General features: G+C 49.6%; 13 protein-coding genes, 2 long non-coding RNA genes and 1 pseudogene across 25 annotated transcripts; 8 read left to right on the forward strand and 8 right to left on the reverse strand.

Annotated features, from left to right (window-relative positions):
• Positions 1-8,674: 8,674 nt before the first annotated feature.
• LOC120704984 lies at positions 8,675-9,364 on the reverse strand. Its single transcript, XR_005687744.1, has 3 exons — positions 9,288-9,364; positions 9,153-9,206; positions 8,675-9,076 (listed from the first exon to the last, which is right to left on the reverse strand). It is a non-coding gene; the product is annotated as an uncharacterized LOC120704984 (long non-coding RNA).
• A 3,142-nt stretch (positions 9,365-12,506) lies between these two features.
• Positions 12,507-17,084, forward strand: LOC120702437 (pentatricopeptide repeat-containing protein At5g16420, mitochondrial-like). 2 transcript variants are annotated; one of them, XM_039986235.1, is made up of 5 exons: positions 12,507-14,287; positions 15,262-15,456; positions 15,784-15,939; positions 16,264-16,347; positions 16,735-17,084. In XM_039986235.1, exon 1 carries the CDS (start codon positions 12,548-12,550, stop codon positions 14,180-14,182), a length of 1,635 nt encoding a protein of 544 aa, XP_039842169.1. In that variant the 5' UTR covers positions 12,507-12,547; the 3' UTR covers positions 14,183-14,287; positions 15,262-15,456; positions 15,784-15,939; positions 16,264-16,347; positions 16,735-17,084. The 2 variants fall into 2 exon arrangements, with proteins under 2 accessions (XP_039842169.1, XP_039842170.1); XM_039986236.1 differs by lacking the exon at positions 15,784-15,939.
• A 5,672-nt stretch (positions 17,085-22,756) lies between these two features.
• Positions 22,757-24,280, forward strand: LOC120702440. 2 transcript variants are annotated; one of them, XR_005686412.1, is made up of 3 exons: positions 22,757-23,068; positions 23,156-23,645; positions 24,022-24,280. It is a non-coding gene; the product is annotated as an uncharacterized LOC120702440 (long non-coding RNA). The 2 variants fall into 2 exon arrangements; XR_005686411.1 differs by having other exon boundaries at positions 22,757-23,645.
• Positions 24,281-27,688: 3,408 nt separating this feature from the next.
• LOC120702438 lies at positions 27,689-30,159 on the forward strand (annotated as a pseudogene).
• LOC120702436 (oligopeptide transporter 7-like) lies at positions 29,834-33,790 on the reverse strand. Its single transcript, XM_039986234.1, has 7 exons — positions 33,588-33,790; positions 33,000-33,487; positions 32,806-32,903; positions 31,323-31,892; positions 30,986-31,241; positions 30,710-30,892; positions 29,834-30,609 (listed from the first exon to the last, which is right to left on the reverse strand). Exons 1-7 carry the CDS (start codon positions 33,685-33,687, stop codon positions 29,992-29,994), a joined length of 2,313 nt encoding a protein of 770 aa, XP_039842168.1. The 5' UTR covers positions 33,688-33,790; the 3' UTR covers positions 29,834-29,991.
• A 2,897-nt stretch (positions 33,791-36,687) lies between these two features.
• On the forward strand, positions 36,688-40,012 carry LOC120702441 (pentatricopeptide repeat-containing protein At5g08510-like). 3 transcript variants are annotated; one of them, XM_039986238.1, is made up of 4 exons: positions 36,688-37,678; positions 37,887-38,782; positions 38,963-39,508; positions 39,680-40,012. In XM_039986238.1, the coding sequence occupies exons 1-2, from the start codon at positions 36,722-36,724 to the stop codon at positions 38,475-38,477; spliced, it is 1,548 nt and encodes a 515-aa protein (XP_039842172.1). In that variant the 5' UTR covers positions 36,688-36,721; the 3' UTR covers positions 38,478-38,782; positions 38,963-39,508; positions 39,680-40,012. The 3 variants fall into 3 exon arrangements, with proteins under 3 accessions (XP_039842172.1, XP_039842174.1, XP_039842171.1); XM_039986240.1 differs by having other exon boundaries at positions 39,693-40,012; XM_039986237.1 differs by having other exon boundaries at positions 38,963-40,012.
• Positions 40,013-42,748: 2,736 nt separating this feature from the next.
• Positions 42,749-45,378, forward strand: LOC120702444 (E3 ubiquitin ligase BIG BROTHER-related-like). Of its 2 annotated transcripts, none has more exons than XM_039986247.1 (8): positions 42,749-43,018; positions 43,465-43,619; positions 43,810-44,038; positions 44,140-44,201; positions 44,324-44,374; positions 44,527-44,654; positions 44,837-44,945; positions 45,055-45,378. In XM_039986247.1, the coding sequence occupies exons 2-8, from the start codon at positions 43,473-43,475 to the stop codon at positions 45,094-45,096; spliced, it is 768 nt and encodes a 255-aa protein (XP_039842181.1). In that variant the 5' UTR covers positions 42,749-43,018; positions 43,465-43,472; the 3' UTR covers positions 45,097-45,378. The 2 variants fall into 2 exon arrangements, with proteins under 2 accessions (XP_039842181.1, XP_039842180.1); XM_039986246.1 differs by having other exon boundaries at positions 42,755-43,018; positions 43,423-43,619.
• A 667-nt stretch (positions 45,379-46,045) lies between these two features.
• LOC120702442 (probable transcriptional regulator SLK3) lies at positions 46,046-58,790 on the reverse strand. 5 transcript variants are annotated; one of them, XM_039986242.1, is made up of 11 exons: positions 58,654-58,790; positions 57,076-57,115; positions 56,280-56,970; positions 56,064-56,192; positions 55,719-55,767; positions 54,797-55,011; positions 54,575-54,643; positions 48,146-48,246; positions 47,911-48,004; positions 47,753-47,822; positions 46,046-47,624 (listed from the first exon to the last, which is right to left on the reverse strand). In XM_039986242.1, exons 3-11 carry the CDS (start codon positions 56,964-56,966, stop codon positions 46,405-46,407), a joined length of 2,634 nt encoding a protein of 877 aa, XP_039842176.1. In that variant the 5' UTR covers positions 56,967-56,970; positions 57,076-57,115; positions 58,654-58,790; the 3' UTR covers positions 46,046-46,404. The 5 variants fall into 5 exon arrangements, with proteins under 5 accessions (XP_039842176.1, XP_039842177.1, XP_039842175.1 ...); XM_039986243.1 differs by having other exon boundaries at positions 46,046-46,956; positions 47,038-47,624; positions 56,280-57,115; positions 58,654-58,789; XM_039986241.1 differs by having other exon boundaries at positions 56,280-57,115.
• Positions 58,791-66,684: 7,894 nt separating this feature from the next.
• Positions 66,685-69,672, reverse strand: LOC120702445 (probable receptor-like protein kinase At2g21480). Its single transcript, XM_039986248.1, has one exon. It carries the CDS (start codon positions 69,472-69,474, stop codon positions 66,946-66,948), a length of 2,529 nt encoding a protein of 842 aa, XP_039842182.1. The 5' UTR covers positions 69,475-69,672; the 3' UTR covers positions 66,685-66,945.
• Positions 69,673-70,013: 341 nt separating this feature from the next.
• On the reverse strand, positions 70,014-71,511 carry LOC120702447 (gibberellin 2-beta-dioxygenase 6-like). The gene has a single exon (XM_039986249.1). The coding sequence runs from the start codon at positions 71,192-71,194 to the stop codon at positions 70,193-70,195; it is 1,002 nt and encodes a 333-aa protein (XP_039842183.1). The 5' UTR covers positions 71,195-71,511; the 3' UTR covers positions 70,014-70,192.
• Positions 71,512-72,002: 491 nt separating this feature from the next.
• LOC120704784 lies at positions 72,003-73,014 on the reverse strand. The gene is made up of 3 exons (XM_039989315.1): positions 72,898-73,014; positions 72,358-72,813; positions 72,003-72,203 (listed from the first exon to the last, which is right to left on the reverse strand). Exons 1-3 carry the CDS (start codon positions 73,012-73,014, stop codon positions 72,111-72,113), a joined length of 666 nt encoding a protein of 221 aa, XP_039845249.1. The 3' UTR covers positions 72,003-72,110.
• An 18,165-nt stretch (positions 73,015-91,179) lies between these two features.
• On the forward strand, positions 91,180-93,761 carry LOC120702450 (BAG family molecular chaperone regulator 3-like). Its single transcript, XM_039986253.1, has 4 exons — positions 91,180-92,185; positions 92,288-92,544; positions 92,728-92,874; positions 92,982-93,761. The coding sequence occupies exons 1-4, from the start codon at positions 91,906-91,908 to the stop codon at positions 93,273-93,275; spliced, it is 978 nt and encodes a 325-aa protein (XP_039842187.1). The 5' UTR covers positions 91,180-91,905; the 3' UTR covers positions 93,276-93,761.
• A 9,511-nt stretch (positions 93,762-103,272) lies between these two features.
• On the forward strand, positions 103,273-105,963 carry LOC120702452 (peroxisomal membrane protein 11-5-like). Of its 2 annotated transcripts, XM_039986256.1 has the most exons (9): positions 103,303-103,438; positions 103,942-104,103; positions 104,205-104,412; positions 104,506-104,580; positions 104,694-104,768; positions 104,984-105,064; positions 105,170-105,244; positions 105,374-105,547; positions 105,653-105,963. In XM_039986256.1, exons 3-9 carry the CDS (start codon positions 104,221-104,223, stop codon positions 105,680-105,682), a joined length of 702 nt encoding a protein of 233 aa, XP_039842190.1. In that variant the 5' UTR covers positions 103,303-103,438; positions 103,942-104,103; positions 104,205-104,220; the 3' UTR covers positions 105,683-105,963. The 2 variants fall into 2 exon arrangements, with proteins under 2 accessions (XP_039842189.1, XP_039842190.1); XM_039986255.1 differs by lacking the exon at positions 103,942-104,103 and having other exon boundaries at positions 103,273-103,438.
• Positions 105,964-106,546: 583 nt separating this feature from the next.
• On the reverse strand, positions 106,547-108,213 carry LOC120702449 (protein SRG1-like). The gene is made up of 3 exons (XM_039986251.1): positions 107,880-108,213; positions 107,187-107,795; positions 106,547-107,099 (listed from the first exon to the last, which is right to left on the reverse strand). Exons 1-3 carry the CDS (start codon positions 108,114-108,116, stop codon positions 106,812-106,814), a joined length of 1,134 nt encoding a protein of 377 aa, XP_039842185.1. The 5' UTR covers positions 108,117-108,213; the 3' UTR covers positions 106,547-106,811.
• A 3,952-nt stretch (positions 108,214-112,165) lies between these two features.
• Positions 112,166-115,381, forward strand: LOC120702448 (protein DWARF AND LOW-TILLERING-like). The gene has a single exon (XM_039986250.1). It carries the CDS (start codon positions 113,078-113,080, stop codon positions 114,926-114,928), a length of 1,851 nt encoding a protein of 616 aa, XP_039842184.1. The 5' UTR covers positions 112,166-113,077; the 3' UTR covers positions 114,929-115,381.
• A 1,002-nt stretch (positions 115,382-116,383) lies between these two features.
• On the reverse strand, positions 116,384-121,125 carry LOC120702451 (nuclear speckle RNA-binding protein A-like). The gene is made up of 7 exons (XM_039986254.1): positions 120,798-121,125; positions 119,685-119,806; positions 119,382-119,610; positions 119,197-119,258; positions 119,034-119,115; positions 116,835-116,970; positions 116,384-116,733 (listed from the first exon to the last, which is right to left on the reverse strand). The coding sequence occupies exons 1-6, from the start codon at positions 120,970-120,972 to the stop codon at positions 116,858-116,860; spliced, it is 783 nt and encodes a 260-aa protein (XP_039842188.1). The 5' UTR covers positions 120,973-121,125; the 3' UTR covers positions 116,384-116,733; positions 116,835-116,857.
• Positions 121,126-137,837: the final 16,712 nt, after the last annotated feature.

Below are 137,837 nucleotides of genomic sequence, written 5' to 3' on the forward strand. Positions count from 1 at the left end.
AACGTATTTCTTTGCGGCTGCTTCTGGAGCGATTGGTTCGCCATCTGGAGCCACTTCTGTTATGATAAATCGCCCTTCCAATTTTTTGGTCGTGCCTCGCTTCGTTTTTTTTGTCTGCTGACTTGATGATCCAGATGGCTTCAAAATATATATATATATTCATGGTTATGACTCATTGTAAGTACGACTTACAACACAAGGATCGATGTTCAGGTATATACATTTGCTTCCTAGTCAGCAGCAGCTGCTGTATTTTGATCAATTTCCTCGCCACCGGACATATTGATGTATATGTCGGTATTGACGGTGTCGTCGGCATGAGGAGCCGCGGCTGCGCTACCGGATGCAATCATGTCCATTAAGAATTGCTCATCATCCATCTCGTCACATCGCGAGTCCATCTCAACTAACTATTGAATATACAAATTGTTTTGATCAAATTAAAGTAAGTATTCAACTTAATTTCCATCTAAATTTAAACTAAAATTCCAATACATTTCAAACTAAATTTTAAACTAAATTTCAATCTAAATTTTTGAAGTAAATTTGTATACTAATTTCCAAGGATAAAAAATTCCAAAGATAAAAAATTCCATATAAATTTCTATCTAAATTTCCGACTAATTTTCCAAACTAAATTTCCAAAGTAAATTTCCATACTAATTTCTAAGGATCCAAAATTCCAAGGATAAAAAATTCCATCTAAATTTCTATCTAAATTTCCAACTAATTTTCCTAACTAAATTTCCATCTAAATTTCCAAAGTAAACTTTCATACTAATTTCTAAGGATAAAAAATTCCAAAGATCAAACTTTCCATCTAAATTTCTATCTAAATTTTCAACTAATTTTCCTAACTAAATTTCCATCTAAATTTCCAAGGATCCAATTTCCAAGGATCAAAATTTCCAACTAAATTTCCATCAATAATTTCCAAACTAAATTTCCATCTAAATTTCCAAGGATCCAACTAAATTTCCATCTAAATTTCCATCAATCATTTCCAAACTAAATTTCCATACTAAATTTTCAAACTAAATTTCCAAACTAAATTTCAATCTAAATACATCCAAATTGAGGTTAAATTACAAACAAATTAATGCACTAAACAAATTAATGTGAATCACAACAAATTAACTTCAATTACAAAACAAATGGGACTTGAATTACAAACAAATTAATGCACTAAATTTGAACCGGATTAATCTAGAAATTAATGCAACAAATTGAATAATAAAAAACAGTAGCCCTCAAATTTGAATCAAAAATTTGAACCAAGGTTCAATTTGGGGCTACTGTTCCAAGCTAGCAGTGCCCTGCAGGGCCGCCCGCCGGCGTGCAATGCCGGCTTGGGCAGGGGGGTCGGGGTGCAGCTCACAGCAGGTGACGACGGCGCGGCGGTGCTCGGGGCAGACGCTCGGGGCGGCGACGCTCTGGGCGAGGTGGCGGCGCTCGGGGCGAGGCGGCGGCGCGAGCTCTCGAAAGCGGTGGACGGCGGCGGTGCGGTGCTCCGGGGCCGGGGCCGCGCAGGGAACGGCGGCGTGAGGGAGGTACGTGGGGTCGACGAGGCGGTGGCGCTCGGGGCAGGGACGACGACGCTGCGGCGCGGTGCTCCGGGCCGGGGACGACGAGGCGGCGGCGCTCCGGGGCAGGTCACGACGATGGTGATCAACCGGCGGCGGCTGCGGACGGATCAAGAAAACCACCAAATGTTGGGGAGGAGGCAGGGGAGAAAGGCACCGGGATATATAAGGTGGGAGCCTTTGGTCCCGGTTCCAGCTACGACTCGAGACCAAAGGGTGTTTTGGCGGGCCGCGGCGAAAATGCGTCTGCGGCCCACCTTTAGTCCCGGGTGGATCTAATAACCAGGACAAATGAGGCCCGTTTTTCATTCTGGCGCCAAAACTTTGGGCTATCATCTTTTTTTTCATTTCTTTTTTATCTGTTCTTTTAAAATGGGCTATCAGCTTTTAATTGCGTAGAAAATATATTGAGTCCAAAAATTATCAAAAAAAAGTTTCTATACGAATTTACGTTCTATATGTCCAGCAAAAATATTTCATTTTATTTAAGTGATAGGACTCATAATTTATATAACTTCATACATATTATGATTTTTATTTTGGCCATGCAAATATGTATTAGATAATAGAAATATTTCAAAATATTGGCTTTCGAAATAAAATGAGTTTCCTTAATACATTAATGTTAAAAAAGTGATTTTCACATATAACTTAATCAATTCATGTTATTAGTCAATGTGTTGTATTGCGAGCAGTTTGTGGGTGTCAATGTGCGAGGAGAAATTGATGCAATACATATATAAATCAAAATTTTCAAATTCCCCATCACATGTTTATGAAATATTACATAAAAAGTTTCTAATACATCAAGGATCAGCAGGTACTGGTACGGTAACAGACTTCCTCTTCACAAATGTCCCTTGATTATGATCACGGCGCAAGTATGGAGCATCCTCATTGGCCAGCAGGATGCATGGATCAGCATTGACTGTGAAAGGTGGAATGTCAGCAAAATTATTATAGTCCTCTGACAAGTCTGTCCTGTCCTCGACTCCAACGATATTTCTTTTACCTGAAAGGACTATGTGTCGCTTTGGCTCATCGGTTTGCTTGTTGATCCCCTTTTTTGGCTTGCTAGACATGTCCTTAACGTAGAAAACCTGAGAAACATCCTGGGCTAGGACGAATGGCTCATCTCTGTACCCAAGTTTATTAAGATCAACTTTTGTCATACCGTACTGATCTTTTGTTACTCCAGTCAGCTTCACCCACTGGCACCGAAACAGAGGCACGTAACCGGAAAATGTCTCCTTTTTTTCATTGCTGTCTGTGGCGTCCATACGAACACCACTATTTTGATTTGTGCTTTTTTTTATCTTGGGCTGCCGTGTAAAATGTGTTCCCCTTTATCTCGTACCCTTGGTACATTAAGATATTCCAAGACGGTCCCCTAGACAACAAGAACAGTTGTTCACCTATATCCATGTTATGCATTAGATGTCTCCACAACCAGCTGCCGAAAGTGTCGATGTGTTGACATATAATCCAGGTCTCAGACTTTTCTGGAAATTCTGAGGTTACAATCTTCTTATGTTCCTCGATATACGGATCCGCCAAGGACGATTGTTGAAGAACCGCGTAATGCGCTTTCTTGAACGAGTCATCATCTGTGTAGACATGAGATTTTTTCCCCTAGTGTGCCCTTTCCACTTAGTCTCCCCTCATACCATGATTCTGGGACCCCAATCAGTTTAAGATCATCAATAAAATCAACACAAAAGTCAATAACCTCCTCTGTTCCGTACGCACTGGCGATGCTTCCTTCTGGATGAGCACGGTTACGAACATATTTCTTTAGTACGCCCATGAACCTCTCGAAGGGGAACATATTGTGTAGAAATACAGGTCCGAGGATATCAATCTCTTTCACAAGGTGCACTAGAAGATGTGTTATAATGTTGAAGAATGATGGTGAATATATCAGCTCAAATCTAACAAGACATTGTACCACATTGTTCTGCAGCTTTGTCAGATTATCTGGGTCAATTATCTTTTGAGAAATTGCGTTGAGGAAGGCACATAGCTTCACGATGGTTAACCGCATGTTCTCAGGCAGAATCCCCCGCAGCACAATGGGAAGAAGTTCAGTCATAAGCACGTGGCAGTCGTGAGACTTTAGGTTTGTCAATTTCTTCTCTTGCAAATTTAGGATTCCTTTTATATTGGATGAGTATCCAGATGGGACCTTGACACTGCTCAAGCATTCAAACATGCTTTCCTTTTCTTCTTTGTTAAGAGTATAGCTGGTGGGACTTAAATAGTGTCGTCCATTGTCTCGCTTTTCAGGATGTAGGGCATCTCTGTCTTCCATTCGTTGCAATTCCTGATGTGCTTCTAGTGTATCTTTATTCTTTCCGTACACTCCCAAGAATCCTATCAGGTTGACGCAAAGATTCTTTGTGAGGTGTATCACATCAATTGCATGGAGAACATCTAAGACTTCTCAATATGGTAGCTCTCAAAAAATAGACTTCTTCTTCCACATGGGCGCCAATCCGTTGTCGCTCGGAACAGGTTTGCTACCTGGTCCCTTTTCAAATACTACTTCTCGATCTTTGACCATTTCCAAGATGTCGCTGCCAGTACGGTGCTTCGGTTTTGTTCGGTGGTCCGTCTGCCCTTTGAAATGCTTGCATTTCCTTCGTACCTGATGTTTGACGGGAAGAAACCGACGATGACCTATGTATACACACTTTCTGCAGTGAGTCAACCACATACTATCGGTATCCTCCAAATAGTGTGTACACGCTCTATATCCCTTGTTCGATTGTCCCGACATGTTACTAAGAGCAGGCCAGTCATTGATGGTTACGAACAACAATGCTCGTAGGTTGAAGTCTTCTTGTTTGTATTCGTCCCACATCCATAAACCTTCTTTACGCCATAGCAATAACAGTTCCTTGACCAATGGTCTTAAGTACATATCGATGTCATTTGCGGGCTGCTTTGGGCCTGGGATAAGTATAGGCATCATGATGAATTTCCGCTTCATGCATAGCCATGGTGGAAGATTGTATATGCATAGAGTGACAGGCCAAGTGCTGTGCCCACTGCTCATCTCACCGAAAGGATTCATGCCATCCGTACTCAAACTGAACCTTATGTTTCTCGCATCCAAGGCAAAGTCAGTATACGTTCTATCTATTTTTCTCCACTGTGACCCATCCGCTGGGTGTCTAAACATTGAGTCTTGCTTGCGTTCCTCTTTGTGCCATCGCATCAACTTAGCATTATCTTTATTTCTAAACAGACGCTTCAGACGTGGTATTATAGGCGAGTACCACATGACCTTGGCGGGAACTCTCTTCCGGGGACGCTCCCCCTCGACGTCCCCAGGATCATCTTTTCGGATCTTGTAACGCAATGCACCGCATACGGGGCAACCATCCAAATTCTCGTAGTCACCTCGGTAGAGGATGCAGTCATTGGGACATGCATGTGTCTTCTGCACCTCCAATCCTAGAGGGCAAACAAGCTGTTTCACTTCGTACGTCGTGCTAGGCAATTCGTTGTCTTCAGGAAGCATTTTTTTCAAAAGTTTTAGTAATTCACCAAATCCCTTGTCTGATACATCATATGTTGCCTTCCATTGCAGCAACTCCAGTGTGGTGCCAAACTTCTTCAACCCATCCTCACATCCTGGGTACAACAACTTGCGATGGTCCTCTATCATCTGCTGGAACTTTAGCCTCTCTTTTTCACTCTCACAAACTTACCGCTCACCGCACAATGCATGCCCAAGCTCGTCGGTGGGCTCATTTTTCTGCATCATCTGCTTCAGGCTCTTCCATGGCAGTATCATCGTCAAAGGCACCAAATCCAGCATGGATTGGAATTTGGGCATCATCATAATCTACTTCTTCATTGTCTTCCATCATAACACCCTTTTCTCCATGTTTGGTCCAACATAAGTAATTGGGCATGAAACCTTGATGGAAAATGTGACTGTGAAGGGTTATTCTAGAGGAATAATCTTTATTATTCTGGCAGTGTAAGCATGGGCAGCACATGAAACCATTCTGCTTATTTGTCTCGGCGACATTCAAAAAATAATGCAAGCCATCAATGAACTCTTTGGTACGTTGGTCAACTTTGTACATCCATTACCGGTCCATCTGCATTATTTGAATAACATGAATAGAAAAATAAATGGTCCAAAGTAATAACATTACTCATACACCATGATTAATTAAAAGGTCTACATAATTCATCACACAAACATAATAATTTAAATGGCCCAAGCTGAAATAATAGCAAATACAATACATTCATGCTAATACAAACTACTCACAAGACCTATTGATCGAGGCCTCGTGAACCGCCTCGCGAAGTCTCTCCACATTACGGTCAAATTCTGCTAGCCCTGACGCTTCACGCCTTGCATTATATCGAGCCATCAACTCACGATCGTCATTCGTACCATGTAGTTCGACATTAAATTCACGCTGAAATTTGTGATTTTCTCGACCAAGTTCAAAGCATTGAAATGCTCTCTTAACCCAACGACGAATACGGCATTTCAGAAGTCCAACACGCTCCTCAGGTCGGAACTCAAGGGAATGTCCGGTGGCCTCCATTTGATTGCGTACCGCCGCCCGAGCGGACGCACGACGCTCCAATGAACTCACAGGTGGCAAACTCATACTCTCTACACTTATCTTTACAACAATATAATAAAAACACATACAAAATAAAACTAATTATTCATAATACAATAAAAAAATTAATAAAATACTAAATAGTCACATTGTAATATATACATACTCACATTGTAATATATATACTCTCATTGTAAAAAAAAATCAAATTTTAATTTATAATAATAATATGAACTCTCTATACATGGAAAATCACACATCAACTCTCTATACAAGAAAATCACACGTCAACTCTCTATACTTATCTAGATAAACTAAAACAAGTAAATCTGTCTATATATGCACAGCTAAAAGTACCACACATATTTGAGTTCAAATGGTCTAAAAATGAATAAATTTTCACAATGAAACCTCCCATTATTTCTCTATTTCTAAACAATAAAAACTGAGCTAAACAAGAAATGAATGATGAGAGGAACAAGCTCCTAACCTTTGTAGCTGTTGAATGGACAGGAAATCAAAGAGTCTTCACAAATCGTGGACGAAATGGGCAAGAACTCCTCCCACCCGAGCCAAGAACAGCAAGAACACTGAGCCGAATGGCACGGGCGGGGGAGGAAGAAAGGGGATATAGGCAGGGGCCTTTTGTCCCGGTTGGAGCCACCAACCGGGACCAAATCCCCCTCATTTGTCCCGGGTCCCGGATGGAGCTCATTTGTCCCGGGTCCCGGATGGAGCCACCAATTGGGACAAAAAGGTGACGCTTTGGTCTCGATTGGTGGCTCCAACCGGGACCAAAGGCCCCGGGGACCAATGGTCCCGGTTGGATCCACCAACCGGGACAAATGTGGGGGATTTGGTCCCAGTTGGTGACTCCAAATGGGACAAAAGGCCCCTGCCCTCCCACGCTGCCCCGGCTAGCCGTTGGATCCGGGACTAAAGCACTCTTTGGTCCCGGGTCCAAAGGCAGCCGGGACAAATGACTTGGACCAAAGGTTTGTTCTGTAGTAGTGATATTTTTTTAGCAAATTAGGATGTTATGTTGGTGCGACACTATTTAAGTAAGAGCTCTCTTTTTTTTGAGTGCTAGTTTTTTAACTTCAACATCAGTAGTGGTTTCTAAATCTCACCCTCTTTTTTTAATTTAAAATGTAGAAACCATTTGTCAGTGGATAGATGCTCCCTAAAGACCCTCCAGGAGCAGAGGGTGGAGAAAGAGATTCGGTGGCCTCCCCAAAATAGGAGTTTTAGTATGGTTTTTATTCCACCTTTCAAATTTAAGATGGAGACTTATTTAGAGGGTGGGATGGAGTTACTCTCATGGTTTTGGTAAAGAAAAGATATCCATGAAACACGAGGGGTAGGATATATACTTTGCGACAACCGACAAGGTAATGATGATGATTGAAGGAATATAATGGCGTGGCATTTGCTCTTTCGTGTGCCGTGTGTGATGGCTACTTGGCAGGTAGAATCGAATAAAAGCAACCCAGCATCATGAACTGCACTACCTGCTGTTTGTTCTTTCTCGTTCTTCTGGGATCCCAAGGTTATATAATCCGTCGGGAAAGAAAAGTTAGGACCGAAACGTGATTATAGGCGGGTTTGAGCAGAAAAGATCGATCGAGCATGAAATTATTCAAGCACTGCACAGACTCGTGCCCGTTTTATCTTTTTTTTTTGTCCTCTCTCTCTCCAAAGCACGATAGATGCTACTATGGATGTTGCTTGCTGCAAATGAAGGTGGGGGGACCTCGGCTTTTATATTGAGGGGGGAGCCTGCCGCCCCCTGCCTGGCGGTAGGGGCCTCCATATGATAAAACACAAATTTTAATTACATATAAGCCCCTACCGCCCGGTAAGGGGGCGGCAGGGTGCCGCCCGCCCCGCAGACGGGCGGTAGGCCCCCTGCCGCCCCCCTGCCGGGCGGTAGGGGCCTCCATGCGATAAAACACAAATTTTAATTACATATAGGCCCCTACCGCCCGGCAGGGGGGCGGCAGGGGGCCGGCCGCCCCGCAGACGGGCGGTAGGCCCCCTGCCGCCCCCTGCCGGGCGGTAGGGGTATAAACCTGTAAATTGTGAAACCGAAAATATATTTCTGTAAAAATGATTTTGAAAAATATAAAAATAAAAAAACCCTCCGGCAAGCCCCGAAAACATCCCGGACGGCCTTATTTGTTGGCGGGCTGGGCGTTATTGGGCAGGCGTTTTTTTATTTTTATATTTTTCAAAATCATTTTTTACAGAAATATATTTTCGGTTTCATAATTTACAGATTTATACCTCTACCGCCCGTCTGCGGGGCGGCCGGCCCCTTGCCGCCCTCCTGCCGGGCAGTAGGGACCTTAATGTAAATAAAATTTATTTTTAATCACATTTTGGCCCCTGGGGGGAGCCTGCCGCCCGGCAGCCGGGCGGCAGGTACCCGCCGCCCGGCAGGGGGGCGGCAGGCCCCTCCCGCAGGTTAAACTTTGCCCGTCAGTGCGGTAGTGCGGCATTAGATGTGATTTTAAATATTTTGGATAGAAATAAAAACCGTTAGTAAAGTAGATGAATATGAAAAGTATAACTTAGCAATTCATACACATACGCAACTGAGAACGAAATAGGTGATGCATGAGAACGAAATAAGTATAACATGACGACATGTTCATAACAAAAATACAGAAACAACTAGAAGCACCTCCTAACCACCCCGGCCATGTCGACCTCTTTTACGCTGTGCGTGGACGTGGTGTGTAGGGTATGTGTATCGGTCTGGAGGCCCTACGTCTCTACCTGGACGTCCGGTGGCCACAGGTGTCTGAAAGGTAGGATCGGCATACTGGTTAGGTGTAGAAAATAACCGACTCCAGTCTTCGAAGTTCGCCTCCAAGGTATCTTGTGTGGCCCCTATGCAGTAGCAATTAGTATATCTTAATCATCGTCTTATAAGTCATCTATTTTGGTACATATTCATCATATGTACCTGTTGGTGGTGGATACGAAGAAGGACCCATATCAGGAAGCTGGTGGTGCGATCCTGTAAACCGTTCAAATTATTTAAAATATTCATAGAAATAAGAAGAACATGATAAATTTGGGTTACAGATTAGATATTTACCTTGCGTTCCTTCTGCTGTCGCCATAGGGTAATACGAAGAAGGTCCCGTATCATATAAGTGTTGTGATCCTATATGTAAATGCAAAAGGAATTAGACTTCATACCAAAGTTAATTGAAATTAAGATATGGACTATATATTTACCAAAATATCATGGTGGTGCCTGTGTTGGTTGAAATGACATCCCTGCAGTTGGTGCCATGGTACTAAACTGGGTCCCTCCGTGAGGTTGATAAGGTGGGTGTCCATCACCTGTATGGACTGAGAATTAATTGTTGTTATCAAAATAGGAAGTCAGTAAGTATCCTCACGTACCTGGATAATGCTGCTGAGACCAATAAGGTGCTGGGGAAGGCTGCTGCTGTGTGGGACCACAAGGAAACGAGGTTGAGGTTTGAGATGAACCGTAGGAGTCCTCGTACGATATCCGGCTACCAAAGGCTTCAAGCATGGAATGGGCTCTTTGTGAAACTCGGGTCCAGGCCGACTCTTGCTCATTCCTATCCATCATAGTTCCCTCTCGAATCCTCATCAAATTCGCCCTGGCATCTACGTCCATCAACCTGCACATTTCAAACTGCATGCAAGAAAAAGAAAGACATTAACACTCTAATCCAAAGTATTTGAAAAGCGATGATAACTTTGACTCACCGCCCCAGCTAATGCCTCATCCCTATGTCGTGCATAGCCATCCTGTGGGGTCGCAACATGCGGCTCTGGATGCATATCAGCATATATCAAGCGGCAACGAGTCTTAGGCTGGTACCAGCTCAGGTACGCCCTGTACGAAGCCTCCGTGTGTGCAGGGGTCGGAAACATCACGTTCTCCTCTGCCTGGTCCCAGCCATCGACGCATGGCTGCACCCTTGTCACCCACATGTTCGAGAAGGGTTGACCAGCCCTCGACAAACTAAATATTTATTAGTTAAAGCAGCAATGCATTATCACTGAAATGACATATGAATCGTTACATGTGGTCCTGACGTTGGACCCGATCCAATGCTGACAGCACAGGATACAACTGCCTTTGACCGAACTGCCTCCTGACTCTGTCCGGGCAGTGGGCCTCAATGTAAACGTTGTACACCAACGCTGTAGTTGTCATCCAAAGACCCTGGTCCTGAGAGCAAACCGAAGATATCCCGAACGGTGCACGAGTGTTTATAGCCAACTAGGAGTAGGGCTCCCACACAACGTCTTCAGGTGTTAACCGATCAAACTCAGCTACAAACTCAGGATAGGACCGCCGAGACTGTACGTGGGCCCAACTCTTCTGCACAAAATTAATAATATATACCAATAAGAAATACAAAGAGGGTCAAACAAAGCAACAGAATTGCCAACAGAATAGTACGAGTAACAGTCATTTCTGTACCTGACGAGCGTACCAGAGAGTCCCCATGGTCGGCCTATCATCCTCGGTGTCACCGTACATATCCGGCTCATACGGTGAGTGGTCGATAATCGGACGACCAATTGCTATCCTCTCGTACGACCAAAGCTGTAGTAGAATCGGACATCCTGTAAGAATTGCATTGTGCTTATTTTGCACCGATGCCTTGCAGAGGCCACGGTACATGGCTGCAATTACCGCTGAACCCCAATTGTATTGAGGCATTTCCTCCACAGCTGCCTCTGCGATCTACTGTACGTAAGGCACAAGCACCCTATCCACATAGGCCCCTTGTGAGTTGTTGAACATTATGTATCCAAACAACCACAACAGCTATGTCTCAAGGGATCGAGTGACGCTATCCTCATCAGCATCATGTGCCAAATTGTCGGACTGCATAGAAAAGATGAACATTTATGAGTACAAGATCAATTATAAAATAAAACCATAACTGCACTAGTAAAAAGCATAACTCTAACATTACTCATAACAAAACGAGGGATCGCGATGTCAATATTTGCAAAACGCTCTTCTAGATCGTCCAACCACGTAGACGGGACAACGCAAGGCCCTACGGCATCCCCACTGATAGGAAGACCCAGCAGCATCGCAACGTCCTGTAGGGTCGGTGACATCTCCCCATAAGGGAGGTGGAAGGTGTGTGTGTCTCAGGCCTCCATCTATCAACCAGAGCCGTCAGTAGGGACCTGTCTAGTTTTGCCAAACCACTCTCAGCAGGACAGCCTATAGTAAGAAGACCAGCCTCACTCAACCTGAAAAATAGAACGATCAAAGGTAAGTACATTATGTAGGAAACGTATACAAAACAAACGTATTCTCTGAAACATAATCCGACGACATATCACCTGGGCACCCATCGTGGGTCAACAGGAATCAACTCCGCTGGTGGACGTGGACGCAGCACGTTAAGTTTCACGCGCTGAACCACTGCAAGGAAGGACCGGTGCGACGAGTCTATAACTCGGTCAAGTAGAGCTGGCGTATCTTCGGCCATACCTAACACAAAAAATATAAGTTTTCTGTATTTTCTAAAATTTATTTGAAATTTTCATAAACTTTTCTAGCATTTTCTAACATTTCCTACAATTTTTGTACAATAAATTTTTATAAATAAAATTTTCTTACATTTTCTACAATTTTTCTGCATTTTCTACCATTTATCTGAATTTTTCATATACTTTTCTAGCATTTTCTATAATTTCTGAGCAGTTTTTAAAAAATTTTCTCGCGTTAAACAACTAATCAATAAAAAAAGGTTGGTAAACCTAAATGATTTTTCTAAAAACTAATCTTAATTCTACATAAATTATAATAAAAATAATACCTAAATCGCTAAAATATCATTACTGCTGCATACACTAATTATATAATTAAACATACAAAAAAATTTAGAATAAGAAAGTTGTGAAATATTTATTACCTGCGGTTCGAATCCAAAATCCGGCAGGACTTCGCAGCTGTAACTCCCTCCTCTCTCCCTCCCCTTCTCTGGATGTCGTGGGAAGCAAATGAGGGGGGAGTGGGGAGCTCAGCCTTTTATATAGAGGGGGCTTGCCGCCCCCTGCCGGGCGGCGGGTTGGCCTACCGCCCCGCCACCGGGCAGCGGGTACCTGCCGCCCGGCTGCCGGGCGGCAGGCTCCCCAGGGGCCAAAATGCGAATAAAAAAATTTATTTATATTTAGGTCCCTACCGCCCGGCAGCAGGGCGACAGGGGGCCGGCCGCCCCGCAGCCGGGCGGTAGGGGTACAAAACTATAAATTACAAGTCGCTTAACTATCTTCTTCCGGACGATACATAGGCGACGCCCACCCAAGTCCGGCTCGCCGCTACCGTGTTCGCCGCCCGCCATGCTCAGGGGCATGCGCCGGTGGAGCCCCGGCGCCCGCGCCTTCTCCGCGGCGCCGGCCGCGCGGGCCACCGTGCCGGTCGCGCACCTCGCCCCGCTCCCGGCGTCCCTGCCGGAGTCCGGCTACACCGTCACCCCGCCGCTCCAGCCCTGGCCGCGCCGCCTCACCGCGCGCTCGCTCGCCCGCCTCCTCCTCCTCCGCGCGCCCACGCCCGACGCCGCGGTCCTCGCCCTCCGCCACGCGCTCTTCCACGCCGCCCCTCCGCTGCCGCCCTCGCTCCCGGTCTTCGCCGCGGCACTCTCCCGCCTCGCCCGCGCCGCCGCCTCCGACGCCGGCGCCGCGGCGCGACTCCTGCCCCCCGTCCTCTCCTTGCTCCGCGCCGCACGCCTCCCGGCCTTCTCCGACCGCCCCTTCCTGCCGCTCCTCCGCGCGCTCCGCCCGCTTCCCTCCCTCCGCCTCTTCCTCTCGCTCCCGTCCTTCAACTCCCACCCCTCCGTCCGCTCCTTCAACGCGCTCCTCCACTCCATCGTCTCCGCGCGCCGCCTCCGCCTCGCCGCCGCGCTCTTCCGCACTGCACGAACCAAGCTCTACATCACGCCCAACCTCGTCTCCTGCAACATCCTGCTCAAGGGGCTCGTTGGCGTCGGTGACCTCGATGCTGCACTAAAGGTGCTCGACGAAATGACTGGGTGGGGGATCGTCCCGGATGTCGTCACCTACACCACGGTTCTCACTGCCTACTGCAGCAAAGGGGATCTTGAAGGTGCACAGAAGCTCGTTGATGATATTATTGCCAGCGGGCGTAGGCCGGATGCTACAATGTACACTGTGCTCATAGATGGGTACTGCATGCGTGGGAAGCTACAAGATGCAGCTAGGATAATGGATGAGATGGAAGCTGCTGGGGTGCAGCCGAATGAGGTTACATACTCTGTGGTGATTGAGGCGTGCTGCAAGGAAGGAAAATCTGCGGAGGCACGTGATCTGATGAGGGAAATGCTAGGTGCAGGGTATGTCCCGGACACACCACTGTGTGCTAAAGTAGTTGATGTGATATGCCAGGATGGAAAGGCAGGGGAGGCATATGAGATGTGGAGATGGATGGTGAAGAAGAACGTCCCACCAGATAACGCCATCACGAGCACATTGATCTACTGGTTATGCAAGAATGGCATGGTTCAGGAGGCGAGGAAGCTGTTCGATGAGCTTGAGAAGGGGCTCGTGCCAAGCTTGTTGGCGTGTAACTCACTTATTCTAGGATTATGCGAGAATGGAGAGTTACAGGAGGCTGGGAGGGTGTGGGATGACATGGTCGAACGGCGATATGAACCAAATGCAATGACTTATGAGGCTTTGATCAAGGGTTTCTGCAAAATGGGCAAGTCAAATGAAGGTGCTGCACTGTTTAAGGAGATGGTGGCCAAAGGATGCACTCCAAGCAAGTTTATTTACCAAGTATTGGTTGATAGCCTTTCTGAGCCAAGTTATGATGATACTTTTTGCACTATTGTTGAAGCTGCAGTTTTAAGTGGTCACGATTTCTTGGATGCTGAATCGTGGGAAATATTTATCAGAAAAGTGTTAGATACAAATGAATCTTGGACAAAGCATCTCGATTTGGTGCTAACTATGTAGCCACAAAGAATTCATATTATAGCTGGAAGCCTGGAACTTCTTATTTGTTCTGATACTTTTTCTCGTGAAAATTATATCATTGGACTTCTTCAGAAAATTAATCAGGTTAGTGTATTCCTCTGGCCTGGCACTTCTAGGATGCATACAGACCAGACAGGTTAGGTTATGTTTGTTACAGATAGGAGAGAGTGAACTGTGCGATAGTATTGAGTTAGGCCCTTTGGGCAATATATAGAATACAAGAGAAGAGGCACCCAAACCCTAGACTACTAGTACATTTACCATTATACCCTTATATCCTTAACAATGTTGTGCATATACACACAAAAGTGAAAGGATCTGTTATTGATACTGGTACCAGTTTAAAAGATGCATTTTGCTTTGTTTATTTGTAACCTTGGAGGGTCTTCTTTCCAAGCTGAAATAGTAGCTGCTTCGCGATAACTACCCATTTTTCTTAAGTATTATTTGAATCTTCCAGAATTCAATAAAAATTACACCAAGTTCTCATCTCTAAATTGTTTGAAAATAAAGTTCTCCCATCTTCCCCATCTGATCCACCCTGGTCTGCGTCGGCTTCCGATTGGATTTCGGTTCGGCGCCGCACCACCCTGTCGTCGCCACTCCCTCCCCCAGATGTGCACCCGATCCCGGCGCTGCACCAGCCTCCCGACGTCGAGCCCCATGAGCTGCTGCGCGGTGGCGCGCGAGCACTGGCAGGAGGTCGGCGCGGTGCAGGAGGACCAGGGAGCAGGGAGCCGCGCGGGGCGGGTCTAGGCGGCTGAGCATGCGGGGGCAGCGAGGGGCGCGCGGCACGCGTGTGGAATGAGCAGTGCGGAGCTCGAATGGACTAGGTGTGGCGCGGTCCAGCTGCTCCCATGCCCGTCCTGCCGTCCTGCTATTTAGTCGCACCCCGCCGCCGCATCCTCAACTCACCCTCCTCCAGCCGCCCTGGAGACAACCTACGCGGATGGAGCCTACTAGCTTAGCAAGAACAGGCTACTGTTTTCATTACACCTGTTTAGATAACGATGGCATTCTTATCGAGATTTTAACCTACACCTCTCGTGCTGCTGCAGATCAAAAGAGAAATTAAAATCCTTCAGAATCTTGGTGGAGGCCCTGATATTGTGAAGCTGCTTGATATTGTTAGAGACCAGCACTCAAAAACACCTAGTGTGATCTTTGAATATGTCAACAACACAGATTTCAAAGTGCTTTACCCAACATTGACAGATTATGACATTCGCTATTACATCTACGAGTTATTCAAGGTTTGATTCTTGCTCATACTGTTCTTATTGCATAACAGGCTAACGGCTATATTGCCTTCTCTAAGGAAGTCTTGGTAACCCAATAGTTTGCTCTGGAGTAAAGGCTTGGTTTATGTTGTTTGTGTAAAGAAGACTTGGTAATTTAGTATTATCTATATCTGCTGTTGAGTTTTAATGTCCCAATAGTTTCTTTTTGGGGTGCATTGTAAAGGAAATGGGAATTCTGCATATGTAACAAATGACCACACTAGGTTACTTTTGATCTGATTAACAACTATTAGTGAGTCTGGCTCCATTTATCTTACTATTTCTATTTTATGTGCACAGGCATTAGATTACTGTCATTCACAAGGCATTATGCACCGAGATGTGAAGCCTCACAATGTTATGATAGATCATGAGCTTCGTATTTTATTGTTGACCATATGCTGCCATCATATATATGGCCATGACAGCCACGATCAGCTTGTTAAGATTGCTTAGGTATTACTTCAGTTTTTTTTTTTCCATTTAACTATCTTTGTTGCTTATGTTCTCCTTATGCTGTATCCACAGCAACATCGTTTTATCTGTCGCTGTTAGTCCTGTTGCATTCAGAAGAAACAGTTTGGACTATTCATTTTTTAATGAACTTATACTCTGGAAATTAATTAGTTGTTTACTTTTAGTCTGTGCCTGCACATTTACTTGTTGATATGTTTGTTCATATCCGCTGATATATTCTATCATGAGACCATTACTGCTGCTATATCTGCAGAACTTTTTGAAACATCAGCATTAATTATTGCCACATTCCTTTATTATCAGGTACTTGGAGCAGAATGGACTGAATGCTTATTTGAACATGCACAGAATTGAGCTTGACCCTCAGCTTGAAGCCCTCATCGGAAGGTACAATATACCAATATATCATGACTCACCAGGCCTTTGATGCAAGATAATTATTTATGTGAAGTACATTTACATCCTTTTTTGGATGCATGCATAGCAGGAAACGGTGGTCGTAGTTTATTAGTGCGGATAACCAACATCTAGTATCTCCTGAGATGTGGCCTAACAGCTCTTGCATTTCAAATTTTCTTAACTAGGATCAGTAGTTCTTGCCTCTAGATTGATTTCTTTGTTTATCTGTAGGCCATAGATTTCCTCAACAAGCTTCATAGTATTTATAAGACCCAACAGATTTAATTGATTTATGCTGCATAGTATTTCCTCCTGATAATTTATTAATGTTGTCAAGTCTGTCTCATCTTATACTGGATACTTGTATTCTTGTAGGTGCACCCTTAATTCCAACAATGGAGAGCTGTAGAGAACAGCAGGACGCGCGTATATATATAACTGAATCATCAGCTGGGCTCCATCAATCTTCAGCTGTATAATAGTGGTTGGGTCACTTGACGGAAACAAAAGATTATGAGGGAGCCTCGGTTGTAGCCTGTCTTTAACTACATTGACAAGGAACGCAAATTTATTCAGATTATGAGCTTGAGATGTGATTGCGAACATTATTTTCATGTAAGGTGTTTGCCATAAAAGGTTATCTGTTGGCAGATTGTACCACTGTATTATTGAGCTTGTAAAGAATTACCAACCATTTGTTTGGACCCCATCAAGCTCGTGAGCTATTCTTTCGTCCTACCTTAAGAAATGTCGTGTTTTGTGGCTCCCTTGCCCTTTCAAATGTTTTTTCCTTCCCCTAGCTAGCAAGGCTGAGCGAAGAAACTAAAGACGACTTGCAAAATTTGGCTCAAATGAACTTTCAGGTGATTTGTCAGTTCTCTGGTCACTGATCATCATAGTGACGTATAGCTTTACAGCCGGCCTGACGAGATTAGATGCAGGCATTGATTCTTCTAAAATCAAAATCTCACGATATCATGGTTCCACAGCACACCCAAATCCAGAACACGGAACACGATGAAATTATTAAGCAAGTAGATCACAACTCCACACAATCGATGTTGCAACGCAACAGGTTGACACTTGACAGTGAAGGATTACATATTTAGATAGGGCAAACAAAACCGAAGCAGCAGCTGCTGCCAGCAGTTCAGACCCGTAATACATAGAGTAACCAGTCATTACGTACATGATGATGATAACAATACTAGTGGGTCACGAAAGTTTTCTCTATTTGTGGTTCTGATAAAGCATATGCCTCTTGTCAAAGCTGGCATATGCTGCTGCTTACTAGTTCTTGAGGTGGGAGCAGCACTGGTAGAGGTCGTTCTTGGGTTGCCTAGCCTCCACGTGCTCTTTGCACTTGGCCTCAGGGGTGGTGCAGAATCTTCGAGATGAAATCATACATATATGGTACATCAGATAAATTGCAGTTAACTACATTTCGCAGCAGGTAGCCACCACCCTGTTATTTGCAAGAGCAATCTATTTTTTAAAGGATTTGCAAGAGTAATCTAAAAACAGAAGAACTGGAGACACGCGTAAGTCTAGGTTCCCATTCAGAAGGCCCCATCTGACATTATGTTCTTTGCCATGAAATTTATAGAATTCTATGATGGAGAAGGCCATGGTTCACTGAACACTAGCTTTGATACAGTCACAGCCCAAGGAAAAAAAAGAAATAAATAAAAATCCCTCGCCGGGCCTGCTCGTCAGCCTCTCCCTCTCCTCCTCTCTCTGTTTCGCTCGGCGCCGCGCCGCACGCGTCGCCGCCGCCGGCCATTCTCGTAACGCATGCCGGCCATCCTCGCGTGCCGTGCCGCCCCTTCACTCTTCCCCTCGCCCTCTCCTTATCCGCGCACGACCGGGCCCTGCTCCCCCTCAAACCCTAGCTCCCGTTCCCCTCCACCATTACCGCCGCCCCCAAGCTCTGCTCGCCGCCCGCCGCCGCGATTCGCCCACTCCGGTGAGCCGTGGCTCAATCCCTCGCACGGGGAGCTCCTTCTCACCCTCCTCCTCCGATTCCGGCGCTCACCCGGCCTTGGACCTCACCGTGCAGGGCCGCCGCCGCTCGCCTCGGTCCGCTGCCGCCCAACGCCGTCGCGCCGCCCATCCGTTGCCGCTCCTCACCTGCGCCGCCGCCGGTGAGGCTCGCCGCCACCTCCTCTACCCCGTGCGCACCTCCCCTTCCCCGCTCTGGCCCTGCCTCGCCGCGCCGCCTCGCGCCGCCGCCACCGTCGCCGCGCGTGCGTCGCGCCGCGCGCACCCCGTGGCCGCGCGCACCACGCGCAGCAGCGCGCCGTGGCCGCGTTCCCACGCGGGTCAAGGCGGGCGCTGAGCCTTGACCCGGCCTGGGGTGGGCCTCTGGCCCTGGGCCCCACCTGTCAACGCCTGAGGACGTGGGGATCCGGGTGGATCTAGCATTTAGCTAGGGTTTTGTGATGTTTAGTATATCTGCAATCTTGCAAAATATGTAAAAATTCGTGTATAACTCCAAAAATTATTAAACTTATTTTTTTGGATTCCTGTAGCTGATATCTACTTAGAAAAAATATTGTTTTGCATGTTAGTTTGTTGTAGATTTATCTATAGTTTTATCTTGCAAAAGTGAGTTTAATGCTTATTTATTTGTGTATTGCTTTAAAATTTTCAAACTAAATTTTGTTAGACTCCTTGTGAGGTGTAGTTTTCAGTGGTGCAACTTGTTCACATGCTTCCTTGCTGTTACTCAAAGTTTTAGCTTGTTTTCTTATGCTTTGTCTGAAAATGGTTTAATATAGAAATTGTTTCTGGAAAGTGAGAAAATAGTAAAACCAGTTTTGTTAGCTTTTTTTCATGCCTAGTATCTAATATAATTTTTTTGGATTTGTTTAGTTAAGTTTGTATGCATTTTCTGATTTACCTTGTTTAGAGTGGCTTAAAACTAATATATTTATGATTAATTATAGGAAAATCCTTTTACTGCAAATCCAATTTTATTGAGTCCCTTGTAATGTTCTCTGCAGGCTCAAATTATTTCATGATTTATTCTTGCTGTTTAGTTCATTTCTTAATTCTTGCATCGCATTCATGCGTTATAGTGACCGAACCGCCGGAGGTCGAACCCGTGGAGCCCGCCAAGCCCGTTGAGCCTGAACCCGGAGTCTAGTTCGTGGTCGAGCCTGAAGTTAACCCAGGCAAGCAGCTAAGCATATTCCTTGCACCTGTCTAATTTGATTTAGTTTAGCTATTCCACTTGGGTATTGTGGGCTATATATGTATAGTATGTATGTATTGCATTCTTATACCTATCTTTATGCATAATCCTTCCTTGATTTGTTATCCTTATTCTTGGCACTAGTTAGTTAGTTAATTACTTAACTTGATTTGACTAGATGCTTAGCCCTGCTTAGAATACTTATATTACTTGCTAGAAAGGAATGGGTTGGAGTATCACACTTACCGATAATCCTTGATCGCACTGGGTTGGTTTGGGTGGTGATGAAGTGGTAGTACCGAGATTCGAGCGGAATGGTAGGGCCTAGAGAATGGAATCACATGGGCATAGTCCGCTTGAATCGATTAAGGACCGAGTGGATGACGTCGGTTTTGAGCACCTTTCCGTGCTACCACATATCCAATATAATGGTACGGATGAGCCAATTACCTTCTTTGACTTGATCATTGGGGCCCAGTCCCAGATACGTGGCCAAAGGCTATGTAGGGAGGCTTAGTGTGTCCCCAGGTGGAACTATGAGCAGGAAAGTTTAGAGATGTCTCCGGTGGAACTAAGTCTCCACGCGCACGTTGGGCGTACCCTCAACGGTTGAGCCTTGTTGGGAATGGTTGACGCGAGTACCCCTTATCCAACTTTGGCCGGTTGGGTGAGTCGCATGATCCTTACGTCGTGTGGGTAAAGTAGTACACCCTTGCAAGGTTTTAATTAATTCGAATTGCCGCGCTCTCGGTTATGAGCAAGCTCTTTATCCCATGAACTCCTCGTAGAATTTCGTTGATGTTGGGGTTGGTTCATGTCACAGCTATGAACAGTTATAGATTATATTACTCTCTTAATCAACTAAAAGTGTTTGGGTTGGGCAAGATTAATTAATTCTGATATGTGATAGTGTAGAGAGCTAATGCTTATGCAATAAATACTTAACCTTAAAGCTTTTACTTGAGCCAATGCATGATCCTTGCTTATTTAATCGCGTAAGTCTTGCGAGTACCTTTTATACTCAGGTTGCTTTCTAAACCTAGTTGCAGGTGAGCCGGAAGTGGTGTTCGGCCACTTCTACCCCGCTGATTCAAACGCGGGGGAAGAGTAGGTCGTGGCGGCTGTAATGATGTCCTCGAGCAAGACATCATTACTTTAGTAAGTCTCTATCGTAATCGAGCTCCGTGAGAGTATGTAAATGCAATAAACTTTACGTTTCTGTTTAATATGACTTTCGTGAGCCCAAGGCTTGTAAGTGAAGCTTGAAACCCAACTATATTGAACTTGTAATATTAAGTGTGTAAAACTGCTCTTTGTGGATTATTGGCGATGTATTCGATTGTAAACGGTATGTGCATATGCTGATTCTGGGCGTATGTTGGAGCACATACCGGGACTACCGGATTTGATATTATTTTGGATGAATGACGTGTCGGTTATTCGTGTCTCTAGATGTGGGATAACACGTGACACGCTCTCCGGCAATCACGTGTTAACTCTCATCTGGATGATAATGACTGGCGGTTCGTTTAAAATAGTATCAAATTGGGTGGTTCTCACAGATACCGTAAGCATTTCAATGTGATTCCTTTTCTGGATGCATTTTTATCAGATTGCTAGTTGGGCTATTTCTGAATTCGAAATACCAGCCGAAAATGGCTATCTGAAAGTTGAAAACAGTGAAGTTTAGCCAATTTCGAGGTTGAATTATAGGGAATTTTGTATCTGAACCTCAGGTAATAAGTTGTAAAATGGGATGTACCATGGTTGTTCAACATATGACAGTAGTTCTTGGAGAAAGAAGAGAAGGTTTAGACATTTAAATTTGAATGCAAAGTTTGAATGTGATGCTGTTCATCAGTTTAACTGACAGGTTGAATTTGGTCAAGTCTGAAACTCTGAAACAGTTTCAGCTAGCCCAATTTGCAAGTCATTTGTAAATATTTTTGCATCTAAGGTTTGGCCATAAAACTGCAAAATTGAATGTACCGTCTTTGGACAAGGCGTGGCAGTAGTTTTTGGCTGAGGTGATGATCAAGGTAGAAATGTGGTTTGGAGCCCAAAGATGCAAATCGTCATTGCCAACTATTATCTGACGAAACTGAATGGGCTCATCCATTCCGTTCCCAGGTTCAGAGTATATTCTGGATGCATTAGATGCAAAATTAAAGGAGATGGTTGTGAGAAAGTTGTAGATAAAGGTTAGACCTACAACTTTGCTTTTGACCGATTTTGACACTCATTAACAGATTTGGGAGAAATCAAGGCTGCAAGAATCGGGTTCAAAAGGAAATGTCAGAGAGCAGAGCAGACAGAGCAGAGCTCGAGCGTTGCCACGTCGCTGCAGCTGCATTCTCTTGACGACTTTCATAGCCAGTTTCCACAAACTTTCAGAGCAACCAATACTAAAACAGAGCAAGGGAATCACCATCATACCTGAAGAACAGATATGGACCTAATGAGATCATGCCCATGTTCATTGGCTGCATGGATCCCATCACTTCTAAAACCGGTCAGATCAGTCATTGAGTGGACAAGGCGAGATGCAGAGTAATCGACACCCATGGCACCGAATTTGGATAACATAGATGTACATCGAGTTTGACTTTTGAGATGGCCACGGCCACAGCGTCCGCTCGGCCAATCTCGCGACGTAGCTAGATTGGTGGCCCTGCACCCACGGCACCGCCTGCTCGCTCTGTCACCCCGCTTCAGCGGCGATCGCCCCGGCGTCTCCCCAGTCTGCTCGCCCCGTCGGCGGCTCCCGCCTGCTCGCTCGATCGGTGGCCCCGCTTCACTGGCGCTGGCTCCTGGCACTGCTCTTTCCTCGCCGGCAATGTGACCTGTCGGTCGTGGGCGTGCGGCAGTTTCTCGCGGATGCGGCGCGCGTCCGTCAGCTCGGCTTGAAAGAAAAAAAACCGGGGGTGCCATGGATGTTAGGAAAACCGGCGGTGTCTCGCGTGGGGGTATCGTAGGAGGGTGGGGGTCGGGTACTGAATAATGTTCAGTACCAGTAGCCAGAGTATTTATTATATATATAATGAGCTGGGTGGCGGAGGCGGCGGCGGTGTGCGATGTAGGGGCGGAGTCAGCAATTTGTTTTTTTATTATTAGAAGAGATCAATCATATTAATTTATAAAAAAAATTAATCAAAATGGCCACGCCCAGCCTGGCCTCCTGTCTACGCCGCTGGTGCGATGGCTCCAGTCACCAGCGGCACAGTCTCGCGGCGGGATGCAATACAAGCACCCAAGCCGCCGGCACCTGCATAGGCCTACAGCAGCAAGCCCCAATCGAATGGATCTTGCAAGCGGCATGAACCAGCAGCGGCGGTGCGGCAGCCCGGCCAGCGACCGCTGCTCTTCTTCCTCCACGATGGGCAGGCATCACACGGGCAGTTCTCCTTTCTGCTGGAGCCACGCATCGTCATCTGCGGAGGCATCGTAGCTGTGATCTGCTTTGGAGTTCGGATCTGAACGGTCCCGTTCTTCTCACACATGAAGGATCACCAGGTAGAAATCTCTTATCAAACACCAAGCAATTGTTGATCCGGTAGTTTTTTCCCTTCCCATTCCCAATCTCATCTCTCATCCATTTAGGATCAATTTGGGAGATGATTATCCGAGCTCCAGAAGATATGGTGAAATCAATTTTTTTATAGAAATAGCATTACGGTGCCAGCGAGGAAATTGGATGCTACAACGTCCAATGGAAAGCAAGTGACATACTTTTTTCTTAGATCTGAAAGCAAATCCATCGATCTTGAGACCATGGTATTTTTTTCTCTCATTTAGCAGCCTCATGAATCACTGGAACCAAGCTTTCACAGTCACTCTCCTCAACGAGCAAATCTGCACACGAGCAGGAGTTGTATCTCCCTCCATGCGTTGTTTCTTATTTATATGCTTCTCTGTACCCCTTGTTCTTCTAATTGGTTGGGGTCAAAGATCTGTTGCCCTAAAACAAAAAATGTCCACATTTTTCCTTACAGCATGCAGAGGGGAATGCCGGAACAATATTGTTCTCGATGGATCTGCTTCGATGAGCTGACAACATGACTAACTGCAAGTAATTGATGAGGAAGAAAAGGTGCGTGGATGCCGTGGCTTCGTCTCGAGGCAGTCTGCACCCTCGTGCCCTCAATTTCAATCTCACACTAACTATGCCATGTTTTCCACTAATAGTATTGTTTCATAAATTAGAGTAGTAATTTTTTTTCTTACTCAAGTAGTATTTTCCATAATTTAGAGAAGTATTTCAACAATTTTGAGTAATATTTTTCATAATATAGAGTAGTATTTTTTCTTACTCTAGTAGTATTTTCCACTAGAGAAGTATTTCTGGAGTTGTTAGTATTTTTCATAATATAGAGTAATATTTTTTATACTTTATAGTACCTAGTTCACAACTCGTGAATCATGAGGCCATGTAGTTTGAAGTTTTTGACATCCGTCTTCTATTGTAGATGTGGCATACAAGTACATCCGCAGTTGATGATTCAAAGACTCTAGATGTAAAGTTTGATGGAGCTAGCAATCTTGTTTTTTCTCTCAATGTACTCGAAGCATTCCATTTTTCTATTTTTACATTTTCTAGTAATCCTTTTCCTATCTTTGTTGTCTAGTAGTGCAAACGACGAAAATGCTCATTGTATCAGGTCTAAATGTAAAAATTTACTATTGTGAATGTAATCTCTATATTATTGAGAAGTAAATACCCAACAAGATATGTTTAGTGAGTTTTGATATATGAACAGAGTAATTGGCAACCTAAACAACAAATACTATTTTAAAAACTAGAAGAGTAATCTTATATAACCAGGAATAATTTCCCATATATGAGCAGAGTAATTTTTCATAATGGTGGTGGATAGCTGCAATATCAATTTATTCAACGTATAGATCAAATTGAAAAATACTCCTATTTACAATCGAAAAATACTCCCGTTGGTTTATAAATCACTCCTCTTGTTAACTAAAAAATAACTCCTCACATTTGTGGAAAGGTACTTCTTTTGTGATCATTTGAAAAAATACTCCCAACATTTGAAAAAATACTCCCAACTTTTGAAAAAAAAGCTCCTAGCGTTTGTAAATAATACACACTACCTTGAATGAAAATGCTACTGATGATTCAAAAATATTACTCATGAGTAGTATTTATCACAATTTAGAGTAATATTTTTCACAATTTGGAGTAATACTTTTATGCTTTAATAATCATCTTGAAATTAGAAGTTTAAATTAGGAGTGATGGTTTAGAGGAGTATAAATTAGAAGATATAATTACCATTAGTTCACTTGAAAAGTAATTTTCATGAAAGAATGATTATTACTGCACGTGATCTCTCCTCACAATTATTAACATATTAGCACCCTGGAAGGCTGGAATCACGTTTCAATTGCATGCACGCAAGGCTGTCTCTCTTCTAAACACATGCATGCTATTTCTCTCCAAACCTCACGCTAGCATGCGCACATGCAAGTGCTAACTGTTCCCTCCCTCAATTCGCAAGCGCGTCATTGCAGGCAAGATGCAAGAAGCGATTCAAACGCATGGCGCTGGCCCACCCAAACTGCCTCCTAAAATCGCTCTCCCCATGCAATTTGAAGCTAATAACTTCAATGGAGATTCCTTGCATGCCGCATGAAACAGCATGGTCAAAGATTTTTGCATGACACACATGCACTCCATGGACGAAACATTTTTTTACTTGCACGTGCAGTTGATTTTTTATGGCTGCGGTACAAAATAGATGGAATTTACACCAAAATCGATCGTATTAAGGATGTTGTGCCGTCATGTGTTTTTTACTGCACCCTATAATCAAGTTCTGAATCCATGCAAGGACATCTCTCACCGAAACATTAATGCATTCTGCATCATCTGCTTGCTGAAAAGATTCTTCATGCCGTGTTTACTCCAATATGGATCAGTCAACGTTTGCATGAGAGCGAATTAGGAAAGGTTCAACGAATGCTTGTGATCTTGAATGCGTGTGCATGCAGTTTTGTTCTCCTTTTTCATGATGGAATGTTCCATGCATCTCGCATGCGTATCACTTACTGATAGAAAATTACTCCTCTAACAAAATCAACATATTCACCAAACCAACAAAATTGCTGCAGGTAATATGCGCTACAGAAGCAATCCAAACATATGAGGTTACAATAGAGTAGTATTTTCATAGTATAAAGTAGTATTTTTTTTGTGGTTCATAGTAGTTCATAACTTCTGAATCGTGCAACCATAAGGCTATTACTACTTTATATTTGCAACCAGTAACTTTTTACTTCCACACATTCCACTTTATACTCCATCTGCATATTTCTCACAGCTCTGGAGTTCTTGCGGGAACACCGCACAATGACCCATGCACGGCACAGGTTTTACTAGTCAATCAATACTCTATTAACATGTGCGACAGTCAAACATGCATTAAAATAGACCACAGTCAAGCATGCATTAAAACATACTACAACCGTGACAAACTAGGGGCTCCAGGATTTTACTACCCTCACATTGTGACACCGTAATTTTACCTCGCCGGAGTGCTGGTGGCGCTCCACTATGGGTGATGAATACTTATTCAACCCAACCCACCGTGAGTTGTCGCTTTTTTACATACCGACGAACCACTGATTTTTAGCCTCCACTCTCTACTTTATACTCCATCAAGATATGGAGCCCATTTGCTTTCCAATTAGTGTTTATTTTCTCTGGTCAATCTGGCTATTCAATTGAACATGCATTAAATACTGACCACGCCCGTGACAAGTCATTCAATCTCTGGTCAAATATGCATTAAAGCACCAGCATGCTCGCTTTTTACTACCCGCATAGTGTGGCACCGTAAATTCACCTCGCCGGAGGAGGGACGGCGCTCCACCCGGTGTGCTGAATATATATATAAATATATATATATATATATATAGACACAACCATGTCATATATCTCCAATGCTAAAATTGGCTGCAACTTCATAACTCTCCATCTATTCAGCACACTCAACTTCAACATTTTTGCCCTGAAATACCGCAGCAACGCGCGAGGTTTTCAACTAGTTTTTCTTGGGAACCAGATATATATATTTATCACCTAAAATTATCCGCTCAATATATATCAAATCTCAACTAGTGCACCAAAAAGCAAAAATGGACCCTCTAAACTTGCATCAGCTCTCGAAAACGCATATATTCCTTTCTTCCAACTCTTCAGATATTCCTTTCTTCTAAATTTTCGCAAAACAAAAATGAGCTAGTCACTGTGTTGATGATTGCTAGGTTTTGTGCAAAGTGTTGGGATACCATTTGATGAGTAACCTTTTTTGTAACATTCGTGAACTGCACCAATCCAAGTATACAGGACCAGGTTCTTATTTCGAGAGGCCGGGCTCTGTTATAAGAAGAGAACAGAGATGATACAGTGCATGCTAACCCAGAGCGAGCTGACTCAAATTACTACTCTCCTGCTTTCCTGATGGGAGAATAATGCTCTCTTGTTTTAATGGCCGAATGATACTCCTCCTTTAATTATCGGAAATGCATGAGCCCAAGTAAAGCGGTATGATCCTGTTTGGGAATATGGGCTTGGAGATGAATTCATGGCCGCTTTTTAGAACCAGAGAAAGAGGGCGCTGCTGGGGTCACGCGGGTGACCTCCAATCAACCTGTCACACTAGCTCAGAATTTATGTTTTGGGCATAAACTATGCCTAACAAATCGGCCCACATGTGTAGTTCAGCCAAATTTATTTCAGAATAAAATTTTTTGTTTCGAAACAATTTTTTAATTGTTCGAGCAATACAAAAAATTGTTGGGGAACAAAAAAATTTATTTTAGAACAAAAAAATAGTTATTGAATCTTGTACGACGGTTTAACTGCCAGTCGCTTGAGCGACTCCTAATATTTGTGAAGAAAGATGGCTGGCCCGTAAAATGAAAAAGATGGCTAGACCGTAAAAAAGATTGCTCCTTGAAGATGTGGGCCTTCTTTATTTTTGAAAGGAAGATGTGGGCCTTCTTTGTTGTCGGGCTTCAGATCAATACCGGCGATCTGAGCCCAATAACATGGAGGCCCAACACGAGGCAAGCCCATGGGCAAACAGTACTGTGGGCAAATGATGTCCGTCGCGACAGCCGGCTCGCCGCTACCCGCGATGCCGCCGCCGCACGCCATGCTCAGGGCCATGCGCCGGTGGAGCCCCGGCGCCCGCGCCTTCTCCGCGGCGCCGGCCGCGTGGGCCACCGTGCCGGTCGCGCACCTCGCCCCACTCCCGGCGTCCCTGCCGGAGTCCGGCTACACCGTCACTCCGCTGGTCCAGCCCTGGCCGCGCCGCCTCACCGCGCGCTCGCTCTCCCGCCTCCTCCTCCTCCGCGCCGCCTCACCGCGCTCTCGCTCTCCCGCCTCCTCCTCCTCCGCGCGCCCACGCCCGACGCCGCGGTCCTCGCCCTCCGCCACGCGCTCTTCCACGCTGCCCCTCCGCTGCCGCCCTCGCTCCCGGTCTTCGCCGCGGCCCTCTCCCGCCTCGCCCGCGCCGCCGCCTCCGACGCCGGCGCCGCGGCGCGACTCCTGCCCCCCGTCCTCTCCTTGCTCCGCGCCGCTCGCCTCCCGGCCTTCTCCGACCGCCCCTTCCTGCCGCTCCTCCGCGCGCTCCTCCCGCTCCCCTCCCTCCGCCTCTTCCTCTCGCTCCCGTCCTTCAACTCCCCCCCCCCCCCCCCCCCGTCCGCTCCTTCAACGCGCTCCTCCACTCCCTCGTCTCCGCGCGCCGCCTCCGCCTCGCCGCCGCGCTCTTCCGCACTGCGCGAACCAAGCTCTACATCACGCCCAACCTCGTATCCTGCAACATCCTCCTCATGGGGCTGGTTGGCGTCGGTGACCTCGACGCTGCACTAAAGGTGCTCGACGAAATGACTGGGTGGGGGATCGTCCCGGATGTCGTCACCTACTCCACGGTTCTCACTGCCTACTGCGGCAAAGGGGATCTTGAAGGTGCACAGAAGCTCGTTGATGATGTTATCGCCAGCGGGCGTAGGCCGGATGCTACAATGTACACTGTGCTCATAGATGGGTACTGCATGCGTGGGAAGCTACAAGAAGCAGCTAGGATAATGGATGAGATGGAAGCTGCTGGGGTGCAGCCGAATGAGGTTACATACTCTGTGGTGATTAAGGCTTGCTGCAAGGAGGGAAAATCTGCGGAGGCACGTGATTTGATGAGGGAAATGCTAGGTGCAGGGTATGTCCCGAACACACCGCTGTGTGCAAAAGTAGTCGATGTGATATGCCAGGATGGAAAAGGCAGGGGAGGCAAATGAGATGTGGATATGGATGGTGAAGAAGAACGTCCCACCAGATAACGCCATCACGAGCACATTGATCTACTGGTTATGCAAGAATGGAATGGTTCAGGAGGCGAGGAAGCTGTTCGATGAGCTTGAGAAGGGGCTCGTGCCAAGCTTGTTAGCGTATAACTCACTTATTCTAGGATTATGAGAGAATGGAGAGTTACATGAGGCTGGGAGGGTGTGGGATGACATGGTCGAACGGCGATATGAACCAAATGCAATGACTTATGAGGCTTTGATCAAGGGTTTCTGCAAAATGGGCAAGTCAAATGAAGGTGCTGCACTGTTTAAGGAGATGGTGACCAAAGGATGCATTCCAAGCAAGTTTATTTACCAAGTATTGGTTTATAGCCTTTCTGAGCCAAGTCATGTTGATACTTTTTGCACTATTGTTGAAGCTGCAGTTTTAAGTGGTCGTGATTTCTCGGATGCTAAACCGTGGGAAATATTTATCAGAAAAGTGTTAGATACAAATGAATCTTGGACAAAGCATCTTGAGTTAGTGCTAACTATGTAGCCACAAAGAATTCATATTATAGCTGGAAGCCTGCAACTTCTTATTTGTTCTGATATTTTTTCTCGTGAAAATTATATCAATGGACTTCTTCAGAAAATTAATCAGGTTAGTGTATTCTCAGCGCTTGGAGACTAGCTATCAATGTGCCTGAACCTTGAACTTTTTCTTTCGGGTTTCATCTCTAGCCTACCCCAACTTGCTTGGGAAAAAAGGCTATGTTGTTGTTGTTGTAGTGTATTCCCAGGGCCTGGCACTTCTAGGATGCATACAGACTGGACAGGTTAGGTTATGTTGCACATATACACACAAAAGTGAAAGGATCTGTTATTGATACTGGTACCAGTTTAAAAGATGCATTTTGCTTTGTTTATTTGTAACCTTGGAGGGTCTTCTTTCCAAGCTGAAATAGTTGCTGCTTGGCGATAACTACCCATTTTCCTTTAATATTATTTGAATCTTCCAGAATTCAATAAAAATTACACCAAGTTCTCATCTCTAAATTGTTTGAAAATAAAGTTTAATTATTTACATCGATCCCTGTTTTCTTCTCTCCAGGTCACACCATGAGTTCTCATGTATACACTGGGCAGCCCTCAACAACAATACCTTTAGCAGTTGGACAAGAAGCAAGAGGACATCCGTCTAAATTGTTGCCCCACCAGTTCAAACTGATGTTCTCCAAGCCTAGGCATAAGTATATCAGGACGGCCATGAACGCCAAACCAGCATCTAGTGCACCAGAAAGCAGATAATTGTGTCGCTCCCACCAGTCACGCCGATATCTGTAAACCACATAACCTGACAAAAACCCAACAAGTATCCATGTGGTGTAGTTGACTGCAGTAGCAGGTGGCATCTGGCCAGTGGCACCGATCAGCACGGGCATGTTGATGAGTAAGATCCAGCTCTGGCCTGGGAATGCCTTGTGTGCAAGCCATACTAGTAGGGGAGCAATAGCTCCACCCAAGAAGAACCAGTTCACAGCCGAGTAAGTGCCTAGGTCGCCGAATATTCTGCGTGGGCTAATAAGGCCCCATATAACTGATGCATCATAGAACACGTGATCACCCGGGCATGTCCAAGGGCTGTCCGGTGGGAGGAGCTCAGTGTTGCAGATGTAGGGGATTGTGTCCATCAACCACCAGGCTGTTCCGATGTATACAAATGCTGCAATCAGAGTTCCGACCACCTATCATGTTGTAAGAATAAGAAGCAGCTTAGTGACACTATTGAACAGAAGCACATATGTATCTCAGTATCTGTGTAGAGAAATGGTTAGAAGAGCTTACCTGAGCCATAAACATGGTCCTTGGAGGAATCTTCATGTAATGACCCAGCTTAAAATCTTGCAAAAAGGTCAGAGCTTGGCTCATGCTGATGTAACCATATACCTTGAAGCACATATTTGCAACAGGCCGTCCGGGGTACAAGTAGCCCATGATGTACTCTGTGATTATGTTCAAGCCCGGAGTCTGCACACAACAAAAGAAGCTGTAGTGCTGATCTTGCGCTCTTGAGCTGTGTGACATATAATAATAATATGCATAGGGTGTTAAAATGGGTACCTGGTTCGTTGTTGCTGTGATTATTCCAATTGGTAGGGTGAAGAAAAAGGCAATGGCACATGCAAGCAAAACACCCCACCAAGGCAGCTGGAGTTGCTCAATGTAGTATTCACAAGCAAATATGGTGATAGCAATGTTAGCAATAAGGATGCAGATGAACCACCACTCGGGGACTTGCTTATATCTCCTCATAAGCTTTGTATGTATGTCCACCTTTTTGTCTTGAAAAGCTGATTTACTTAACTGCCAAATTTCACTGCACAAGGGCACGATGATTCTTAGCTTCGTTACCTTGTTTTCCTTAGCAGAATGACAAACTTCAGAAGATCCTGCTCACCTTCCATGGAAGAGGAAAACATGAACAATTGTCGCGGTAAGGGATGCGAAACCAACACCATATGTGACAGCAAAGAAAGTGCTGAGGTACAGTGGGCCATTCTTCTCGTACGCTTTTGTGTCGAAATGGAAATGGGAATCCACGATGCTAGATATGTTGTACTCTTGCCCGGACAATGTGAAGAGGCCATCAGAAAAGATGGGGAAGTTTTGCGCTTTGTAGAAGTTGAACCAGTAAGCAATGGGTGTGATTATGTACATGATGATGAAGAACCCTGCTGCAACATTCGCAGTGGCGAACCAGGGGCTGGCGAGAGGGCTCCCAAGGTAGGAGGAGACTGTGGACCAGTCAAGACCAATCGCTCCAATGCCAAGGCCCTGCAGACCTGAGCCGAGCTGCTGGGCGAACACGGAGTGGGGGAAGACCCAGCAGACCCAGGAGAGGGAGGTGAGCATCTGGAACAGGTAACCCGGGAAGATATAGTAGGCGAAGCTGCAGATGAATGCCACCAGGAAGAACTGGTTGCGCGTCAAGCTGCCTTTAACCCGCTGTTCTTTCTCATGGAGCGCCCTGATGAGCAGATATAGTGCAAAGTTGTCTTGATGAACATGTATAGAATCGAAAAACTGTTTATTTGATTCTACATCTGTTTGAATCTTTGGTTTATTTACATTCTCGGAACAAAATTTTGTTTTATGCCCAGAAAAAGAAGTTGTGAATAATCATTGCATGTACTCAGTTACCTCACTGTCTTTGCTTCAGCTTGACTAGACTGACTGACTAGGAAAATTTCTTTGCATGTGTTTATGTGATCACTAGTCGTTTTCATAACCAATAAAAATACGGACGAGCTGACCGTAACTATAAACAAATTGTAAATGGAGATGGCCAATGATAACAAGTTGCAAGAGCCAGTTGTTGGGATCGTTCAGATCCAGCTTGGTCAACCCGAGCACGTTTGGACAGAGCCCAACATGGCGACCACGTTGCTGTTTTCCAGATTGAAAGCTCGAGTCACAAACAATTCACAAGTTACTAGCTAAACTACGAATCCCTTTTTTTTTGTCTTTGTTCATCGTTTCAAATGGCCCGCAGTGCACCAGTCACATTGCAATCCCTTTCATTCTTGGATGTAAGCAAAAGCAATCCGAGGTGGCATGGCCCATGACAGGTATGTAATCTGAACCCATTGTCTATCATAAACACTGGTCCTAAAAATCAGAAGGCCAAACACATGCACCTACTACGTGCCAATCATACACATCACACATTTGTTCATATATCCATCCATGACAAGTCATCTTCTATTTTTGTTTTTTGTTTTTTGTTTTTAAACTGACCAATGATAAGCTGTTTTATTACTTAGCTATATATAATCAAGTAAGCTGTGGTGTTAATCACTAGTATTAGGCTAGCTGAGCTCTATTGGGGAATGGAGAATAGAGACCAGATAGCTAGGGTGGTGTGGGTCAGATGAGTATACCTAAACAGTGAGACCTGCACGAGGTTGGACGGCCACCACATCGCCGCCGGCTCCACCAGATACCGCCGGAATATTCCCGCCCAACCGAACCCCAGCACCTGCATATGCCACACCACGCGCCACCACCAATGAAGCCCCGCACGCCACGCAACAGGAATCGAAGGAGCAAACGCTTTCTCCGTGCACGGCCGCACCTGGGTGGTGAGGACGACGAGGAGGGAGACGAAGAAGGTGACGTGCTTGCCGTAGAAGACGCGGACGGCGGTGATGACGTGGATGGCGTAGACGGTGCCGGCGCCGGAGTTGGCGAAGATGGTGATGAGCACGTGCTCCTTGACGTTGAAGGGCCCCGGGTTGAGGGAGAACTCCCAGCGCGTGCCCCGGAGGAAGGCCCGGTCCGGGAGCGCCGCCGCCATGAGGCGGCCCAGCGGCACCACGGCGATCTGCGCCGAGATGGCCGTGATGGTGAGAGGCTCCTTGCGGTACCAGAAGAACTGGTTGAGGAAGGAGAGCAGCGCGCACGACGCCGTGCCCAGCACCCACATCCGGAACGTCAGCACCGGCGTCTCCGGGTCGTCGCCCACCGGCACCGTCAGCGCCACCTCCTCGATCGGCGAGTTCTCCTCCTCCTCGTCGTCATCATCCACCGGCGAGCTGCGCGACGCCGACGCTTCCGGCGGCACTGCATCGACGACATGGCAAGTAGGGAGCGGCGGTCAGCCACGACGCTGCACCTGCACGCTAGCCAAGGACGACCTTGCCGGGGTTGTTGTTGTTCTTACAAAGAGGGGAGGTGATCCGGTCGTCGTCCTCGTCGTCGTCATGCCGGCGCTCCTCTTCTTCTTCTTCCTCTTCCCGGCGAGGAGGAGGAGAGGATGCCATGGTGGTAGCTGGGGGCACGTTTGCCTACCTGTCCCGGGCTTTGGTGGCCTTTTGGGGTCCGCTACTCTACTCCTGCTGTTTCAATTCTGTAGCTGTCTGCTAATATTGCACTGTGCATTTTTGTGGGACAGGGATGTTTGTGGAAATATCTGTTTCATTTCATCAGCAATTTCGTGTCGCGATTGTCCTTGTGCTTTAAATTAATACCGGTAACGATGAACTAGCTAGTCTAATTCTAACTTGTAATTATCAACATATTTTACAACTTGGAGGGTTATATCTTGATTCTTTATCTGACATGTGGGTCCTAGCTAGGGTCATGCCAGTGAGAAGTATATGGCACAGCTGTTTCTAGAGCTAGTCGCGAAAAAAAAACTGTTTCTAGAGCTGAACACAGAGTCAAGTGGTCCATATTTTAGCTTTAGAAAACACAGAAGGAACTGACTGTATTTGACCCAGATTTGTGTACCAACAATGAAGGATGCACTACAAAATAAGCAACGGAACATTTTGAGTACTGCAGATTGTTTCAGACGAGAATCACCGAAGAAGAGAATTGAAATTGCAGGTGTGAACGTGGAAGGCCAGGCAATTCATTTGTGTGATAATGCAGGGAAGTGATGATGCAAGCGGTGGTTGAGGTTGCGGGCTTCATCATATCTGAATGGATCTTCAGATCAGGAAGAGGCAAGCAACACGAGGCCCTTTAACTACAGATCATGGAGCATGCATGTTAAGCATGGGGACGCTATGCTGGATCATGGGATCTGGGAGATGAGATGATGTGCAAATGGCTGCCATTATATTGGCATGCCTCTACTAGCAGAGAAGTCACTTGATGACCTGTCTCTTTTTTTTTATTTGAAAGAAAAGACCTGTCTCTCATTTGCCACTCTCTTTTCTTTGAACACACACATGTACACCTGTTTTGTCTTTTTTTTTTTTTGAGAGGTGTACACCTGTTTTGTCTGAACCGATCCTGGGCCGTCCGTACCAGCTCTTAAATGATTGATGGATCTAGCTCGTCGGGATTTTACACATTTTTTGCCCTCGTCTGTTTCTTGCTTTTCTTCAGCCCCCCCCCCCCCCCCCCCCCTCCAACAGCCAGAAGCACAACCGTACATGGATGAACTGACGTCCTCCTCTTCTTCTCCTCTCTTCCCTTTGCTTTCACGAAATGCAATCTTGAAACTTCAAACTGCGTCCCTTGTAATTCTTATTATTAAATATCAGGTGCTGTCAAATTCCCTTGATAGGTCTCTAGAGACTAGAGGAACACAGTTGCATTGCGTCAGGTCCAGTTTCGAGATCAAGGAATGAAGAAAGGAACACAAATGGTTAATAAATACCTGAATTTTCACTTGATTTACTAGTAAAACGATAAGCAGGGATCAGATGAGTATGCGCTTTTGGACGGGTCCGCGTTGTGCCAATCAGTCGTAGTCTCCGATGGACTGTTTAGTTCCCACTCCATAAACCCCATAAACAAAAAAAATGTCACATCGAATATTTCAACATATATATGGAGTACTAAATGAAGTCTATTTACAAAATTTTTTCCATGGATGGGCTGTAAATCGCGAGACGAATCTAATGAGCCTACATAATCCATGATTTGCAATAGTGATGCTACAGTAACCATCAGTTAATTATTGATTAATCATGAATTAATTAGCATTATTAGATTCGTCTCGCGATTTACAACGCATCTATGCAAAAAAAAAATTGAAAAATTTGAAAATAAACTTCATTTATTACTTAAAATTAGCAATATTCCATCGAAAAAATATTGCGTTTCATCTAAACACACCCGCCAGAACCAGACTTGTTGACGAGATGGCAACACGAGATGCTTTGCTGCATTGTCACCTGCCTGAACCAGACTTGTTGACGAGATGGCAACACGAGGCCAACAGCGCCGGCCGAACTCAACGCAGGGGCCAGGCCCAGGCGACAATGGCTCTATTTTGTGCTAGAAATTGTATCAACTTGACTGCTAATTAGAGGTATTAAATTAGGATAGTTTTTAAAACTAACTTCAGAACCACTGCACTATGAATCCTCAAGAATCTAATGAGACATTTGACCGCATGATTAGAGGATGATCACTGTAGAATTACTGTAGCCAATCATTGATCAATTATCGTCATTAGATTCGTCGTGAAAAATTACACCCATTCTTAAAAAAAATTTATAAATAGACTTCATTTAGTACTCCATACATGCAAAATTTTCTTCTCGAAAATCGTGTGCTAGCATTCTAGAATGGGAACCAAACAAGGCGAATGGCCAGTGCGCGTGCTCTGGGACAGCCTGCAAAGCCTGCTAGCTGCTGTGCTGTACACTGTTCGGAGTGAACCCGAGAGTTTGAAGTTGGCTGTGTTTACTTCGGAAAAAATTGAATTTGGTACTGTAACACATTTTATTGTTACAATTAATATTTAATTATGAACTAAATATATTTAAAAAAATTCATTTAGTATGAATCAATTATACTGTGTAATTAGTTATTTTTTTCAACTACATTTAATGTTATATGTATGTATTTGAAAATTCAACGTGACAGATATTGTAAAAACTTTTTTACCAACTAAACAGGGTCTGACTTCACCTGATTTGGGCCATCACCTAATTGTTTGCAAGGTCATTCGAACAAGGAACTCTGGGACTCCATGGCTGGTTGGAAACTCCCCGGTGGTCGGCGGCGGCGAGAGCCGATGGCGCGAGGCCGGCGCCGGGGGCGGGCAAGAGGACTCTGCGGGGCGAGGAAGGATAAGGCCCGCGAGAATCCTGGCCACAAAACCCGAAATCAACTCGGCCCACGAAAAATAAAATCGCTACCAAATTTGGGCCAGATCCACACTCCCGAGAAAACCCGCCCGAATTTGGATCGCGATCCAATTTGGCCCACCAATGAGGCCGGCCCGCGCCCAGAGCCTACGCGCCACCCACGTGCACCTCAGCCGCCCATCCACCGTTGACCGGTCGATGCGGTCAACAAACCGGATCCGGAGGTGGGCCCGGGGCTCCGCCAATGGAGGAAGCGAAGCGGCTGCACGCGCGCCTGCTCCGCCGCGGCGAGCACCGCCTGCAGCCGCTGCTCCTCCGCGTGCTCGCCGCCGGCGACCTCCGCTACGCCGCGCTCCTGCTCGAGTCCTTCTCTTCGTCCTCGTCCTCGTCTCCTCCCTCCGCGCCGCTCCACAACCGCCTCCTCCACGCGCTCGCCTACGCCCGCCACCCGCTGCTGCTCCCCTTCTTCTCCCGCGCCCACCGCCTCCGCCTCCTCACCTCGCTCTCCTTCACCCTGCTCTTCTCCTCCTCCGCCGCCGCCGCATCCTCATCGTCCACGCGTTTCGCGGTGTGCGCCCACGCCTTGCTGATCAAGTCCGGGCACTTCGCGTCCGCCGGCGACCCGTTCCTCGCCTCCGCGCTCGTCTCCTTCTACGCCAAGAACCGCCTCCTGGCTGAAGCCAGGCTGGTGTTCGACGAGTTGCCCTGCAGGGACGCAGCCGTGTACAATGCGCTGCTCTCGGCGTACACAAGGGGCGGGCTCATCGACACCGTGGAGAAGCTGTTCGAGGAAATGCCTGAGAAGAATGTGGTTTCTTGGACCGCGATGGTGTCCGGTTACGCGCAGAACGGGAAGCACGAGCAGGCGGTAGAGACATTCTTGGAGATGTGGGAGAAGGAAGGTGTGCGACCCAATGAGCTCACAGTGAGCAGCGTACTGCCTGCATGCGCGGATGTTGGGGCGATGGAGCTGGGAAGGAAGGTGGAGAAGTACGCAAGGGGCGAGGGCCTACTGAAGAACATATATGTGGCGAATGCATTGGTCGAGATGTATGCCAAGTGTGGGAGCATTCGACAAGCTTGGAAGGTGTTTCAGGGCATCGGACAGCGAAGGGATCTTTGTTCTTGGAACTCAATGATCATGGCATTTGCTGTGCATGGCCTGTGGAGGGAGGCGCTGGTCTTGTTTCATAAGTTGAGGGTGAGGGTTTCTTCTTGTAATAAATTGTGACTAGTAACCTTAAAACCCTCCCCTTTGACTAGTAATGTTAAATGGTGACTAGTAGACCGGGAATCAAATACATTTTTATCTTTTAAAGCATAAAACTAGTGGCTAGGAACCTTAAAATCATTTCAGCTACTACTACATTTCTGTTGCTAAACATGAAGCTGATTTTTACTCTGTTTAGATGGCAGGGGTTAAACCAGATGGCATTACATTGCTTGGAGTTATTTTGGCCTGTACTCATGGAGGCTTGGTGGATGAAGGCAAGCTGCTCTTCAACTCAATTAGAGAAGAGTTCGGTCTTAAGCCAAGAATTGAGCACTATGGTTGCATGGTTGATCTGCTGGGGCGTGCCGGACTCTTAAAAGAAGCGGAGAATCTGATATCGAGCATGCCAGTGGAGCCTGATGCCATAATCTGGGGAGCCTTGCTTGGGGCTTGCAGCTTCCATGGCAACATTGAACTAGCAGAAATAGCTGTGGAAAAACTAATGCATCTGGAGCCGCAAAACACAGCAAACCTACTGATCCTTTCAAATATATATGCATCTTGTGGAAAATGGGACGGTGTTGCCCAGGTCTGGAAGTTACTTAGGGAAAAAGATCATAAGAAATCAGCTGGGTACAGTTTCATTGAGTTAGATGGCAGGATGCATAAGTTCTTGGTTGAGGATAAGTCGCATCCAAGATATGAGGAGGTATATGAAACCCTGGATAGCATCACACTTACCATGAAGCTTGTCGGCTTGGAAAATTCAGAAGAAGAGGAAGGCTAATTTGTTCATCACCACCTTCCTTATCTTTTTCTTGAGCCACCTAGATATGGGAAGAAAGTGAGATAAAGTCACTCGAGATTGATTGCAGGCTTGTTGCTCTGATCGTCTGTATCAAATTGAACTGCAAAGGGATACATCAAGGTGGCAACAGAAGATGTGACATATCAAGTGAATGCCGCACCTGAATATAAACAGATTCTCTTCTACTACCAAATGGCTGTTTCACTTGTGCTTACTATTCGGATGTGCTGTGCAAGAGTACCAGGCAGGAAAAACATGTAATTTCATGACATCCCCCCAAGCAGGTGCATTCCTCTGCTTCTGTTTAACTGTCAACTTTGGATGTCACATGCTAAATTATTAAACAGAAACTAGAGAATTATTATTGAGAAAGCGTATGCTTTAGTATCGCTGTGTTGTATGCTTTCTGTTTTTCTGCATTTAGCTAAATACCTCATAGGCTCATACCTTGTTTGATGTGGCAGCTCACCATGGAAGATGCTATAGGAAACTCTCAAACTATGGTCTATGCATGCGATGATGAGATTGCTTGGAAGTATGATGCAGGAATTATCGATGTCATCTTTGTGCCAATCATGTTCGCATGGTTCCCCTGTGTAGCACTTTTCAGCCGTGGTATGGAGATCACCCTCGTATATGCTGGACCTGAGGCAAACATGAAACTGTCAAATGGCAGAAATAAGAAGCCACATCCATCCTCTACTTTCTTAAAAATAGGAATATGCGCTCCACCTTTACAGTATATATTTTGCCATGCTTCCTTGAATTTAGTGTGTTCGTTGGTTCCTTTCTTATAGCTGCAACTGGTATGTTGAGCAAATTAACTGCTTTTTGTGTGCTATGTATCAATGTGGATTCTGGAAACATGAAAACGACTGCTGCTGCTTAAGGTGTGAACACACCAGCACAAACAAAGAGAAAATTTGATCAGATAGGACACTCCAGAAGGACACAATGGGCACTGGTCAATGTTCGGATTGCCATGTAATTTGGAAAAACCATTTCTCCAGGTCAGTTTCACAATTAGGAACATAATCATAACATAAGATGCTTGACATGACTTGTAAGTGCTGATGACCGGACATGATGATGAATGTTATTTTACTTGTGCCATTGTTTCATCTACTGACATGACATAATTCATAGCATGATTTTTTCCTCGTCCTTTTGTGTTTGAAAAGTTGGCTGATCCAGGTAGTGCTCTGTATCCTTGATGACGCCTTGCAATCAGGAGCTACCAATCAGATGCTTCTTCCTGTGGAGCTAGCAGCGTCAGAAGCCAACTGGGATAAGCTGATCTTCTGAGCCATATATCATCAATTATCTAATACATGAAAGACTGATGTATGAATAGTTATCACTGTAAAATTTAGGGTTATGACTCATGTGGTTAAGTTGAGTAAGACAAGCTTCTGTTGGGTTAATCACATGCTGTGAAAATCTAGAATGGCCTGGAAAAGTGACAGTTCTTGTACCAATCTGATGCTATTCCATAAAGACTGTTCTGTTGGCAACCGACAAAAGTGTTTTTCTCTCGTACCAAATCAGCACCAGCCAGCCAGCCAGCAGTATTTTAGCCACAGTCAGCCGAACAGAGTGAAAACAGTTACCATGCGATACTGTTCTATTGTAGCTATCTCCATGACTCCATCAGCTAGCGGTAGAGAGTGCAATTCTTGTTTGGTTTCCAAAATAAAAATTAAGAAGAGGAAACAGAATCGATTTGGCAACACCAACTGCCGGCACTACTTTATGGTTGACCTGACTGGCCCCAAGTCTTTGGCCTCTACATGTCTTGCCGCCCGATCTTATTGTTCCTGTCGTGTCGACACTGCAGTGGGCCCTACTCGGAAATTTCGTTGGATGAGTTAGTCACAATGATTTGTTTGAGGTCGTGATGAGTAGCGTGGCCAGTGTCCCTTAACCACATGATGATCCACGCCCCCGGACTATGCTGATTCGAGTGCAGGCAGAGGCATGCAGGAGATGTCGTTGGCCATGAAAGGGATTGCCACCTACTGCTACTTTTTTTTTAGATTAAGGGAAAAACCCGGTCTTGTACATTCACAAGTAAATGTCTACGGCCATAAAAAAAACACATCTGGCCATAAAGCCAGAAAATTATATGAGTACTTAGACTCCAGCCTCCAACTGAGAAATACAAAAGACAAAAAAGAAAGAAATAAGATAGAAAGCATGAAAGACTAAGCTTCGAACTTTTTCTACTTTCTTCCTTCAACCTTGTTTTGGTCCTCAAGTAGTACCTACAGTCTCACATCAACTGTCTTCTTAGAAACTCTTGATGTAAGAAACGTCGATGGTCGTGCACCGTCTGGCCACCCCATGATGTATAAACCGCACTGAGTCGATCTCTACTCCGCAATATATCAAGCACCGCCATTGCTTCAAGATGAATGTCACCAACAAGGACTCCTAGACGACGCCTCAACAGGAGAGCAACATAAGATGCTACCGCCGTCCGAACCATTGTGTCGGTTCTCTGGTTTTCACCTGAATCTGATTCTATAAGTTGAGGTCCTCACGGTAATGCCTTCGAGAAGGAAAACGATACACATAGCACCGTCATCACCGGCAGCCAAGTGCGACTTTCGCCTTAGAACCTGCACACCAAGAAGCAATGCACGGCAGCCAGCGATTCCAGACAGCACCATCAACAAGCCCAAAGGCGCACAGCAGCTCCCAGACGGGAGGGCGGCAACCGGAGGCAAGCCCTCCACGGCGGCGGCCACCGTAGGCGAAAAAACGTCTTCCACCTGGAGCTCAGCCCAGAATAGATCGGTTTCGCATGCGCCGTCACCGCAACCAGCCGTCGGAGCCGCGGTCCGCCGTCACAGAAACGGACCGCCGCCGCCACAGCCCGAGGCGCCGCGCAGCAGGCCGCAGCACGCCGGCCGTCGGGCTCCCGCCACGGAGGGCCGCACCAAGCCGCCTGGCGCCGGGCGCCGCGCCACGGTCCGCCGGACCCGCCGCTGCGAGCCGCGCCGCACACGGGCCACCGGCTGCCGAGCCTTCTCCATGGGCGGGCTAGCAAGGCCGACCCCCGCCACTGGGGGCCGCGCCGCACGCCGCCAGCCCCCCGCCACCTGCCGCCGCTGCAGCCAGCCTGGCACCGGCACGCCGTCGCGCAGGTCCGGGCCGCAGGGGCGCAGATCCAGCCAAGGAGGCAACGGATCTGCCCCTGGGGGCCATGGATCCGGTCGATGGAGCACCGGATCTGCCACCTACTGCTACTGGTGTGTAAAAACAATTCAGTGTCCTCCTTGGAACATGTATGTACCACTGGTAGATATCTTGAGCAGATCATCTCATCTGTGGATGCCAAGAATCTGGGTTGTTGGAACATGGTCCGAAGCAAGTAGGGTGTTCTATATTTGCTTCGATCTTCCTTTGTGTGTACCGGAAGGTGATCCTAGAATCCCAGATGATGGTTCCTGCATCAGACACCTAGATTTGCTTGTTTCCTTTTTTTTATTTGACAAATTAGACACATTCTACAGTTTAAAGCACTTGGACTATATTTGTGAGAAATGATCATTTATCAACATTCAAGTAGAAAACTGTGCGCTATAATTTGCCACCATATTGAGCTCCTCCTCCCAAGAACTAACAGGCAATTAACAGAGTCTGAACATGCAGCTGTCAATAAGGGTTCCGATCGCGATCGTGCTAATAATATGCTTAAGATATGCATTGATTGATGCTTATCTTGTGAATTTTGAAGACTCCAAGTCATCGCCAGTTGTGCTATCAATCCACATGTCTATTTGCTGATTCAACCGTGTTGTCAATGTGAGATCAGTTCACAATTGCTACTCTACTAGTAGTGCTTGGTTCAAAAGGGATTAGTGGTCCGTTTCGAATTAAATTTTCTTTGCTTTCAGTTGTCGTCGTCTCAGAAGACCTTGACTCAACAAAAGAAATCAAATTAAATGGAACGGCTCACATGGACGCAATGCAACAGTTCACACGGTTCGGACGCAGTGGAGTCATGGATGATAACGACTTTAAGGGCGTGTGACTCGCTCAAAACAAGAGAAAAAAAAAATCTCCATCAGAAACTTTTGTGTAATCAATAAAAGCCTTGCATTTCACCTTCTGATTGGATGAGGTCAAAGCTCAGGTAATTGTGATTTACTGCATTCATCAAAAACAAATGTGAGATGTGGAGTTGTGGAGTTGTGGTTGACTGGTTGAGAGGCAGTCATTCTCCGGAAATGAACAGGAAGGATGCACTCACTGGCACGCCGAGGGAATCAGCTGCAAAGATCTTGTTCCACAATTGAGGACGCAAGGCACGCCAAGATTACGATAACAACGAAATAACCGAACAGTAGGTAGATTTTACTGTGATTAGTAAAGTTCAATGCAGAGGCAATGAGAGCGACATGTGTGTCTCTACATATAAATACCGAGGCAGCCACCCACTCCTCCATTAACAAAGCCCATCCAACAAACAAACCTTGAGGCGCCTGGCTGACAGAGAAGAGACACAAGCCGAGGTAAAGCGAGAATCTCTCTGCCGCCCTGTTCTTGTTTCTTGTTCATCTTCCTACCCCTTCTGTTCTTCAGAGGTCCTGCAAACTCCATCACTTGTTTTGCACTTCTATTCTGTTCTTTGTCTCATCGGTCTTGAGCGATATCGTTATATTAAAAATCCATCTCTATTTGCTTGTTCTTGACCCTTGACTGCTTGCGCGATTGCCTTCCTGCAATTTCTGCTGCACTGCATAACTCACAAGAACATGACAGATTGGGATGAGTTTGCTTCAGTTTTTTTTTCAAACAAAATTCATATTGTTAGGCAGTGTTAACAGCAACGGAGGTGGTTACACCTTGTTCTCTCTGATCGGGAGACTTTCACGATCCCAATTAATTATGAGAGGTTGCGTGCCATGGCTTGCAGGTAACCGGCTCTAGCTTTGCCTCACGCTTGTCCCGGTGGCAGGGCTAAGCATGGCTACCGTGGGGCAGCCTGGCGCCCTGAGAAGGATCACCGTGCACTACGCCAACTCGCCCACGCGCAGCACGGGAGACGCGGACCTTGACGACCTAGACGACGACCTGCTCCAGTTTGTGCTTGCTGATCTTCTTCCTGGCCAGGTGTGCTGCTTCGTCTCCGAGTCTCCACTCTCCAGGCTTATATCTTTGTTTCCTCCAAGAACTCGCAGTAGGCTTGCGTTTGCGTATCATTTCGGTTTCATTCTTGCATCTTAGAAAGTAGAATTTCAATCTTTACTGAAAATTTTTGGCCAAAAACAAGCATATACTGAAAAATCCTTTTAAATCTCAGGAGGGTCTGCACCAATCGATCTTGGAAGAAGCATCCAGCAACCAAAACCACATGAGAGGTGCCCCATCCGATAATTCACAGTCACAGCACTACCATGGGGAGAGCAGCACTGCTGCAGCTGCAGCAGCGACTGCTTCCGGAACTTCAGGAACGGAAGAACAGATCGCCTCGGACTTTGAGTACGCCAAGCGGCTGCAGGAGATGGAGGACCTGAGCATCGAGGATGACGGTATGATTTGGCTACAATGATTAGGAATATCACGATGTGCTCTGTGTGATGTTACATCTCATAATAATGGTTCTTCTGTTGGTGTTGGCTTGATTCTTCAGATATCAGTTGCGTGCCCTCTCCATCAGACTCTGACGATGACCATGACCATAACGACGAAGAGGTGATTGCTCAATCTCTCTCTTTTTTTTCTCCTTTAATGCGCTCATCTATCTTTCTGAATTAACAATTCTGTTAGAATATGGAAAGGAAAAGAACTGAAGATTCTGATAATTGGGTTTGCAGGCTGACAGGCAGGATGGTAATGATGACGATCCAGACAACATGACTTATGAGGTTTGTGCTATGTGAAACTTTTTATCTTTTGCTCTTTTCCGGTGACATGTAAAGCTTTTGTACAAAATAGAGCTATGCATATAGCGTGTACCTTTACACCTGGTTTGGAATTTGGAAAGGCTGCTGATTCTTGCACTTGTTCTGTGCTGCAGCAAAGGCAAGCACTCGTGGAAGCTGTGGGGACTGAGGACAGAGGTTTACCTGATGAGCTCATCTCCTATCTGCATACATGGACGTACAAGGCTTCAGGGTTTTTCTCCAGGAAGACAAACCATGAAGAGTATGTCTGCCTTTTCAGTTTCAGTTACAGGTTTTGAAACTATTATGAACAATAAATATATTTGGGGCATAAATATTGATCAATATGCGCAATTACAAATGTGATGTGTGTTTTTTTCATATTAGCGACAAAATAGTGAAATTTCCATCATATTGCTGATGTTTTTTTTTGTTTGGATGCAGCTGCCCTATCTGCCTGTCTACTTTCAGACACCGAGAAAGTATGATAACATTGCCGTGCAAGCATTACTACCACGCAGCTTGTGTCACCAGATGGCTCAAGGTCAATAAGGTAAATAACTAAATCTGCAGATGAAGCATGGTCTTCTTGCACTAATATCAAAGTGAATAATATCAAAATGTTTAGTAACCTTGAATTTCTTGCTGTTTTTGTGAAACAGACCTGCCCAGTCTGCAAATATGAACCGTTTGGACCTTGCTAGCATGTGGCCACGAAGCTGATAGATGATGACGTCACACCCAGCTTGTTGCATCAGCTATTCAGCTACCTTTTTAGTGCCAAGTTAACTGAAAATGAAAAAAAAAGTTAATCCAAAAGAAAAAAAAGCAAAAGTTAGAAAAATAGATGCTTGATCACTTGGGGAAAAAACAAAAAAAAAAGTTTGATCGTGATTTCTGACGGTATTTTTCTTTTACATTTGGATTTTTGGCTTGTGAAAATGTACTAAGAATCACAATCTATATATGTGAGAAGATTTTTTTTTGCCATGATTGTGCCTTTGCTGTCCAGTGCAAATTACATTTTTCACGAAGCAGACAATGCTACTTTTTGATGTACTGGATATTTACTGCTCGTAAAAATAGAGTGAAAGCTATATTCTGTCGCTCTACGCTCTATTTTTTGTTCTCTCTAGTCTCTCTCTCTCTCTCTCTCTCTCTCTCTCTCTCCAACGAGATAGCGTTATCGTTAGGGAGTGTGTCTCCGGAGAGGTTATAGGGCATAGGTTCTATGTTTGGGGTTTACCGAAGTGCTCTGTAGAGGCTTCTTGGGATACGCAGATCGACGACTCAAAAAGGAAAGATGGCCAGACCACGATAGATGTAAAACCAGTGATCATCCCCAAGCTCAACATCCAGCAGAAGCTCCACATCCAGGCATCCATCTACACAGACCACGCCACACACAAGTTGCAGCTTTCTTCCTTCTCAGCTTCTATGCAGACTGAGGCAAGTTCCTTATCGTCCCTTCCCGTTTCATGGTGCTCCATGGAACATGTGTGGCAGATACTGTGCGCCAGTGTTCTCATACTGACATCAGCATACATGCACATCATTTATACTTTACTCAAGCATCCAATCAGGAAACAAAAGAGAGAGAAAACATCGTCTGATTAGAACAAATGGGGAAGCACCCACCTGTCGCAGATAACAGAGAGTAATTGGCACTTCTATAGCATGAATATGATATACATGGCTGAGGTAATGTTGTGAACTTGGTGATAATCACAGGAAGTCATTCAGTAACATGTCACAGATACTCTTGCTATGGTAGCACCGCTCCCAGATTCCCAAGCAAATCCAACTCACTATCTCACTAACACATCTGAAGTTACATCAGTGTTTGGTCATCCGAAACTCTCGGAAATGGCAACACATAATCTCCAATAAGAGGAGAGAAAGAAGATATTAAACAAGAATCTAGGGCAACTTTCCATTACCACTTGCCAGCAAACAAGCAGGCTATTGTTGCTTAGCGCTTACATCAAACAATCTCAAGAGTAGCGTAATGTTTACCACGACAACACGTCACCACCCTGCCCTGCACCGAACAGCCCACTTTCCAACAGTTCGTTGGTAATCAGGTGGTCAAGGTCCTCCAGTTCATGGAAGGATTCATCAACCTTTTGATTCACAGCATTTCCACCAGTAGCAGCAGCACCTGGATTACTGCTCACTGACTTGAAACTGTTGTTTCTGCTGGGGGCAATGCTGGCTGTGTTATTGTTGTTACTAGGCCCAGTACCAGCTGGAGGAGCACCCTTTACCGCGCTGTTGTGGTTACTGTTATGATTATTGATGTGCTGCACCTGCTCCACAGAAGCAACATTGGGGGCAGCTGCTCCTGATACAAGACTGCTGCTTGCACTAGGTGCATCTGGAGGTGGTTGCTGTGCAAAAGCACGGTTGTTGTCCTTCTTAACTTCCTGAAGTAATTGATTAAGCACATGCTGCTGGCATTGTGGGCTAGCACCAAGCACCTGCTCCCCAGAAGCAGCAACATTGGGGGTAGCAGCTCCTGATGGGAGACCACTGCTTGCACCAGGTGCATCTGGAGGTGGTTGCTGCGCAAAAGCACGATTGTTATTCTTCTGAAGTAATTGATTAAGCACATGCTGCTGGTATTGTGGGTTAGCAACAAGCACCTGCTCCCCAGAAGTAGCAACATTGGGGGTAGCAGCTCCTGATGCGAGACCACTGCTTGCTCTACGTGCATCTGGAGGTGGTGGATGTGCAAAAGCACGGTTGTTATTCTTCTTAACTTCCTGAAGTAATTGATTAAACACATGCTGCTGGTATTGTGGGCTAGCACCAAAGCCATGGAGATTGTTTTGCTGCGGCGTAGGCTGCTGAAATGGTGCAGGGTGTTGGAATTGCGCAAGCTGCGCCTGGCCAGGTTCATGGAAGGATCTCACCGTTTCTAGCTGTATCCCATTGTGAATTGCTGTAGGGCCTTTGCAGATGCTTGATGCCTCCCACGGAAGCAAAATCTGATTTGCGCTGGAGCTTCTGAGTATGTTCTGGTAACTGTTTAGAGCTGTGGCAGTCTGCAGAGTGTTATTGCCAATGGCTCCAACACTAGGAGTCTGGTTGTTCACAGGAGCACTTGTCTCTTGCTGGACCCCCATTACTTTAGTGTTGCTCTGGTTATTGGCAAGGCTAGCAGCAGCCATGAGCTGTCTTGGCATATTCTGAAACTTTGCAATAGTTTTAGAGTAACTATTCAGGCTCTCTGCATATGAAAATAGAAAATATTAGAGATGCACTGCAGGTAAATATGGAAAATATGAAGTAGTAGCAAGCAGTTATTACTGGAATAAACTGAAGACACTGTTAGGTAAGTGTGTACGATCATCATACCTTTAGGACCAAGATTGTTATTGTGACTGAACTCAATTAAGTCCTTCATGTGATTCACCACCTCGGATATCTGACAAGGACATACCACCATCAGAATGGTGAGCGCATATGCATGTACTGAACTGTAAAAGATACAAGGAGAACCGAACCCTAATTACCTGCAGGCAGCGTACATATCTTTTGGAAAGCCCATGTTCATTTAAGGTGTGATGCTCTAGATTTTTTGCTAATTGTCGTGATGCAGTGACAAACCTAACAGTACAGAAGGAAAAGGATTAGATAACCAAAATAATTTGTTCTGTACAATATGAAGCACGAGATTTTTCATTTGCCGTGCTAAAAGAGAACTACAAAACACATGTCGACTACTGAAGGTGAAATAGGATCACTAACATGTTGCAAATGGTTTGTGCGTCATTGTTTGATATCCCAGCTGGTCCACTTTCACTGACAGCAGTTTGGTAGTTCTGGGCAACTTGCAGCAGATTATTAACCTGGAAAGACAATGTGTGAGTCAAAGATAAGATATTATGGTCACCAAAGGTAGCACCCTCAACGAGAATAAGAATGTGATGAATCAGGAGTTTTAATATTTGATCTTCTTTTGGGTTCTGTGCAGCTGTAAAAAATTCTAGGACATAAATAAAAACATAGAGAAGATATCGAATAAATGTGAGGAGTCTGAAAATCCAGGATCCTATAATTTGCATCACATAACCATAAGGTCTGTTAGCGCGGCACACCTAGCTAACCCGACCATAAGACCCAGGTGTTATAGTGGGAGGGGTGGAGACTTTTATCCATAGTCCATCATTCCCCCTACGGCGTGCGAGCCCGGCGTAGCCCGCAGCAGGTTCTAGTGCCCGGCGTAGACCGCAGCAGGTCTCAGCACACGAGAGGCGCAGCGGAAATCGCGCAGCGGAAATGCGTGGCCGGGTGGGTTCGAACCCGGGACCTCGGCTCTGGTACCATGTTAGCGCGCCCCACCTACCCAACCTGACCATAAAACCCAGGTGTTATAGTGGGAGGGATGGAGGCTTTTATCCATACATGTTGGAGAGAATAATGGCTTGTATTCCTCCAAACCCTAGAAGGGTGGGATATATAGTTCCTATACATGGGCTCGCCGTAGGGGGAATGTTGGTCCAGTGATAAAGCCCCCCCTCTCTCCCACTCTAACACCTAGGTTTTAGGGTCGGAGTGGCTAGAGGGGGTGGTCTATAAAATCACCCACCCCTCCCACTATAACACCTGAGTTTTATGGTCGGGTTGGCTAGGTGGGGCATTCTAACTTGATATCAAAGCCAGGTCCCGGGTTCGAAACCCACCGGCCACGCATTTCTTCCGCTGCGCGATTTTCCATGCGGGGTTCGCTGAGACCAGCAGCCAGCAGCCACAGGAGAGAATAATGGCTTGTATTCCTCCAAACACTAGAAGGGTGGAGATATATAGTTCCTATACATGGGCTCAATATACTCCAACACCCCCCCCCCCCCCCCCCCGCAGTCTGAACTACCGGCGCAGCGGTGCTCAAGACTCGACAACAAGAAAGCTAACACCCCTCCCCCCCGCAGTCTGAACTACCGACGCAGCGGTGTTCAAGACTGGACAAGAAGAAAGTACAAAGGGCAAAGACCCCCCCTGCAGCCACAACTAGCCACCTACTACGTTGAGGCTGGAGCGAAACTCCGAGAAGGTCGAGGAGGGCAGTCCCTTGGTGAAGATGTCAACAAACTGGAAGGTGGTCGGGACATGGAGTACCCGAACATCGCCGATGGCGACTCTGTCGCGCATGAAGTGTAGGTCGATCTCCACATGCTTCGTCCGCTGATGCTGGACGGGGTTGGTGGAGAGATACACGGCGCTGACGTTGTCACAGTAGACAAGCGTGCTCTTGGCGAGCGGGCTGTGGAGCTCCGCCAAGAGCTGTCGAAGCCAGGACGCCTCCGACACGCCGTTAGCGATAGCCAGGTACTCCGCCTCAGCACTTAAGCGGGAGAGTTGCCGCTTGGACGACCAGGAGACCAAGTTGCCGCCCAGGAAGATGGCGTAGCCGGAAGTGAAGCGGCGAGTGTCCGGGCAGCCAGCCCAGTCAGCGTCGGTGTAGACCACCAGCTCAGATGTGGGAGAGCGGTGAAGAACCAAGCCGAAGCCAACAGTGCCACGGACGTACCGGAGGAAACGCTTCAGCGCAGCAAGGTGAGACTCCCTGGGATCATGCATGTGAAGACAGACCTGCTGAACGGCATAGGTGAGATCCGGTCGGGTGAAGGTCAGGTACTGCAAAGCGCCAGCCAGACTCCGGTAGGCAGTAGGATCAGCCACCGGATCACCCAGATCAGCAGACAGCTTCGCCTGAGTATCGACAGGAGTGGAGCATGGCTTGCAATCAGTCATCCCAGTCCGCTCCAGAATATCGAGTGCATACTGCCGCTGGTGAAGGAACAGGCCAGACGGGCGAGTCTCAACAGTAATGCCCAACAAGTGGTGGAGCTGACCAAGATCTTTCATAGCAAACTCCTGCTGCAGAAAGGAGATGACGCGCTCAAGCAACTGCTGACTGGAGGCGGTGAGCACAATGTCATCAACATAGAACAGCAGGTAGGCAGTCTCATCCCCACGGCGGTAGACGAAGAAAGAAGTGTCAGCCTTGGCCTCGGTGAATCCCAAAGTCAGCAAGAACGTGGCGAACCGAGAGTACCAAGCCCGAGGAGCCCGCTTCAGACCATAGAGGGACTTGTTGAGCCGGCAGACCATATCCGGACGACTCGAGTCCACAAATCCCGCCGGCTGGAGAGCAGTACACTGTCTCTGACAGAGTGCCGTGAAGAAACGCATTCTTCACATCCAGCTGGTGCACAGGCCAGGAGCGAGAGCGCGAGCGAGAGGACCGTGCGCACAGTAGCAGGCTTCACCACTGGGCTGAAGGTCTCATCGTAGTCCACACCAGACCGCTGGGTGAACCCCCGAAGAACCCAGCGAGCCTTGTAGCGCTCCAGTGTGCCATCAGCCCGACGCTTATGCGTCCAGATCCACTTGCCGGTGACCACATTGCAACCAGACAGACGCAGCACGAGGTCCCACGTTTGGTTGGCAAGGAGAGCCGCGTACTCCTCTTCCATCGCGCGACGCCAGTGAGGATCCATCAAGGCGTCGCGGACAGAAGAGGGTACCGGAGAGACCCGCGGCTCTCCCTCGGTGGCGGAGAGAGTCGCGGCCTGAGAAGTCATCCGCCGAGTCACCATGGGATGGATATGCCGAGGATCCCGATGGATGACTGGAGGGTGGTACACCTCCGGCTCGGCTCGAGAGGGAGCCGGAGGAGGCGGCGGCGGCGACGGCTCCGGCGTCGGCATCGCAGGGGACTCCGGAGTAGGAGGCGGCGCCGGTGTCGACACCGAACAACGCCGGTACACCTGCACCGGCTCAGCGTACCGCTGCGGTACCGGGGTCGGCGCGGACCGACGCCGGCACACCTGCACTGGCTGAGCGTACCGCGCAGGTGCAGGGGGAGGCACCTGGGCCGCGCGTGGCGCAGTGGTAGACACCGGGTCCGCGCGCGGCACGACCGGAGGTCCGGGGGCAGCGCGAGGCGCGACCGCGGGCACCGGGGCCGCGCTCGGCGCAACAGGGATCACCGGGAACGGTGCCGGTGTACCGGGAAAACCTGCAGGGAAAGGACAGACAGGAAAAAGTGGCTTAACCACCAGGTCAGTCGGAAACAGAGACTCCAACTCGGGGTCAGGAGAAGGTGTGGAGGAGGTGGAGTAGGGCAAATCCGACTCGTCAAAGACGATGTGTCGGGAGATCAGGACGCGGCGAGAGGTGAGATCAAAGCATCGGTACCCCTTGTGGTCAGGGGAGTACCCGAGGAACACACAACGAGTCGAGCGGGACGCCAGCTTGTGAGGAGCAGTGGAGGAGGTGTTAGGGTAACACGCACACCCGAAGACCCGAAGGTGGTCGTAGCGGGGAGGGGTACTGAAGAGAGCGTAGTGTGGAGTGGGAGCAGGAGAAACAGTGGACGGAAGACGATTGAGCAAGTAGGTGGCGGTGTGGAGGCTCTCAGCCCAGAAGCGCGGGGACAGAGAAGCCTGGATAAGAAGTGTGTGCACGACGTCGTTCGTCGTGCGAATCATCCGCTCAGCCTTGCCGTTCTGAGGAGAGGTATACGGACAAGACATACGCAACTGAACACCCCGAGAGAGGAAGAAAGAACGGGAGGTGGAGTTGTCGAACTCCCGCCCATTGTCACACTGGACGGTCTTAACGGTGAGGCCGAACTGAGTGGACACCCAGGCAAAGAAGTGGAGGAGGGTGGGGAAGGTCTCAGACTTGGCGCGCAAAAGAAACGTCCAAGAGTAGTGCGAGAAGTTATCGACCACCACCAGATAGTACTTATAACCAGAAAGGCTAAGTACAGGAGAGGTCCACAGGTCACAGTGAACAAGCTCAAATGCATGCGTCGCATGCGAAGGAGAAGAAGAAAAAGAGAGCTGAACATGACGACCGAGCTGGCACGCATGGCAGAGGGGCTCAGCAGGAGCCCTAGTACCAGGAACATCAGTACTACGACTGAGCTGAGCCAGAACGTCGCGGCCAGGGTGACCAAGACGGCGGTGCCAGATGATGGAAGACGGTGTCGCGGCAAAAGCGGCAGACCAAGACGGCCAGGTCGAAGAAGAAGGCGGGCGAGGTGCAGCGGAAGGAGGAAGGCGAAGGGTGTAAAGGGGCCCCGTGCTGTCACACCGGAGTAGCGGACGCCGGGAGGGCGAATCCTTTACAGTGAGGCCAGAAGAATCAAACTCGATGGAACAAGAATTGTCAGCTGTAAACTGACGAATGGAAAGAAGGTTATGAACCATCTGAGGAGCAACAAGGACATTGGGAAGACGAAAGGAGACAGGAGCAGAACCCACGACAGTGACAGAAAGGCAAGACCCGTCACCAACCATGATGGAAGGACAAGAGGGGTGTGGGGGTCGGACAGAAGAGAGAATACCGGCATGTGGGGTGGTGTGGAAGGAGGCACCCGAGTCGGCGATCCACTCGGTGCTGACCGGCGGCGACCGCCCCATGGCGCTGAAGTACTGCGCCAGTGCGGCCTGGTCCCACCCCCCAGGCCAAGTCGGCTGCTGGCTGGGTGGAGCGGGCAGGGTACAGAACGGCGCGAACAGGGGAGCAGCAGCGGCGAGCATGGCCGCTGGCTGGGGTTGAGGACGAGGCCCCCCCCCGGGCGGCGTGCGCGGCGCGCGCGATGGCGGCCACAAAGGCGGCGGCGGCGGCCAGGTCTGCGGGCGCGACGGCCTGAGCCTGCGCGGCGGCGAGGGAGGCGGCAGCTGCGGCGGTGCGGCCCGCGCCCTGGAGCAGAGTAGGGGTGCCCGCGCCGGAGGCCCACGCGCCCACAGGAAGGGCCTCGGCGCGCGCGGCGCCCGCGGCGGCCACGGCGTGCGCGGCGCCCGCGGCGGCCACGGCGTGCGCGGCAGTAGCACCCGGAGCGGCGCCGTGGAGGGCCAATCCGGCCGGAAGGGCGGCGGAGGGGGCCTGGGGCGCGGGCGCGGGCAGAGGCGCCGTGGGCGCGCTGCTGGACGCGCTGGACACCCGGTCCGACGGCGGCGTGGCGGCAGGAGCTGGCGGCGCCGGCACAGCAGTGGCTCGCGCAGCCATGAAGGTGGCAGGGGAGGCGGGACCCGCGCCGGGAGGAAGTACGCCCGCGGCCGGAGCCAACGCGTGTGGGGCTCCCAGAGCAGAGGCAGCCGGGATCCACGCAGAGGCAGGGACGGCAGCGGCCAGCGCGAGGGGGAGGCGGCTGCGCCCAGACTACCCAGAGTAAGGGAGGCGGCGGCCGCTGCACCCGCGAGCAGAGGGGAAGGAGGAGAGGGGAGGGCCGCGGGATCCGCGCGGCGGCCCGTCCCAGGCCGCGGATCTGCGCCAGGGTCCCGGGCGGCGGCGCGCGGGCCCTCCACCGGCGGCGGCGCGTCGCAGGCCGCAGGATCCGGCCCCGCGCGCGGGCCAGCCGCGCCGGCGGCGTAGGGGGTGGCGGCGCCCTGAGGATACAGAGGAAGCAGCTGATTCCAGACGGGAGCAGAGGAAGGGAAGAGGGGCGGCGCCGGGAAGGGGAAGAGAGGTAGCGCCGGCGGCCGGGCGGCCATGGCGTCGGCGACAGCGGTAGCCGGGAAGAGGGAGAGAGAGGGCAAGGCTCTGATACCATGTAGGAGAGAATAATGGCTTATATTCCTCCAAACCCTAGAAGGGTGGGATATATAGTTCCTATACATGGGCCTCTAGATGGGCCTCTATACATGGGCTCAATATACTCCAACAAGGTCTGCCTAAGGTTGTTATCCCGAGTGGTGCGAAGCAACCGGCGGCACTCCACAGGTGGGGGATTCGAACCCCCACCGGGGCGAATTTCCCCGCCTGTGGGAAAAAAAACCCCTCGTTGTGCTCCTGATAGCTTGGGCTATGTAGTCAACCCGGCCTGTCGTTACGGTTTCCCGGCCCAGTGGGTAACGGTCCCGGCCCGGGTAACGGTTCCAGGAAATGACACCAGACCCAAGGTCAGAAAGAGCCGGGGTTCGGGGGGTTAACGCAGGCCTCCTTCTTATAAGAATGCTCGGGGGCGGCTAGCCCCTCGCAGGTCGAGTTTTTTTTATAACCATAAGGTCTAAGGTGCTAAGCAATATATACGTTTTTTATTAAAGAATAAATATATAATGGCAACTGGCAAGAGGGGTTAAACTATCATAGTTTTGTTGCAAAATTAGTCTAAAAAGTTGAAGCAAAAATAAAAGGAACAGCATTCTGGACTAAGAACTCTACCTGTGGTGCTATAGTCTTGCGTGTGATATACTCCTCATGGCGTCGTGAACAGAACTCCCAGGACATTATCTAGACAGTTAATAGGCAATCAGGATATAAGGATGGTTATCAATTGCCACTCCTATCAAACATTTAAACGCACACAGATGCTATGCAAATATGGACATGCTATTAAAATTGCTAACGACATGTGCAAGCTACCACAACAGCTGAGCAACATACCTTCAGTTCTGGTGTGAAAATGATTCTCAGATGCCCCTCATGTATAACATGTAGATGTTCATAAACACTTTTTTGAACAACTTTTGCATACTCCAGCACCATTTGTCCATTAGACAACCGGAATTCATTGGGCGAATCAAAGAATAGGCATTCGTCGATAACACCGTGGTCAAATCTAATTTGGAAGAGCCTAGGAAGTACTTCATAAGTAGCATCTATCAGACAGATCAAACACAAAAAGGATAAAAAATTAACTCAGTGAGCTTAATGGCAGACATTGAAATGAAAACAGGAAAAGCACGACATAAATCATGATTTACGAGAATAACGTGCAGATCTTAAGAGAAAAACTACTCAAAGCGGATATGCCGAGGTGCTCATCTATGTTATCATCATGCAAAGTACGCAGAAGACAACACACAGTCACAAAGCATATCTGGTTTTACCAGAGATTCAATGTGTGAGAGTGTGCATCACAAAGGAATCACTTTGTTGTTCCAAGGTCCTCTTTGGGAGAGACCTAGTAGACTAGAAGTGTTTTAGTGAACCATCTTATTTCCATTCTGAGATATAAAAAAAACAGAGTGTTCAAACACTTTATTTAGCCTACAAACTTCAGATCCTTCATGATTCTTTGTTTTTCTCATTCATTTCAAATGCATTCAGCTGATTTAGAGATTAAAATTTCACCTGGGCAGCAATCTTCACAGGATATATTTATTCATTCTTTAATGCTTATGAACAAATTAAAGTCTGAAATGGTATGGTTTTCTATAGAGTATAGAGCACAAGAAACCTACCAGAAAACACTGGGTAAGGCTAACAGCTCACAAAGACAAACTGATCAAACCAAGAATTTGAACAAATGAATGCAGCAGCATCAAGAACATAGTATGCCACAGTTGTCACAGATCAACTTTACCATATCCTTTCCCTCCATGTGTATTGCAAATGCCACATCGCCATGAATCCTGTAGCATGGAGAAAATAGAATTGCTTGAAATGTGTGTCCATCACATTTTTATAAATAGAACAAGGGAATTTAACTACTGCAGGCTACAATGGAAGTCTTTACTGCAGAAAACTGTACCTATAAATTCTATTTTTTAGTACCATTAAAGTTACTTGATAAATTAAATGTAGTTTCCAGTAACCCAATAACTTCACAGTCATGCTAATTGATCTAATATTGAACATCAAGCAGAAAGTGATGTTGGAGCATGAAACAAAGAGCATTGTAGGCAAAGAGGTTCGAGCTATTAATTACCAGAGCTTTCTGTGGAGCAGCAGCTGAGGGATTCCCTCTATTTTCATAAGAAGAGACACACCATCTTTCTCTTGATCGTGGTGCAAAGTACTCCTCAACAAGCTTCCTCCAGTATGTTATACAGTTATTCTAGAATACATCATTTGAGTAAATTGTATTACCAAGAGCTTGTTCCTCGTAATCTCATAAATAATTAAAATTATAGAGAAAACTCACCTCTGGGTGATGACGCTTGTGAAATAAATACTGTTTTATCCTGGAAGAACAAATTGCATTCTCAACAGGAGTCCTAACAGGGCCACCTAGCTGAATTCCAGGCTGTGCCAGTGGTGGCCTAAGTTGAGGCTGTTGAGGAATACCAACTTGGGGTTGTTGTATCTGGGAAAATGGTTGCAATAGATGCTGCTGCTGCTGCTGCTGCTGCTGCTGCTGCCGTTGCCGTTGCTGAAGCTGGGCCAGTTTATGCTGTTGGATCAAAGCTTGAAGTTGTGGGTTCTGCTGCCCTTGGAAATGAAGAGAATTCTGACCATGGACCAGTTGCTGAATCAGCTGTTGTTGCACGATATCGCCCTGACTAGCATCAATCCTTGATTTCTTCTGAGCATGCAATGCACTACCAGCACCAATCACAGCTTGTGATGATGCACTTGAAGACCTCTGTTTCTCTTGGGCTGGACTTAGCTGCATGATGGAACCATCAATGACTGAAGAGCCAGAGGTGTTATTGGATGAAAATGACATTGGGGAGGCAGGAACACGCATGAATGAATCACCATTCATGCTAGTACTTGGCTGTAACTGGGCATCTCCAGAAAGCGACGAGTTGGTGTCAGTCACCAAAGAGCTAGCTCCAATGCTTGGCCCAGATGAATTTGTAGTGCTAATTGGAACACTACCATTCATCTCCCTGGCAACAAGCCCAAGGTTAGAGCATGCACTCCCAGACACGGAGGTCCAGGGATGGGTTCCGTTCATCGCTTTGTAGAATCACTAAAAAGGCAAGGCACGTAACTGGAATTGCTAATAAAGGCCTTAAAATATTTAGCCAGAACCTGCGAAACGAAAGTAGGTGTTAGCACTGCTTAAGACATGCAAAGATAATTATGCAATGGTTTTCCTTTGTTTTGCACTAACACACACACAAAAAAAAGATGTGTAAAGTGAACTAGTCAAGTTCACATCAGCAAAATGAGTACTAAATTGTGTTCTTCTCAGTAAAAAGTGAGCCTAGCAAGGACAGGTTTCTTGGCAGGTAACAAGTCAAGTAACAGAGTATAACAAGGAGTGGATCAAACCGCAAGCCGGAAATAAAAGAGCTTGAACCAACTTCAAGATACACCTAAAAGCACTCGAGCACCAAAAATCCACGAACTTCAAGATACAACTAAAAGCATTCTAGCACCCAAAATCCAGGTATCTAGTTGTTCATTGGCGTATCAAAACCTACTCTGTAAGACCCAGATGAAGTATGACTCTTTTCAAAGAGGCAGCAAAATTGGCTTACAAAGTTTTGATCTTTAGCATCCCCAAGACTACCAATTTTCAACGTGCCTGGGTACCGCCTAGGCAGCCGACATGTGAGACCTTATGCTAGTGCACATGTGTGACTGCCTGGCCATGAATTAAGGTGAAACTGCCACGCCCCCCAGCCGGCTAGGCACCAATTGTCCACAAAATCGCAGCAGCTCGGTGAGGTCCCTGCCCCATCTGTAACCCCGTTCATTAATCAGAGGTATTACAGATTGTGAAGTTCTTCTACGCCCAATCTTATAGCAAACAAAAACTAAGCAGAAAATCTGCGTATCTACGAAGCTGGGAAACATGTCTACAGCGCATAGAACGGATAACACAGCCACACAGAAGCGTAAACAGAAAGGTAACGCTGGAAAATACTCAAAAAGCAAGAACAAAGAGATGTTCTGAATCAATAAGCGTAGAGAAAATACTTATACCCGAGTATCAGTCCCAACAACTAAAATCATGGAGCAATTTCGTTGGATTGCTTTTCAAACCAGCCATCCATTATCCATACGCTCAGCAACCCAAGGGGGCAAGAACATAACAAAGACCGTAACCAAGCAAACGGTAATGGTGCTGCTGGAGGAAGCAAGGACGCAGTTTGCTACCTGACCAAATTAATCCCTACAAAGAGAGAGAAAAGTGTGGGACATTTTGGGGGGTTTTTTTCCCCCAGTAGTGCTTGGGGGAAGGCTGACGACTAGTAGATTGGGCGTGCTCGTGAGGTGGAGATTCGCAGGACAATCCCAAAACGTTGCTCTCCGCGGATGGATTGAAACATTAGCAGAAGTAGCCGCAAACCAAATCGAAACAACTGTCAAAAAAAAAGGCCAGCAGCACGAGCAAGTGCAGAATTCCCACCCCGGACCCCAAAATTCGAGCGCTGTATTGCGGGAACCGGCGCCCATCTGCCCCCAAAAAATCCCCAAACCAAAAATCCAACCAAGAAACATACCCAACAACAGCAAAGGCCGGCCGGAAGGCGCACGGATCACTCGAGCTCCCCCTCCCAATCCGGCCAGCAAACAGCCCCCCGTCCGAACAAGTAGAGAGCCAGGAAGAAAAATCCCACCTCGCTGCTGCAGCTTCTGCTCCCGCTCCGCCCCGCGCTCGTGCTGCTCCCGCTGCCGATGAATTCTCTCTCCCCCTCCCTCCTCTTCCGGCGATGGTGTGTTGTGTTGGTGTGCCGCCGAAGCCGTCCCCGCGAACGGCCGGTTAAAATAGATTCGGGGCGGGGTGACCGGGCGCGGCCCGTAGCCCGGCCCGCCCTGACCGCCCTCCGCCGGTTGCCGCGGGCCCGCTCGGGCGACCCCAGCCGTCGGATCGCGCGGTGGGGGCGGATATTTACACGCGCCGGCGCGCGATTGGGCTGTGGTGGGGACGGCGTGACCGGGAGTGGGGAGGCCGGTCTCGTGGCTGCGTGCACCCCGTGAGCGTACACGCAGGGGGAATGGGGCTGGTGGGGAAAGGGCAGTGGGGCCGGCTAGCAGCGGTGGGTCCGCACCGGCTGGTTCTTCATGATTCCCCTACATTATTTTGACAAAAGGATTTCTAACATTATTGGCTGAGAACTGCTGGCTAGCTGTGGCTGGTGGCTGATGTTGATTTGGTATGAAAGAAAGCTACTGCTGGCTGGTTGGCTAACAAACCAGACGAATAGAGTGTATATCTTTGCTAATATTCCCTTATCATTCTCTCTGTTTTGTTGTAAGATGTGAGGCTTTTTCTGCAAAATGTGAGTATTTACAAGCTTGAAAAACTGAATTGAGTCAACTGCATCCATTTATTGAAATGATGGTGTGAATGTTTAGAACTAGCATCAAGATATTGTGTTTCATGTAACAAAAGGTTGATAAAAAAGGAAACTCAATATACATTTTTCTATATACGAGTCCTGTTGACGACCTTGGCTTAGTCTAAGGTGCTGCCAGGTTTTTTTTGTGGGACGAAAATGGTAAAAACAATTGCTAGATTTGTGAACCTTAAGTTTTTGAAATTCAAAGTAACCCTCATGGCCGATCTCCTATCTGTGGGCCCAGGGTGCCGCCCCAGGTATGTGAAGAAAGGGGGCTGGACCTTTCCAGCTTTGCAAGGATGCAGAGACCATCAAGGTGAAACCGGTAACTTCAACTGACATGTCGGGCCACGCATTACCGGGCCCACCTGTGGGTGACCGAAATTTGTGAGCGGGTACGATAGTAGGTCCAACTCTATTTCCTTCTTCCAGGGCCGACCACACTGTTCGGCTAGGAAGCGGTTCTGTATTTTGCTCCGCGCACGCAGGAATTTGCACACGGCAAGTTGGCTTGCATATACTTTTGAGCTTTCTTTCCCTTGTTGTAGACGCCAGTGGGGCCCAGCAGGGTCGTCGAGTTTGACTGGCTCGCATTGTTTTCTGCTAATCTGGGCCAATAGTACTGAACGGTTTGCCCTCGGCTGATTACTGTATCTTGCACAGCCACAGTGGAAATATGATTCGGGTTGCCAGATAGCCTTGAGCCCTTGAAATAAAAAAATAAACAAATCATTCATATGTATGATCGTTAAAGTTCGACACATTTTTATTCGCTCTGTTCGCTGGGCTGGAACTGGTGGCTGGTGCTAGAGTGGTGTGAGAGAAAAATACTGTTGGCTGGCTAGTGGCTGGAGGTTGGTACTGGAGCGGTATGAGAGAAAAACACTATTGAACTGAAGGCGGGTGGAGCTGCCGAACACAGTGATTATGGTTCTGATTGGTAAACTGCTAGACTTGCATAGTGTAGGTTTGAATAGGCCCGTTAGCCAGGCTCCGGTAGCGCAAACAGCCCTGTGCAGACTGCATGGCGCCCAACTAGCCAAGTTTTGACCCCGACCTAGCTACAACAATGCAGCCCAGGGAGCAATGTAGCCATCTAAAAAAAAATCTTATGCATGCTAAGATAAAATATGTAGCCAACCAAACAAACCTATAAACTACTACATAAGTTTTGCTTAGGCTGACCTGCATAATTTCTAGCCAGGTCACAAGACGTCGGAGTATTTCCTGCTAAAAGGAGGGTGCTCGTTACAGTTTTTTTTGAGTAAATTATATGCTTGGAATAGTACGGTGCTTTAAATTTCCTAATTTGTTTTCTGGTTGATTATGTATAAACTGCTTTCATTTGAAAAAATCCATGTCCATATGAATATAATGATCTTTTAATTGAACCTCATCTTATTTTAAAACGAGATGAAGTTCTAGTGCCGAAGCAATATCTATATGAAGTTCACTTTTTAGGTTTTTCTTCTCGATTAACACAATCCAAGTCCAGAAAAAGAAAAGGATGAGCCCTGGTACCGTGATCCAGCATATATATTCCAGCTGCCCATTGTGTTGTGAGCCAAGTCGGCCAAGGCATCCTCGGTATCAGAATTGCCAGTTACGTGCGGGTTTGCCATTTGCTTGTGTAAAAGATGGATACATCCTTCGCCTGGAAGCATTAGGGGACGAGGATGCTAGTCATTAGGCAGTCATCACCCTGATGCAAGTGAGATTCTTCTCGTGATCTGCTTCGAAACTTCAGCCCACCTCAACTCCACTGACCATCTATAAACTACAAAAGAATTGAGACAGGGAGAGTCAAAACGAGTTTGGGCTTAAGCTAATAAATATTATCTATATTGCTCTTATTAATCACAGGGATGCAGTTTTTTATTTTCCTTTTTTTTTTGCCCATTTGAAGCCCACTTTGGATATGTATCCTCTTGTTCAGCCATAGAGAATTTACCAATGTTCGAAAGGTCGTTTAACCTTCATCTGGATTCCTTTTTTAATAAAATTCATCTAGATTTTCAGCCATAGAAATATTAATTTGACCCTGTTGAAAATAGCAATGCATACTTGTGAGAAGTTTTTAGAAGATTAGAGAATATGCATGAACCATGGTCGCCATGCTTCGTGGTGAAATATGAAATACTCTAGAAACCAAATATTTGTATGGTTAGATAAGCAAGAGAAAAATTGTAGAGTTAGATATTTTGTAAAGAATGTATAGAAGATGGACACGTGACAAAAACCATATAAGCCATAGAGTCCTCTAAATAAGGGTGCCATCTCTCCCTTGCCATACTATGGCATAAGAAGTAGGAGATGACAATGTTGTCACGTAGTATAGTAGTGTCATAGTAGGGTAGCCATATAAAAAGTACAAGAGTATTGTGTTGTACTAAGTTGTGATGAATAAAGAGTTGCATTCTCATATAGAGTTAGTCTCTCATATTAGTATCTAGGTGAAGATCTTTCTGGTGCAGTGTGGATATAGGGTTCACGTAAAAAAGTAGTATCACGTTACTTTGGTACTCCTTCTCAAAAGTCGGTGTTAAGTTAGAGGCATCAATTTCTCAATAGACCCGTTTGCTCATCTTCTCTAGTGAACGCAGCCTTTAGCCAAGTATTTAATACTATATGACTTTGGGAGGCACCTCAAATTGTGTAAAATGGCTAATGGATCTTTTTCTCTTTATTACTGGAACAAAAAACTAGATGTCATACACAAGGTAGCATCGTCCTAACTAAATTAAGTAGCTGAGTCAATTTGCATTCACATGGTAAATCATTAAATAAAATTGAATGTATTTGTGTACTTCTTACAACAGTTTTAATGGCACTACGTCTTAAATCCAATAAAATTCAGGTTTTATTTTCCAACTTTGCCAAAATTCCCAAAATTGTAATAATTCACACTAAACAATGCATACTTTCCATTTTCATCATCATCTCTAAGCTTATCCAGGTTATATATGTTCAACAAGATTGATAGCATATTAGTTTTTTTGAGATAGACATAATCACGTACAATATGTTTCCTGCTTTTAAGATGTTTTGGCTTTACAACCTATGTGCATCATTAATGATGATGATTCTTTGATATGTTCCATAAAGTATTTTAGATCTAAAGATGAACTGACACAGTTGGAATCCAACATGCTTATGTTTGAACTTATGTCATACTAGAAATTTGTAATATTAGTTCATTTGCTCTGTAGAATGAGACCTATCTGCTCATCCTGGAGACAAACCAAGGTTTTCTGGACAGGTTACCTGGTGTAACCTGGAGAGTGTTTGAAGCCATGTTATCTAGTCGTCCGACTAATCGCGATTAGTCACGATTAGTCGGGCTTATCGGTCCAGGGACCTCGATAAGGGACACCGAGTAGGTCTGAGCGACTAGTTTTCTAGTCATCCGACTAGTCATCGACTAATCGCGATTAGTCGCACCGATCAGGTTGAAAAACGATCAGACTTGGGGTTTTTTTGTGGGCTGTTTGAGTTATGGGCCTCGGCTGGTAGTGGGCTGGTGAGGTGACCCATTAGGTTTTTGGTATATAGAAGAGACATAGCAGCTCCCAGCTCACCACGAGCCGTCCGCCCGCTCTAGACCACGAGCGCCGTTCGCCCGCCAAATCGCCAAATCCCTGCCAAAATCGCGCCGCCCCGTGGACCGCCGCCGCCTGCTGCACGTCTGCCGGCGCAGCTGCGGCCTGCTGCTGCTGCCGCGGCAGGACCCGGCGGCCGGCGACCCTCTTCCTTCCGCTTCCCGCCTCCGCCTCCACCTCCGCCAGGCCTTGGGCGCCGGCGTTCCGCAAGGCTGCCACCAGCAGCAGCACTTGAAGATGACCTCCTCTTCCTCCGACGGTAAATGTCATGCTTCTTCTCTGTGCTCTCCCTCCCCTGCTTTACTGTCTGCTCATGCTTCTTCTCTGTGCTCTCCCCTCCCCTGCTTTACTGTCTGCCTGCTCATGCTCGAATATGGATTATGGGACAGGAATATAGAGCTCTGGACAGTTCACAAATCATATCTCACAGTAAGTCAAAAATCGACCGTCATTGTTGCCTTCATGCTTGCTTGACATTAAGTAATATATAGCATATATATCATATCGGTCATGGGACACATAGGACGACTATAAGACGGCTAGGGATCGACTAGGCTCGACTAATCGGCCTGATCGACGACTAATCGCGACTAGTCGTCTGATCGGTCCCATGGCAACTAGGTCCGACTAGACGATTTGAAAACATGGGTTTGAAGAGGTATGATTGCATACTCCATTCACCCACTCCAAAATTACCATGGTTCAACTTATTTATATTCACATTGACAGGTTGATGATGGTAATAGCATCTATTTAGCAAGTGATTATTCACTGGTTAGCAATCAACCAAATATTGCAAAAGTAAGTGAGTCCACTTAAATATCATTTAGATCATGTAAAATGTCAGCAAATGTCCTCTGGCTTAATTGTCTGCATCTCTTATTGGGTAGTTTCTTTTATATGGTCATTCTTATATGTTCCCTTCATGATATCTGTTTATGATAAAATCCAATATACAGTTGTTACTAACTTTGTTACTTTTTATCGTACAGGTCCAGCTATGGTTCAAAGACAAAGGGCTCTCAAACAATAAGGAGTATTCAATTGAGCCTGCTGCAAGAAAACGATCTGATTGTTAAGAAGATAAGACTGCAGTAACTCAAGATGTCCAAGGAAATGAGGAACAGCTGTCTGCAAGACAAAGAAAGCGAAGAAATAAGAAGTTAAAGAAGCAACCAGAAGAGGAGGAAGCCAGCAGGAAGCAAGAAGAAGAGGAGGCTGGGAGGAATCGAGCAGAAGAAGAGGATGCCGGGAGGAAGCAAGCAAAAGATGAAGAAGATGAGGGGAAGCCAGCAAAAGAGGAGGAAGCGAGCAGAAAAGGAGGAAGCCGCGAGCAAGTGAGCTGAAGAGGAGGAAGCCGTGAGGAAGTGAGCTGAAGAGGAGAAGCCGTGAGGAAGGGAGTAGAAGAGGAGGAAGATGGGAGGAAGCGAGTAGAAGAGGAGGAGAGAGGAAAATTGTTCGCAATCTGCAATGATTTTGAGCACTTCTTGCTTGTATAAGCTTCTGTCTTCATCAGTTTGATTGTTTGGATAATCAGTTTTTTTTTACTGTCAAATCTTTTTGCATGCGTATTTGTCCATAGTTTTTTTATAAGCTAAATGGGAGTAAGTATTATGCCAAAAGTCAAAGAGTTGTATATTGTATATTATCCATAATGGAACATGATCAGCATGATCACAAAAGGCACTTTCCTATTACCATACAGAGTTTAGTGCATTGCAGATATAGATTTACATATGAACTAAAGTAGTTACTCGCAAGTCGCAAATGACTATGATATAACCAATTGCATTCCTATTCTCGTGCTTGAAATGTCATTAGTTTGACTAGATTCACAGTCACAGAGTTGACCATTGTACAAGCAACCTGGATAGATTAAAGGGAAATTTGTCTACGGCACACTGCTAAAGTATGATTTTGTGTAGAGCACACCGGCAAAGTCAATTTTGTTCCCTACACACCACAAAAGCGCAATTTGGTTTCTAACACACTACATCAAATAAAATGACAAGAAAATGGTAAAAAAAGACAAATTTACCCTTCGTTGCCATCACAGCCGCCAGTCGCCACAAGCCGCGCCGCAGTGCTCAAGCTACTGCACATCGCGTTCACGCTGCTGATGGGGCGCAAGCCAACCAGTGCTGCGGCTACATCGATCTCTAGCTCCAGTGCCGCGCGCTCGAGCTCTGCTTCAATGTCCGGTTCAACAGCCTGCCCACCTCCGACCTGCACTCGCCGCGGCCTTCTCCTCCCAACTGGTGCGGGCACACATTCGTCGCAGGAGCGGGCGCGCGGCCCCAGCCCCAACGCTAGCGCCCCTATCCGGTGGCTGCATGGCCCTGCCCTGGCGAGCGCGTGGCCTGGCTCCGGCCCCGGCGCAGGGCGCCACTCCGCCCTGCTCCTCGGCCTCCCGCACGGCCTCTCGCCGCCCTGCAACCGAGCGCTCCTGCATGGCCGCTCTGCCATCACCGGCCAGGGCAAAGGGTGCAGCTCCTGCATGCAAGGGGAAGAGAGAAGAAGAGAGAAGCGCGACGGTGGAGGCCGGCGACGACCGCGGGCGTGGAGGAGACCGCGACCGCGCCGCCCGTAGAGGAGCACACGACCACGCCAGCCGTCGCGCGGAGCCGGCGACTGCGCCACCCTTCCGTGCGCGGCCCTGGCGACCTCCATGTGCGCGGCGACGCTGGTGGTGGCGAGCACAAGCCAGATGGCGACGGCGAACAGCGCGGCCATGGCGCAGAGCGAGGCAGCGCGGCCGTGTTCTTTGCGGTCGAAGTGCCCCGCCGGGTGCGAGTCGGCGGCGGCGCGGGGCCTCGGCGGAGAGGATGCGGACCGGCAGCGAGGGGCAGGCGAGGCGCGGACCGGCGGTGAGGGGATGGCGAGGCGCGAACCGGTGTCGAGGGGCCGCGGCGGCGCGGACCGGCGGCGAGGGGCCGAGGCGACGCGGACCGGCAGCGAGGCACGGCCTAGCAGCGGTGTGGACCGGCGGCAAGGCGTGGATTGGCGTCGAGGGTCCACGGCGGCGCGGGCCAGAGGTGGCGTGGACCGGCGTCAAGTGGCCACGGCGAGGCGCGGACCGCCAGCTTAGGGTGCGAGGTGGGCGCGGCCGGGAGGCCGCGATGGGCGCAGCAGTGAGGAGTCGGAGGGGAAAGAGAGAAGAAGAGAGGCGAGGAACAAGATGACAGGTAGGCCCCAGCAAAGGGCAAAACAGTCTTTTTATCTGACATCTCAATTGAAAATGAATATTTTATTAGATGCAGTGTGTGGTAGATCAAATGGCGCTTTCGCGGTGTGCTGGGAACAAATTCGAGTTTGGCGGTGTGCTCTACACAAAATCATACTTTCACAGTGTGCTGTGGACAAATTTCCCTAGATTAAAAGGAGAAAAATGCAGCGACGGCGTACGCATCTCCTAACTATCAAATTTGCATAAATAATACCCCAATTAGTAGTTCAGTACACCACGAACGAATGAATTCAACATCAATTAAGGCATCGATAGATAGATAGATATATTAGTAGTTGGAAATCAATCAATTCCAGAATGAATTTAATCAGCACCCTCGCCATCACCAGTAGTAGTAACCACTCAATTCGACTCGAACACCCCCTCTTTTTGGATTTTGGAGTAAGTTTAGACAGCAGCAACAAGAGAAAAATTAAAAATCGATCATCGTCAGTGCTAGTTGTTGCCTGAATGCATGCGATGCGACCACAGTATGTATGGATGTATGGATAATACAGACATGTACACGAACATATACGTACTCGATCTTCATATTCCTGCACCTCTTGGTTTTGTTTTCCTCATCTCATCATTTCACCGCGCGTGCATGCATCATATCGGCGACGATGCGTGCACGCACAAGGCAAGCGGATTTCCTTTTTTTTCTCTCTCTACGGTTTCTTTGTAAATTGTTTGTGCTGGATGGATGGGTCGTCGACGACGGATGCATCGGATCGGATCGGATCACCTGCCCTTCATATCGGCGAGCTGCTGGAAGAGCTCCCCGGCGGCAGTGGTGGACTGGTCAGGCACGGCGGTGACGCCGCCGCCGGAGCCGACGGAGCCTCCGTCGGCGTCGTCGGCTTCCTGCTGCGCGCCCTCGGGCGGGTTGGCGTCCTGCAGCTGCAGCGCGTACTCGAGGTTCCAGAGCACGTCGCCCATGGAGATGCGGTCGCTGCCGAACTCGGCGAGGCACTTCTCGGCGGTCTCGGCGAACTTGGCGAGCGACTCCGGGTTGACGGTGCCGGCGAGCTTGGGGTCCATGATCTTCTCGATGAGGCCCTTGCGCTTCCACTGCATCCCCCACTCGGCGAGGCTGACCTGCTCCCGCGGCAGCTGCGGGTCGATGGGCGGCCGCGCGCAGAGCGCCTCCAGCAGCACCACCCCGAAGGAGTAGACGTCCGACTTGTCCGTCAGCTGCTGGCACCGGAAGTACTCCGGGTCCAGGTAGCCGAAGCTGCCCTTGACGGCGGTGCTGACGTGGAGCTGGTTCATCCCGGGCCCGTCCTTGGAGAGGCCGAAGTCGGAGACCTTGGCGACGAAGTTGTCGTCGAGCAGGATGTTGGTGGTCTTGACGTCGCGGTGGATGATGCCCTGCGCCGTGCCCGTGTGCAGGTAGTGGAGCCCCCGGGCGGCGCCGATGCAGATCTCGAGGCGCTGCTTCCAGGGGAGCGGCGGCAGCACGCCCTCCTTGCCGTAGATGTGGTCCCGGAACACGCCGTTGTGCATGTACTCGTAGACGAGGATCATCTCCGAGTTCTCGTCGCAGTAGCCGATGAGGGACACCAGGTGCCGGTGCCGCAGCTTGGACAGCATCTGGATCTCCGTGTTGAACTCGTTGATGCCCTGCTCCGACTCGGCGCTGCCCCGCTTCACCGCCACCTTGGTGCCGTCGTCGATCTCGCCCACGTACACGTTGCCGAACCCGCCCACGCCGATGATGGCCTTCTCGTCGAAGTTGCCCGTCGCCGTCTGGATCTCGGCGAAGGTGAAGAAGCGCCCGAGGCCCATGGTGGAGGAGAAGGTGTTGCCGCTGCGGTGCGACCCGTACCCGCCCTTGCTGCCCGCGGTGAAGGACTGCCCCGTGTGGATGGGCAGAAGCCACGACGAGAAGCTGCTCGACCGCTCCCAGTCCTGCGGCCGCTTGTACCACTTGACCACCATGGCGCCCAGCCCCGCGAACGCGCCGAACATCATCGCGAACCCCACCGCCGCCACCGCCTTCCGGCTGCCGCTGCCGTCGTCGGCCCGGCGCCCGTCCACGCCGAACTCGCCGTCCAGGGCGCCCACCGAGTTGCTCATCTTGAGCACCTCCACGCCGTTGAGCAGCGCGTCGATGCGCCCCGTGTCCTGCCCCATGGGCCCCACCTGCACGCTCAGCTTGTCCGTCGCCACCGACTGGTTCACCACGAAGTCCTTGTAGTAGGGCGCCGCCAGCTCGCCGCCGGTCACCGTCGACAGGTCCAGCCCGGACACGGCCTTGCGCCCGTTGATGTACACGTCGAAGTAGAGGTCGTTAGCGGCCTTGCTCACGATGTCGGCGAAGAAGAGCCGGACCAGGTAGCCGAAGGACGCGTCCACGTCCATCCTCCACGTCAGGTTGAAGTTGGCGTTCCCGACGTCGGCGTCCGCCATCTTGGCGGCGCTCGCGTACACCGCCGTGGGCGCGACGAGCCTGGACGTCCCGTCGGGGAACTTGATGGTGCTGGCGGGCACGGACACGTCCTTGACCGCCTCCTTGGACTGCACGTAGGGCGTGTCGGGGTCCCAGCGCCGGCCGAGCGTGTCGTTGGCGGGGCCGATGGCCGGGCCGCCGACGTTGAGCCGGTAGAGCACCTGGTACGCCTCGCTCGCGAGGCCGGTGGTCTCGCCGAGCGGCGCGATGGCGAGCGCCGAGTCGGTGATGAGCTCGTCGGGGGCGTTGACGACCTCGAGGGCGTTGACGAAGGCGGCGGAGCCGGCGAGCGGCTGGAACTTGAGGGCGAGGCGGTTCTCGGTGGCGTTGACGAGGTACTCCTTGAGCACGGGCTTGTTCTCCGGGGTGAAGCTGTGGAGCAGGACGTTGTCGTCGGTGACGACGCTGAAGGTGGCGGAGGCGAGGTCGACGTCGCCGCCCTTGAGCGGGAAGAGGTAGATGCGGATGAAGTGCCAGCCGGGGACGGCGAGCGGGAAGCTGTAGACGGCCTCCTCCTTGAAGACGCGCGCGGTGGAGTAGACGGGCGAGGGCACGTCGGCCTTGTCGTCGGCGACGCGGATGGCGTCCTTGGCGGCGAGCAGGTGGTTGGCCTGCGCGTCGGTCTTGTACGACTTGCCGCCCACCGTGACGGGCGCCGTGCCGCCGCAGTCGATGAGGAAGCTGTCCTTGGGCGTGAAGCTGGAGGGCGTGGGCGGCGTCTGCGCGCCGCTGTCGGTGACGGGCCGGCCCTGCCCGGCCACCGCCGCCACCGCCGCCAGCGCGGCCAGCAGCGCCAGCGGGAGCGCCCCGCGGCGCATTGTGGCCGGCCGGGCTAGCTACTGCTAGCGACCTACTACGTGGTGGCGTATGTGGTGGACCAGCACCGGACCGGACGCCGGAGGGACGGTCGATGGCGGCGACGGCGTCGAGGAGGAGGGAGGTTATTGGCGGGGCCCTCTCACCCTCTCTCTGGTTGGTGGGCCCAATCGGAGGAGAGGGAGGGGGAGGGGCGTGAAATGGGGCGGGTTATGGTGGCCAGCGGCTTGCCAAGTTTAAGCCGGCCGCGCTGCCATGTCTATGTTTGGGGCGCTGCTCCACCGCCGGTCAACCGCCGACACGCGCGCTCCGCCACCAGAGGCCAGGCCACCTCACCTGCTGCTATTATTGGATGCACGCTACCTGCTGGTGCTGGCTGCTTAGCGAGCGCCCGCCATTGTTGCTTGCTTCTGGGCTGGCTTGTTTGCTCGTGCTCGATTGGATTGATCACTCTCTCACTAGTCTCTACTAGTGAAGAAGAAGCTGTTTCAAGTTTGCACATCATGTAAGATTTGATTGCATACTTAGAATTTGAGACTCATTGGCAGTTCAAATTATGCACCTCTGAACATGCGTGGAGATTTATTTATTGGAGTACTCTTTTCATATTTTTTCTCAAGTAACGTGACACGCAGTAATTCCATTCCCTTTTACAGCTCTGAATTCACTAGCACAAAGTCTCCCTCTGCTACCAGCCACAGCGACACTTTCCCTCAAGTGTCAATGGCGAACAAGGAAGCGCTCGAGGCCGACCTTGCATCCGGTGGCCTTGATGTCGGCCTGCACCTGCTCCCGGAACTCGGCGTAGGTGAAGGGCCGGTACCTGCTGCCGCCGCAGCTGATGACGGCGTCGTGGCGCGGGAACGCGAAGTAGCACAGCGACACCCTCTCGCCGCCCCGGCTGGCCGCCACCCGGTGCCGCACGGCCCGGAACGCGTCGCCGCTCATCGCCCGCGCCATGTCGCCCAGGTTCACCAGCAGCGTGCCCGTGTCCCCCGACGCGACGTCGCGCCACGCGCCGCCGTGGAGCACCTGCAGGCCCCCGACGAGGTCCTGGTTGATGACGGACAGCACGGAGCTGTCGGTGTGCGCCTCCATCCCGAGGTGCCCGGCCTCCGGGCACGGCGGGTACCGGTACACCCGCAGGAACCCATCGTGCTCGGCGAGGTAGGCCGACGCCTGGCCCGCGCCGAGCCCCAGCGCGGCGGCGAGGGCGTCGAACACCGTCCGCGCCACCCGCGCCATGTGCGCGCCGTACTCGCGCGCGAGGCCCGCCAGCGCGGCGAGGTCGGGCGAGGAGGCGGCGGGCTGGTGATCTGGGCCCAGGGCAAGGTGGAAGCCCTCGACCCAGTTGACGTCCCTGACGCGGAGCGAGGAGAGCGCCGGCGTGCCCCAGAAGTAGCCGGGCTGGGCCTGCTTGTCGTGGAACGGCGCCCGGCCCAGCAGGTCCCGCGCCACCGCGAAGAGGCGCGCCGAGAGGTCCGCCGGGACGCCGTGGTTGGCGAGCCGGAAGACGCCGAGGCGCCGGCACGCCGCCGCCAGCGCCTCCCCGGGCGCCTCGAGGTCCACCGTCGGGAGCTCCAGCTCCCCACCGTGCGGCACCTGCTCCTCCTCCGCCTGCTCGTGCTGTCCCTCCTCCTCCAGGAGAGGGAACGGCGGGAACGACGGGTCCGCCACGACAGCGGCGGCGGTCGCCGGCGGAGCTTCCGTTCCCGTCGCCATCTCGATCACCCTCTCCGTCGGTCTGGCCACCTCCTCCGATCCTACGCTGAAGCTAGGAAGCTGAACTGCACCTCGGGTGTCTCTAGAGGATCGACCCACCGTGGAGAGTGAGGAGAGGAAGCAAGAAAGCAGCAGAGGCGGGCAGGATTCAACTGAGGAGAGGTCAATCAGAGGCGCAGCATCAGGTTGCTTGTTGGGGCAGGGGCAGGTAGATCTGATCCGTCTGCTGATGCATTCGCTTCTCTTCTCGTGGACTGACTGGTCATGTCATCGATCTCAGCGGCGAGTCACGACAAGCACCGCCGGCCGGATTGTCCTAGCTGCTACTCCAGACATCAAGTGCACTAGCCACTCACACAGTTCAGTCTTCAGAAAACAGAGAGCATCAGATCAATCTCTTTTCTTTTCTTTTCTTTTTTAAAAAAAATTAGCATAACCGTGTTTTCGCTTCATCTTCACTGCATTCAGCCAACAACATTTCTCACACACATAAAACCAGCACCAGCCAGCCAGCAGTACTTTTCTCTCACAAAAAATCAGCACCAGCCACCAGCACCAGTCAACCGAACACAGTAATCTGGCCCCTAACTGAAGTTTACACGACCATTCAATTCAAACTTGTGACGCACATCCACTGACTAAACGCATTGCACCTTGGAATCACTCAGGACTGCAGACTATCAGTTGGGATGAGACAAGGCAAAGTAAAACATTTTGGATCTAGACAGTGCTACAATAAACCCATACGAACCTGTATACCGCTACGTATGAAAGAAGATCGAAAGTGCAAAACAAAGGAGAAACAAAATTAAAGAAAAGTAAATTTATATATTTATAGCTTTCTATGCATTGGTGAAGATCAATCATCAGAATTCAGAAAATCCATCCATTCGTCTCCCTGATGTGCAATAATGCTTCAGCATCCGACGGTGAACCATCTCCTGCTCGTCCGGCCGCGCTCCGCCTTCCTCTTCTCCTTCTGGCACGCACATTTCGCCTCCTTCACGTTCTTCACCTCCAAAGAGAAAGTTAAGGTTTTGAACTTCTGGATCAATGGTGCCGAAAGCAACACGATCTTCTTCTTATATTAAAGGAGGGAAACAATGTGTATGGTCACACTCACTGGGTACGCTATTGTAATAATTTGCAGCGGTGGAGCTCACCTTATTCGGCGGGTTGGTTTTGGTGCGGTGGAGCTGGCGCGCGCCCCTCTGCAGGATCTCCACGGCGCTCCAGCCCCCGTCTGGCGCCGCCGCCGGCGGCTTGCTGGCGGGCGCGGGCATCATCGCCGGCGCGGGGTCCCTGCAGGGCTCCGACATCGGCGCGGTGTCGGACCACGCGGGGTCCTCGACCGGCGGCGGCGGCACGGACGAGGAACTTCCCAGCCCGAGCTCGGCCCCGGCCTTGGCGCCGACGTCGAGGTCGAGCTCGCAGCTGAGCTGCCTGATGCGCGACTCCAGCAGGTTGAGGCGGTCCATGAGCGTGCCCCGCACCTGCACGTGCTGCAGCGCCGACGGCAGGGACTTGGTGTGGTGGTGGTGCGGCGGCGCGCCACGGCGCGCCCCGGCGGCGCCGTCGTCCGCCGGCGCCGGGCGCCGCTGCTCCTCCAGCTGCCGCACCTGCACGCGCGCACAGAAGAGAACATGCATATTAAATTGCAAACGTGATGGTGGGCGAACGCACGGGTAGGACGACGTACGTACCCGGAGGTCGATCTGGTCGAGGCGGCCGAGCAGGCTCTCCGGTGGCGGGGCCGGCGCGGGGAGGCCGTAGCCGCTGATGAGGACGCGTCGCTCCGAGCCCACCAGCACGTCGGCCATGGCGGCGGCCGGGGTTTTCAGCTCGCGGGCGAGAGTTCCACGGCGCGCAGGAGTGACACCTACGGCTGCCAGCACGCGATCGATGCGCGGTCGTTGCGGGGAGGCCGTTGGCACGCACGCACGCACACCGCCGTCGGTTATAAAGGCGTGGTGGCGCGGCGCCTGGCGAACCGGGTCGTCAGGGATGGATGATCCGGCCACGGACCACCATGGGCTGAGGTGCAGCTCAGGCCGGCATGGTCGGAGCCAAGATCGGGTCGTGCGTAGACTAGGCCGCCGAGTCCACCAACATGGGCTGGATTTGTAATAGGCGGGATATTTGCATCAGTTGCAGCCCGGGATCTAAGGAACACGAAGATATGGCCCATGAGCAGCAGCACCAAACAGTTGGCCCGAGCAGGGTTCTCGTGGGCCGGTATCAGGAACCTAGCGTTTTACTTTTCTTAGGCCATCGGTGAGCAGTGAGCACATGCCAGCACCGTTTCTTGTTCTTCCTAAAGATTAAAAAAAAAATCCTTCCTCCCAAATACACATGAGAGCTGCAAATATTTGGATTAAGTGAAGTGATGAACTTCAAAAAGTGTAAGTAAAAATACACAACGAAAATGAACAGAGGATATTCTCGGTTGTGTACATTTTACTGGAAATATTTAGTTTTTTTTCCTGTCAAAACTTTTTGATTAGTAGGTCCCAAGATGCCATTTCTTTATCATGTTCATCACAACTTACACTTTTTGAAGTTGGGATGCCGATCAAGAGATGTGCATAATGTTGTGTGTTGGGATGCACAAAAGAATGAGCAAGCTGTCGAGAAAGCTTTGGACCTATAGCCCTCCTGCGGGCTCCGGCGAGCTCTGACCTCTGACTCTGCATCCGCTTTCTGACCGGCCGTCAGAATACAGCAATCTGAGAATAATGAACATGCACGCGGTTCCGATCCAGTGTCTGAAACTCGTGCCGCATTGGTTAAACAATCCCATGTGTCCGCGTCGTTGGTCAGGCATGCGAGATCATGCTTAGCAGTTGATGACTAGAATCAATGCAGCCGATGGAGGAGCGAGCTCTCGCATCGATCCAGTGGCAGCTTAACCTTTACTTTTCACCGGCCAGTTGGGCTTAGAAAAGGGAAGCAAGCAACTGCATTGAGAGAGAGAGAGAGAGAGAGAGAGAGAGAGAGAGAGAGAGAGGGAAGAAGTCAAGAAGACTTTGCACAGACAGCACAGTGTCCTCTCCACATGATGCTTGCTGTATGTAACCACTTGTGGCCAGAACGAGCTGACAAATGGGGAGGCGATGGCGCAGCACATGGTGGCTAGAACGCAAGAAGACCGATCCTGCTGCCAGCTACTCTAAATCCTGCAGATGGCATGAGCAGAAACCGGCGGCCTGCGAATGAAGAAGGATCCAATTGCATGCGAACTGTACTTAATTGTACAGTCGGTCCGACGATCCATTGGCCTGCAACTGCACTGACGCTTCGAAGCAGCAACCCAACTGTACTGCGCCAATGATTGGTTGCTCGCTCATTCCAAGCCAACTGCCTGCTGATAGAGGAAGATGATGGAGCAGCTACCGAACCCGGCCGCTTGTGGCATGGAGGCCGTGGCGAACCGGACCGACACTTGATCTGTCTGTCTGTCGGCTGGTCAATTTAGAGCTCGTTCGATTCAATCTCCGCCCGTGATCGCACTACTCCATGGTGGTGTGGTGACCTCGCTGGACTCTTTTAATCAAAGATTGAGAAAGATCAAGCTCATTATTAATCATAGCGTGTAGGAGGATCTAGTAGAGACGCGAAATGATGGTTCTGCTTTCGCTTCGATCTATACATTTCCCTCTGGCATGGACTAGATAGGGCATCCACTACTCTGTCGTCTCCATGGATTAATATTCGGCGCCATGGAAAGGTAAGGTACATATGGTCGGGCTATATAGAGAGGTTCTACTATATATATCTCGAGGAAGCTCATGATCCCCAAGGACAAGGATCATGCCTGCTAGGGAAAATAAAAGGGCCAAGTTTTGTGAGACTAGGTAGCATGCATTGGCGCTGCGCACGAGCAGCCAGTTCATTCCTTCATTCCTGCTACGGCTACGAAGGTCGATGACACGGGGAGACGATTGATGGCACGAACGGCAATCACTCTTAGCCTGCTGCAAGCAAGCAGAGCAAGCTGTCAGTGTAGGTATATATGCGGGGCGGCGGAGGATTCGGTGAGCGGATGCCGTCGCCACGCCCTGTAGGCAGTCTGTATAGCGACGGAGCTGAGGGTAACTCTGCACCAGCTAGCTAGCTGCCCATCGATCCCCTCCGATCCGATCCTCCACGCGCTTCGTTCTCGCGCGTGGCAATTCAGATCACCCACCGGGGCCCAGCCCCGGCCTGCCCGTTGCGCTGGGGTGGGTCGGTCGGCGGCGACGGCGAGCCGAGCGGGTGACATGGGGTGACAGGGAGGCGGCACCTTCCCGCCGCCGCCGCCGCCGCTGATTCCCCATATATACCATGAATCATACAAGAAGCTACTCGATCCATTCCATCACATTCACGGGCGGATTCGCCTTCCTGCTAGCTCCTTGTCTTTATCCTGCTGACATGACTCCCTAACCATCCCCCGTCGAGCTCGCCTGCCATCATCGGCACTGCTTGCTTTTGCGTTGCGACTGATACTGTGAGAATGTCCAGTTTTCACTAGGTTTAGGTAAAAAATATTAATTAATCCATTAAGACGAGAATTAACATGTGTCCGTCTCTCGACACGCCACGTGTTAATCCACATCTTAGAGGCACTTAATCAACACAATTCATCTAAAACGATCGCAAATCCGGTAGTCCCGGTATGTGCTCTAACATACGTCCAGGATCTAGCATATGCATATACCGTTTACAATCAGATACATCGCCACAGAACTACAAAGAGCAGTTTTACATTAATAAAGTTCAATACAGATTCGATATAGAAGGATTCAACTAACTTCCATTACAAGCCTTGGGCTCACGAAAACCATATTAACAGAAACTTAAAATTTATTGCATTTACATACTCTCACGGAGCTCGATTACGATAAGACATACTAAGATAATGATGCTTTGCTCAAGGACATCATTCCAGCCACCACGACCTACTCCTCCCCCGCATTTGGATCAGCGGGGTAGAAGTGGCCGAACACCACTTCCGGCTCACCTGCAATTAGGTTTAGAAAGCAACCTGAGTACAAAAGGTACTCGCAAGACTTACGCGATTAATTAAACAAGGATCATGCAATGGCTCAAATGAAAGCTTTAGAGTTAAGTAATTAATGCATAGCAAGAGCTCTCTAAACTATCACTTAGCAAGATTAATTATTCTTGCCCAAACCCCAAAAATTTTAGTTGATTAAGAGCATAATATATGAGTGATCATAAAAGTGGCAAGAACCACTCCAACATATTCGGAACTCTCTACGAGGAATTCGACGAACCAAGAGCTTGCTCATAACCGATAGCGCGGCAATTCAAATTGATTCAAACTTTGCAAGGGTGTACTACTTTACCCACACGACGCGAGGACCATGCGGCTCACCCAACCGATCACGCTGGGCAAGGGGGTACTCACGTCAACCGTTCCCAACAAGGCTCAACCGTTGAGAATACACCCAGCTTGCGCGGTGAGTAACCTAGGTCCACCGGGGACACCCCTAAGCCTCTCTGTATAGCCCCTTGGCCACGCATCTGGAACCGGGCCTCAACGATCAAGTCAAAGAAGGTAATTGGCTCATCCGTACCATTATTTGGATATGTGGTAGCACGGAATGATGCTCAAAGTCGATGGCATCCACGGACGGTCCTTAAACGATCCAAGCGGACTATGCCCATGTGACCACATTCTCTAGGCCATACCATTCCGCTCGAATCTCGGTACTACTACCAACATTAACCCAACGAACCAGTGCAATCAAGGATTATCGGTAAGTGTGATACTCCAAGACATTCCTCCTAACAAGCGATATAAGTATTCTAAACAGGACTAAGCATCTAGTCAAGTTAAGTAATTAACTGACTAACAAGTGTCAAGGACATGGATAGAAATTCAAGGAAGGGTGATGCAAGAGAGTAGGTACCAAAATGCAATACATACCTACTAAACATATATAAAGCCCAACAATACCCAAGTGAGATAGCTAACTAAATCATATTAGATAGGTGCAAAGAATATGCTTAGCTGCTTGCCTTGATTAACTTCGGGCTTGACCGCGAACTGGACTCCGGGTTCAGATTCAACGGACTCAGCGGGCTCCACGGGTTCGACCTCCGACGGTTCGGTCACTATAATGCATGAATGCGATGCAAGAATTAAGAAATAAACTTATATAGTAAGCATAAATCATGAAATTACTTGAGCATGTAGAGGACATTGCAAGGGACTCATGAAAATTGATTTTGAAGCAAAAGCATTTTCCTATAATTAATTATAAATTAATTAATTTTAGCCATTCAAAACAAGATAAATCATAAAAGGCATGCAAACTCAATTAAAAAAATCCAAGAAAATTAGCATAGATAGTAGGCATGAAAACAAAGCTAACAAAACTAGTTTTAACCTTTTATCACTTTCCAGCAAAAAGTTCTATATTAAATCATTTTTAGACAAAGCATAAGAAAACACGCTAAAACTTTAACAAACGGTAAGGAAACCTAGGAGAAAGTTGCACCATTGGAAACTGTATTTCACTAGGAGTCTAAAAAAATTTAGTTTTAAATTTTTAGAGCAATATACAAATAAGTAAGCATTTTAATCACTTTTTTCAAGATAAAACAATAGACAAATCTACAACAAAGTAACATGCAAAAAAAATATTTTTTCTGAGTAGATCTAAGCTAGAGGAATCCAACAAAACAAGTTTCATATTTTTCTGAGCTGTACATGAATTTCTATCAATTTTGCAAACTCGTTGCTAGAATAAACATGCTTGAAAACGCTAAGTGCACCCCGTAGAGCCGGCCCAGAAGTTGACAGGCGGGCCCCACTGGGCAGGCACCCCGGGCCAAGTCAAGGCAGGCCGGGCGGCCTTGACCCGGGGCGTGCGCGCGCCCAAGGCGCGGCCCGCTCGCGTGCGGTGGAGGCGGGGCCGGAGCGGCCAGGGGAGGCGCGCACGGGATGGAGGCGCTGGCGGTGAACCTCACTGGCGGCGTCGCAGGTGGGGAGCGGCGACGAGGCGGCGTCCCGGCGGAGGAAGGCGGCGGCGGATGGCGGCGCTCGTCGGGGAGGCCCTGCGGGAGGGGAGGGAGCCGGGTGACGGCCGGAATCGAAGGAGCAGAGGGAGAAGGAGCTGCTCCCGTGAGGAATTGGCGAGGGGCTCACCGAGGACGACGAACCACGGCGACGACGGAGCTCGGGGGGGGGGGGGCGGTGGCAATGGGGAATTTGGGCTAGGGTTTGAGGGGAAAAGGGCCGGTCGGGCCTTAAGGGCGAGGAGGGGAGTGAGAGGGTGGCACGTCACGCGAGGCTGGCCGGTGGCGGTGGTGACACGTGGGGCGCGCCGAGCAGAGCAGGGGAAGGAGAAGAGGAGGCTGACGGGTGGGCTCGAGCGAGGAAAAATAAAGAAATCAAGTTTGAAATTCAAAACAAAGATGTTTCTGGACTCAACAATTCACCAAATTTTTACTGGAGATAGATAAAATCACCAAGAACACAATGCAACAAGAATCACTCAAAAATCTCTTGTAATTTGGTCGCAGCAAAAAGAACAATGAGACTATTTTTGAAATTTCCTAGAATTTTGTGGCTCGGTTCATAGGTCACAAAATCTTACAAAAATATTTTTAAATCAAAATTTGAAATCTAGTATTTAAATAAAATTTTTGGGGGCCAAGTTGCATAACAAAATTTGAACTTTCTTAACAAGCACATATCCAAACATACACAAAATTAAATTCAAAACTAAACACACAAGCACATGATGCTACTTTATGCCTAAATGATGCTCATGAAAATGTGTTTAACATTCTAATCATGTTTAAATTTTTCAAGTCGTGGCAACTCTGCCCACCTTAAGAAAATCTCATCCCGAGATTTAGATAGATAGGATGGAAGGGACAAAACTCCGGATTGAGGCCATATTCACCTAGACAAGGTAAGTATCTAAGACAACACCCTGGAGGAAATACAAATTACAGTCAAGTCCACAGTCTGTAAGAGCTTGTCTCTTTTTTAATTAATGGGATCCAGCCCCTTCTCAAAAAAAAAAAAGTATCTAAGAGATAATGCACAAAGACAGGAATGATGTGGTGTGATGAGACATTCTTAAAGTTTTTTTTGATGGTGATTGTGTCCACATATATAACATCTAGAACTATGAACTTCATCAAGAAAGTGGGGTGTGGTAGGGAGAAAACTTACTCATCGGAAAAGAATTCCAGGTATTCTTGACGTAATCGATCTTCACGCTCCCAAGTAACTTCATTTTCGGAGTGATTGCTCCATTAAACCTTTACAAACTTTACGATGCTATGCTTCACTCTTCTTTCATCACGATCAAGAATGGCAATTGGGTGTTCTTCGTAGGTAAGACCCGGTTGAAGATCAAGTGACTCGAGATCAATGGCGTCGGTGGAAACACGAAGACATTTCTTCAATTGAGAGATATGAAAGACATTGTGCACTGTGGAGAGGGATTGAGGCAGTTACAATTGATAAGCTACTGCTCCAACTCTCTTGGTAATCCAAAAAAGTCCCACATAGCGTGGTGCTAGTTTTCCCCTTACTTGGAAGCGGCGAGTGCCCTTAAATGGAGAAACCTTGAGATAGACATAATCGCCAACTTTGAGGTGGAGTTCTCGGCGATGATGATCGGCATAAGTCTTTTGACGAGATTGAGCAATGCGAAGATTCTCACGAATAATTCTAACTTGATCCTCGGCATCTTTTACCAAATCAGGGCTAAAGAAAGGTCTTTCTCCAGACTCGGACTAATTGATCGGAGTTCTGCACCGTCTTCCATAGAGAGCTTCAAAAGGAGACATTTTGATACTTGCCTGATAACTATTGTTATAGGAGAACTCTGCGAAGGGCAAGCAAGTAACTCATTTCTTCTCATATATGAGAGCACAAGCTCTTAGCATATCTTCTAGGATTTGATTGACCCTCTCGGCTTGACCATCGGTTTGAGGATGATAAGCAATACTATAGGTGAGATCAGTTCCCATGGCTTTGTGAAGACTTCTCCAAAAGTGAGCGACAAATTGAGGACCACGATCAGAGACAATTTTCTTTGGAACACCACGAAGACATACAATGCGAGTAAGATATAACTCCGCATATTGCTTGGCATGATAAGTAGTCTTGACTGGAAGAAAATGAGCCGACTTTGTCAAACGATCCACGATTACCCATATAGAATCATACCCTTGAGAAGACCTGGGTAACCCAGTGATAAAATTCATTCCAATTTCTTCCCACTTTCACGATGGAATAGGTAGCGGTTGAAGAGTACCAGCTGGTTTGAGATGCTCGGCTTTAACCTTTTGGCAAACATCGCACTCGGCGACATATCGAGCGATTTCTCGCTTCATGTGAGTCCACCAAAACATTTGCTTGAGATCTTGATACATTTTGGTACTGCCCGGATGGATAGAGAATTGAGAACTATGGGCTTCATCAAAGATAGTTCGCCTGAGGTTATGATCCTTAGGCACCACAATACGCTTCCCAAAGAATATATGTAATGTCCCTATTTTTTATAATTATTATTACATTAAGAATTCAGCATATCTTACCGACCTATTTTAGTGAAAATGTATACATGACCATTAGTGTTAAGATTAAGAATAAAAAATAATGATAGCCAAAACATGTTGCATGCAAAGAAGAAATTCATGTACAAGTAAACAAATCTTGACCCCAATGTTTAGTCATAATTTACAAAAATTGGATAAGTCAAGTCAACTAAAGGATATTCTGAAATAAAATTCAGAGCTTCTAGTTGCATGCATCCGTGGCAAGGAAGTAGTTAACTAGTAGGAGTAATGCATTAAAAAAGGGGGACACCTGGTCATTGTAGGCTTCCAGTCAAAGTAAACAAACGAGAGAACTTACATACTACTTGGCCAAGATGAAGCCAGTAAAATAAATGCAGTAAAAGACCTATGGATTTTTACCTCTATAGGTCAGCGACCTACATTCTAGGAAATCAATTAGAAAGTGCTAGTTTTCACGTGGACATCATTCTTGGTCCCTATAAATAGACGTGCTGGAACTAGAAGGGAAGCACACACCACACATCGACTTCTTATTGATCAGTTGAGTTCCTGCAAAAGCTAGGAGCAGGCACTGGGTACTTGGCTAGATAAGGTGCTGTTGTTTGTCGAAACTCAGAGAAGGCAAGCAGATCATCATTACAGCCATGCCCTTACCTTGTTCTTATTTTTATTAATTTCAGTATCTTCTATGATATTTATATGTACCCTATTTACTATTCTACTCATGAAAACATGGTTTTACGATAGCAATTGTATTGTACCGGTCACAGTTCAGGAATGGGACTGTCTGGGTTCTCCATGAGGACTGACCCTTGTATAGAACAGAGTAATTGGTGATGGATCCGTAGGAGTGATCAACTACTAGTAGGTCAAGGTTGTCGCTTCTTGTGGGTTTAAGACCTCAGCTCTTCTAGAACCTTTGTTCTAGTGGAGACTGTCGATGTCGGAGTACACCTCTTAAGAGTGTAAAAGTGTGAAATTTCACCCATGTGACTCCCGGGTTGGGAAGCTTGCCGTCACATGTAACACCAAGATTTTGAAATGCTTTATTATTTTTGTGTATCTGTTTGCCGAGTATATACACATATACTCACCCTGCTTAACTTAAATTTTTTTCATCTAGCACTAATGAAGATCATGACGTCGGTCCGTAGACGTAGCCGCCGGGATGGGAAATACAAGAAACTTAATAGTTGGAATGATGTAGTTGCTTTTATGGATCAGTGTAATAAAGAAATAATATTGTATCATCTTGTCGATGGAAATAAAGAATGGATTAGCATGTAAGCATTGCATATTTATAAATTTTAATAAATATGTGGCGACTGTTACAAATGGGCCTATGTTGGGGCGTGACATTATCCGTAGAGAAGTATCGAGCTTTGCCCTCCTTCATTAATTTCCGGATTCGAGCCATACCCTTATTCTTCTTTTGGGCTTCCTTAATTTGATCATAAAGGTTAGATTTGACCGTGAGAGTGGCAAGATAGCCTTCTTTGATAATAGAAATTTCAAGTTTTCGAAGATCATCACAAAGAGTATGCACAGGAGGAGCTATGGTTAAGCAATTGCATTGAGCCTTCCGGCTGAATGCATCAGCGACGACATTTGCCTTACGGGATGATAGTGCACTTCAATGTCATAATTCTTGATTAACTCAAGCCATCGACGTTGCCTCATGTTGAGATCGGATTGAGTGAAAATATATTTGAGGCTCTTGTGATCGGTGTAGATATTGCAATGATTGCCAAGCAGATAGTGACGCCATATCTTTAGAGCATGGACAACAGCCGCAAGCTCTAAATCATGGGTATCATAATTTTGTTCATGTCGCTTTAGTTAACGAGAAGCATAGGCCACAACTCGGCCTTCTTGCATAAGAACACAACCAAGACCGATGCGAGAAGCATCGCAGTAGACATCGAAACTCTTGGAAATATTTGGCTGAGCAAGAACATGAGCTGTAGTGAGACTGTCCTTAAGGGTTTGAAAGGCTTCTTTACAGACTGGGGACCACTCAAACTTGACCCCATTTTTTAGTAACTCCGTCATAGGCTTCGCAATTTTAGAAAAGTTCTCTATGAACCGGCGGTAATACCCCGCAAGTCCAAAAAAACTCCGGATCTCATGGACATTCTGAGGTTGCTTCCAATCAAGAATCTTGCACCTTACTAGGATCTACAGCAATACCATCCTTAGAGAGGATATGACCAAGAAAAGATACTTCTTGAAGTCAAAATTCACATTTGCTAAACTTGGCATAAAGACGATGCTCTCTAAATTTTTGAAGGACAATATGAATGTGACGAGTATGATCTTCTTGGGTCTTGGAATAAATAAGAATATCATCAATAAAGATGATCACAAAGACATCAAGTTCTTCCATGAAGATGCTATTCATCAGATACATGAAATAAGCCGGCGCATTGGTGAGGCCGAAAGACATGACAGTGAATTCATAGAGACCATATCTAGTAGAAAAGACCATTTTTGGAATATCTTCTTTCCGGATCTTGATTTGATGATATTCTAACCTTAAATCAATCTTGGAGAAATAACGAGCTCCCGAGAGTTGATCAAATAAGATATCAATCCGAGGAAGAGGATATTTGTTCTTGATGGTGACTTCGTTTAACGGACGGTAATCAACACACATCCGCAAACTATCATCTTTCTTCTTCACAAAGAGAGCCGGGCACCCCCAAGGAGAGGAGCTCGGACGAATGAAACCTTTGTCCAACAAGACCTTGAGTTGTTCCTTCAACTCCCTTAGCTCATTAGGAGGCATTCAATAAGGCCGTTTAGAGATAGGACTTGTTCCAGGCTTGAGCTCTATGACAAATTCAACCTCATGATCAGGAGGCATATCTGGTAGTTCTTCTGGAAAGACATCTGGATACTCACACACCACAGGAATATCTTCCAACACGGTGGCTTTGGTACTTGTCAAAGTATATAGATGAGATTCCATCTTAGAAAGAGAGAGGAGAACTCTACTCCCAGAGGGGTGCAAAAGATCGATGGTGCGGGGCCCACATTTGATAACTCCGTCATGCTTACCCAACCAATTCATCCCAAGAATCACATCTAACCCCATTTTGTCTAGGATGAGAAGATTAGCACGGAAAGTAGCTCCCTCAATAAGAATTGGAACCCTACCCACAAAGTTTCTAGAGATGACCTCTCCACCCGGTGATTCTATATGGTATGACACTTGTAGGTTTTGCATCTCAAGTTTACTATGCAGTATAAATCTCTTGTTGATGAATGAAAGAGTTGCCCCAGAATCAAAAAGAACAACTACAGGGTAGGAATTGATTATGAGCATACCCATGAGTACTTCGGCATCCACCGGAACTTCTTCAGCGGTGGTGTAGTTAAGACGGCCACGCTTAGGAGCTTGTTGTGGCTTGACTTCCTGACGCGGTGCTTGAGGTAGAGGATTATTGGGTTTAGGTGCATTGAAGGCACCGCCACGCCTCGAAGAAGGGCAATTCTTGGAGATGTGGCATATGCCACCACAATTGTAGCACGGACCCTTTGTGGCAACACCTGGGTTGTTCCAATAGGCATTGGCTGGCCTAGGAGCTTGTCCTTGAAGAGGTTGAGGGTGGCGCACAATCCACATAGGACGTGGAGCTTGAGCACCTGACGCCCGAGGTGGAGGAGGAGGAGGCCCCAGACGTGGACGTGAGGAGTTACCACCTGCCGAGGTAGGAGCGGGACGCTTGTTCTTTGCCTCAAGATTCTTCATCTTATGCTCGGCTCTGATAGCGATATTTACCAAGTCATTGAAGTCTTCAAACTTGGTGGTGGAGAGCTTGTCTTGCAATTCTTCTGAAAGCCCATCATACAGGCGTTCTTGCTTCTTGGCATCGGTGGCCACTTCTTCCGGTGCATATTGGGAGAGGATGTTGAAGGCATTGACATAGGTCATCACATTCCGATTTCCTTGAGTGAGATTCAGAAATTCCTTCTTCTTGATGTCCATGATACCCTTAGGAATATGGAAGGAGCGAAAAGCTGTGCGGAAACTCCTCCCATGTGAAGTGGTGGTTAGCAGGGTGAGATGCCTTGAAGTTCCCCCACCAAGCCCCAGGAGCGTCATGAAGTTGGTGAGCGGCAAAGAGAACCTTCTCATGTGGCTCACACTCAATAAGAGCGAGCATCTCTTCAATGATATTGAGCCAGAAATCCGCATCAAGAGGATCCTTGGAGCCACGAAAGATGGGAGGGTTGGTATGGAAGAATTCTCCGAACCTGTTCACTTGAGGCTCAGCTCTTGGACCATGATTGCCGGCATTGCCCATCTGATTGACTAGGTGCGCCATAAGCTCAGTTTGTCGAGCCAAGTCGTCGCCGAGGGTCGGGTGAACGGGAGGGTCAGGAAGGGGAATATCATTGTTGCGATTGTTATTGCCACCCGAACCATTAGCACCATCCCTATCAGTTTCTGAACGCAACACCATCCTGTCAGTTAAACAAAACGGTTAGCGGTAAGAAATGAAAGATAGAGAAGGATACTCAAAGAAAGGGTGGAAAGACAATGTGTAGATAAAAATCTAACACAAGATCAACACAGGAGTAGCAAATCTAAGCGGAAAAACAGATTTGGAGACCGGAAGAGAGAGTATGCATGGATGCAAGGTATGAATGCACATGACGTCACCTCACCTCGTGAGCACGCTCTAACGTTCTAGCACTCACTCACGACCCGAAACAACCGCATTGCCCAACAGTGCTACAACCCTCCTACTAGCACTTAGGACATTGGGTGATTCCCACCTTCTCAACCCCGGTAAACAGCTCAAAAGGTTTCCAGCAGGTAAGGGTTTTCCTATGCTCCCGCTACCCATGAAGGTAAGAAGAGTTAAGCATATCTTAATTAAACAGATGAAGTAATAATGAAGAATTAACTCTAGGACGAAGGAAGAAGGGTAGCATTTTACCTTAAGTTCAATTTTTTAACCAAATTTAAATCTTAGTGCAAGTGATCAAATTTTATTTTACTCTCAACCCACTAAGCTAATTTTAGGTTCACTTTATAGAACATGGGCTCTGATACCCTTTGTGAGAACCGCCCAATTTGCACTCGGTTTAGGTGAAAATTATTGATTAATCCATTAAGATGAGAGTTAACACGTGTCCGTCTCTCAACACGCCACGTGTTAATCCACATCTTAGAGGCACTTAATCAACACAATTCATCTAAAACGATCGCAAATCCGGTAGTCCCGGTATGTGCTCCAACATACGCCCAGGATCCAGCATATGCACATACCGTTTACAAAAAGATACATCGCCACAGAACCACAAAGAACAGTTTTACATTAATAAAGTTCAATACATGTTCGATATAGGATTGTTCAACTAACTTCAATAAAAGACTTGGGCTCACGAAAGCCATATTAACAGAAACTTAAAGTTTATTGCATTTACATGCTCTCACGGAGCTCGATTACGATAAGACATACTAAGATAATGATGCTTTGCTCAAGGACATCATTTCAGCCACCACGACATACTCCTCCCCCGCATTTGGATCAGCGGGGTAGAAGTGGCCGAACACCACTTCCGGCTCACCTGCAACTAGATTTAGAAAGCAACCTGAGTACAAAAGGTACTCGCAAGACTTACGCGATTAATTAAACAAGGATCAAGCAATGGCTCAAGTGAAAGCTTTAGGGTTAAGTAATTAATGCATAGCAAGAGCTCTCTAAACTATCACCTAACAAAATTAATTATTCTTGCCCAAACCCCAAAAGTTTTAGCTGATTAAGAGCATAATATATGAGTGATCATAAAAGTGGCAAGAACCACTCCAACATATCCGGAACTCTCTACGAGGAATTCGACGAACCAAGAGCTTGCTCATAACCGAGAGCGCGGCAATTCGAATTGATTCAAACCTTGCAATGGTGTACTACTTTACCCACATGACGCGAGGACCATGCGGCTCACCTAACCGATCACGCCGGGCAAGGGGGTACTCACGTCAACCGTTCCCAACAAGACTCAACTGTTGAGAATACGCCCAGCTTGCGCGGTGAGTAACCTAGGTCCACCGGGGACACCCCTAAACCTCTCTGCATAGCCCCTTGGCCACGCATCTGGAACCGGGCCTCAACGATAAGTCAAAGAAGGTAATTGGCTCATCCGTACCATTATTTGGATATGTGGTAGCACGAAATGATGCTCAAAGTCGATGGCATCCACGGACGGTCCTTAAACGATCCAAGCGGACTATGCCCATGTGACCACATTCTCTAGGCCCTACCATTCCGCTCGAATCTCGGTACTACTACCAACATTAACCCAACGAACCAGTGCAATCAAGGATTATCGGTAAGTGTGATACTCCAAGACATTCCTCCTAACAAGCGATATAAGTATTCTAAACAGGACTAAGCATCTAGTCAAGTTAAGTAATTAACTGACTAACAAGTGGCAAGGACATGGATAGCAATTCAAGGAAGAGTGATGCAAGAGAGTAGGTACCAAAATGCAATACATACCTACTAAACATATATAAAGCCCAACAATACCCAAGTGAGATAGCTAACTAAATCATATTAGATAGGTGCAAGGTATATGCTTAGCTGCTTGCCTTGGTTAACTTTGGGTTCGACCGTGAACTAGAGTCCGGGTTCAGGTTCAACGGACTCGGCGGGCTCCACGGGTTCGACTTCCGACGGTTCGGTGACTATAATGCATGAATGCGATGCAAGAATTAAGAAATAAACTTATACAGAAAGCATAAATCATGAAATAACTTTAGCATCCAGAGGACATTGCAAGGGACTCATGAAAATTTGTTTTGCTGCAAAAGTATTTTCCTATAATTAATCATAAATTAATTAATTTTCAGCTATTCAAAACAAGATAAATCAGAAAAGGCATTCAAACTGAACTAAACAAATCCAAAAAATTATCATATATACTAGGCATGAAAAAAAATCTAACAAAACTGGTTTTACCCTTTTATCACTTTCCAGAAAAAAGTTCTATATTAAAACATTTTCAGACAAAGCATAAGAAAACACGCTAAAACTTTAACAAATAGCAAGGAAACCTAGAATAAAGTTGCACCAATGGAAACTATATTTCACAAGGAGTCTAACAAAATTTAGTTTGGAATTTTTAGAGCAATATACAAATAAATAAGCATTTTAATTACTTTTGCAAGATAAAACAATAGACAAATCTACAGCAAAGTAACATGCAAAACAATATTTTTCTTAGTAGATCTAAGCTAGAGTAATCCAACAAAATAAGTTTCATATTTTTCTGAGTTGTACATGAATTTCTATCAATTTTGCAAACTCACTGCTAGAATAAACATGCTTGAAAACGCTAAGTGCACCCCGCAGAGCCGGCCCAGACGCTGACAGGCAGGCCCCACTGGGCAGGCGCCCCCGGACCAAGTCAAGGCAGGTCGGGCGGCCTTGACCCGGTGCATGCGCGCGCCCACGGCACGGCCCGCGCGACGCGGCGGCGCCGGCGGACAACAGCGCGGCGGAGGCGGGGCCGGGGCGGTTAGAGGAGGCACGCACGGGATGGAGGCGGTGGCGGTGAACCTCACCGGCGATGGCGTAGGCGGGGAGCGGCGACGAGGCGGCGTCCCGGCGGAGGAAGGCGGCGGCGGACGGCGGCGCTCGTCGCGGAGGCCCTGCGGGAGGGGAGGGAGCCGGGTGACGGCCGGAATCGAAGGAGCAGAGGGAGAAGGAGCTGCTCCCGCGAGGAATTGGCGAGGGGCTCACTGAGGATGACGAACCGCTGTGACGACGGAGCTCGGGGGTGACTGTGGCAATGGGGAATTTGGGCTAGGGTTTGAGGGGAAAGGGGCCGGTCGAGCCTTAAGGGCGAGGAGGGGAGTGAGAGGGCGGCATGGCACGCGAGGATGGCCGGCGCGTGGCGCGAGCAGAGCAGGGGAAGGAGAAGAGGAGGCTGACGGGTGGGCCTGGGCGAGGAAAAATAAAGAAATCAAGTTTGAAATTCAAAACAAAGGTGTTCCCGGGATAAAAAATTCACCAAATTTTTACTGGAGATAGATAAAATCATCAAGAACACAATTCAATAAGAATCACTCAAAAATCTTTTGTAATTTGGTCGCAGTAAAAAGAACAAAGAGACTATTTTTGAAATTTACTAGAATTTTGTGGCTCGGTTCAAAGGTCACAAAATCCTACAAAAATATTTTTAAATCAACATTTGAAATCTAGTATTTAAATAAAATTTTTGGGGACCAGGTTGCATAACAAAATTTGAACTTTCTTAACAAGCACATATCCAAACATACACAAAATTAAATTCAAAACTAAACACACAAGCACATGATCCTCCTTTATGCCTAAATGATGCTTATGAAGATGTGGTTAACATGCTAATCATGTTTAAATTTTTCGAGTCGTGACAATGCCAATGCAATGTGCGTGCGCGTGTGTGCTCGCGCACAAAGCCAGCATCGGTCGGTGTTAAGCTACAGGTTATAGCAGTATACGCCATGGTTGGGAGGTTTCGACCGATCGATTCGTTGGGAGTTGGTCGGCGTTGCCGACGCCGCCGCCCGGGAACATTCGGATCCCGTGGCCGCAGGCTGCTGCAGAGAATGAAGGATCTGGATGGACCAGCAGCAAGCACGCCGGCGTTGGGTTGCAGCCGGCTGAACCCCCCAAGATTCGCTGCTACCTCTTCATGGGTACTAGTACATCTCAGATTGCAAATTTGAGCTGAATGATAGTCGATAGGTGTTTGGTCTCAGGGCACACGCACATGTGGATTGTATTGGTGAGAATTAGCTGCATTTTGCTTTGTTTTCTTCTGAAAGCAAAAGGGATGGATCGAAATCGAAGAAACAAAAATTAAACCCGGGCGGGGCAGTTGTGCTGAAACGTGGCTGCCTTTTTTTTTCCTTCCTTTTGGAATGGGATCCCCGGCGGCTGGAATGATCTGCGAGTGAACGGAACGGCCGGCGAGCGCGAGGGGTGGAGGGTGGTAGGTTCCAGCGTCTTTTTCGGCTCGGCGGTCACGCCGGGCCGGGCGGCCGGTGGACGGAGGGGCGGCGGCCAGCGTGGCAGCCCAGCCCCACGCGGGGACCGTGCGACACCCCCTGGCTGTCGGTGGAGCGCAGACTGTCAGCTTCCGCCTCCCCCTTGGCCCTTCATCGCCTCCAGCTACCACCAGTAGTCCAGTACAGTACAGTCACCACCACCCCTCGCAACACGCCAACTTGCTTTTGCAGCCGCTTGATTGACTGTTACTGCTTTCAGATCCTCGATGGGCCAAAAGAAATTACTTCAAAAAGTTAACAATGGTTTTAGTTTTTTTTAACCTCGGGAGCAGACTTGTCACCCACATGATCGGATACGGTTAACCACCGGTAAGTATGATTTTGACAGCATGCTGGAGCGTGCAACCGACAGTACAATAGTGGTACTAGTACATGGAGCTGCTCCTAAGCCATTTCCCCGTTCTGGTGGTGTTGAGATTTGCAGGAACTTGTCCCGGTAACGGTATAGGGATCCAACCATTTATGCGAGGGGAGATGAACTGTCCCCTTCTTTTGTCACTCCAACTGACACGTGTGGGGCCCACACCTCGCCGGAATATTTGCTAGAATCTTGTACATTTTTCCAAGAAAAAACCGCACATGAAAAAGGAAAAACGCATTCTTTTTTTTAAAAAGATTGTTATAGCCCCTACTAATCTTTGTTCGGCAAAACATCACGCGGTGCTGCAGTGCAGTAGTACCATACCAGGGGTCGGTCGACGAGTACCGCGAGCGCGGCGGCCACTCGAGCGTTTCGTCATTGGAGATTGACCCGGACGACACACACACAGTAATGCTCTGACATCTGATCTGATCCACCTGATTAGATCCCACTGTTTCACTTTCCGTGCTCCCACTGTTGGCCCCGTTAATAATGTAACAACAGTGTCCGATCCATGGCGACGCCTCGTTTTATTTCCTTTTTTCCCCTCGTTAAAACGCCCATGACACGGTCTTCTCGATCGGTCGTGCTGCATCCACCCGCATGTGCACTGCATTCCCACCACCTCAACATCAGCCGATGAACGTCAACTACCTGCTGATGCAGTTTCGCAGTGAGTACTACCTGTAACTGTTTTAAAAGCAGTTGTTTTCAAAAAAAAAAAGTTTTTTACTATAAAGTAGTAGCCGTTGCGTCAGTTTTTCTTTTGTTTTGTTGTTTCTTGCAAATGTTTTACCTGCCGAGCTGAATGCTGCTGGCGCCTGAATTTGTACCGGCGATGGTTGGGACGTTTGTGTCTCGACAGCCACAGCGCATCGCGATTAGCAAGCAGATCGATCAAACAGGGGGAGAAGCGCATGATTACGAAGCGCTGGCACCAGGAGCAGAGCCGGCCGGCCGACACTCTCCGCGCCAACCAAACGAAAACGAATCACTCAGGAATCAGGATCCTTCCATTTCCTTCACATTTATATATATGTAACAAATACAATTAAATTCGGGCAGGTAGCATCAGGACGAGCGAGAAATAGCACCGAAACCACACGAGCCGAAACAAAACAAGAAACAAGGAACAGTGATTGCCAGATGGCGCCATTAGCGTCTAGCTAAGCGGCTGGTGCAGTGTGTGACGACCCGTGCATCCTCCCTCTCTCTTTCTACAGTTGCAATCGGATTTATTTGCAGGAACAAAAGAAATTAAAAGCAGTAGCAATCAGGCCCGGCTCGTCATCATGGCCGAAATAATAGCAGGGTTGTTTATTCAGAAACGGATTAGAGAACGGTTTGCGATTTTAAATCGTCTTCCTCCTCCTCTCCTTTGGAGCTGAGCTGAAGCTGATGACGATAATGTATTGGCCATGTGGCCAGTGGCCGCTATTCTATTTGGCGTATATATTCCCCTTGTCCATGCGGTGGTTCCCCCTTCTTCCTCATCGACCGACCTCTCGCTGTCCATCCATCCATCCGTCGCCTTCCTCCTCCGATTCTCCCCTCCGATCCCCGCGGCCTTCATATTCGCTGCCCCGGGAGCTAGCTCTGGTGCTTAGTTCCTTGGCGCGCCATTGCTCCTTCACGCCCCGGCTCCCCCCACCCACGAGCTTTACACAGCTAGCAGCAGACTAGTAGTACTAGTAGCTTGGAAAGGGAGCAGGAGGAGGGGACAGGATGCTGGGAGCGGCCCCCAAGGCGAGGAAAGGCGCGCCGGCGAAGCTGGGGTCGGTGAAGGGGGCACCGCCGGCGGTGGCGGTGGCGCCGGCGGGGAACAAGGTGCCGGCGGAGGAGGTGTGGGAGGTGCGGCCCGGCGGGATGCTGGTGCAGAAGCGGGGCGGCGGGGTGTCGGACGACGAGCCGTCGCCCAACGTGAAGCCGGTGCCCACCATCCGCGTCAAGGTCAAGCACGCCGGCGTCACGCACGAGATCTACATCAGCTCCGAGGCGTCCTTCGGTGGGTGATCCATGATCTTGGATTGGATACCTCGATGCCGGCGATGAGGTTGCCGGCAGTCGCCTGACCGTTTCGTTTGGGGATTGGGTGGTGGACCTGCAGGGGAGCTGAAGAAGCTGGTGGCGGCCAAGACGGGGTTGCACCCGGACGACCAGAAGGTGCTGTACAAGGACAAGGAGCGCGACTCCAAGGCGTTCCTGGACATGGCCGGCGTCAAGGACCGGTCCAAGCTCGTCGTCGTCGAGGACCCCGAGGCCAAGGCGCGCCGGCTCATCGAGGAGCGCCGCAACGGGCACCTCGAGAAGGCCGCCAAGGCCGTCGCCGCGGTCACCGCCGAGGTCAACAAGCTCGCGCCCAAGGTCCGTCGGTGACCCGCATTGCCATGCCATGACCCATCATCCATCCCAATGCAAGATTATTGCATCTCTTTCCGAGCCCGCCCCATCGGGCGGCGAGCAGGAACAGAGGAGTTGACCTGCTGCCCGGCACTGAATCCTTCTGACTGAATCTCTCTCTCTCTCTCTGGTTGGCACTGATGGCAGGTGGCGGCGCTGGACGCGTCGGTGCGCAAGGGGGAGAAGGTGGCGGAGAACGACGTGGTGCAGGTGACGGAGCTGCTGATGAACGAGCTGCTCAAGCTCGACGCGGTGGTCGCTGACGGCGACGTCAAGGCGCAGAGGCGGATGCAGGTGACTAGACTAGTAATCTTGGCAGTACGGCAGCAGCGCATCAATCCGGCTCGGCTGGTTTCTTCCCCGCCTTGAATGCCGCGGGCCATCTAATCCGTCCGTTGCAGGTGAAGCGCGTGCAGAAGTACGTGGAGACGCTCGACGCGGTGGCGGCCAAGAACGCCGCCATCATCCGCAAATCCGGCGAGAAGGCCGCCGCCCCCAAGCAGCAGCAGATGCCGGCGCAGCAGCAGCCAAGGCAGCAGCAGCAGGCGCCGGCGGCGGGGCAGACGCGGTGGGAGATGTTCGACCTGCTGTCGTCGCTGCCGTCCACATCCTCGGCGTCTTCCACGACCACGGTGAGCTCGACGGCGTCCTCCGGCGCGCCGCCGACGAACCGGCTGGACTGGATGCTCTTCTGACGGGCCCCGACGAGCGATCGATCACCAGCGCAAAAGGCGAGGGAAATCGTGGAAAGCGAAAGGGGAAGGGAATTGCAGATGCGATGCGATGCTTGTGTGCCAAGGATTGCACCCGTGCCCCGGCAGAAATCTGATTGGGGGGGGGGGGGGGGGGGGGGGGGGCTCCGATCCTTGATGAGGCGATGATTGGGCTAGGCTAGCGACCGAGCTAGTACCTTGCTTGCTTTGCTTGGCCACGCATCGCGTCGCGTCGCATGGTATGGTACGGGTGGGTAGTAGTTCATCATGTGAGGATGCATCGTGCATGTGAGAGTTCGTTTTTTTTCTTCTTTTTCTGTTCTTCTTCTTCTTGTTCACCATAATGTTTTTGAGATTCTTTTGTGTGCATATTATTCAGAGAGAGAGAGAGAGGGTTGGTTAGAGCAAGTTAAAGTGTATTCAAACAGATTGGGAATAAGTCGAGTCAAAAGGGTTGTCCGTCTCCAATTGGGTGGTGTCCGAACATGCCTGCCTATGCACAAGAAGCCATGGCTCACATGATGAGGCAGCCAGCCATGGCACTAGCAATACTCCTACGTGCGTTGTACAGTTGCTTCTTGCTTGAGAATGTGGTGAGTGGTCACTGTGAGAACCGTAACCGTCCAATTTGATACTATTTTAAACGAACCGCCGGTCATTATCATCCAGATGAGAGTTAACACGTGCTTGCCGGAGAGCGCGCCACGTGTTATCCCACATCTAGAGACACGAATAACCGACACGTCATTCACCCAAAATAATATCAAATCCGGTAGTCCCGGTATGTGCTCCAACATACGCCCAGAATCAGCATATGCACATACCGTTTACAATCGAATAAATCGCCAAAAATTCACAAAGAGCAGTTTTATACAATCAGAGTTCACAGCTTAATATAACAAGTTCAACATAGGTAGGTTTCAAACTTCACTTACAAGGCTTGGGCTCACGAAAGTCATATTCAACAGAAACATAAAGTTTATTGCATTTACATGCTCTCGCGAAACTCGATTACGATAAGGACGTACTAAAGTAATGACGTCTTGCTCAAGGACATCATTACAGCCACCACGACTTACTCTTGCCCCGCGTTCGGATCAGCGGGGTAGAAGTGGCCGAACACCACTTCTGGCTCACCTGCAACTAGGTTTAGAAAGCAACCTGAGTACAAAGGTACTCCGCAAGACTTACGCGATTAATTAAGCAAGGATCATGCATTGGCTCAAGTAAAAGTTTTAAGGTTAAGTAATTATTGCATAAGCATTAGCTCTCTACACTATCACCTATCAGAATTAATTAATCTTGCCCCAAGCCCAAACACTTCACTTTTAGTTGAATAAGAAAGTAACATAATAATCAATAGATCATTGACCAGACATGACTCCAAAACCAACAATACCGAAACTCTCTAAAAGGAATTCGGCGAACCAAGAGCTTGCTCATATCCGAGAGCGCGGCAATTCGAATTGATTATAACCTTGCAAGGGTGTACTACTTTACCCACACGACGCGAGCACCATACGACTCACCCAACCGATCACGCCGGGCAAGGGGGTACTCACGTCAACCGTTCCCAACAAGGCTCAACCGTTGAGGGTACGCCCAGCTTGCGCGTGGAGACTTAGTTCCACCGGGAACATCTCTAAACTTTCCTACACATAGTTCCACCCGGGGACACACTAAGCCTCCCTGCATAGCCCTTGGCCACGCATCTGGGACCGGGCCCCAATGATCAAGTCAAAGAAGGTAATTGGCTCATCTGTTCCATTATATTGGATCTGTGGTAGCACGGAAAGGTGCTCAAGGCCGATGTCATCCACTCGGTCCTTAATCGATCCAAGCGGACTATGCCCATGTGACTTCATTCTCTAGGCCCTACCATTCCGCTCGAATCTCGGTACTACCAAACTCTACTAGTCCCAGATACTCAAGTGCGATCAAGGATAATCAGGTAAGTGTGATACTCCAAATCATTCCTTTCTAGCAAGCAATAGAAGTATTCTAAGCAAAACTAAGCATCTAGTCAAATCAAGTTAATAGCTGACTAACATGTGGCAAGGACATGGTTAAACAATTCAAGGAAGGCTAGTGCATCAAAGTAGGTACAAGAATGCAATACATAGATAATATATATAACCCAACATTACCCGGTGAGATAGCTAAACTAAATCAGATTAAATAGGTGAAGGTATATGCTTAGCTGCTTGCCTTGGTTAACTTCAGACTCGACCACGAACGGGATTTCGGGTTCAGCTTCCACGGACTCGGCGGGCTCCACGGGTTCGTTCTCCGACGGTTCGGTCACTAAAATGCATGAATGCGATGCACGAATTAAGGAATGAACTAAAAAGCGAGCATAAATCATAAAACAATTTGAGCATGCAGAGAACCAAACAGGGAACTCAAGAAAATTGGTTTTGCAGCAAAAGAATTATCCTATAAGTAAACAAAAATAGATCACTATTCAGCTACTCTAAGCGAGATAAATCAGGAAAGGCATGCAAAATCAACTAAACAAATCCAAGAAAATTATCCTAGAAACTAGGCAGGAATATAAGGCTAACAAAACTAGTTTTACTATTTTCTCATTTTCCAGAAAAAAGTTCTATATTAAACCATTTTCAGCTAAAGCATAAGAAAACAAGATAAAACTTTGATAAACAGCAAGGAACCAAGTGAACAAGTTGCACCACTGAAAACTACTCCTTACAAGGAGTCTAACAAAATTTGGTTTGTCATTTTTTCGAGCAGGATACAATTAACTAAGCAATAAACTCACTTTTGCAAGATAAATCTATAGATAAATCTACAACAAAGTAACATGCAAAAAAATATTTTTCCTAAGTAGATCTCAGCTAGAGGAATCCAACAAAATAAGTTTCACAATTTTTGGAGCTATACACGAATTTCTAGGGATTTTACAAGATTGCAGATATATGAAACCTAAGAAACCCTAGCGAAAATGCTAGGTCTACCCGAGGGTAGCCACCCCGGCCACCGACAGGTGGGCCCAGGGGGCCGGGCGGCACCACCAGGCCGGGTCGAGGCCAAGGCCTGCCTTGACCCCGCGCCTGGGCGCGCCCACGTGCGCGCGTGCGCGACGCGGTGGCGCCGGCGGACAGCGGTGCGGCAGAGCGAGGCTGGAGGAGCTCGGGGCGAGGGCGCATGGCGTGCCCTAGGTGATGGCGAAGCTCACCGGCGGTGATGCAGGCGAGAAGCGGCAGCAGAGGGGCGGCGCGACGGCGATGAGCGGCGGCGGGCGAATGGGCTCGCCAGCGGCCCTGCAGGGGAGGGAAAGGGCCGGGTTAGGGGTGGAACGGGTCGAGGGAAGCGAGGAGATGCTCCACCCGCGAAGAATCGACGAGGGACTCACCGTGGGCGGCGAATCGGCGGCGGCAAGGAGCTCGGCCGGCGGCAACAATGGCGGATTTGGGGGCGGATTCGGCTAGGGTTTGAAGGGGAACGGGCCGGGCTCGACGCAGATAAGGAGAGGGGCGAGGAAAGAGGGAAGAGGCGGCACGGGACGCGAGGATGACCGGCACGTGGCGCGACGCACGAGGTTTGCCGGCGACGGGCGACGCGTGCGCGCGGCGTGGCGCCGAGCAGAACAGAGGAAGGGGAAGGGCGGCTGACAGGTGGGCCCGGTGGGGATTTTCGTTTTCTTTTTCTTTTTTTTCCAGGGCTGTGACAGTCACTGCTCAAGCCACTGGTGGATGCAGAATTTCTTTTCCTCCTGTAATCAACAATAATAAGATACTAGTAATAAGATAGTATAAGATATACAGAAGAATTTTTTTTAAAAAAAAGATTATATAATTTTGCAGTTGCTGCTGCGTTAGTTGGCGCCTATCTGTCAGGCTTGATTCCCTTTCAGATTTGATGAAGTGTGGGAGGGGCGGGTTGGTGCGGCGTTGAATTCTTTATGGCCGGCCGGCCGGCGTGCCCCTGGTTTTGGTTTAGGTGCCCCGTTCGCATCCGTCGGAGCTGTTTGTTGTGCTCGCTGTCTCTCTCGAGATCGATCGAAAGCCCAAGAGGAAGGAAAACACACACATGTAGGGAGATGCTCAGCAGCTGGGCAGGGTCGGTCCTGGCGACCTGGCGGGAGGCAGCAACTTGGTCTCGCACACGTGTTGTGGTTGTGGCATGCAGGATGAGGAGTATTATTTGGTTGTTGTGGTGGTTGAATCGTCCGTCGTGATCGATCGTCTGGGACGATGGCGAGTAGTGAATTGGTGGTGATGAGGTGAGATGAGAAGGCCCTGATGCGATGCCCCCCGGGGCGGCGGGCCGGTGGCGCGCCGCCCCGGGGAGGGAGAAGGAGGGGAGACGCGCGCGCACCGGCACCGCACGGCGCACTCCTGATGCCTGTCTGTACTGTACGTCTGGCGCGCATGAACCAAACCACTCAATCACTGTAGCACTGGTTGGTTTCATTTCATTTCTCAAAGCTGCCATGGCGACCTGTAGCACTGCCGGCCAGTACTGTACAGAGCTAGTAGAGCTGTGAGCGGCGGGTGTCTTGTTTGACATGGTTTTTATTTTGGTGACGAGCGAGTTGGACCGACGTCGGTGCTTGGGCTGCCGGACTCACTGGACCAGCAGTGTTTTGAAATGGGCAGCGAGGACCAGCGCCGCTGGAGGGGGCGGTTTTTATATATATATTTTTTATTTCGTTTTTTACAAAAATATATTTTCGTTTTCAAAATTTACAAGAATATACCCCGGCCACCCCGCTGCCGGGCGGCAAGGACTTATCTGCAAAAAATTTCGCGAAAAAATTACATTCCGATCCCTGAAGAACCGGTCGCCCGGCAGCGGGGCGGCCGCCTCCCAGAGACCTACTAGCTACCTGTCAGCGGCAGCTATAGATGTCCATTCGGGCGGCCCGGCCCGGCCCGAGCCCGGGTCCGCCCTGGCCCGGTCATCTCCGGGCCGTGCCTGGCCCGGCCCTATCCCTTAGCGGGCCGTGCCGGGTCAGCCCACGGGCTGGGGTGACGGCCCAGGCATGGGCCCACGGGCCCACGGGCCTTTTTCGTGCCGGGCCAGCCCGCGGAGCCGGGCCTGCTTGTCGGGCTCGGGCCGCCCGCGGCCCACGACGGGGGCGTCACGCCGCAGGAGGCGGCGAGCGTGTAGCTCGGAGCGGCGGACCTGCCACCATGCGCCCCCAGCATGCGCCATCGCCGGATCCACTGCCGGGGAGGTCCAATCCGAGCCCGCCACCATGCGCCACCGCCGGGGAGGTTGGATCCGCTACGTCGCCGCCGGATCCGCTGCGGGGAGGTCCATGCGCCGCCGCCGTCGCTGGAGGAGCTCTGGCCTCCGGGCCGCTCGGCCACCGCCGCGTACGTGGTCCGCCTCGGCGCGGCTCCGACCTCTGGGCCGCTCGGCCGCCACCGCGTACGCGGTCCGCCTCGGCGCGGCTCCGGGCAGCTCGGCAGCCGCCGCTGCCGCGTCTGCTGGCCGCCGCCGCCGCGCCTGGTCCGCTTCAGCCGCGCCTGGTGTGCTGCCGAGTACTGGGACTGGAGTGGGAGTCTGGGAGGTCATGTGAGCGAGACGACGGGGGGAGCCGGGGGTTGGCCGGTTGGGGGCTTGCCGGTTTGGGGCGGGTGGGGAATTGGGGTCGGAGTCTGGGGATGACGGATGAGTTAGGGTTGGGCTGTGGGGGTCGGCCGGTCGGGGCGGTGTGTGTGGGGGGCGCCACGCTGTGTTCTGTGTGTGTGGGCTGGACTGTGGAAGTTACCGGGCCGCCTACGGGCCGGCCTATAACTTCCGTGCCGGCCCACGGGCGGGGGGTGCGGCCCAAGCCCGGGCACGGGGAGCGGGCCGGGTCAGCCCGGGCACGGTTTGGACCGGGCCGGGCCGTGTTTGGGCCGGATCAAATTAGCCGTGCTTCGACCGGGCTAACGGGCTGCGGGCTGCATGGACATCTATAGCGGCAGCTCGAGGCCTACTAGCTACCTGCAGGCTCGGCCGATGCTCATCGATCAACGCGCGCGGTGCGTGCGCACATGCATATTTTTGGCTGGAGGTTTCCGCAGTTCCGACGGCGACGCCTGCCCCTGCTTCCAGCAGCATCGAGCTGTGGCACGCGTACGCGCACAACGATTCATCAGACCTCAAGACAAATCTGTTGGTTCCTGCGCCCTTGTTATTTGCTCGGGGTCCTACGTCCGCTCTAGAAGCGTGTCCAAAAGGGCAGATTATTCTCTGGAGCAAAAGAACACAAGTGCCCTATCTAGTTGCACACATATATAAATCCAAATTGAAACCACTTTTGTCAAGATAATGTTTAGCAAAAGAGAGGAATCTGCCAAAATTCTGCTCGCATTAGGTGATTCCTCGTTTTTTGCCAATTCAAATACTTGATGTTCACTTAAAGCTAAGAACCATCCGCTACCCTTTTCTTCTTCTTGTTATGCTCCCTTTATTTAAGCTTAAATATATCAGGGAGAAGCGCAAAGCATATATGCTCAATCAATAGTTCAAGAGAAGAAAAATAGCAACATGTATATCCGAACACATTCCATCTTGGATTACTTTATAACAACATGACTAATATGACAGCTGCACATGCATGTTTGTGGTGCTTTTTATAGGTCCTGATTAAGCTGATGTATGTATTGTGTTTTCAGAGCCTTGAAATGACCATAAGCAGAACCAAATAAAATTATATAAAAAATGCTAAGACAAAATGAGAACTTTGTAGCAAAGCCTGATGTTTCAGACAACTGAAGTTTGCTGGAGGTATTACATTAGGCGAGACTTTATAAATCCTACCAATTGCTAACCCGATGGTGCGTGCGGCTGGCCACCGTTAATGGTCCCTTAGCTTGATCTGCACTACTTTTGTCTGACGAGTCGATGCCTGACGGGCCGCTCGGCATGCATGTAGCACCTCAGTCCTAGGTTGCTGTACACGCCCTGGCCTCACGTATACCCAGGTTGTGCGCGTACGCGTGCCACAGCTCGACGCTGCTGGAAGCAGGGGTAGGCGTCGCCGTCGGAACTGCGGAAACCTCCAGCCAAAAATATGCATGTGCGCACGCACCGCGCGCGTTGATCGATGAGCATCGGCCGAGCCTACAGTTAGCTAGTAGGCCTCGAGCTGCCGCTGGGAGGTAGCTAGTAGGTCTCTGGGAGGCGGTCGCCCCGCTGCCGGCCGGCCTGTTGCCGGGCGACCGGTTCTCCAGGGATCGGAACGTAATTTTTTCATAAAATTTTTTGCAGGTATGTCCCTACCGCCCGGCCGCCCGGCAGCGGGGCGGCCGGGGTATATTTTTGTAAATTTTGAAAACAAAAATATATTTTTATAAAAAACGAAAATAAAAAAATAAAAAAACCGCCTGGAGGGGAGGGGAGGGGCCATGGCCATGGCCCATGGGTACTCTAGATTTCTGGATGAGGAGGATGACAGAGACAGACAGACGGAGCAGAGCTGACGGCGACGATCGCAAGAGGAAACATGTGTGCGTACGGCCACAAATGGAGGCCACGCGCACACGAACCACTAGCAGCATGCCGGCCTTTTTGCGGCGTAGAAATCCAGCCGGATCCGCCACGCGGGCTGAACAAGGCGGCGCGCCGACACTGTGCGCGGGCGGGGCTAGCTGTCCGGTGGTCGGCGTCATCCGCCCCGGCGTGGCGAGAGCGACCACGACGGTCGACGGACGGACGGAGGAACAGTGGCAAGGCCGGGCGGCTGGCCTTGCCTCGGCAATCCAGAAGAGCATATGCAATGCTACCAAGGGCAAGAAGGAGCCCTCGACGAGGCCGACACGGATTGGATTCCCCTCCCTTGCGCCAAACACTAGGGGCCGAGCCGCCACATGACAACCAACAACAGAAGAGAGCGAGGGCCAAATCACCTGGGCGCAGGCAAAAGCATGCTGCCACGGCGGCAGCCGAGGTAGGCAGGCACAGTGCCGGATCGGAGCGAGGCCCGGCCGGGGAGGCCAAAGGCCCGCGCTGCCGGCCAGAGGCGCCGGCCGCGGCGGCAGCAACAGTGACCGCCGCTTCATGCCAAAAGGAGGGAGGCGGCGGCCATGCCCCAGCTGCCTGCCGCGGCGCCAGACCTGCAGCCAACGGCCCGGCGACACCAACCACGGACAGCGGAGGACATGGGTTCCATTCCAGATGCTGCTCTGCTCCTGGGCTCGTTTAGTTTCCTTCGAAATTTCTAAACTTTACAAGATTTTTTATTACATCGAATTTTTTAACGTATACATAAAGTATTAAATATAGCTAAATAAAATAAGTAATTATATAATTTGTCTATAATTTGCGAGACGAATCTTTTGAACCTAATTAATCTATAGCGAACAATAATTACCAAATACAAATAAAAATATTACAGTGCTTTACACCCAAAATTTTATGCATCTAAAAAGACCTTGGCTCTTGGCATTGGAAGGCCGCCGCGTCGTTCATCATTGCCGATGCCGGCCGGGGTGGCCGGAGGAAGGGGATCCGTCCGTCCGCCGCCCGCCGGCGAGTGGAGAATTGTTTGCGATGCACTCATCACTGGTGCTGCTCTGAGTATTGATTGTTGATTGATTCATTCAGGCGCGCGCGACAGGTTTATTTTTCTTTTTTTTAAAAAAAAAAACTAACAGGTTTCAGTTCTCAGCGGGCCACCACGTCGCCAGCGAGCTCTTCAATTTATTAGAGATAGCAGGCTACGTACAACGTCTAAAAGCCCGGCAGTCGGATTGTACGTACAAGATGGCAAGGTGGGCCGTGATCACCCGACTTACCAAGGAAAGGAATGCCATAGCTGGGCCTTTAGTACACGGCCTTCTTAAGTTAAGTTTTTCTCCTCTGAATCTTCTGAAGAAAAATAAAAGCTTACTTCAAAAAAATAAAAGCAGACCTTCTTGCTTCGCTCGTGCCTCGTCAGCAGAAGCGGCCTATATATACCGAGTGTGAGTGCTTTCATGTGCGTTTGCGCGACGACATCCACTATGCCAATTTCCTCGGTAGTATAATGCTACGCGCACAACCAAACGATAGCATGCATAAAGATGGTATATATATCGTGCTCACTAGTCAGGGTAGCAGGTAACCTTATTAGGTCTCCTCCAGCGAGCAGTGATATCACTGGTATCTCATGACATGGCGGTGAGAGAAATCACAAAAAGTGCTGCACTAGCTGTAATTTCGCCGCTAGCGCAATAGCTAGTTTGGCAAAGCAACATGAGAGAAGGCACGGAGATTAAGGAGTGCTGGAACAGCTTTTGCTTATTTTATTCACAGTGATCTCCACCTCAGCTGGCGATTTCGCCAAGACTATTGGAGGAGGCCTTACCCATAATACTGAATGACACTATGGCTTTTGTATAGACTGTTATGTTATGTAGATGCAATATGATCCTTGGTTCATTTATATAGCAACAAAGAAAATACAAAGGTTCTCTAGATGGACGGGAGTATAAAATCACTGGCAACATTTATAAGATCTTAGCTTGATAAACCATCTTTGCAGCTTGTATTATGTCTTTGTATAAATTCATCCCCTACCGATATGTATTGCAGATAACACAAACTTACTAGCCCAACATCCATTAGAATAAATCATTACAAGCAAGAATAGAATAGATGGGCGATGGATTACAAAGTCTATGGTGACTTTTCCTGTACCGAGATATATGCCGATAGAGCATCTTGAGCCGTAGTACGTAGGAAGCACTCTGTTGGCTGTTTTTTCAACCAACTAACAATATTTTTCTCTCACACCAAATCAGTACCAGCCAGTCAACAATAATTTTCTCTCACAACAAACCAGCACCAGCCACCAGCCGCAGCCAGCACAACAGAGTGCTTATGTATAAACATCCGTGGCTAACTCTATTTTCTTTAACACATGTTTTGTCCAACGTGGAAGTCTTATCCGCACACCAAACCATAGTCCATAGGAGTACGCACAAGGGAAGAAACGCAGGTTTTGCAGCCGGTTTCCTTCGGTCCCTGTGCGCCTAACATTTCAGTACCTGCTCAATAACCGTATTTAAAGGGCAGACGTGCCGAGGCGTGGAGTCTTGTCCTGCTACGACCCATCCCTGTCCCAATCAACTGATCGCCCGCAAAACGGAGGTAGCAGCCGCAGCAAGGCAGGCTGGCGGCTTGGTTCGCCGAATTCGAAGGCGCAGGTGAGGTTTCTTGCACGCCTCGATTGCTCGCAACTTTTAGTCAATCTTCGTTCCCCCTGGGCGGCCGTGGTGATCGAATTGTCGTCGGGGGATTGGGTGGATTGATTGACGGAGGGCTTTGGTGCGAGGATTCTAGTCTCTCGATTGCACCGTCGATTGGGTAGCTTCGCTATTTGGATTTCGGTGCGAGATGGGATTGGTTAGGGTTCTATCCGCGGGGAGTGAGCAAAGATTCAGGGATCTCTGCCCTGCCAGACCCCTCATGGCCACCCTCAATCTGTTTGTCTTCCAATTTCCCCCAAACTCTGCTCCCATGCTAGCTACACGCCGCGCCGCTACCTGCCCGAATCTGCTGCTGCTGCTGCTGCTTCTCTCGCTCGCTTCTCTTGGTCCCGGAGATCGCCGGGCCACCGTCTTTAGTCAAGACAGCACCGGTCTCCACCATGGATGGGGATCTGGGGAAGCACGGCTGGTATCCGGTGGCGGCGCTGCTAATGCTTTAGGCCGCTGCCGTCCACTCCCAGCTCGTCGCCCGATCTGGGCATCGACCGCCTGTCCATGCTTCGAATTTGCCCCTGTGTCAGTTTGCAAGCGCGCAGGGAAAGTGAATATCTTGGACCGAACCCGGATCACTTTTATCTGTTATCAGACCTTATTAGTTTCAGGTTCGGTTCTTCGTTTCGTGCTTCAACTGTGCGCCTATTGTGCCATTGTGATGTTAATTTTCAATCACTGCTGTAGTTTTGACCCAATTTCACTTGTGCAGACACTGAGTTCACACCATGACTTCTTTGGACACTGTGAGAGGAGATCTTGCTCTCGTCATTCTGTACCTAAACAAGGCTGAAGCAAGAGATAAGATCTGCAGAGCTATACAGTATGGATCAAAGTTTCTGAGTAACGGAGAACCAGGGCCGGCGCAGAATGTCGACAAGTCAACTAGTCTAGCTCGGAAAGTTTTCAGGCTTTTTAAGGTATACTACTGGTTAATTGTTTGCTTAGTACAGATTGCAAATTGGAAAGATTCAAACTTGCACGATTTATGATTCTGTCTGTCACTTGTACAGTTTGTCAATGACCTGCATGCTCTCATTAGTCCTCCTGCCAAAGGAACTCCACTTCCACTGATCTTACTCGGAAAGGTATGCTGATTGCTGAAGGTGGCGTTACACTGTTCCTTTCGCAACTCATTCAGCTGAGGATGGTTGGTTTTGTTCTTAAGTTTCCTGATTGATTTTCTTCATGTACTTCGCAGTCGAAGAATGCAATGCTGTCAACTTTCCTCTTCCTGGATCAGATTGTGTGGGCTGGGAGGACAGGAATATACAAGGTTTGAGGATTTCCTTTTATACTGTCATACAAGAGAAGTTTGATTTACCAGGGTTTTCCCCTACCTTTTGTACTCGATGAAACAAAGGAAATAAATTGGCACAGAATTCTTCTGCCCTAATGTATATGCTGAAGAAGTCATATAAGAAAATCAATACAACTATTTACATGGTGACAAACAAATGATTGGTAATTTTAATCCAATTCCTTCTACAGAACAAGGAGCGAGCGGAGTTCCTCAGCCGGATAGCTTTCTATTGCTTCCTAGGTTCTAATACCTGCACAACCATTATTGAGGTATGATTATTCCCTATTGTTCTGTTCTGGGTGTTTGTATGGTTATCTGGTTTCAGACATGTAATAGTTTCAGTACATTGGAATAACTCGTGCTTAATCGTATAGCTTGCTGAGCTCGAACGGTTGTACAATTCGATGAAGAAGCTAGAGAAGGAACTCAAACCCCAAGAGCTGTACAAGGTACCTTCAGCTCGACCAAAGAAGAGTCCTTTTTTTTTTGAGGGCGACCAAAGAACAGTCCTTGATGAAACTGTTTTAACTTACTCCTCTTTGCTGAAACATTCGACTGTATGCCTATGCCTATGTCAGAACGAGCAATACCAGATGAAGCTGCAGAAGTCCAAAGAGCGGCGTCTGGTTCTGATCAAGTCGAGCCTTGACATAGTTGTGGCTGTGGGGCTGCTGCAGCTGGCCCCGAAGAAGGTGACCCCCCGCGTCACCGGGGCGTTCGGCTTCGCCAGCTCACTGATCGCTTGCTACCAGGTATCAAAGCACTTCCCCTGCTCCTCGCTCTCTGTTCGGAGCCACCCACCGGAGAACTGGAAGCTGGAGTCTCATTTCTTCTGACTCTCTCGCTCTCCTTGGCAGTTGCTTCCGAGCCCATCCAAGAGCAAGTGATACCATCTGTAGCTGAGGGCAGCTGGTGCCTCCATCCCCTACTGATGGCATCGACGACAACAAATAAATCCAGAAGAAACTCTCCGTGTAGCATATTGGGCACGCCAGCTGGCGTTAAGCGCGGTGGTGGTCATGCTGTTTGGTAGATACTTGTATTGTTGACTTGGTTATAGTCCTTTGTGGCTGATTATTGTACGATCCAAGTTGTAGCTTGCGGTGCCGGGACTTGTCATCAGTTGTCACGAAATAAGAAATGGCCCGTTTGAACTGTGAAGGATGCATTCATTTTGTCTCTTTGGGTGGAAGCGGAGATTTCAGGCAAGCAAGGAAGCAGACTCAATGTGGTGTTGGGCCTCCGCTTGCATTTCTCTTGTGGTCCATTCCCTTCAGGTGAAGAAACATCAGAAGGCGTCAAACCTGTTGCCGCCTTGTTCCTTGGCTTTCAGTTCAGGGGCTTCATTGGCCGCCAGCCACTGAAGCCGGTAAACAGCACTTGAATTCTTCAGCTTTATTGACCTTCTTTTGTTAATAAAAGTATGAAACCAATAAGAAGAAGAGTAAACTAAGAGCAGATTGTTAGTGCCGCTGCAATGTTTAACTGTATGATTGGTCTACAGTTGGCACGGAGGATAAAGAAACGTGTGGTAGCTAGCCAGCTGTTAATCCCCACACCCCCCCACCACCGAAGTTATGCTACAATCGGACGCAAATGTGCCCAATGTGCAAATGTTTTAGGAAGGTGACAAACAAGCATAAGTCAGATTGCTTAATCTTCGATCAAAAGTTAGGCAATTGCGTTGTCTATGCTGATCAAACCCAAGTCTGCTCTAGAGATTCAGAAAAGAGCAGCAGAAAAAACAATGCTGATTCCATCAACACATTTCATGCTCCAGCTTCAGAACTGAACTGAACTACAAAAAGAAATGATTCATCAGGCATAAAAGCAATAAGCCAATAACCAATAGCATTTTTTTCTTAATCCAAAGCCTGAACAAGTAGACATGGACTGATGGAAATATGGAAAAAGCAGAGCAACCTACATATGCAGACGGCCAGTGCTTCACTTCACAGTAGCTGCCTTGGCGACAAACGGATCGATGGATATCTCCAATCGACATGGAATCGATCATCAACCATCCTCACTGTCACTCGTCCCAGAATCAAGTTCAGCTGTTGAGATCTTGACAGTGTCCATGGCTCGTGCCCCTCTGGCGAACCTCTCGAACAGCACCGCTAGGTAGTCCTTGGTCGTCGTCTTCCCGTATCTCCTCGGCCTCTTCTCGTCCACCATCTCCGGCAGCGGCTCGATCTCCTTCTCCGGGTCCAGCGTGTAGAACATCGCCAGCGACACCCGGTCGCGCTCCGCGTTCGCCACCGCCCTGTGCACGGGGCTCCTGAAGAATCCATTGCTCATTATCTGCAGAGAATTGCGTGCCCGTAAGGTATCAAGCGAGCACAGAACACGATTGCATTGGGGGCAAACACGACAGCAACATGCAGATACCTCAATTGCGTCCCCAACGTTGACGAGCAACGCGTTGGGAACGATGGGCACATCGTACCAGACGCCGCCGCCGGCGCCGTCGTTGGGCTTCTGCACCTGGAGCCCGCCGACGGCGTCGTCGATGAGGACGACGATGATCACCGAGGCGTCGGAGTGGGGCTTCAGGCCGAGGACGAGGTCCGGCCTGGGGCAGCGCGGGTAGTAGTTGAACCTGGCGTGCGTCCTGGCGACGCCCTCGCTCATCATGCCGACGAAACGGCCCTCGCGCAGGCCCAGCAGCCTGGCGAGGCTGGCGAGCACGACGCCGGCGATGCGCCGGCACCCGGCGGTGTACTCGCGCAGGACGGCGCCGAACGCAGGAGGCCGCGCCGGCCAGAGGCTGCCGACGACCCGGGACTCGGGCTCCACGATGAGGTAGAGCCTGTCGCACCAGTCCAGGATCTGATCCTCGGACAGCACCACGTCGTTGCCGTACCCTTCGAACCTGAACTCCTCGCCGTTCACCAGGTTGGAGTACTTCTGCTTCTCCTCAATCGGGAGGTTGAAGAAACCCCTCGTCACTTGCACCATCTCGGCGAGGAGTCCTGGCTCCATCCCGTGCCCAACAGCCTGAACAGAGACCGAAACCAAATCAGCTTGGTCGGAGTCGGAATCGGATCGATCAACCAGAAAATAGCAAGAGAAAGGCTTTACCAGGAAGAGGCCCCAGTTCTGCAGAGCGCACCGCAGCTTGGCAACCTCGCCGTCTTCAGCGGCGGACAGCCGGCTGAGGTCAACGATTGGAATGGGCTCGGGCATGGCTGCGGCCGCGGCCGCGGCGGGACGATCTTGGTCGCGGACCACGTACCGGCTCGGTGGCTCCTGCACGCCGGCGGCCAGCTCCTGCACGATCGGCGGTATCTTCCATGGTTGGGCATGGTCCTCGGCCATGGTTGCTATCTTGGTTGTCAGTTCTTAGTTGCCCTTGTTGTTGGTCCTCTGCCTCAGTGCCTCGGCCATGGAACTTTTTTCCAAGCTATTGACATCAACTTAATTTTAAAAAATTTGGTGGAATATAAGATGCAAACAACAGACATGGACCCATGAAATATTTGAGGGAAGGAGTTGACTCTCATCGATGCTGATTGGTATTTGGTAGTATTTCTTCGCACCTCCGTAACCAGCCCTATGATTCCTCTGAACGAACCACTAACACATTGTTTCATACTAAGAAGTAAGAACTACACTAAATCATCATTTTTTATTTAACGAGTACTTGATTAATGCATATGAGATGCACTGTGGAGCACCAGCACTCTTGGGTTAGTGTTTCTAGTATGATCAATATGTGCTATTTCATATGAAATTTTATAGTTAACTAAACATAACCATGAATAAATACATGTCCAGTGGTAAATTTGGGAAATTCATGAATGCAAGTGTCTTAGACAATAGACCACAAAGATACATTATGACACATTGACACTGGTATCATGTGGATGAAATACACCTCGCCATCAAAATAGTGGTTAGGAGGGCAAGCATAACGTTGGTGACTACCAAGCCAACCTCTTAACAATGTGCCTCAGATTGGGGTTGTCATAGACAATCTGAGATCGGTCCGGTGAGCTTAGACAGCCCCTATTACCTAGTCAAATGTTGCTAGAGGTCATTCTAGCCCATTACGCCGAATTGGGATAACGCGTATTTTATTTGTCGTGGGCTTTTGGGTACCCACAGTCGGGTGGCAGTCGGGTGGCGGAACGCACCCGCCTTTTCCCCGAGGGGGAGTACTCGGGGAAGTGCTAAGCTATTAGGCCGATCTAGCTTCGGGGCAAGAACGCAAGAACACACGGATTAGAGTGGTTCGGGCCGCCGGAGCGTAATACCCTACGTCCACTGCGTGGTGTATTGCACTAGGAATGAATGAGTCTATCCTCTGCCGCCAAGTCTCTCTTTGGACTTGAACCTTCCTCTAACGGGCGTCTCCCTTTTATAGAGCAAGGAGGACACGTACACAGGCGTCGGACCCCGACAGGTGGGCCCAACAAAGATGTATATTTTACTAGACAGTAGTGGTGTTACAGTGATGGAGAATCTCTTGCCGGATACACTTCATCGTCCTGTAGACTCTCTGGCCGAGGGGGGGGTCTTCTCCTGTCTCATCGGCGAGGCGCCCGTTGAGGCAGCGTAGGTTGCGGCATAGACTGTTGGGCCTACCATGTAGGCGTTATGATACTCTGTCGCCGAGTTGTCGTGTCTAACTGGTGTAGCAGACTGTCGTGCGTGGCGCGAGTGGCGCCAGCGGCTGTACAGTGTACCTTGGTAACGCGCGGTCAGCAGTACAGCCTGGCAAAGTCTCCTCGGGTTCTGTTGTGGCAGAGCGCTCTTAACGTCTCCCGCATTGAATGCGGAAGGTGGCCAAGTCTTCCCGAGGAAGTTTGGCAGCCGCGCGCGCGTATCTGCGTCTGCGGACATGTGGCGGCTCCGGACCCCCCAGGCGGGGTCTGTTCCCTCCCTGCCGAGGGGTCCGGATAGTATATGGGAGGTCCGGGGCCCCCAGCTGTTTTGTCTGAGTGCTTCCTTCTCCGGGACACGTGGTGACACCGGACCCGACCCGAGCGGGATGCGGGTCCGAGACCGTTGGTCCGGTGAGATGGAGTCGGACCCCAGGAGTCCGGTTGCTCAGCTTCTTTGGGCGTAGTTACGGATAACTACGAGTCTTGGCACAGCAAGAGGGGGTACCCTAGTCCAGAGGTACCGACAGTCTCACCATTTTTAGCGGATGAAACTGTCTATGTTGAGCCAAACTATCCATATCTCCTTGTAGAGAAAAACGAAGACACATGTTTATACAACAATCAGTGGCAAGGCAGCAGCACTTGGCAACAGACACTTCCAGTTTCCTCTAAGCTCTCAATGTGGGCATAAGTTTCTCTCAGAGTAAATAGAATTGCAGCTCAAGGTGGGTTGCAGACCCGTAGAGTTCAATCTCGTCTCATGTTTCATGAATCATGATATGAGAGGTAGCAAAGATAAAAGATATGCAAATGATACAACAGGTGTGTGGAGCTATAAAAGGAGACAGAGGCCTGAACCTTATATAGCTCCATTAGTTTGTCATCAGGACGGTTCATCACTGCTGCATGATTCATGAAAATTGTGGTTCACCAAACTATGAGGCATGAAAAAGCATGAAGAAGATTATTAGTAGTAACACAAGTATAATACCGTCCATAACGGCTGTAGATTAGCATACATATATTGTAGCTAATCTGAAATTAAAAAAAACTGATGATTCGGAAGCAGCCGGGGGGTTAAGGGGTCCAAGAGATCAGGAAGGTTCCAAACGAGCGACACTCGACAATACCAGGACCCAGCGGCGATGGCGTGAGAAGTGGTCGTCTCTGTCAGAAGGTTGGGTCTACCTGTCAGAGACCCATGCTTTTCTTTTTCTTTCACCAACTTTGTCCTGTCATCATGATAATAATGTATTTATTCCGTTCCATTTAAATTAGAGAAAACATGTTTTACTCCTCTCCATTTATCACCGAATCTGAAAAATAACCCCGAACTTACAAACACTGGCGGAGCTTAAATACTAAACGAGGGGGGCTAATCTATGTAATTTAGCACTAAATATTTATAAACAGTAGCAAATTACTATTCATTTAGTGGAGATTGCGTTAAGCCAGGGGGGTCATGGCCCCCTTTGGTCTCCACTAAGCTCCGCCACTGCTTACAAACCAGAATCCACTTCCACGTATTAAATGAGGTGGACTCCCACGTGTGGATCCTTACTACCACGTAAGCAAAACCACAATCCAAAACCATTTTGAAATGGTCAGGGGGTATTTGACCAGTATTGAAAGTTAAGGTACGCAAGATTTCTGATTTCTGAGTTTGGGGGTGTTTTTCATATTCGGCGACAATTCAGATAGGTAGAACGGAATTCTCTCTTTAAATTACAAATTACAACACTTGTGAGTTAATTCTTGTAACCACAACTGTTACTGTACGAACTAGTTAGCCTGTGAGTTGCGACTAGATGAACGTATAATTAAGAATGAATACAAAATGAATAGGGCTAAACTGCTACGCACCCGTGAATAATTAGCGGGGATGGCCGTTGGGACCATAGAGCAAGATGAACAAGGAGAAACTATGCAATGCGTAGCTGTTGGGCCTCAACGGATGGAAGCAGGTATAGAGTAAGTAAGCAGTACTGTAAGTGTACACTGGCCTTATTCAAAAAAATAAGTGTACACTGGAATATATACTTTGGTAGATTATTATAGCTGGTTGATTGGCTATTAATTTTCTTCTGGTACATGAGCTGAATTTACTTGCAGGGGAATGGAATTTGAACATTACGAAGGGACAGTTTTATCGTTAGTGTGGCTTTGTGTGAGTGTATTTGGCTATTACTGAAGAAACACTACTTAATTTTCTCGCAAAAAAAACACTACTTAATTATTTCCAGACTTGTGAACAAAATGGTTGTGAACACAGAGAGAACTGTTGCCACTTGGTATTTGCAGAAGAGCTGTACCCACCACATAATCCTCCAGCTGGGCTTCCCTAAATGCCAACTCGGCGTCAGCTCATTTAAGCAACACGAGGGGAGCATTGAAGAGAAGCCACCACGGGGCACGCGTGCGTGCGGCCCTGCACCGTCAGCAGACACGTCCGTGCCACGCAGAGGTGGGCCCCGCGCATCGCGGCAGCAAGGCGACAACGAGTCGCCCGCGTGGCGTGGCCCGCGGGCGACCAGGCAGCCACGCGCGGGCCCCGCGGAGGCCACGCGGGCTCCACGTGGACGGCGTGTGGGAGCCCAACGGTAACCAAGGAACGGAGTGGGGTGAGGGGGGCGAGGCGATGCGGCTCACGTGGCGCGCACCTGACCCTCACGGGCGCACGGCGGCAACGGTCACATACCTCACCACCACCTTGACCAGGAGGAGGAGGAGGGCGGCAACGGTCACATCCCGGACCACCCCCCGCCACGCCGCGCCAGCCGTCCGGTCCGGATCTGACGGCCGCGCGCGGGCGCCTCGTGATTCGGGCCTGCCAGAACGGCCGTCTCCGTCCCTGGCCCGGGGCTTCTTCTCGCTGCCCCCCTTCCCTCGCGCCAGAGAGCTGCATTGCATCCAACAGAGAGGAGGGCTCATGGTGAGGCAAGAGGAGGAGGAGCAGCAGTAGGATCCATCCATTAGGGAATAGGAACACACTCACAACACAATCAATCCCATTTCATTTCATTTCATCACCCATCGCCGCTGCATTGCATCCAATGTTGCATTGTTAGATCGTCGTCCCCTGATTCCTGACTTTTTTTTCGGTTCTTTTCCGTCGAGTAATGGAGGTGCTGGGGTCCGCCGCTTGCCGCTCGCTGGGTTCCGCCGCCGTCGCCGCCGCGCGGGCTCTGCGGACGGTGAGCCGCCCCGGCATGCTCTCCGTTGCCCGATCTTTCTAGATGTTTTAGGCCGCCGTTCTTTCTCCAAAATACATTCTTTGATTCTTTTGTACTAATCCCCAATTCTTTCCTGCATATACAGCATAACATACACATTCTTTCCCACCTCATAGACATTGAATTCTTTTCTTCCTCTTGTTTTTTTTAACCCAAAGGAAGCTGACCAAATTCTTTCCCAGACAAGATCCTCTGTTTTTAGAGCTCTCCTCTTTCTCTTGTGTACATCGATTCATAATACAGCTCACCTTGCAAGATCCTATACCAGTAGCCCGATACCAGAGAGAGACAGAGAGGGAGAGGGAGAGGGAGAGAGAGAGAGCAGAGTGAGGAGTGGATCACAAAGAGGAGGGAGACGAAGACGAAGAGGAAGCCGCAGAGGAGCAGAGGAGAGAACTAGGTCTCTTCTTGCCGCAACGCATCCGGCCGCGTCTCCGGGATGTTGGCTGGTTGCTCCTTCTCGTCGTCGAGGCATCAGATGAGCACCACGCAGCGATTTGACATCCTCCCCTGCGGCTTCTCCAAGCGGAGCAACCGCGGCGACGGCGCCGCCGCCCCGCGCGTCGCGGCCGGAGACGCCAGGACCGGCGGCGGCGGCGGCGCCACCTGCTCCTTCCGCGCCCATCCGGCGCCGCCAGTCACCCAGGCGGTGTCATGGGGCGCCAAGCCGGAGCCCGGCGGCAATGGCGCCGGCGGCGTCTGGGAGCGGAGCAGCAGAGCCGTCAAGCGGGCCCACGAGGAGGGCGCCGGCGAGGAGTATGGAGGCCCCGTCGTCCGCGCCAAGCGGACCAGAATGGGCGGCGACGGGGACGAGGTATGGTTCCATCAACCCATTGCAGGGACAGTGCAAGCAGCCGGTGGCGGCGAAGGAGAAGAGCCGGAAGAAGAGAAGGTCTTCCTGGTGCCGAGCGCCGCGGCGTTCCCCCACGCGGGGCTGTCGCTGGCCGCGGCCAAGAAGGAGGAGCTCAGCAAGTCGCCGTCCAACTCGCCGGCCTCGTCGGGCGGCACGGACGGCGGCTCGTCCGCGCTGCCGCCGCCCGAGCTGCTCCCGCACGCAAGGAACGGCGTGCCGGCGCCGGGGGAGGCCGGGCGGGAGGCGATGGAGCTCGTCGTCGCGCTCACCGCGTGCGCTGACTCCCTCGCCGCCCGCAACCACGACGCCGCCAACTACTACCTGGCGCGGCTCGGCGAGATGGCCTCGCCGGCGGGGCCCACGCCGACGCACCGCGTGGCCGCCTACTTCGCCGAGGCGCTCGCGCTCCGCGTGGTGCGCACGTGGCCGCACCTGTTCGACGTCACCCCGCCGCGCGAGCTCGCCGACGGCGACGACGACGCCACGGCGCTGCGGATCCTCAACGCCATCACTCCGATCCCGCGCTTCCTGCACTTCACCCTCAACGAGAGGATGCTCCGCGCGTTCGACGGCCACGATCGCGTCCACGTCATCGACCTCGACATCAAGCAGGGGCTCCAGTGGCCGGGCCTGCTCCAGAGCCTCGCCACGCGCGCGACACCCCCGGCGCACGTGCGCATCACCGGCGTCGGCGAGTCGAGGCAGGAGCTGCAGGAGACCGGCGCGCGGCTGGGCCGCGTGGCCGCCGCGCTGGGGCTCGCGTTCGAGTTCCACGCCGTGGTGGACCGGCTCGAGGACGTCCGCCTGTGGATGCTCCACGTCAAGCGCGGCGAGCGCGTCGCCGTGAACTGCGTCCTCGCCGCGCACCGCCTGCTCCGCGACGACACCGGCGCCGCGCTCGCCGACTTCCTCGGGCTCGCGCGCAGCACGGGCGCCGCCATCCTCCTCCTGGGCGAGCACGAGGACGCCCTCAACTCCGGCGGGTGGGAGGCGCGGTTTGCGCGCGCGCTGCGGTTCTACGCCGCGGCGTTCGACGCCGTGGACGCCGCCGGGCTGCCGGACGCGAGCCCCGCGAGGGTCAAGGCGGAGGAGATGTTCGCGCGGGAGATCTGCAACGCGGTGGCGTTCGAAGACGCGGACCGCTTCGAGCGGCACGAGAGCTTCGCCGGATGGCGGCGGCGCATGGAGGAAGGCGGGTTCCAGAACGCCGGCCTCGGCGACCGGGAGGTGATGCAGGCGCGCATGATCGCGAGGATGTTCGCGCCTGGCAACTACAGCGTGCAGGCGCAGGGCAACGGCGAGGGGCTCACGCTCCGGTGGCTGGACCAGCCGATGTACACCGTGTCCGCATGGGCGCCGGTGGGCGACGGCGGCGGCGGAGGCAGCACGGTGTCCGCGTCAGTCTCCACCACAGCATCCCATTCTCAGCAAAGCTGAATGGGGAAGAAGGAAGGTTAAGTGAGGAAGAAAGAACAGGGTTTTTCGCTGGTTCTTTTGCTGTTAGTGATCATTCAGTAGTTCATTATACAGTCTGACAATTCTTTTATACATCCAGAAGAACAAACAAAAAAAAACAAAGGAGAAACAAAGATTTGTAGCTTTTGTTTTTATAGCTTGATAGGATGAAAGATTAAATTGTTAGTAGTTGTAATTCTTTATTCTTTTGGCTGCTGAGCCCCCTGCAAAACTTAGCTGCATGTTATGTAGAAGCAAAGGAGTTGTAGATGTTGGCAGAGTAGCTCACAGCGTATATGGATGTCTCCAGTTGCAATACATCATATTATTTGTTACATGCAATTCTTTCACCGTATTTGCTTAGATACTTGTAACTTGTAATCTCTGTTCCGAGTCAGAAGGAAATGGAATCAAATACTATGGTTTTCATCTGAATTTTTGTTGTTGTCAGAAACAAAAGGTATAACTGCTCCTGATCAACTTGCCAGATGTTTTGAGTAAACTGGAACGCCTTATGATCCGAGTCTCTTTGAATTGTGCTGCCCCCTCCCTCCATGAACTTGATCCTACTATTGGAACGAGATTGCAATCAACCGCTGCGAGGGGCTGAAAGTGTAATGAAACTATGAGCTGTCATCGCATCATCTTCTTCATATGTCATCCCCATTCTCATGTAAACACATGGGTGCTATGTGAACTGAGGCCGCTTGCTCTGTCTCCTCTTCGCCTACTTTTCCCTGGCTGTTGCTTCTTGCTTCACCATTTGAATCCGACCTGTCGACTGCTGCTACTGAAATGGCCAGTGCAGGAGCATTTTCCACCATGTACAAAAGGAATTGAGGCTGGCAGTAGGATTGGATCATCTTGGAACACAACCCGGTCTCTCAGATAATTCGCATAGATTTGGCCCATTTCTAGGGTTGCAGAGAATATGAATATCAGCGATCCAGTCTCTCTGATTCTGATCGTTAAAGCAGGGCCCGTGGGACTCGGACGAGCCATCGGCGTACAGTACAGCCCGGCTGTCGCGTGATCCGCCGCAACTATCAAGTCCGGCCGGCCGCTTGCGTTGCGTTGCATCCCGTCCCGTCGTCGTCCTCACCCACATACGCATAGCAAAATCTACGCATAATAAAGATTAAAGAGAGGTCCAAATAACTTACTCCAACAGAGGTCGGCTGTCAGGCCAAACTGTTCGCCACACAGTCATAAGCCGCATAGCATTAGCGCAAGTCGTTCCCCACGGGTCACCTAGAACAGGCTGCCTGTACTGCAGCGGAAGAGCACAAAATTTCATCTGAGGCTCAACTGAAGGACAGCGTTCATGGTTGCCACACAATGCTCAGCGCGTTTAATCCAATAAAACAGGAACCAGCCAGCAGCTGAGCAGATGTGCCGGATCTGAAACTGATGTGCGTGGACCGTGGAAACTAAATATACATGGAATACAGACTACGAAGCCTTTATGCCAGATGGAGAAATATGCAAGCTCTCAAATGTAGCAGCCAGGCCAACATTCGTCAAATCCACGGATTAAACGGCAAAACTGCCTCGACATACAAATCAGCACATTACAAACAACACGGCAATAGGCATTACGTCGACAGGTATGGCACAAACGTTTTAACCATCAGTAGTCTATTCTGCCAACAAGACATCTAGCAAGACCAGGGTCGCATATATAGCTGGAACCACGTAGGGCACAAGCTAACCAACCTATCGCTGCGCGGTAATATCTCCGAAATCGAACTAACAATACCCCTCATGGGCATTTGACGCGACCAGGCCTACAAAACAGCGATAGAAGCAGTTGATTAACACTATCCTCGCCAAAATTGATCCTTTCAAAAGAAAGGGCGTGCGCCAAATTATCAGACTCTCAAATCACCTGGTAATCCGAACGCCAAGCACTTATCGCCTGCTACGAGGCCCACCAGGTCCTGAATGCCCCCTTGGACCCGTAAAACGAGCATACTGCAGACGTAAATTGGACGAGTTGCGATCATGCTCATCAAACTTATAGCCTGCAAAATCAACCGTGGAGCTTTGTGATTTTCATCGAGTTAAACGCTGCATCAATATATGTTGTTATTGATAGAAAATGAATTAACAAGCAGTCCGCAACACATAATGTCAACACTGAACAGTCTATTTTAACATATTCTAGCAAGACGCCATAGCAAAGTCTGAATTACTTACTGATCTTACTAGAGATGTTGGAGACAAATGTCTCACGAAATCTCAACATTGGCCCCTTTCACACAGCCTTGACCAATAATCATCTCTCTAGAATAAGATATAGGGTGGCACACATCAAGAAGTGGACCGCTCTCACCCTCATAATCACATCACGGCATCATATCCTTAACACTAAACTGGTGGCCACACAAAGAACCAATTACTAAATTAGTCATGGTATCGGTAAGCCAAGTGTGTCCACTTTCAAAACATGCGTATGTCAGTATAAAGTTGGGAAGCATTATGATGAGTCCGGCCCAGGTGGGATTGGATGAAAAGCCCGACACACCGATCCGGATTCCCCGAATCCCGCAATCTTAGCACCGGCATTCGAAATTACGACGCACCGATCCGGCCTACAACGCCACTAGGGCCTCTTGTTGTGCCTCGGCAATCTTAGCACCGCACTCCGGCGCACCCACTCAGGAAAAAGCTCAATCGCCCCCAAAAGACTAGTCCAATAGGGGAAGGGTGGCTCTCCCTTTTAAGGTGGCTTCCTCCTCCCAAGCTAAGTAAGGTGGAATTATGCGGCTCACACGGTCGTCGCCCGACTACAACTGGGCCACTTTTGGCCCATTTTTGTTGCGTCTTTGCCAACGGGTAATAGTGGAGGATGTCCTCATCATTCCCACCCCCTTAACAAGGGCCCAACTTTGATACCAAATGATGAGTCCGGCCCAGGTGGGATTGGATGAAAAGCCCGACACACCGATCCGGATTCCCCGAATCCCGCAATCTTAGCACCGGCATTCGAAATTACGACGCACCGATCCGGCCTACAACGCCACTAGGGCCTCTTGTGCCTCGGCAATCTTAGCACCGCACTCCGGCGCACCCACTTAGGAAAAAGGCCCAATCGCCCCAAAATACTAGTCCAATAGGGGAAAGGTGGCTCTCCCTTTTAAGGTGGCTTCGGGCTTCCTCCTCCCAAGCTAAGCAAGGTGGGATTATGCGGCTCACACGGTCGCCGCCCGACTACAACTGGGCCACTTTTGGCCCATTTTTGTTGCGTCTTTGCCAGCGGGTAATAGTGGAGGATGTCCTCATCACATTATCACATGAAACTCAATCCCACCAAGTGGCATAAGCATCAGTGACAAATTGTGACTGGCCATGCGGTGGGAAATTTTATAGAATTTTAGTATTATCAAGGCAAGATCTACACAACTTGATTTGGAAAGGTTTTGGGTGGCCATTCTACAAAACCAAAGAAGGTATATAGTTCACTTGACATAACTGTATTCCATGTACAAAAGGTCTGTGGATCTTGGTTAAGGCTCTAAACTACCATTCCCAATGTGTCTTAAAGCACAAAGTAGCACTCGGGGGAGGGGGAAAAAAGAGATAGCAAAGAAAGAAAGAAATAGTTATGCCCTCCATTCACTTTTACTTGTCATTTGGACATTCATTGATAGCCCGCAATATACAAACCTGACCATTAGTTTTCCTAATCATATGCTACAAAAATAATAAAATTAACCTCATGAAAATATATGTGAGAATGAATGTTTGCCATAACATTTCCATATAAAAGACCTAAAAATTGATATGTAAAGTGGCGTTAGAAGGTTTTTAAAGGTTCTTGCATGCTTTCTAGGATGACCGCTAAAAGAGAAGGTAGGTTTCAGCTCAGATCTATACAAGATAAAACTTGAGACATTCAAGGAAAATGGAAGCAGATAAGACCAATACTTGAACACAGTGTAATCATGGTTTTCGACGTTAAACAAAGAATTCGGTATATGACTAAATGCAACCAGAAGTAGTTTTGGAATTAACTTTAACAAATGATTTAGATTCAAATGAGCATAGTTTGGAAAGCATCTGTATATGTCAATAGCAGTTTCACCTTGCAAAGCATCCATGGCAATAGCAGCTTGAGTAGCTTCAGCGAAATCAACAAAACAGAGGACAATAGGGTCACCACCAGGCTGCCAATAGAATGTAGTAAGAAAAATGAATGGAATCAAAGAAGAGACAAAGGCTTGAAAGAAATCAAATAGTTCACTTACATGTTTCGGTTCTTTGTTTACAAGCCTAACCTCACGGAAGCCAACAAATGGCCGGAAGATATCTGGGGGGAAGTGAAGGATCAATAACTAAAAGATGGAGGCCTATCATACTTGATATCACCTGCAGTTTATGCAATGTATGTGTAGGGAAAGCGAACAGCAGAAAATATAAAGATTAAGGATACGTGAAACTTCTCGACGCGTACAGCCAGTAGGAATGCCTTCAATGTATAAGGTGTTTGAGGCATCAGGTGGAAGGGGAGGCTCTGGCATTCCACCACCATAACCAATATTTCTGCTATCCATACCCCTTGCAGCCATCATTGAACGCTCATCAACGGGGTAGCCAGCATTGCCTCCCACAGCAGGCCTAATAGGCTCTCCAGCAGGTCCAGCACCATAGGATTGAATTTGCTAAAAAGTTCAACAGAAGTGTTAGCTGACTGTGTGTTGGAGAGATGATAATGCAATGACGCAACAATCGATACCCCAGTACGCAGAAAACGTTCGTAGGATGCATTAAGAGACTCGGTGTCTCTAGCAGCACGATACCCTGGCCTTTCTTCATCACGAGGATAATAGCCGGTCATGTCAGGTGCACCAGGTCCATCTATGGAGCGAAAACATTAGCAGTAAATACAGATTTCAAGCCATACCGTTCACCCAGATTTTTGTGGAACATTTCAATGCAGATAAGGAATTAATGATAATGCTGTCTCAAGCTATTCCAAGTTGCAGCCCGATCTTAATTATTTCCTCCTCTAATTGTAATTTTGTAAATATCTAGTTCCTTTTATTTTAAGTATCATATTTTTTGTAAAATTGCTAGTCCAAGTTGACCTTTTAAACCGTGGAAATAAGAGGGAGTAGCTCCTTTGTCGGTTACAACTTGACAAACAAGACTCTGATGCAAACTATTAGCTGCGGAGGTACTTAGGCCCGTATGAATAAGAAGCCTGGTGAAAACAGTACTATGGTTTTACCGTTTCAGTCTCTAGGTACCTGCGCGTAATGAATCATCCAAAGTTTCCGTACAGTTTGCACTTACAGCTTGCACCAGACAAACAATTCAAAGATTGTAGCACTGCATCGTGGACCACTCAGCAGCAACTACGGACATGAATCTATCAGTGGGTTTTTAGCAGCGGGTTTTAGCCTTTAGGTGTCATCCTAAACTGGTAATAGGCAACAACCAACAACTGTCTGCACCAGAGCAACATCTAAGTGATTGCGACACATCGCGCAACCAACAGAGTCCACTCCGGCAGATCCGTGGGAATGAACTCAACACGGGAATCCGGATCCACCTGCTTCCGACAGAAAGCCGACACAGACGTCACCGAATTCATCGCATCAGCGGTGCACACACCTCTTACCACCGAAGCTGCTCGAGCGGAAACGCTGGGGACTCGCGCGATCTCAGCTCCGTCACGGGCGGGGAGCAAACACTAGGGCGCATTGCACGGAAGCGGCGGCAGCGCAAGAGCCCCTAAACGGCTGCCGGCGCCTCCGCCACGAGCAGATCGAGCGGCAGTTAACGCAGACGACGACGACGACGCGCGGATCAGATCGCGGGGCAAGGGCGGGGCGGGCGGGCGAACCTGAGAAGTCGGTGGGGCGGGGGCGCTTCATGGGCTGCTGGCCCCCGGCGGGCGCCATCTGCGGGGCGCCGCCCATGCCCGGGTGCGCCCCGGCCCCGGCCGCGGCGGAGGGGGCCGGCGGCTGCTGCTGCTGGCGCGGGTCCGCGGCCGCGTACCTCCAGTACGCGTCGGCCATCGCGGCTTGGTCGGTCCTCGGCTCCTCGCCCCCGCCGGGAAGCTGGGGGTCGCCTCTGAGCGGAAGCGAGGCGGGCGGCGGGAGTGGAGAGAGGTCAGAGGTGGTGGTGGTGGAGCCGCGGGGACGGACGGGATGACTGACGTGTGGGGTCTCGAGGAAGAAGGACGCGCAAGGAATCGTGTGCTCGGAGCTTTGCCTTCCGCCTTTGCCTTTTCGGACGGGTGGATCACGCCAAGGTCGTGGGCGGGCCTGATTGGCCGATCGATCCTACACGGCCTGCTGCTGTCTCGTGGCATTTGGCCATTTGGGCCTTTGGCCGGCGGATAGAAACTGGGCCTCAAATCGTGCACTTCCACCACCCTCACGAAATAATAAAGCATGCCACATTGCCACTTCACTTGTTCTTGTTCACATCGTCGACTTTGTTTGCAACATTGGAATTTCATCCCAAGTCCCATAGGAATATAGGATAGGGCTCAGTTTTTCTCTTCTTTTCTGAAATTATTAGAAAGGACACAGTTGTTGGCTTATGTTCTGTCGCTTGCCTCCTTTTGGTTGAGCTGTGTACTATTGTGTCTGCTTTCTTCTTGTTCTTTTTTTTTAATAAATTTGCAGGAGTACTACACTGTCATTTTAAGAAATTTAAGAGCAGGGAAGCATGTTCTTCTTTTTTCAAGCGAAGCATATTATGTGCCCTTTCTACCACTACTGTTGGGCTCCATCTCTGTCTGCATCTCCGGGTTATGGATCTTTGGTGTCAAGTGAATTTAGTTTGTGTAATTATATCTTCCATTCCCTAACAAAAAGATGGCGACAGCAATGGCGTGAAAAAATTAATCAGCCAGTTACATTCTTTTTTTTTTTTTGGAAAAGCTCGCCAGTTACCTTCATGTACATGTACAGGGGAGGTAACACACGGAGAGAAACAAGCTAGTGCGTACAATGTCAACGGCTCGACGGCCGATGAGCGGCAGATCGGTCACTTTTGGACGTTCGTAAAGGGAAGGAAGGTCAACTACCCCCACCGGCTCAGCTATTCTAGCTAGATCACGTCCATCCAGCCACATGACACCCACTCGCCGGCGACGGCCGTGATCATCATTCACCGCAACCACAGCAGCCCCCGTTGACATTCTCTCACCCTCGAAAAGTAGGGCGGGACCCACCTGGCCGCTGTCTCCCAGGGCGGCCGGGCCCCACCACGTGCCCGATCCGGAGGCCCACATGGCATTGGCTTCGAGTTACCGTTACCTCGCCTCGTGTCCTGTTCCGTCCAGGCGGGCGGGCGGGCTTGCACGGGATTTTCCGCCCCACCTTCCGTCGTCACACCACCACCCGTACGCGGAAGCCCCACGTGGCGGTCGGCGAGTGGTGGCCCGAGGGTGCGGCGGTGAGCAGGCCGTAGGATTCGCCGGACGGAGGACGCCGGTCACCAGTCACACCGCTGCCTCCAAAGCCTCCAAAGAATCTCTGGTGCTGATGCAGGGGTCACCACGCACCCGTGCCCCCCCTTCTTTGGAGTGAAAAAACTGTCGGGCTAATGACGTGATCACGCGGCCAAGCACAATTACGTTTGGTCATGTAATTTGGTTATTATCCAAGTAGTTAGAGACATTTTTTTACTATAGTAAAAAAAAACAAACGACCTTTGCTCCTGTCACACTTGCATTGGCGCAACGCACCAACTAACCCGGCGTGGCACCCCAGCACTTGGCTAGATTCCTCACCGCACCAAACATGTACATTCCAAAAGAAAATCATTTGTTTAAGAACTGGCCTGTAATGGAGCGGCTAGCTGCTGCTCCACTTTGGACTCCAACCGACGCGTCCAGGATTTCAAAGACACCATGCATCGTCGCCCCGGAGAATTATTCCATCCCCTTGCAGGCCGCCGGGAACAAAAGCACAAGTGCTTATTAGTGCACCGAGATCACGTAGCTTCTTTTCCTAAAAAAGGAGACAAAATGATTACTAATAAGAAGATGCACCATCCTAATTGTCCTTCACGAGCACTCCATCTCTGCTATTTCCGGCATTTTTACATGACCAGCATGGCAACATCGACCTTTCGCCCGAAGCTCCGTGTAAAATTGTTCATTCGCCGTTGATTGTCCTAGCCTTTTTGGCGAGCAGCAGCCATGTACTGTGTACTGCCCAAAAAGGGCCAGCAGGAGCAGCCACATTCTTACACGCACCATTTACCAGATGACCTCACTTTTTGTTGAGGAGGATCGCAGATTTCCTGAACCAGCACTTCACCTGTCATGCCGTGCAGCCGTGCTGCCGTGGTGTGGCCGTGTGGTGGGTTGGCTGCAAGCCTGAGAGTTGCAAAAAAGAAAAAGAAAAAAAGAAGAAGAAGGAGATAAATCCATCATGTTTTGCTGCTGCCGCTGCCAGCCCAAAACGGAAGCAACCCAGGTTTTCGCTCTGATCGCCGCCGTCAGAATCAAAGCACCAGCGGTCGCCGAGAGTGTAGTGTGCAGTGCAGTGCACCTCGCCGCCTGCTGCCAGTGGGTCGCTTTCCCGTTTTGGTGCCCAACCAGGACCCAGGTCGGCTGGCCGGCTTTCCCCATCACGTCCGAAACGGGACAGAGCCGAGAAATAAGAGGTGGCGAGGCAAGCCGTGACGTTTTTTTTTTCTTGCTCCGGGGCGCCACACTAGCTACTAGCTTCTGGCTGGTCTGAGCACCATCCACTTGAGGCAACTCGTAGTGCTAGTTGGTACCTTCTTTAAGCCGCCGATTCATGAGCAAACCAAAAAAGGTGACGCGTGAATCGGCAAATAAAAACTAATACACTTGCGCTAACAACTTGTTAAGTTCCTGGTACATGTTTTGAGAGCGAGGTCTGGCCCGGTTTCTTGGGTCCTACCATGCAATTTGCGTTTGCGTTGTTGCTTGGAGAACTTTTATACATCATATATGGAGAACTCTTTCCTATTGCAACTTTATTGTCCAACAACAGTAAACTTTTTTTAAAAAAAAACTAATTAAATGTGTTTACCAATGTTTAAAAAACTATGTGAAGCGAAACCTAATTAAATGTGACTCCTAGTGTCTGAAATACAACACCGATAAAAAACCAAATATACAGTACTAGTAGTTCATAAACATCACGGTTTGGTCTGGAGCACCCCCACTTGAGGGTGAGGAGGACCAACTTGTAGTGGTGGATCCTTTAAACTAATACAAGAAACCAAAAGGTCCATGACAACCATAACAACCAAACTTGCACCACCAACTAAACTACATAATTTGAGAAATCGGGCCCGGGTTCTTCATGTAGCTCTGTAAGAACCTAATAATTAAATGATTTTGGTCCTTCATGAACACAGCAAAAAAGAAAAGCATGAAAAGATTAAACAGCAAGCTCATGAGTCGGCACAAAAGTTTTCAAAAATGAGTCGGCACAAACTAAGCATGCCACTTGCTAAACCGGGACACGCCTGTTCCACACATGAATCCAACATCCATCCATCCCAGCACTGGGAACAAGCGTCCTGATCAACAGTAGTAATAGACCGAAAGCAACAGGGAAGCAGAATTTTTTTTGGGTTTTAGTCTGCGGCACACCGCGAAAGGGTGATTTTGTCTCTCGCACGCTCTTAAAGTTGAATTTGTCTCACACACTATGAAACCAGTGTTTGGTCTGCAGCACATTGATCCGATTAGAAAACTCATTTGGTTGAGTGGGAGAGGTTTGTGAAATGGCATTTATACCCTTCTTCCTTTCTTCCCTGCCTACTCTGCGTGGGTTGTGCTCTGCTTCAATGGGGCGCCTGTCCTACTGCCGGCGTCAGAGCTTGCGGCCTCCACCTCGCTCGCTGGCCACTGGTTGCGGAACGACGCCACAGCTTGGCCGCAGGTGAGTTGCCACCGGCGACGAGGAACTGAACTGGGTCCCGGTCCCCGTGTGGCCGGGAAGTACAGGGTGGTGGCGGGGTGAAAGGTCCTTATTTGGTTCTGGTAATTGAGTGACAACTTAGGTGGACTAATAAGTGTTTATGTTGAGATACACATGTGATTAGTCCACACAAAGACACTAGTATGAGTAACATGTGCCATGGAGGAGAAATGGCTAAAGGTTGATGCTATGCTCATATAGTGTGATGAAGGAACTCATTGCATATGAGACATGACATGGAGTCATGTGACCAAAGTGGAGAAGATCAAGACAAGGCTTGGCTTGATGGATCGGTTGCAATGGTGAAGGGCAAGTCAAGGCTTTGAAGCGAGGGACCGCGTGGCTGTGAAGGTTGAGCTAGACTTGGCACCGAGGGACCGAGGCAACGGTGAAGAGCGGGCAAGGTCAAGATCGATAGAACAAAGAGGTCATGTGATGATATGGAGTGGATCATATCATTTAAGGAAGATCAAGCCAAGTGTTGACTCATGATGATGATCAAAAGGCTTGATGGAGTTTGGTGCTTGTGTGGCATCAAAGATGAAATGGAATGCACAAGGCAAAGGTATGACTTGTAGGGCATTTCATTTCACCGGTCAAAGGTTGTGTAGAGAAGTGCATGACTGGATTTAGGATAGATGGCCGTACTATCAAGAGGGACAAACTTGTTTGCATATCGGTCATCTAGTGCCACTTGAGCGATCTAACATTGCGATGTTGCTAGGATCGAGTGGCGTGGTGAGATCAAGTGAAAATCCTTTGAAAATGATTGTGAAAATGCTAACACACATGCATATGGTGGTGTACACTTGGTGGTGTTGGCACTTTTGCAAAGGAGAAGGTGTTGGAGTTGATGTTGATCAACTTGGGGAAGTAAGAAAGGTTTTTCGATGTTCTCCGGAAACTAGATTGGCTCTTGGAGTGGAATACTGCTTTGATCCATTATGTTTTGGATCAAATATTTAGTTTGGTTGTGTAGTCCTCTGAATAAGCTTTCCATAGAGTCCAAGATCATCTAATTTGGACATCGGAGCTAAAAGTTATGGTCGTTTTACCGAGGTACATTTCTGCTGAAAATGGACCTGCGGACGGTCCGCTCTAGGGGGGCGGACCGTCCGCTGTTGTCTCATTTGAGCTCTAACAGAACCGTTCTTGGTTCTGGATGGTGGTCCAAAGTGAACCGCGGACTGTCCGCTCCTTGGGGGCGGACGGTCCGCCTTTAAAACCTGAAACGGACGCAAAAACTTGGTAGTTCTGTCTTGGGTGTCCAAATTGTACTGCGGACGGTCCGGCTCTTGGGGGCGGACAGTCCGCCTCCTACTGAATTTTCTGGGACAGAAACCTTGTAGGTTCTGGTGGTTTGCACAAAGTAAAGAGCGGACGGTCTACCCCTCAACTTTCAGTTTGCCCAGAGACGCTGTCTCTCTGAGTGTTCGGAGTGTTTGAATGGTGGACGGTCCGCCCCTAAGGAGTGGACAGTCCGCGAAGGGCTCTAACGGTCGACTCTGACATGTAATCATTGCGTTTCTAGCCGTTGGTTTTGAATGGCGGACCGTTCGGCCCCTGTGGGGTGGACCGTCCGCGAAACCTCTGTTTTCACGGGATTTGAGTGTAACGGCTAGTTTGGGGCCTCCCTCTATAAATAGAGGGTGTGGCCAGCCATTTGAGGTTGCTGAGCACCTTGGGGACTTGGTGTCCTTGTGTGAGAGTGCTTGAGAGCCCTCTACTCACTCTAACTTGATAGTAATCATCCGATCGAGTGAGAGAGCGATTCTAGTACGATTGCTTTGAGAGATATGCTAGCATGACCAAATTATTTGAGAAAGTGTTATCCAAAACAATCAAATTGGAAAAAGAAAACTTTTTTTCTCAAAGACACATGTGAACAACAAAAGCATCTACTTTATATCTTAAGTTGTTCATATGAGGAGCTAAAATTGACTCATGAGGAGCTTAGTGTTGCTCATGAGAATTTGATACTAGACCATACTTTACTCACTAACAAGTTTTCTAGTAAAGGAATTAAAACTAGTGAGAGCTCATCACATGGGTCAAAGGATCAATTGCAAAATGTTGCTAACCCTTGTGATGTAGGCAAGAAGCATGTATCCACCTCATGTGATGATTTATTATCTATGCCATGTTCTTCACAATTAGATGCTTGTTCTACTTCTATGTCTTGTGAGACTAAACTCTTGAAGGAGAACAATGAACTTAAAAATGAAGTGAAGTATTTGAGCAACAAGATAGAGGTGGACAAAATCAAAAGTCACCCTTGAAAGCATAATAAAAAATCAAAGAAGTTTCGGTGACATGAGTGGCATTGGTTCCAACAAGAGCAAAGTCAAAGGCAAGAAATGGGGCTAGAATAAATATAATAGGAATATGAAGAAGTAAGAAGAAATGAAGCTATCTCATTTCATGTGCTTTCAATGCCATGAGATGGGACATCTTGCAAATGGTTGCCCCAATAAAGAAAAACTCAAGTTGAAGAAGGAAGAAGAGAAGCTTAAACATGTCAAATGCTTCAAGTGCCGCACTTGGGGTCACCTCACCTCAATGTGCCCAACCAAGCAATTGGTGAAGCAACAAGAACCTCAACCAAAACCACAAGTTGAGCAAGAAAAGGCACCCCAAGATCAAGTCAAGATCAACCATGAAAATCAAGTTGATGACTTGAAGATGAAGAAGAAAAGAACGAGAAGGGGTGGAAAAAGAGCAAGACATCAAATGCATATCTAAGATGCCAAGATGACGAGGAAGAACAAGATTCAAGAAAAGATGAAGGAAGTTGCTCACATTAAGTGTCATAGTTGTGCAACATTGGGCCACCTAGCTTAGGGTTGCCCAAACAAGTTTGAGAAGAAAGCTAAAACAAACAATGAGAAGCAAGGCAATGAAAATCATCAAATGAGCAAGGAAGAAAAGGCTCAACAAAAGAGAAGATGCTACTTATGCCAGGAAAGGGGACACATGGTTAATTCATGTCCCCTAGGTAACAATTCTAAGCCAATTTCAATTGATGCAAATATTATGCTTAGAAAGGATGTTAATGGTACCTCATTGGTTGCTATTGCAAAACATCCTGCTATTCATAATAAGGCATTGCCTAAATATGTTGTTTCTAACTTGAGAGGACCCAACCTAGTTTGGGTACCATCAAAACGTGGATGAATGTGTGTAGGTACCAAAGGCATTGGAGGCTTGATTCAAATAAAATTCATATTTTTGATTTTATGATTGAATCAAGAAATTGAAGCTTTTTGCGTATATACAACCCAATGCCATGACAAGCTAATGAAGTCCAAAGTGTTTTCAACATACAAGTGCAATTATCTCGTTGTGGGTGATTCATTGGATATATTTGATGGCTTGCAAATATTTGAGTTGAATCTTGCTTTTGGATGATCATGAGCTATCAAGGTATGATTATGTGTTGATCATTTCAGTTGGGTGTATATGAGTTGATTGAATTGGAAATATACACATGTTGCTTGCTATGAGATGATTAAATGGATTTAATGATTAGCAATCAAATTTTGAGTTAGTTTGAATGGATATGATCATGAGATGACATTTAAAATGTGGTATGAATGGATATATATCTTGTGATAGTATTCAAACAAGTTAGCATCAAGTTTGATTCATGTTTGTTGAAGTATATCTCAATTGCTCAAATCTGTCATTTATTGAAAATCTGAGTGAGCTGAGAAGTTAGCCACATTTAGATGATCAAATCTATTTGGATTGTCTTGAAATTTGGTATGCATGATCTACACTTATAGTATAATGGCTGTGCAAAATTTCATGAGAATTGGATAATGGATATGTCGGTACCCTGTAGCAGGAATACCCACTCTTACTGCAGCAAGGCAGGACCCGCGTAGTTATCCGTAACTACGCGTAAGAACGGAGTAGCCAGGCCCCACCCGTCAGGCTCTTTCCTCACCAGGCCAACGGCCCCGGACCCGTTCCCCGCCTGGGGATGGGTCCGGAGACGCCGCGTGTCTCTAAGGAAGGGAAGCTCCGAGCTGACAGCCGAGGCCTCGGACCCCCCCCCCATAGGGGTTCGGGACCTCCTGTGCCTTTCGGACCCCCCTTACCGTGTGGGGGTCCAGAGCCGCCACGTGCCCCGGAGGCACGGGCGCGGACTCGTGCGCGAGTCCTCCGCAAGGAGACTCGCCCACCTACTGCATTTAATGCGGATGGTTGAGGCGTGCTCTGTCGCCGCGGCACGCGGGACAGCCTTTGTCAGGCCTCACTGTGCACCGCGTATTACCAAGGTGCACAGTGCGGCCGCCTGTGCCGCGCCCGCGCAGAGCCTATCTGTAGCATTAAATGGATACGACGGCACGGCACTTTTCCATCATGCCGCCTACGCCGCTCCCTACACAGCCGTTCAGCTACGTGGCAGGCGACGCCGCTAGCTACGTCTGGCATCGTCCCGACAAGACGGCGCCTGGACATGATGAACGAGGGACACCAGGGGCAGGCAAGGGGTTCCAGAAGAGAGATCCCCGCTGCCTGCGACGCCATGATGTATGAACAGTACGTTAATTTATACTACACCGTTGGGCCCATTTGTCGGGGACCCAACAGCCATGTACGCGCCTCCCTTGAGATATAAAAGGGAGGCGCTCGCTGCGCACTACAGACTTCAAGCTCTCTGCACACACCAGCCCTGGTGAGCTCGCCCACTCTCGTGGGAAGGCAATACAACACACAGTGGACGTAGGGTATTATGCTCCGGCGGCCCGAACCACTCTAAATCTTGCTGTGTTCATCGTGTTCTAGAGTGAGATCCATCTGGGACTAGCTAACCCCCGAGTACACACCCTCTGGGCTAGGGCGGGTGCCTTCCGCCACCCGGCCGTGGTTGCAGCACCACGACATTTGGCGCGCCAGGTAGGGGGTTTAGCTGGTCGCAGTTCATCTCCTCTTCGTCCCCATGGTTCGTGTGGACGGCGTAGAGATGACAGAGGGTGTGGCGTCCTCCACGCCACACGCCCCTCGTGTTCCTGCTCCAGGGGCAACTGTGCCTGCGGAGCAGCCACCGTCGGCGGCAGCGCGCGCTGCTCGCCGGCAAGAGTCAGGGCGCCCATCAAGGGCCCCCTCACAAGCTGCGAGCGGCGGAGCGCTGGCAGCGGCTAGGGAGTTGTTTCACAACCCCCCAGCTGAGGCAGCCTCGCCAGACGCCCTGAAGCAGTGGCGGGATGACGTTGATCGTCTCCTCCACCTGGCTCAGGCCTCCCCCAGTTCTGCAAGGACTGGGCAACGACCTCCGCCCGGCAACGCGGTGGTACCTTACCACCAGCGTCAGGGCGGTGCGTCGGCGTCCGTGCGCTCCCCTACCGTGAGGGGTGCACGAACAAAAGACCTGCGGGCGGAGCTCAACCGCCGGCGTGTGGGAGAGGATGCTCGCGTCTCTGTTGAGAGGGCGCGAGAGCGCTGTCTTAACATTGAGGGCCGTAACCTCAACGCCGACTTGGACGTGGTGGCACCCAAGCCCACGGTGAATGCCTGGATACAGCCAGGCGCACCAGTTCCTGGGGTGGGCTGCGCTGCGCTGGCGGACCACCTCCGAACAGTGGCATGGCCATCCAAGTTCCACCCCCATCTGCCGGAAAAGTACGACGGTACCACTAACCCGTCGGAGTTCCTGCAGGTGTACGTTACTGCCATCACAGCGGCTGGTGGTAATGGCGCCGTCATGGCAAGCTACTTTCATGTAGCCTTGTCTGGGCCAGCCCGGACCTGGCTCATGAACCTCACACCTGGGACGATCCAGTCCTGGGAAGAGCTGTGTGCGAGGTTCACAGTGAACTTCGCCAGTGCGTATCAGCAGCATGGTGTGGAGGCACACCTCCACGCCGTGAGGCAAAAACCCGGAGAAACGCTCCGGGCCTTCATCTCGCGCTTCACCAAGGTACGGTGTACCATTCCTCGTATCTCAAATGCATCTATTATCACTGCTTTCCGCCAGGGGGTACGTGACGAGAAGATGCTCGAGAAGCTGGCGACGCACGAGGTGGAAAGCGTCACTACGCTTTTCTCCCTGGCAGACAAGTGTGCCAGGGCCGCTGAGGGTCGTGCATGGCACTCCGCCCCCAAGGCGGAGACGTCAAGGCTAGCGGCTCCAGTGCTACCGCTCAGGGCGGTGGCAAGAAGAAGAAGAACAAGAACCGGAATCGCGGGGAACCGCAATCTGGCGGACCAGTCGTTGCAGCGGCAGCGCCAGCGGCGGCGCCGACTGCGGCAGTAGCGGCTGGGGGCCAAAATGCACATGGCAAACGCCCTCGCCCGCAAGGTGGGAGCGGAGGTTCAAGCCCAGTGCATCCCACCGCTCGCCACAGCGCCGCTGACTGCCGCGAGATCCAGAAGCTCGCGAAGCGGGTCAGTGGGCGGCGTGAGCAGTCCTCCAAAGATGGCTCACCTCCTCCTCGCCAGCGGGCCGGCAAGGAGAAGGCCTCCGACAGCGGGGCCGCCGCCGGGGAGAAGGAGCTGGGGTACCAATCCCCTGCTCGAGAGCTGAAGGGCGTTTACCACGACGACGACTCCAATTCCGACAACGGCGACCGCCGCAAGAAGCTGTACGTAATGTACGGCGGAAGCTGGGAGCTTGTCTCCCGACGGGACGTGAAGACCCTTCGCCGGGAGGTCCTCTCGGTGAAGCCGGGGGTCCCGAAGGCGGCGCCGCACCAGAGGTGGATGAACACCACCGTCTCTTTCGGGCCATCCGACTGCCCGGAGAATATGGCCGGAGCTGGTGTACTACCTCTAGTCACCGCTCCCGTCATATCCAACGTAAGGCTCAATCACGTGCTGATTGATGGTGGGGCTGGCCTCAATGTCATCAGCTATGCAGCGTTCAAGCAGCTACAGATCCCGGAGTCCAAGCTGACTCCCTCTCGCCCATTCTCTGGAGTGGGCCCACACCCGGTGTTCCCTCTGGGGAGCATCACATTGCCGGTCACATTCGGGACCGAGGAGAACTTCCGCACAGAGAGCGTTCTGTTCGATGTTGCGGAAGTAAACCTCCCGTTCAACGCCATCATTGGCCGGCCGGCGCTCTACCGCTTCATGGCCATTGCTCATTATGGGTATTTGGTCTTGAAGATGCCTTCCCCTGCCGGAGTCCTCACCGTGCAGGGCGACCGCACCGCTGCCGTCGCTGCAGTTGAGAGACTGCATACTCTGGCGGCAGAGGCTGCACGTTCCGAGGAGGATCCATCCACCTCGCAACTCAAGGCGCCTGCAAAGGCTACCAAGGCCCAACCGTCCGATCCGGACCATGTTCCCGTGAAGACAGTGCATATTGGAGAGGACTCCACCAGGACCACCCGCATCGCGGGGAACCTGGAGGAGAAATAGGAAGACGTGCTCATCGCTTTCCTCCGGGCAAATGTCGACGTGTTCGCCTGGGAACCGTCAGAGATGCCCGGGATCCCCAGGGAAGTGATCGAGCACAATCTGAGGATCTACCCCGACGCCACGCCGGTGCGCCAGAAGCCTCGGAAGCAGTCCGTGGAGCGATAAAACTTCATCCGCGAAGAAGTCCACAAGCTCCTACACGCCGGCTTCATCGAGGAGGTCCACCACCCCGAGTGGTTAGCCAATCCGGTCGTCGTCCCAAAGGCCAACGGGAAGCTTCGGATGTGCATCGACTACACCAGCCTCAACAAGGCATGTCCTAGAGACCCCTATCCTCTTCCGCGTATCGATCAGATCGTGGACTCCACCTCCGGGTGTGACCTTTTGTCTTTCCTAGATGCATACTCTGGTTTCCACCAGATTCAGATGTCTAGAGAGGATAGGAAGCATACTGTCTTTGTAACAGTAGATGGGCTTTATTGCTACATTGTCATGCCGTATGGCCTAAGGAATGCCTTACCCACGTTTGTACGAGCTATGAACAAAACCTTCTGTAATCTAATTTGAGATATTGTTGAGGTTTATGTCGATGACATTGTGGTCAAGACTAAGGTAGGGTCAACACTAGTGGAGGACCTGTCCCTCGTCTTCGACCGGCTCCGCGCCACGCGCACGAAGCTGAATCCCGAGAAGTGCATCTTCGGTGTCTCAGCAGGGAAGCTGCTGGGTTTCCTGGTCTCACATCGAGGCATCGAGGCAAACCCAGCCAAGATCAAGGCGATCGAAGCGATGAGGCCTCCCGGCCGCATCAAGGATGTCCAGAAGCTCACTGGATCTCTCGCTGCTCTTAGCCGCTTCATATCGAGGCTAGCTGAGAGGGCCCTCCCCTTCATCAAACTATTGAGGAGGTCCGGTCCATTTTCTTTGACCGAAGAGGCTGAACAGTACTTCCAGGAGCTGAAGCAGCACCTCACCTCGCTGCCAGTATTGGTGGCTCCAGAGCCCGGTGAGCCGTTGTTTCTGTATCTTGCTGCGTCTGCGGAGGCAGTCAGCATGGTGCTGGTCGCCGAAAGGACGGAGCAAGCTCGCCAGGGGGACACCAGGGTCTCCCCGGCCAAAGATGGTGAGCCGGACCCCGGACACGGGGGCCGGTCAGCCTCACCTCTGCCTGAAGCCCCGGACCCCGCACAAGGGGGTCCGGACGAGCCTTGTGCCAGTGGGAATCCAGAGCCGCTGGGGGCCCAAGGACCTGATGTGGTGGATAAGGGCGAGCCGGACCCGGTAACCAGGGTCCGGACCGTCCAAAAGCCAGTTTACTACGTCAGTGAAGTCCTCCACGAGGCGAAGGCCAGGTATCTTGAGACACATAAGCTTATCTATGCAATACTTATTGCGTCCAGGAAACTGCGCCACTACTTTCAGGCACACCGAGTTGTCATAGTGACCTCTTACCCGTTAAGAGCGATCCTGCACAACTCCAACGCCACAGGCAATATCGCCAAGTGGGCGGCAGAGCTGGCCGAGTTCCAACTGGACTTCCAGCCACGCCATGCAGTCAAGAGCTAGATTCTGGCCGATTTCATAGCGGAGTGGACTCCTTCCCCAAGCAATCCTGGGGGTCCGGTCGTCAACGCTGGACCCCCGGAGCCGGAAATCAGGGCACCAGTCTTCACCGAGCCCCACTGGACGCTCTTCTTCGACGGGTCCGCCCGCGAAAAGTGGGCCGGAGCTGGTGTGGTCCTCATCGACCCAAACGGAGATCAGCTGAAGTACATGGTGCACCTTGAGTTCAAGGCCACCAACAACATGGCGGAGTCCGAAGCTCTGATCTTTGGCCTGACGCAAGCCCTCTCATTGGGGGTCCGGCAGCTCTTGGTGAAGGGGGACTCCCAGCTAATCATCAAGCAGGTCCGAAGGGATTGCAACTGCAACAACCCCCAGCTCGCGGCATACCTCATACACGTGAGGAAGCTCGAGAAGGACTTCGACGCCTTGGAACTGCAACACGTTCCCCGCGAGCACAACTCAGCAGCAGATGATCTCTCTGTGAGAGCATCTACCTGGGCACCCGTGCCGGAGGGTGTCTTCGAAAGACGGCTGCTGAGACCTACCGCCCAGCCTGCCGAGCTGGGTGAAGGGGATCAAGCTAGCACCTCAAAGCCAGCGGTCCCGGCAGCACTCCACCTGTGGTGCCCGACCTGGGCCGTGTGCCCTGTTGAGGATCCTGGAGACCTCGCAGAGCCACACCCACCTACTCAGGGAGCTCCCGATGCATGGATCTCCGAGATCCGGGACTACCTGAAGGATAACATCCTGCCTGATGACGATGTGTCCGCTGAGCGCATAGTCCGATTGGCTAAACGCTACGCGGTGGTAGAAGGGGATCTCTACCGCCGTGGCGCCAACGGTGTCCTCATGCGGTGCATTTCCCAAGGAGAGGGCCGCGAGTTGCTCGCGGAGATCCATGGAGGCGAGTGCGAAATTCATTCCTCCTCTCGCACGCTTGTTGGCAAGGCCTTTCGGCATGGCTTCTACTGGCCAACAGCACTCCAGGATGCGGCTGAGCTCGTAAGGTCCTGCAAAGCATGCCAATTCCATACAAAGCAAATACATACCCCAGCTCAAGCTCTGCAGATGATTCCGCCCTCATGGCCATTCGCTGTGTGGGGTGTGGATATCCTGGGGCCATTCCCCCGGGCTGTTGGCAGGTACCGGTTCCTCTATGTCGCCATCGACAAGTTCACCAAGTGGCCGGAAGTTACCCCTGTGGTGAATATCACTAAGAAATTAGCAGACACCTTCCTCAGGTCCATTGTATGCAGATTTGGCATCCCAAGTCGCATCATCGCGGATAACGGGACCCAATTCAGAAGCAGACTCTTCCAAGAGTACTGTGAGGACATTGGCATCCAGTTATGCTTTGCGTCCGTAGCACATCCTCGCAGCAATGGACAAGTTGAGAGAGCGAATGCAGAGATTCTCAGGGGACTCAAGACCCGCACCTACAACTGCTTGAAGAAGCATGGTGCCAAATGGGTTGACGAGCTTCCATGCGTGCTATGGGGCAATCGGACCACACCCAGCCGAGCCACCGGGGAGACTCCGTTCTTCCTGGTCTACGGGGCTGAAGCATGCCTTCCCCCAGAAATTCACCTGGGCTCACCACGGGTCCAGGCCTTTGACGAATCCATGCAGGAACAGCTGCGGCGCGACGATGTGGACTTCGCTGATGAGCGAAGGTGGCGAGCAGCAATCCGAAATGCACGCTACAACCAGGCGCTCCGGCGCTATCATCAACGGTTCGTGCACGGCAGGGAGCTCCGAGCTGGCGACCTCGTCCTCAGACGGATCCTGAGCCGAGCAGGGCTCCACAAACTTTCCCCCAGCTGGGAGGGGCCCTTCAGGGTTACAGAGGTATGCCGGCCCGGATGCGTTCGCCTCGCCACAGAAGATGGAGTGCCGCTGCCCAACCCATGGAACATAGAGCATATGCGTAAGTTCTACACCTAGGCAGAGCTGGAAAATAATCCTTTCCTTTGTAATAAGATAGAATTACCGTGCGGCCCAGAGCGGTTGGGGGCCACCCTCGCAAACCCGACCTCTGGCATCCATCGCACCGGCGGCTAACGCGCGGCCCAGAATGGTAGAGGTCCGACCTCGTAAACCCGGTCTCTGGCATCTATCGCGCATGCCATGTACATCAAGATTGCAAAGGAAATAATTTCTCCCAGTTCTGTCTTTGTGTCAAAATTTAAACTCGCATGCCGATTCTCAAAGTTTTTACCTCTCTAACCCCCGCGGGGACCTCTGCCCTTGTTGCTACAACTAAGATCTGAGCTGGGTTACTGGACTGCCATACAGATCCGGACCCTCTTGCTGCTGGAGAGGAGTCCAGACCCTTAGGGACCTACTCTAGAGAGCGAGTGCTTGTTTCCTGGGGTGGTCCGGAGTCCTGTGTAGCCGCTTAGCTGGTTCCGTACCCAAAAGCCTACACACTCCACCACCCTGTAACGAGTACTCTAGTACCTGGAGTCGGGTAATTAAGGGCCCGGACCCCGTTCCAGCTCAAGAGTTGGTTTCCTAAGTCCAACACGGCATGTCTAGTCCTATATCTCAAAAGATCGAGTACAACAAAGTGACCTTGCCACTGCTGCGAGAGGCCTGGGATGATGAAGCCAGGTCCGGGAAGATCGTGCTGTTTCCTGGAATGGTCCGGAGCCTTGTGTAGCGCCTTAGCCTGGTCCCGTACCCTAAGCCTACACACTCCACCACTCTGTAACAAGCGCTGAGCAACCTGGACCTGCGCATCTAGAGCCCCGGACCTTGTACCAGCCTGGCACTGGTCAGGGATGAGCCCCGCGGGCCTGCTACTAAGCTGTAAATTTGAAGTGGTACACAGGTTAAGTCCTGACTGGTGGTAGCCAGCCTCAAACCATTGAGCCTACCTACCAGGGGGCCCTAGCATCTGCTTCAAAGCCTTCATGCAGATCAAGGTCCAGTCTCAATGGTAGACAGACTCAAAACAACTGAGTCTATCTCCCAGGGGGCCCGGAGCATCCGCTTTGTCCCACACATCACGAACGGATTCTGCATGCGTTAAGCAACTAAGTTGCAGTATCATTGCTACTATATAAGTGAGCTTGATTCTTTTCTCTGTAGTTATGTATGCTACACAGGCAACAAGGCCCTTGCTCGTCTTACAAACTATGCAGCCCTATGCCCAACGAGGTCCGGAGTATCTTCTACGGCTCAGGTGGCAGACAGGTCCAAGCAACTGCACCTATCTGCCAGGGGGCCAGGGCGCCGGGGTGCTGCATACCGCAAATCAACAACTGACAAACAGCTAAGTTGAAGTTTCTTCTGTTTCAAAAATTTCAGCTAATATAATGTTTGTTACATAGTGCAAAAAGATAAAAGATACAATCCCTAGCCTAAGGGTCCGCAGGCCCTCGCTTGAAGTAGGCGGCGACGAAGTCAACGACCTCCCGCACGCTGTCCCGAGCGGCGGCCTCCGTCTCCGCTACAGGGCCATCGACCACGGGCGCCAACGAGATGGTCGGGTCGTGGCTCCGGAGGCAGGTTAGGATGTGCTCCGCCACCATCCGGATCAGCTCGCGGCCCTCGGTTTCGAGCTGTCCAGCAAGGACCGGCCCCAGGCGCTGGAGCCTATCCGAAGCAGAGCTCAGCACTGGGAGGGCGTCAGCTATCGAAGCTGGCGGCTCCGCCACCTGGATTGGGCTCATCCCAAGTGGCACCAGTGCGAGGCTCGCTTCGGCCGCCCAGTCAGCAATCCGCTGGGCTCCCACGCGCTGGTCCTCCTGGTGCTTCCGGACCGCCTCCTGGACCGCATCTCGCACCCGGGTGTCCAGAGCCACTTTGGCCACCTCCACCTCACGGGACCTTTCCTCGAGCCCGCGGGACCTCTCCTAGAGCTCGGCCTCCCTCTCCTCCGCCTGGTCCTTCAACTTCTTGAGCGAGTCTCGCTGGCGCCTGAGTTCCTTATCTATGCCGGTGGCGTGGGCCTCCCGCTTGGCGAGGGATTTCCCGCCCTCCTCCAAAACCGCCTCGTCGGCAGTCAGCTGGCGGGCTCT

Source organism: Panicum virgatum, chromosome 4K (assembly GCF_016808335.1).
Source record: "Panicum virgatum strain AP13 chromosome 4K, P.virgatum_v5, whole genome shotgun sequence".
Lineage (NCBI taxonomy): Eukaryota > Viridiplantae > Streptophyta > Magnoliopsida > Poales > Poaceae > Panicum > Panicum virgatum.

Excerpts from the sequence above, each read along its gene's own strand:
- LOC120702437 (XM_039986235.1), top strand. The coding sequence starts at position 12,548 with ATGCTCAGGGGCATGCGCCGGTGGAGCCCCGGCGCCCGCGCCTTCTCC.
- LOC120702436 (XM_039986234.1), bottom strand. The coding sequence starts at position 33,687 with ATGGCATCCTCTCCTCCTCCTCGCCGGGAAGAGGAAGAAGAAGAAGAG. Across the intron at positions 30,893-30,985 it reads TCACAGCAACAACGAACCAG|ACTCCGGGCTTGAACATAAT; the intron begins GTACCCATTTTA and ends TGTTGTGTGCAG. Across the intron at positions 30,610-30,709 it reads GGACCATGTTTATGGCTCAG|GTGGTCGGAACTCTGATTGC; the intron begins GTAAGCTCTTCT and ends ACAACATGATAG.
- LOC120702441 (XM_039986237.1), top strand. The coding sequence starts at position 36,722 with ATGGAGGAAGCGAAGCGGCTGCACGCGCGCCTGCTCCGCCGCGGCGAG. Across the intron at positions 37,679-37,886 it reads TCTTGTTTCATAAGTTGAGG|ATGGCAGGGGTTAAACCAGA; the intron begins GTGAGGGTTTCT and ends TACTCTGTTTAG.
- LOC120702444 (XM_039986247.1), top strand. The coding sequence starts at position 43,473 with ATGGCTACCGTGGGGCAGCCTGGCGCCCTGAGAAGGATCACCGTGCAC. Across the intron at positions 44,202-44,323 it reads ATGACCATAACGACGAAGAG|GCTGACAGGCAGGATGGTAA; the intron begins GTGATTGCTCAA and ends TTGGGTTTGCAG. Across the intron at positions 44,946-45,054 it reads GATGGCTCAAGGTCAATAAG|ACCTGCCCAGTCTGCAAATA; the intron begins GTAAATAACTAA and ends TTTGTGAAACAG.
- LOC120702442 (XM_039986241.1), bottom strand. The coding sequence starts at position 57,038 with ATGAACGGAACCCATCCCTGGACCTCCGTGTCTGGGAGTGCATGCTCT. Across the intron at positions 55,768-56,063 it reads CTGCTCCACAGAAAGCTCTG|GATTCATGGCGATGTGGCAT; the intron begins GTAATTAATAGC and ends TCCATGCTACAG. Across the intron at positions 48,247-54,574 it reads GCAAGACTATAGCACCACAG|GTTAATAATCTGCTGCAAGT; the intron begins GTAGAGTTCTTA and ends TTGTCTTTCCAG.
- LOC120702445 (XM_039986248.1), bottom strand. The coding sequence starts at position 69,474 with ATGCGCCGCGGGGCGCTCCCGCTGGCGCTGCTGGCCGCGCTGGCGGCG.
- LOC120702447 (XM_039986249.1), bottom strand. The coding sequence starts at position 71,194 with ATGGCGACGGGAACGGAAGCTCCGCCGGCGACCGCCGCCGCTGTCGTG.
- LOC120704784 (XM_039989315.1), bottom strand. The coding sequence starts at position 73,014 with ATGGCCGACGTGCTGGTGGGCTCGGAGCGACGCGTCCTCATCAGCGGC. Across the intron at positions 72,814-72,897 it reads TCGACCAGATCGACCTCCGG|GTGCGGCAGCTGGAGGAGCA; the intron begins GTACGTACGTCG and ends GCGCGCGTGCAG. Across the intron at positions 72,204-72,357 it reads AAACCAACCCGCCGAATAAG|AACGTGAAGGAGGCGAAATG; the intron begins GTGAGCTCCACC and ends TTGGAGGTGAAG.
- LOC120702450 (XM_039986253.1), top strand. The coding sequence starts at position 91,906 with ATGCTGGGAGCGGCCCCCAAGGCGAGGAAAGGCGCGCCGGCGAAGCTG. Across the intron at positions 92,186-92,287 it reads CAGCTCCGAGGCGTCCTTCG|GGGAGCTGAAGAAGCTGGTG; the intron begins GTGGGTGATCCA and ends GTGGACCTGCAG. Across the intron at positions 92,875-92,981 it reads AGGCGCAGAGGCGGATGCAG|GTGAAGCGCGTGCAGAAGTA; the intron begins GTGACTAGACTA and ends CGTCCGTTGCAG.
- LOC120702452 (XM_039986255.1), top strand. The coding sequence starts at position 104,221 with ATGACTTCTTTGGACACTGTGAGAGGAGATCTTGCTCTCGTCATTCTG. Across the intron at positions 104,581-104,693 it reads CACTGATCTTACTCGGAAAG|TCGAAGAATGCAATGCTGTC; the intron begins GTATGCTGATTG and ends TGTACTTCGCAG. Across the intron at positions 104,769-104,983 it reads GGAGGACAGGAATATACAAG|AACAAGGAGCGAGCGGAGTT; the intron begins GTTTGAGGATTT and ends TTCCTTCTACAG.
- LOC120702449 (XM_039986251.1), bottom strand. The coding sequence starts at position 108,116 with ATGGCCGAGGACCATGCCCAACCATGGAAGATACCGCCGATCGTGCAG. Across the intron at positions 107,796-107,879 it reads AGAACTGGGGCCTCTTCCTG|GCTGTTGGGCACGGGATGGA; the intron begins GTAAAGCCTTTC and ends GTCTCTGTTCAG. Across the intron at positions 107,100-107,186 it reads ACGTTGGGGACGCAATTGAG|ATAATGAGCAATGGATTCTT; the intron begins GTATCTGCATGT and ends AATTCTCTGCAG.
- LOC120702448 (XM_039986250.1), top strand. The coding sequence starts at position 113,078 with ATGTTGGCTGGTTGCTCCTTCTCGTCGTCGAGGCATCAGATGAGCACC.
- LOC120702451 (XM_039986254.1), bottom strand. The coding sequence starts at position 120,972 with ATGGCCGACGCGTACTGGAGGTACGCGGCCGCGGACCCGCGCCAGCAG. Across the intron at positions 119,259-119,381 it reads TACGCGTCGAGAAGTTTCAC|ATATCTTCCGGCCATTTGTT; the intron begins GTATCCTTAATC and ends ACTTCCCCCCAG. Across the intron at positions 116,971-119,033 it reads TGCCATGGATGCTTTGCAAG|GCTATAAGTTTGATGAGCAT; the intron begins GTGAAACTGCTA and ends TTGATTTTGCAG.